The sequence below is a fragment of the Staurois parvus genome, unplaced genomic scaffold (assembly GCF_062004578.1).
Source record: "Staurois parvus isolate SC_StPar_1 unplaced genomic scaffold, SC_StPar_1.0 ptg000757l, whole genome shotgun sequence".
Taxonomy (NCBI): domain Eukaryota; kingdom Metazoa; phylum Chordata; class Amphibia; order Anura; family Ranidae; genus Staurois; species Staurois parvus.
In genome coordinates, this window is record NW_028318553.1 from 1,001,003 (window position 1) to 1,145,181 (window position 144,179).

General features: G+C 42.7%; 1 protein-coding gene and 1 pseudogene across 5 annotated transcripts; both read right to left on the minus strand.

The window, feature by feature from the left end:
- Nucleotides 1-15,120: 15,120 nt before the first annotated feature.
- On the minus strand, nt 15,121-99,414 carry MTMR14 (myotubularin related protein 14). Of its 5 annotated transcripts, none has more exons than XM_089654340.1 (19): nt 99,209-99,413; nt 85,875-86,023; nt 73,700-73,808; nt 72,735-72,810; nt 66,681-66,744; nt 66,310-66,429; nt 63,819-63,892; nt 61,655-61,725; nt 58,364-58,438; nt 54,781-54,847; nt 50,999-51,084; nt 45,015-45,091; nt 44,603-44,639; nt 43,606-43,679; nt 42,111-42,169; nt 39,517-39,655; nt 38,272-38,445; nt 26,235-26,390; nt 15,121-16,803 (listed from the first exon to the last, which is right to left on the minus strand). In XM_089654340.1, the coding sequence occupies exons 1-19, from the start codon at nt 99,296-99,298 to the stop codon at nt 16,623-16,625; spliced, it is 1,878 nt and encodes a 625-aa protein (XP_089510466.1). In that variant the 5' UTR covers nt 99,299-99,413; the 3' UTR covers nt 15,121-16,622. The 5 variants fall into 5 exon arrangements, with proteins under 5 accessions (XP_089510466.1, XP_089510465.1, XP_089510468.1 ...); XM_089654339.1 differs by having other exon boundaries at nt 38,245-38,445; XM_089654342.1 differs by lacking the exon at nt 26,235-26,390.
- Nucleotides 99,415-126,471: 27,057 nt separating this feature from the next.
- Nucleotides 126,472-126,774, minus strand: LOC149444982 (protein GVQW3 pseudogene; annotated as a pseudogene).
- Between the last annotated feature and the right edge of the window lie 17,405 nt (nt 126,775-144,179).

The window sequence follows — 144,179 nt, forward strand, 5'->3', positions numbered from 1 at the left end:
TCTTCTGGAAGAATGGTCAAACCTTCCCATAGACACCCTCCTAAACCTTGTGGACGGCCTTCCCAGAAGAGTTGAAGCTGTTATAGCTGCAAAGGGCGGGGCCAACTCAATACTGAACACTACGGACTAAGACTGGGGGGCCATTAAAGGTCATGTGCGTGGAAAGGCCGGACGACCAATACTTTTGGCAATATAGTGTGTATGTATGTATATATATATATATATATACTGTATATACACACATACACTAAATACATATAGTGTGGTCTATGTTTTCAGCGAATGTGCATTTTGATTATGCCAGTGGTGGTTTGTTTTTGCCACACTTGGCTCATATATCTTTGACACAGTTGAATCTCATAAATCACTTGCATTTCTTGACCTCTTATATTGTTTAAGGTCATTTTATCTGGTGGCGTGGTGGCAATGAATAAGTGTGAGAGCAGGACCATCTTCTAGGATTAGGATTGGGAAAAGGAGCTCTCACTCTTAATGTTGCAACCTTGTTGTACAATGCAGGTGCATTTGAAAGATATGTTGGGGCTTCATTAGGAATGAATAGCACCACAACGCCCCAACACACATAAAGTGTGTCACCGCAATACAATAGTGTGAATCCAGCCTACTGATGGCCATACATTGGTCAAAAAATCTTTTGAACTCACTGTCGAATAACGAACACTCGGCTGTGAGAGGAAATGGTATTGCCATCATGTAAGAACTGAATTTTGAATGATAAATCGTTCAATAAACATAAATGAATCCATTTTTCATTTGTTTTGTCACATATGCGCAGTACTAACAGTTTGATTTTTAATGGGCGAGAAGCACATTACCTTTCAATTTATTTTGCGTTCTTCAGAAGTTTCTCAGCCTTTTCCTTTGTTTTTTTGGGCTCAAAAAAGTAAAAAACGATATTCCATTTTTGCCCATTAACAAAAAACAAATGAACTGTCCAATTGATGTATTCTGGGATAATTTTTTGTCTGGTGTATAGCCACCATAAGAGTTCTAACTTTAATCTGACCTAACCTGATGAGTACTTGTTTTAAACAAGATGCTTATAAGTACTCAAGCCAGTAAAACCCAGGCAGTTTCCACTTTTTCAAGGTCAGCAATGGCAGCCATTTGTTTTTTGCATGATCGGCTTACTTTGAAGCATTACTGCTCTGGTGGGAGTACCCTCCAGAGGATAGTTACATGCAGGGGCGGACTGACCCTTTGGGAACTTGGGCACTGCCTGAGGGCCCGGGTCAGTAGGGGGCCCCATGAGATGCCCCTGGTACCTTTTTCATAGGCTTTTTTGAGTTTGGGCAAGGACACAGGGGCCCCATGATCCCTTATTGCCTGGGGGCCCCATGAGTTGCCAGTCCGCCCCTGGTTACATGTGATGGTAAATTACCACTGCTGCACAAACTCCAGTGCCAACATCAGCTTTTTTGCCTCTGTAGGACAGCCAGTGATGATGCCCACCCATGCATGAGTAATGGGATTGAACCAGCCCAGCAACAGGCTCCACCTTTTACCAATGCTAAGAATGAACACTACAAAAGAGTGCGCACAGTAGACAGTAATGGTATAAAAAAACATTTCCTAGCTATTTTTATTTTTTATTTTTTGGCAGAAGAGAAATGCAAAGTCCTTTGCACCAAAAAAAAAATGAATGTCCTTTTTTTTTTTAATTTTTATTTGTTTATACTCATTTGTGTGACATTTAGAAATACGCAATATTTATACACACCAATGCTAAGAATGTACACTACAAAAGAGTGAGCACAGCAGACAGTAATGGTATTAAAAAAAACATTTCCTAGCTTTTTTTTTTTTTTGGCAGAAGAGAAATGCAAAGTCCTTTGCACCAAAAAAAAAACCTGAATTTCCCTTTTTTTTTTAAATTTTCCTAGCTATATTTTTTATTTTTTGGCAGAAGAGAAATGCAAAGTCCTTTGCACCAAAAAAAACAAAACCTGAATTTCCCTTTTTTTTTTTTAAATTTCCTAGCTATTTTGTTTATTTTTTGGCAGAAGAGAAATGCAAAGTCCTTTACACCAAAAAGAAAATGAATTTCCTTTTTTTTTTCTTTTCATTTGTTTATGCTCATATTTGTGTGACATTTAAAAAATAAGTAATACTTATACACACCAATGCAAAGACTGTACACTGTGCACAGCAGACAGTAATGGTATTAAAAAAAAACATTTCCTAGCTATTTTTTTTTTTTGGCAGAAGAGAAATGCGAAGTCCTTTGCACGAACAAAAAAAACCCCTGAATTTCCTTTTTTTTCACATTTGTTCATGCTCATATTTGTGTGACATTTTGAAATAAGCAATAATTATACACACCAATGCTAAGAATGTACACTACAAAAGAGTGCGCACAGCAGACAGTAATGGTATTAAAAAAAAATTTCTAGCTTTTTTTTTTTTTTTGGCAGAAGAGAAATGCAAAGTCCTTTGCACCACAAAGAAAAAACCTGAATTTCCCCTTTTTTTTTTTTTTTTTTTTTTTTAATTTCCTAGCTATTTTTTTACATTTTTTGGCAGAAGAGAAATGCAAAGTCCTTTGCACGAAAAAAAATAAAAATACCTTTTTTTTTTTAAATTTGTTTATGCTCCTATTTGTGTGACATTTAGAAATACGCAATATTTATACACACCAATGCTAAGAATGTACACTACAAAAGAGTGCGCACAGTAGACAGTAATGGTATTAAAAAAAAAATTCCCAGCTATTTTTTTTTTGGCAGAAGAGAAATGCAAAGTCCTTTGCACCAAAAACAAAAACCTGAATTTCCCTTTTTTTTTTAAATTTTCTAGCTATTTTGTTTATTTTTTGGCAGAAGAGAAATGCAAAGTCCTTTGCACCAAAAAAAATGAATTTTTTTTTTTATTTGTCTATGGTCATATTTGTGTGACATTTAAAAAATAAATAATACTTATACACACCAATGCAAAGAATGTACACTACAAAAGTGTGCACAGCAGACAGTAATGGTATTAAAAAAAAATTTCCCAGCTATTTTTTTTTTTGGCAGAAGAGAAAAGCAAAGTCCTTTGCACCAAAAAAAACCCTGAATTTCCCTTTTTTTTTAAATTTCCTAGCTATTTTTTTTTATTTTTTGGCAGAAGAGAAATGCAGAGTCCTTTACACCAAAAAGAAAATGAATTCCCTTTTTTTTTTTTTTTTAATTTGTTTATGCTCATATTTGTGTGACATTTAAAAAATAAGTAATACTTATACACACCAATGCTAAGAATGTACACTACAAAAGAGTGTGCACAGCAGACAGTAATGGTATTAAAAAAAAAACATTTTCTAGCTTTTTTTTGGCAGAAGAGAAATGCAAAGTCCTTTGCACCAACAAAAAAACCCTGAATTTCCTTTTTTCTTTTTTAATTTCCTAGCTATTTTTTACATTTTTTGGCAGAAGAGAAATGCAAAGTCCTTTGCACGAAAAAAAAAAAAAGAATTACCTTTTTTTTTTTTTATTTGTTTATGCTCATTTTTGTGTGACATTTAGAAATACGCAATATTTATACACACCAATGCTAAGAATGTACACTACAAAAGAGTGCGCACAGTAGACAGTAATGGTATTAAAAAAAAAATTCCCAGCTATTTTTTTTTTGGCAGAAGAGAAATGCAAAGTCCTTTGCACCAAAAACAAAAACCTGAATTTCCCTTTTTTTTTTAAATTTTCTAGCTATTTTGTTTATTTTTTGGCAGAAGAGAAATGCAAAGTCCTTTAACACCAAAAAAAATGATTTTTTTTTTTTTATTTGTCTATGGTCATATTTGTGTGACATTTAAAAAATAAATAATACTTATACACACCAATGCAAAGAATGTACACTACAAAAGTGTGCACAGCAGACAGTAATGGTATTAAAAAAAAAATTCCCAGCTATTTTTTTTTTTTGGCAGAAGAGAAAAGCAAAGTCCTTTGCACCAAAAAAACCCCTGAATTTCCCTTTTTTTTAAAATTTCCTAGCTATTTTTTTTTATTTTTTGGCAGAAGAGAAATGCAGAGTCCTTTACACCAAAAAGAAAATGAATTCCCTTTTTTTTTTTTTTTTTTTTTTAATTTGTTTATGCTCATATTTGTGTGACATTTAAAAAATAAGTAATACTTATACACACCAATGCTAAGAATGTACACTACAAAAGAGTGTGCACAGCAGACAGTAATGGTATTAAAAAAAAACATTTTCTAGCTTTTTTTTGGCAGAAGAGAAATGCAAAGTCCTTTGCACCAACAAAAAAACCCTGAATTTCCTTTTTTCTTTTTTAATTTCCTAGCTATTTTTTACATTTTTTGGCAGAAGAGAAATGCAAAGTCCTTTGCACGAAAAAAAAAAAAAGAATTACCTTTTTTTTTTTTATTTGTTTATGCTCATTTTTGTGTGACATTTAGAAATACGCAATATTTATACACACCAATGCTAAGAATGTACGCTACAAAAGAGTGCGCACAGCAGACAGTAATGGTATATATATAATAAAATTCCTAGCTTTTTTTTTCTTTTTCTTTTTTTTGGCAGACGAGAAATGCAAAGTCCTTTGCATAAAAAAAAAAACCCTGAATTTCCTTCTTTTTTTTTAATTTGTTTATGCTTATATTTGTGTGACATTTAGAAATAAGCAATACTTATACACAAACACCTACAATCATGTGGAATTAATTTGACTGTTATGGACAATTATTCCGAGAGAGCTGTCATCAGTGGTTCGTGGAAAATCACACTTCGATCACAAATTGCTCTTCAGCAGTCCCTTTATGTCCTAATCATCTCCATTTTTTTGTGATTTAAATTACTTTTTCTGGTGGAACATCAGCGGCGCAGATTGAAACTCCGAAGGGTGCTGTATGGAGGGGGTCAGACAAAGGTCATTCAAAAATAAAGAATACAAATTTTCTGTAATATTTGCGCTGCTGATCTGCAATGCCATTCTCCGTTTGGCTGGGTAGCCGACCATAACCAATGTTAACAGGTCAGCAAATTATATATGAAAGCTGTCAATCTTGAAAGAAAATCACTTTTTAAGTCCAGAGATTAAAAAAAAAAAAAGGAAAAAAAAAATGCCCACCTTTGCTACTACGGTGTGTCTGATTTTAAAAGTTCCCAAAATTTTATTATATTAATTTATTTTATTGTAGTCACCATGCAGCTGCACTATTGAAAATTGATTACCGTGCATGCACTGTTTCTATCTCAAAGCAGCTGTGTGCTTTTATTAGCAGGTTAAAGTGGAATTTTAGGCATTAAAAAAAAAAAAATTTAAGTAGCATTTTTTTCTTTGCAGAAGAAAACCTACCATGTCTTTTCTGTAATAAAGGATTCTTACCTTCCTCGCAAAATTCTTTACAATGGATACTGAGCTGTGTGTGCAGCTCAGTGTACAATCCCGGCATGTGCTGGGTGCCAGGAATAACTCTTCTCCGTTGCACATGTGCAGGAGTGACATCATCCCAACCTGGCCAATCAGGATGGCTGAAGATCCTGAATGTAGATAAAGTCAGAGATGTGACCACCCCCGAGGGAGCTCATAGACGTCACATTGCTGGAGTGGAGTATAGTACCACTAAGTTCATTATGGGAGCTATGTATATATACTCAGGGGTGGACTGACAACTCATGGGGCCCCCGGGCAATAGGGGATCACGGGGCCCCTGTGTGCTTGCCCAAACTCAAAAAAGCCTATGAAAAAGGTACCAGGGGCATCTCATGGGGCCCCCTACTGACCTTGGGCCCCCGGGCAATAGGGGATTATGGGGCCCCTGTGTCCTTGCCCAAACTCAAAAAAGCCTATGTAAAAGGTACCAGGGGCATCTCATGGGGCCCCCTACTGACCTCAGGCCCCCGGGCAATAGGGGATCATGGGGCCCCTGTGTCCTTCCCCAAACTCAAAAAAGCCTATGAAAAAGGTACCAGGGGCATCTCATGGGGCCCCCTACTGACCTCGAGCCCCCGGGCAATAGGGGATTATGGGGCCCCTGTTTCCTTGCCCAAACTCAAAAAAGCCTATGAAAAAAGGTACCAGGGGCATCTCATGGGGCCCCCTACTGACCTCGGGCCCCCGGGCAATAGGGGACCATGGGGCCCCTGTGTCCTTGCCCAAACTCAAAAAAGCCTATGAAAAAGATACCAGGGGCATCTCATGGGGCCCCCTACTGACCCCGGGCCCTCGGGCGGTGCCCGAGTTTCCAAATGGTCAGTCCGCCCCTGTATGTACTGTAGTGGTTCCTATACATATCACCCATGGCAAATGGTAAAATATGTCATCTGAGCAGACAACTTTTAGGGAACTATTTTAAAAGTTTAATCAACTTTCACCCAGGATTCACATATTTTTACATTTTTAGTGTATGGCACGGCAAAAACAGCAGATTTAGTATATCTCTGCAATGAATGCACATTTCTGCATGAAAGATAGCTTGCTGATCCTACCGGAAATCTAGTGTGCATCTAACTTATCCCGAAAATGCACTACAGTCTATTTAACATGATTTCCTATGGGACATATTCACATCTGCGCGTTTTCATCCGGTGCGCTTTTTGGAAAGGGTCAGGGATTTTTGTTAACGCAAAAAGTTGCTTTTTTGGTTCTATAGACTTCAATGGAAATGCTGCAGATAAGCATGTATTGCATTTTTGATGTGTTTTTGCTCCATTTTGTATGCTTTTTTTGAATGCATTTTAAATCTGCCTAGCAACAAGAAAAAAAAAAGCAAAATGCATCAAAAAAAGCATACAAAATGGAGCAAAAACACATCAAAAATGCATTACTGGCTGGATCACAAGGTGAAAAATAAAGGAAACATTGGAAATAGAAGCAAATGCAGCTATCACATCTGAGGACTAGAAATCTGCAATATTTTTCTGTTTTTGGTTTTGATATATTTAAAAGTGATACTAAACCCCAGACCCTGCATTCACTATATCTGGTCTCCCCGGACCCTGCATTCACTATATCCAGTCTTCCCGGACCCTGCATTCACTATATCCGGTCTCCCAGACCCTGCATTCACTATATCCGGTCTCCCCGGACCCTGCATTCACTATATCCGGTCTCCCCGGACCCTGCATTCACTATATCCGGTCTCCCCAGACCCTGCATTCACTATATCCGGTCTCCCCGGACCCTGCATTCACTATATCTGGTCTCCCAGAACCCTGAATTCACTATATCCGGTCTCCCCAGACCCTGCATTCACTATATCCGGTCTCCCCGGACCCTGCATTCACTATATCTGGTCTCCCAGAACCCTGAATTCACTATAACTGGTTTCCCCGGACCCTGCATTCACTATATCTGGTCTCCCCGGACCCTGCATTCACTATATCTGGTCTACCACAGTACACAGAACATGAAAATGCAATTATTTTAGTAAATATAAACTGCTAAAAACCTTTTCTCATCAGCAGTATATAGCAGTCTTGCAACTTCTATCAGTGTCCAGCTGAGCACTGGTTAACCTTGGAGGAGTTTTCATTCTGCTTTAAAAAGATGCAGAACCCCTGACCTCTGTCTGCACAATGTCAATTGACCCTGTGCTGATCACATGCACCCTCCCGAGAAAAAAAAAAAAACACTCTAGCAGTACACACCAAACTGAGCATGTGCAGAGTGTTCCCAAGGCTCTGTCCTATCATGAGATTAAATGGCAAACGTGGAAGAAGGGGAGGATCAGAGAAGTTAGGATCAAACATCCTTTTAACACAATGCAGAGGATTAACTCCTTAGGTTTTACAGTGAGTATAACAAGCATGCTTTACTGCACATACAGACTGATTGTACTGTTGTGGGTTTAATAACACTTTAAAGTATACTGTAAGTTCATCACCACCGCCATTTTCCCCCCAAAAATAAATCTATGCAATTCCATATTTTATGAATAGTACATACCAGTGCTCCTCTTTTTTTCATATGTGACACCTGCTCACATTATACATGTAGCTCTGGGGAGGGGGGTTCTTTCTGCAGGAACTGCGGGCCCTTTGATCCCCTTCCTTCCTGCCGTTTGCAGAATCATTTTGTATATTTCAAAATTTGTAGCTTTTATTAAAAGGAAATGTTCCAACTATGGAAAGATACTCAGAGAGGCTGATGTGTTCTGCGGGAGGTCCAGTTCTCATCAGATGCTCTGAGGAAGAGGGGACTCGCCTTGAAATACATCATCCACTCAGAGTGTCTTCCCGTGGTTGGGATTTGCACAGTAGCCCAGGTCATGCAGGACACTATGGATATTGATGACGAGCTTGAGATATCATGCTGTTTGTGAGTATACATCTGTTTTATTACTTCAATAAAATAATTTTTAAAAGGTAATGGTCATGGCAGGAGTGCCTTCTTGTTTTCCAGCGTTTCTTTTGGGCTTCCCCAGTCCTCCGGGGGCTGCAAAATCTTGCCAAAACTTGAGTTGTTGAAGATCCAAGGTCCACCATTGCCGGCACATTTACCTTGAGCGCAGTCGGTGTGGAATGGGATGTTCATAAAGCTCATAAAGGTGTGATGTCAGATGCCCATAAATCTTCTGTCACATAGCGACCCACTCCATGGTGTTTCATCATTTCAAACATTTTCACTATTCTTAAAAAAATCTACTAATGATCCTGTCCACCAAAGTCCTTGTTCATAGCAATGTAACATTTTCTGGAGTAGATTTTCCCAAATGGTTTTCTTCATCAGGTACAACATTTTGCTTTGCAAGCAATGACAGTAGTGCCCTCTTGTTTTCCAGTGTTCCTTTGGGCTTCCCCAATCCTCCGGGGGCTGCAAAGTCTTGCCAAAACTTGAGTTGTTGAAGATCCAAGGTCCACCATTGCCGGCACATTTATCTTGAGCACAGGAGGTTGTTCTTTTTTGGTGTGTATCTTCTCCTCCAGCGTCAGTACCTGATCTTACAAAATGATCTTTTGGCATAATAGGGATACATGTTCCAAAATCTTGTGGAAAACCTTCACAAAAGAGTGGAGGATGTTATAGCTGCAATGAGTATCCAACTCCTTCGGTGTGGAATGGGATGTTCATAAAGCTCATAAAGGTGTGATGGTCAGATGCTCATAAATCTTCTGTCACATAGCGACCCACTCCATGGTGTTTCATCATTTCAAACATTTTCACTATTCTTAAAAAAATCTAATAATGATCCTGTCCACCAAAGTCCTTGTCCTTGTAGGAGATTTTCCCAAATGGTTTTCTTCATCAGGTGCAACTTTTTGCTTTGCAAGTAAACCCCCCCCCCCCCCCCATTTGCCAACATTGAGCGTGTCAATATATTGTCAGGTGAGAATATTTGAAAAGCACAGATTGGAGTTTTCACATCAAGCTGTAAAGCTATAATAACTGCCATGGTAGAGGAGAACATGGAGCTGTTATATCCAGGTCTCCGTCATCTTGTCACATTAGTATGAGACATACATTTTGTTTCTTTGTGTATCTGTACTCTACCAGTCAGCAGAATATTACACAGCCTTTTCTTAGCCTTGATACTTTATGTGTGATGAATGAGGAGTATTTCTAAAGAGTAACCCCATTCTTTACCATAAATTGGTTATCAAATATCCAAGGCAGTGAAATGATCAATGTAATTACTGTTCCATTGTACAGGCATTTGAAGTATCTAATGCACCAACGGAGAATGGTTTACGTTGTTATTGTTGTGATGCCTACAGCATACTATAAAATCTCAGCATTAAATGTCTCAACACTTTCCTCTGTGCACCATGGACAGGTCTGGATTATATACATAGAACACGCATCACATCCCATATATACACATTTTCTATGCTTTCCTGCTTTTTGATGACACATTTTCCAAAAAAAGGTGAATATGGCGGATCTGGAATTTAAAGCCCAGCTGCTTTCAGTTTCAATCAGCCAAATGAAGGAGGGGGAAAAAAAAAGAAGGAAAATAAAAGAAGGAAAAAAAAGAAGGCAAAAGGAGAAAAAAAAGGAGAAAAGAAGAAGGAAGAAAAGAGGAAAAAAGGAGAAAAAAAAGAAGAAAAAAAGAAGGAAAAAAAAGAAGAAAAAAGAAGAAAAAAAAGAAGGAAAAAAAGAAGAAAAAAGGAGAAAAAAAAGAAGGAAAAAAAGCCTGTCCACTGCCACCATTCTGTGCATTGGGACCCTTGCTCACTGCATGGTAAATAAAGGGAAAATACCCCCTATAGGACTTGGGACTTTGAAGGCATAGATATATACCCAAAAAAGTTTTCTAAAAAGTACAAGCTTTTTGTATCAAAAAATTATTTTAACATGTAGACATACCATACAATACATCATCCAAAGTCATAGTACAGCTAGGGGTCCTATATGGGGGTCTGTTCCCTTTATTTATCTTGCAATTCTGGGGATGTTGGCTACTGATCAGGAAACCCCCTTTCTTCTCTTTTTTGCTCACTGCATGGAAGCAGTAGTCTCGCTGCAGAGGTCTGAACTAGCACTCTCCAATAGGCAGGGAGAATGAGCTTTTTTTGATTGCAGAGCTATAGGCCTGACTCAGTAATGAGCCGAACAGGAAACATTTTGTTGTAAAAGGGACTGTAGTAGGGCATACCGATAGTGAGCAAAGCCAACAAGGAAGAAAAAAAGACCAAAACATGTAAAATTTATTGTACAAAAATTAAGGAGGACATAATAGTGACCAAATCCATATAATATACCCAGGTAGAATTCACATCTGTACTACAGAGAACATTCCTGTGTTTACACAGAAGGTCAACATAAGAAGCTGAACGCGTTTCAAAATCACGCTTTCTTCAGGAGAAAAATATTACATTGATATGGTCTCTAAAGGCACCTCCTGCCTGGAGTTTGCATGTTCTCCCTGTGCCTGCGTGGGTTTCCTCTGGGTACTCCGGTTTCCTCGCACACGCCAAAGACATGCTGGTAGGTTAATTGGCTCCTGTCTAAATTGTCCCTAGTATGTGTATGTATGAATGTGAGTTAGGGACCTTAGATTGTACACCCCTTGAGGGTTAGGGACTGATGTGAATGTACAATATATATGTAAAGTGCTGTGTAAATTGACGGCACTATATAAGTACCTGAAATAAATAAATAATATGTCCTTTTTAAATTGTGTACAGTAAACGTGGCATGTTATGGTAGATTTTCTTTGTTAGCTTTGCTTGCTACCTGTATGCCCTCCTATAGTCCCTTTGCTATAAAATGCTTCTAGTTATATACATTAGTGGGACATGGGTATAATAATATGGTATCTTCTTCCTTTATCCAATCGGTAGGGGCATGGCAGACCTCTGAAGAGAGACCACTGCTTCCATTCAGAGAGCAAGGGTCATTCTTTGCAGTTGCCAGACTTTAAAGCACAAGTTCACCTTTGGGAACATGTTACATGTTCCACGTGTTTTTAGGGTGGAACATGTAACATGTTCACATAGCCACCCAGGCCCTCCCTCTGACAGATAATACAGGGAGCAGGGGCGGACTGACCATTTGGAAACTCGGGCACTGCCCGAGGGCCCGGCGTCAGTAGGGGGCCCCGTGAGATGCCCCTGGTACCTTTTTCATAGGCTTTTTAGAGTTTGGGCAAGGACACAGGGGCCCCATGATCCCCTATTGCCCAGGGGTCCCATGAGTTGTCAGTCCGCCCCTGATGGGGAGAAGTCAAATTTGAAAACAGCGCATCCATGCGGGGCTCTGCCCACTCGGCCACATTTATTCATTCATTGACTTCCGTGAATGAACTGCAAGTCCCGGCACCCTTAGTGGCTGTGGGCATGTAGTTTTCAATGAACTACCACTGTACTGTGGAGCTCCCTGATAGTTCATTGAAGCTTCCTATCAGTATATCTGCTTGGCTGTACATCTTGTATGGCAAGCAGATATTCTGACAGGTCTGCAGGAGACCTGCATGGCACCTGCGATCTACTGATCACTGGTGCATTGCTTTCCAGGCTCCTGCAGACAAAAATAACAAATGCACAATTTTTTTTACCTGCAAAAAATGTGCATTTATTATTTTTGTCTAAAAGGTGAATTTATCCTTTAAACCCAAATCACTACATTTGCTATCATCAATATGTTAGTCATTTCAAATTTTCTTCACTCTTTACCTCGCAGCTTACAATCAAAGCCCTTGATCAATCTCTTTCTGCTGGTGACAACCATCTCTCAATTGTGCTCCTGCATTGTCACAAGCTCCCCTAGTGAGTCAAGAACAGTTGTGCCAACACATTTTTCTCAGGCCCTGTTGTCACCATCAGGAAGTCAGTACACAACAATGATGTGCAACTAATGCTTGAGCAATTGCATACAGTATACACAAGAAGTTACTGAAAGAGGCTGGAGGTGATCAGCAGCACTGAGATACAGCAAAGGATATTCACACCTGTTTTGGGAGTCTCACCCCTCCTGCTACACGAAAGGGTGTTATTTATAATTGTGTTTCATGACACTTGCACTGGGCCATAAAGTTCCCACTCTGCCCAGCTGAAAGCATTCAAATTTTGTAACGTGGGAGATACCAGTGTGGCAGCACCCAAATATTGCAGAGTTTCCCTTTAAGATTTAACATTTCTAAAAGCATCTGTTAGCTCATGACCTGGTTCTGCACACTTCCTCCCCCTCATTTCCTGTGGAACAATGTGTTCCAGTCTAGCAGATGACACCCTAACGTTCAGTTCGTGTTATTTTATCTAAATGTGAAACCGCAAAGGCTATATCCTGAACTGCTCAGAATGTATTTTAAAAGTACAAAAAGTAAAGAGGAAATATATGCATTGTGACATAATTGTTGATATATACACCATGTAAGAGGCTTTGCAAGCCACTTAACTGTAGACATGAGTTTGGCTAAGTCCCAGCTGGTAAATAAAAAGCTTGTTTTCCTCAAGTTCGTGTCCAGAGTTTTCCTGGAATTCCCAAAGTTGCTATTACACCAGTGCTGATGGGAATAATAGACAATTGTAGATTGCCTTTCCATGGCATCACAACACAGTTGCATGTTTCCAGTAGCAATCAATCAAGGGTACTTTAAAAGCTTGTACCCTAAGGAAGTCACATGATCCAATGACATAACACGTTGGGAGGAGCCAGTGATATCACGCCACACAAACCAGAAGTTTACGATCGGCCATTTTGTTGGTTGGTTTCAACAATACATGCCTGTATACTGTGTGCACCAGACTTGTGCACCAAAAAGTTGAGTAAATTTTAAGCAATAAATGGTAGTTTTTATTCTAGATTTCCTTCTTTATTCTGAGTGTATTACCAATATCCACCCAAGGATTGCAAAGATGGATTGAGAAGCACCAGTGGATTGGAGAAAGCCATCACATCTGTGGTATAGGGGACCCCACTGCAAGGGGCAAGAACATTAGACCTACTTGTGAGGTCTGTTAAAAAGATGAGAGCATATTCTTGCCAGTGAAGGGTTATCCACACGTGGTGACAATATAAAATGGAGTAATATTAATGCAGTGAAAATATGACAGATGACACGGTTGGATGACTGCACATGAAGAATATGTATGAATATATGAACACTTGGGACTCATGTTTTGTCACAGTGAATGCTGATTTTTTTTTTTTTCTAGCTATATTGTTTAACATAAATGCATATGATATACACATTTATCATCATTTTTCAAAATTATGTTTTTTCAGTAATGCATGGCATATGATTTTAGGATTTATCACCAGTAACATTTATACTGTGTGGCACTTCTTACTCTATATTGTGTATGTTTGTTTTTTTTTTTGGTGGGAACGTAAATGGTGTGAACAGCAGTACCATTAGTTATACACATTTAAAGTGTTACTAAACCCACAACAGTAAAATCAGTCTGTATCTGCAGTAAAGCATGCTTGTTATATACACTGTGGAAGCCAAGGAGTTAATCCTCTGCATTGTGTAAAAAGGATGTTTGATCTTGGCTTATCTGATCCTCCCCTTCTATTGTCCCCAATCCACCTTCTGATAGTAAAGAGCACTAGGAGTCACTATGCACATGCTCTGTTTGGTGTGTATTGATAGAGGGTTTTTTTTCCCCCTTTGGGAGGGTGCATGTGATCAGCACATGGCCAATCAGACAGAGAGTCAGGAGTCATGTAGTCTCATAGAACAATCAGGGGACAATAAAAACTCCTCCTAAAAGCTTTGCTGGACACTGATAGAAGTCACAAGAACGCTATATACTAATGACGAGAAAAAGTATTTAGAAGCTTATATTTACTAAAATAATTGCATTTCCGTGTACTGTGGGAGACCAGATGTAGGGAATGCAGGGTCCGGGGAGAGCGGATGTAGGGAATGCAGGGTCCGGGGAGAGCGGATGTAGGGAATGCAGGGTCCGGGGAGAGCGGATGTAGGGAATGCAGGGTCCGGGGAGAGCGGATGTAGGGAATGCAGGGTCCGGGGAGAGCGGATGTAGGGAATGCAGGGTCCGGGGAGAGCGGATGTAGGGAATGCAGGGTCCGGGGAGAGCGGATGTAGGGAATGCAGGGTCCGGGGAGAGCGGATGTAGGGAATGCAGGGTCTGTCTATAGCAAATGCAGGGTCCGGGGTTTAGTAACACTTTAAGCCCTTAAAACATAATTTTTTTTTTTTTTTGGGTCTGCACATTTACAGGTAATGTCACAAGGTTTTTAGGGCGATTGTGCTCAGGTTGGTCCCTTCTCTTGAGAGATGTAGATTGTCTTTACATGGCATCGCAGCACCGTTGCATGTTTTCAGTAGCTAACACGGGGTACTTTAAAAGCCTGAACCTATGTAAAGCTAAACTCCAATCAAACAAAAGAAATCCATAATGTATATGAACAGGTTTACCTTGTAAAATTCTTTGAGATTCCATTAAACCACTTTTAGGATTTATACAATTCTTTAGTACATGCATTGGCTGGAAAGTGACACCACTTCAAATACAGGATTACACCTCCTTTCCACAGGCCTCCAATTGGTCAGTTAAAAGGTATAGCAGCTCATCAGTGAGGTCACAGCTGTGCACTGCCCTTTAAAATGCAGCAAGACTTACTTGGCTGACCATACTAGCTCTCTTCAGGGCAGATTGCGGCTGTGCTGGACTTTACTTAAAGCAAATCTAAATACAAGTTTCACTCCTTGTATTTGCTCTGTTTAAAATCACTTGACTAAACCATGTAACTATTTAGATTTATTTTTTTTTACCTGGCTAGAGTTCAGCTTTAAATTCAACAAAATTAGGTCTAAAAAGATAACTTTAAGCCAGCGGAGGCGGCCCTTTTAAAAAGTGCATCTCTAGCCAAAACTTTTCTCCTTTCGGTTTAGATAGAAAGGGAGAAGGGTTAGCACCCCTGCCAGGTTTTGTTGTCTGTGACCCCCACTGGGAAGATTGGCCCTTATGTGTCCTGGTGACTATTGTCACAGTCTGAGACCGCAGTAAGAAATCCAATATTTTACAGTTGTCACCAGGAACAGAGAAATTCTGTCAATGGGGACAGCTGTTACGGTACAAGCGCATTAGGGGATTTTTTTTTCTCCATCCCCCCCTTCCCTCACGTTCAGGAGACCATCTCCCTTTTTGTGCCCCCTCGGCAGGAAGTAAAAGGACAGACAAAAAAAAAAAAGTTTTAGCTGAGACACACTTTATTAAAAAGGAAACGAGACAAATGTGCAAGGTATAGTCAACCAATCTTTTACTGACCTGACATCCATAAACTAAAATCTTGCTACCATGGGGATCTTCCTACATCTGCTCTACACATGTCATGGACTCTGCTGGAACGTGCATGTAATAGGCTCTGATGAAGCAACCATTCCCTGACATGTCACATACATGTGCTGGCACAGTGACTCAGTAAGTAGGTTTTAGGTTTGCCGTCCCAGAACTTCTAGGCAGCAAGTGAGTCAAAGATTGGTTGCTTCCCCCCCCCCCCCCATCCCCAAGAGCCCATTCAGTTTTTGCTTTCCAACAGAAAATCCTTTTTATCCTCCAACAGAATTCATGGTTCACCAGTCTGGCCAAATCAAACTGAGCATACGATTAAAAAAAAAAAAAAAAAAAAAAAAAAAAATGTCTTCTACACAAGATAAAAAAGGTGGGAGGGACAGGGCCAAGCTTTACTTTTACAAGAAAATACAAGATCTGCACATAACTTCAGCTGCCAATATTTCTGAACCTACAGATTGTAGCAGCTTATGTTTTTGCAACAAGTAGACTTCTGCTTATGGTTTTCTTTTTTTATATCATATGCTCAGTTAGAGTTACCCAGGTCACTTTAACAAAAACAGTCTGGCACACAGCATTGAACAAGCAGAGGCTTTTTTGGGCATATCAAAAATAAATCAAAATTTCATTTAAACCAAAAAAGGGAGATTGCAACGCACAGTATGATTTTTGCATTGCAGCAGTTGCAGATTAAAAAAAAAAAAAAAAAAACACACTTCATCGGTTAAAAACATTTCCATTTGTTGACCATCGCGGTGGATGCTTCTGCCCAGAGGAATTGTCGTTTCCCCTCCCTCCTCCCCCCCAATTAAAACCGTTCAGTTAAAGATTACAAGGAACAGCATGTGGCACATCCAGAGCTGGATTGGGCTCTGTGGATTGTCTTATATGGCTTTGTGACCACATTTAGAAATGTATTATCTGCATGTGGCTGTAAGGATTTCGCAGTTCTGTCATACTATAGTACTGGGGCCACGTAGACCCACGCCTCGTGCAAACTGTTCCAGAAGGCCGCTGATGGCTCCTGATGGGCTTGGGGACACAGTCTTTAAGCCAATGGCGGTGTTGTAGGTAGACAGAAAGAGGGACTTCACAGCCTCCAGTCGCATCGCCCTTTCGGACTGTGCCGACATCCTGCAGAGGGGAGAGAAAAAAAAAAGAAGACGTTAGTAAAGTCAAGTGCAAACATTTGCTAAAAAGAGGGAAAAAAAAAAAAAAAAAAACCACACACACATTTTATTAAAGAGCAGACAATTTAAAATATGGAGGTTTTAAACACTAAAGAAATTCTACAGAACAGCCCTTGGCCATTACCGTTCATGAATATTTAAGGTCTGTGTGAAGTACAGAGATGTCATCATGGGCAGCAAATAAGCTGCACCCACCCCTACAAACTAGTTTACGGTTACTTGGCTGATTTCAGATAAAGGCTCAGGCTTTACACAGCCCTCTGCCACCTTTAAAGTGATATTAAAGGATTTTTTGTTTGTTTTTAAACAGCAAACATGTTATACAGTTGTACCTCGGTTTACGAACGCCTCGGTTAACAATTTTGGATGGCCGAGTGATTCCTGATCCCTGGAGGTTGATGACCCTACGATTACCGGTCGGTTGGCCAGTTGATCCCTGGATGTTCATCTTTCTATACCCAGAGGACCAGGAGTGGTTTAAGTACTCAAATGTGCATATTATTGCGCCATCTGGTTAGTGCAATCTACACTCATTTTACATCACTGGAGTCACGTCGTTCACTTCGATATAGATTTTGGGACTTATGTATTTATTTATATTACTATGTATTTATTTAGATTACTATATTATTAAAGGTCACCACCTGCACAATAAAACGTCCACAGATGTTTATTGCACTTGAACATAACTTTAGAGCCTTACAGCGCAAATATATCTGCTTATACTTTGATTTTTAGTGCTGCATATATTTGAGATGTAACAAATGACAATTTTCGGTTTACGAATGAAAATCCATTGAAAATAATGCCTCGGTTTACAATTTTTTTCGCAATGCAAAGCATTGGGAGGTTTATAGCACCGGTCCCGTGCCTTTAAAGTGCACTTTATAAAAAGAGTTTTGAACAGATAAGACTTTCTGACCTCCGGAACTAATTCATTGGTTTTCAATGTGTTTACAGAGACATGATTAAAAATAAATTTGTACAGTATTTATGCCTTTTAAAGTGCACTTTACAAATTTTATTTTTAATCATGTCCCTGTACAGTATTTATGCCTTTTAAAGTGCACTTTACAAAGTTTTGAACAGATAAGACTTTTTCTGACCTCCGGAACCGATTCATTGGTTTTCAATGCGTTTTAAAGGCATAAATACTGTACAGAGACATGATTAAAAATAAATTTGTAAACACATTGAAAACCAATGAATCCGTTCCAGGTCAGAAAAAGTCTTATCTGTTTAAAAATAAAATTTGTAAAGTGCACTTTACAAAGAGTTTTGATCATGTCCCTGTACAGTATTTATGCCTTTTTTAACGTGCACTTTACAAAGTTTTGAACAGATAAGACTTTCTGACCTCAGGAATGCATTGAAAACCAATTAATCCATTCCGATGGGAAACCGCGTTTCGGTTTACGAATTTTTCGCTATACGAAACGTCCAGGAGAACGCATTAAATTTGTAAACCAAGGTACGCCTGTACTTACCTGCTCTGTGCAATGGTTTTGCACAGAGCAGCCCTGATCCTCCTCTTCTCAGGTCCTCCGCTGGTGCTCCAGGCTCCTCCCCCCTGCTTAGTGCCACCACAGCAAGTAGCAGTGCAATTAAATATACAAATATATGTGCCAAAAAATACATTTCTCAAAGTGCCATTAAATAACCATTTTTGGGCATACATATCTGTATATTAAATTTCCATGACTGCTGTTTATATGGTATTAAATAAATTAGTAAAATTAGTACAATAAATACTTCTACAAATATGTAAAGGCATCAGTTTTTGCTCATAAAAACTTCAGGAAGACAATCTATACAGAACTGCATTCGTTTGTGTATTTTAGAATACATTTTTTATTTATGCTTTTTTTTATGCAAGCACTGCAGGAGGTGAGGGTAGAGCGACGGTTGATCTCATCTCATCAGTGTGCTGCATTTCCTTTCACTAGGTCCCCCCCTTCTACTGTTCAGTAACTAAGAAAATCAGGCCTTCTGCCCTGCCAGACAGAACTGCACTAAAACAATACAAAAAAAAAAAAAATTCTTTGGCAAGCTCTCATATGCTGTGTATCAAGCAGTTTGCCTGAAGTTCAACTTTAAGTATGGAAGCCGCTCAGTTGTATGGTCCAGTGGCTGCTTCATTGCTGCCTTCTCAGATTTCAAGTCTATAGGTAAAGACCAGCCTGAGAAATCTTCTGTACATCTTCGTTCTATAGGGGTTTGTTTTTTTTTTTTTGCTTTTTTTACCATGGCTGCTCAAACAAACAAACAAAAAAAAAACCCAACCTGAAGAGCAGTCCACCAATCTGCCCACATATGTATAGAGTTTTGTTTTTTAAAGCACAGTAACTGACTGTTTTGACCAATATCAAGCACCCTAAACTCAAACACATGTAAATGCCCCTTTGAACAAAGCCTATGGCCAACTGTACTGGAGAGGTTGAATGGGAATTCGGAGACAATCTTAGAGATGACCACTACAAGGAAGCATAAATCTCAATATGAAATAAAATCATATCAGAGTAATCAAAATATGGAAAAAGCAGCATGTGAAATCGCAGATGTTGTTACACCAGTAGCCAAACATGTCAAGTTACTGAGAATACTGAAAACTTCCTGCAGAACATCTAACACTTTAAGGGCAACTCCATTGTCTTGGGAAAAAATTAGCAAATAAAAAACAAAAAACAAAAAAACCCACAAACAATCTCTATATCGTATACAATTGCAAAGTCATTTTTGGTATACTGCCAGAGGGGGAAAAAAAAAAAAATGAATCACATCTAAAAAAAGGGATGCAGACTCTGCCACATTCCTGAGTCCTGCAGGAGCAGCAGCTGATTGACTCTGCACATGGACTTAAACTGCTATTTCTTCTGAATAACAAAAAAGGTAGGAATCTGCAACAAAGTATGTTATAAATCCCCCCCCCCCCCCCCAACAAAAGTGGATTTACATTTTAAATCGATTTCCCATGCAGTGGGAATATAATACACAAATTGTCAGATAATTAGTGCTTTACATCCTCACGGGCTATAGTCACAATTCATCCAGCTACAATTTCACTTCAAGTAGTAATAACGTCTCTTTACCTTAATGCGTTCTCTGCATTAAAGAGGAACCTCAGCATCAGGTAAGCAGGGAATAAAAAATATATTGGGAGGGGGTTGGTTTGTGTACAATCCAAAAATACTTTCCCATCTAGCAGATCCAGCATTTTTCTGCAGAGATCCACTTGTACTCTGCCACTGCTCGGGTCCCACGTTGTGATGTTCTTGTCTGAAGTAAATCGGGAGGCTGTCGGCTCTTCCGGGTTCAGACCAACATCTCCCAATGACATGCTGTTAGGCCTGCCCCCCTTTTAGGAATGGAAGGCTATGCAAATATGCAGTGCTCTGGGGATATGCACGTCACATATCCAAAAGGAGGCACTGGGAGGACTCGTCATATAGAAAAAATTTTTATATATATATATATATATATATATATATATATATATATATATATATATATATATATATATATATATTTATTTATTTTAGTGGAGTGGGGGAGGGTTAGAGCAGAGGAACTTATTTCAGGGTGAAGATCTGCTCTAAAAAAAAAAAGTTAGGATAGATATTGGGGTTTTTTTTTTTTTTCTACCTAACAATTTGGGTTTATCTAAGGGAGAGGAGAAACAAAAAAACTCTTACCTACCTGATCCTTCACTCCCCTGTGCTCCAGTAGTGGACTGTCCCTTATTGCATCCAATAAAGGGCTATGGACACACTCCTTTGGTCTTGATGAAGTCAGGACCATAGAACACTACAGCATGGGGAACAAGCAGCTGCAGGGAGGAGCAAAAGATTGGGCAAGCACGTTTTGGTTCACCTAGACCGCGGTCTCCAAACTTTGAAGGACAGTAAGCTGGCCCTTTTTGTTTCCAGACTTTAGGGGGGGCCAGACTGGCCAGCGGGAGGAATGTCCTGCCGTCAGTGGGAGGAAGAGTGCCCCGTCACTGGGGCCAGTGGGAGGAAGAGTGCCCCGTCACTGGGGCCAGTGGGAGGAAGAGTGCCCCGTCACTGGGGCCAGTGGGAGGAAGAGTGCCCCGTCACTGGGGCCAGTGGGAGGAAGAGTGCCCCGTCACTGGGGCCAGTGGGAGGAAGAGTGCCCCGTCATTGGGGCCAGTGGGAGGAAGAGTGCCCCGTCATTGGGGCCAGTGGGAGGAAGAGTGCCCCGTCATTGGGGCCAGTGGGAGGAAGAGTGCCCCACTGTGACAGAGAGGGAAATTATGCTGGATAAAAAAAGCAAGCAAAAAAGGGCTGCATCTGGCCTTAGGCCATGGTTTGCAGACCAAAATGAGCAATTATCCCTTGTAGTGCAGGCACAGCCATACGGCAAGGGATCAGTTTTTAAATGCACAGAGTTGGGCCTTAAGCACTATAAGACGTGACAAGTGTGCTATGATTGCTGTGGTTAGTTCCTAATAAACTTCTTGGTTTTTGAAGGTTATAATGAGGACTCTTTGTAAGCCTAGCATGAATACCATCACAGGCAAAGCTGTGATGGTAGTACAGCGAAAAAGGTGGATACTGGCCACATTCCCCATCAGCCATTGGTTTAGTTTCCTACGACATGAACATGAGAGCCTCATCCTCAGACTGTACCACCAGCATGTCAAATTCAAAGAACATACAGCCAATTCTAAACTTAAGCTTGTACCTTGGATTGCAGTTTATTCCAAGTAAATAGGAAAAGTTGTAAGTTATAGAATCCGATCAATACATGGGACCCCATGAATGCTTCCTTGACATACAATGAGAGGGGCAACATCCTCCCATCAGATGGAGGACGGCGAGAAGCCAGCTGGCTGGAAGGAGGACAGTCGGGTTTCAGACACTTGTACAGTGAGCAGCTGAAGACAGACACGAGCACTAACCGCTCAATCACTGCAGTTACACAATGCCAGGTCCATGGGGAAGCTGCTAGCCAAGCACACTTTCCTAAATTGCGAGACTGCTGACAATCACTCAAATGCCAGGTGCTTATTTTTAGTGGCAGCTGTTCCCGGTGCTCTCCAGCTGTCCACACTATGCATGTTTGAGCAGCTATATACCAAGAGGAATACAAAAAAGAAAAAAAATAATAATTCTCCTGTATTGAAAAGCTAGGAGGCATTTTAACGCATTGTTTGCAGTAGCTGAAAATTATAAAGATAGTTTCAGCCCCTTGCCCCAAGCCGGTCACGACCAGCCCCGTGTCCCAACCCATTCACGACCAGCCCCGTGTCCCAACCCAGTCACCACCAGCCCCGTGTCCCAACCCAGTCACCACCAGCCCCGTGTCCCAACCCAGTCACCACCAGCCCCGTGTCCCAACCCAGTCACCACCAGCCCCGTGTCCCAACCCAGTCACCACCAGCCCCGTGTCCCAACCCAGTCACCACCAGCCCCGTGTCCCAACCCAGTCACCACCAGCCCCGTGTCCCAACCCATTCACCACCAGCCCCGTGTCCCAACCCATTCACCACCAGCCCCGTGTCCCAACCCATTCACCACCAGCCCCGTGTCCCAACCCATTCACCACCAGCCCCGTGTCCCAACCCATTCACCACCAGCCCAGTGTCCCAACACATTCATGACCATGACAGGTTTGTCTTGTGGTACTGCATTACTTTAAGGAAACCTTTCAAGAAAAGAATAAGGGGAGCTGTTGCGGACCGGCTTCTAAAAAGCTAGCTGCTTTAAAGCTGAACTTCAATCAACATGGACTATTTTTAACCCTTCTGCTGCTAGCATTAGTAAATAGAAAAGTAGATCATATTTATGAGTTTCACTTTTTTTTCTACTCTTCTTCAGTTACTTCTTGGTCTCTGGCCTAGACCCATGGTGTCATATTCCAGGAGTCTTCAAGGAGGGGAGAAATGGTTTTCTCAGCTAAGCACACCCTCCTGCCTGCTTGCCTGAGGCACAAGGATTCCAGGCAGTACATGCTACATGAATCATCTGCCCTAACTAATGATGGCCATGGCCAGAAATGGCAGGGGGAGTTTTTCAAAGCGATTTCTCAGCAAAAAGACATGGATGGATGAGTTTGTGTTGAATATTTAAAATGAATTAAAAATAGGATTTTTAGTTTGTGGTGCTCAGATGCAGTGTGGTTCTGCCTTAAACCTTTTCAAAACACCCTTTGACCTAATGCAAAACTGGTGGGCTTCACATTCAATGCCACCGAGCAAGTCAGAGACCCTAGGAGTCATCTTTTCATAACCCCTTTTAACAAAACATTCTTTTCCTGGTCTGTTACACTCATCCCTTTTACATAGCACACTCATAATCCCTTTACAACGTCTGCCCCAGAAGACGTCAACTCTGATGAAATGGATAGGTCGGAGCTGTGTTCTGGGACATCACGCACCTGGAAGTGCTCATCAGCCATTTCTGATGCTGTGTACAGCACTGTGTTTCTCTATGTGGAGCACTGGTCACCTTTTATCTTTCTCTGAACATGGTGCAAATGGGACCATGAGTTGAGGAGTAAATTTACTGGTGGTGTTCCCTGCTGGCGGTTCCTCCATTAATAGTTTGAGCGCTACCCATTTATGACTGCAACTATAACATCATGCCGAATCGGACTCCTCTATAATTGGAGTCTTTTTTCTGGTAAGCTTCTGCTGTGCGTTCTTGGTGGTGGCGATTCTCTTGGTGTCAGGAAAAGGGAGGCAAAAGTCCAGATAATGTGAATTTCATTCCAAGCGGTAAAAAGATGACGTGAGGGACCTCCAGCTCAGCCTGTGATTGATTACCTCAGCTCTGTTTCTATGTGCTGTGTCCCTTTCTTTCAATCAGCTCTCACTCAGCACTGAAGTCTGTAACTTCAGCTCACAGCCCCCTGCTTTCTGAAATCTCAGACAATCTGTATAAATCCTGCACTGTCACTGTAGAGAAGAGAAGACTGCCGATAAGCAGGTGCAGCTTATGTAGGAGGAATTGTTTCTCTGTATCAACGGAGGCTGTTCAGCACTTTTAAAGTGGTTGTAAACCCCCACATATACCTAGTGAAGTGAAGCCAAAGGCTAAGCCCAACAGTTGGGGTACCAACATTTTCACAAAATGGGTAAAACGCAAAAAGCCACCACACATTCTGCCTACATTCCAAGTTCCCAAATTGCTTCCTTCACGCCAGTGATATGGAATATCTTGAATCTAGAGATGAACATTCAGAAATAATTTTTTCAGAGAGATTAGAGAGGACCATCTATATATTTCTCCCATTATAGAGTTGTTTAAAATCCTTTTTTTTTTTTTTTTTTAATCTCAGTTCCACTTTAACTGCCACAGAGCTTGGATGAATATCTGGAGATAGACGTCCAAGCTGTCATTCTCGAGGCCTGTTGGTTAGCTAAGCAAGAAACGTAGGCAAACCTGCCTACAGTTTAACCTGCCAAAAGGATTCTATACTGCCAGTCTTGTCATTTGTACACATTTTCCACACTGTTAGACCAGACTGGTGACACATGTGGTTCTTAATTAAGCAATTAATTTTCATGGTTCAGCAGTTCAGCTTCCTATGTCATCTACCCCCCTCCAACCTCCTCAATGGAGTCTGAATCACCATCATCATCTGTCCAGTGAGCTGACTCACTGTATTAATGTGTATGTCAAGCCAACACCTTCAGTTTAAATTTTGGATTAGGGGAAAGACAGGACCTTTTTTTTGGTCCTATCTGCTGCCTGTTAGGAGAAATCCCTGTTCTTACTGTCACAGTGACAACAACGTTACCAGTTTCTCTTGCTTAGGGTGGAGATCCAAATGGAATGGTGCCCCCCAACCCACCCAAACAACCTTGAGGCATGTGGGTCCGTTCACAAAAGCATAGTGGGAAGCCAGCCGTGAAGCTGCAGAAAGGCACAGCTTGGTTCCCATAAGCAAGATGGCTGCACCAGGGATCCGCCCGCTGGCTGATAACTGCCCTGGACTATTTGAAAAATGTGTTTCAAAGTCAACAGCTACAGTATTTGGAGCTGCTAGTAATATATATATTTTTTTAATTTCACAAACTGGAGCTTCTGTTTATGCTAAAGCACTTTATTAAATGTCATTTACCAAAACACCCCCATACGAAGGAGATCCTGAGGGGAATGCAACTATGCCAATGCATTTCAAAGGTTAACACCCAATTCCTTCATCAGAGCTATGATACAAATAAAAGAATATCAACATTTATAAAACGTTGATATTCTTTTGTTTGTATTGTAGCCCTGAATTGTAGCCTTATTCATCACTATTAGATTAGCGCCATTACCGCTTCCTACATATTCAGAAACAAAGCTCAGAAAACCAAATAGGTGACCTAATTCTTCCCTGTTCTACCAACAATTTATAGACTTTTTAATTAATGGGGTGGAGAAGGGCTAGAACCTCTGACAATGCTTTAACTGATGTCTGTGCCTCCCTGTTGTAATGACTCCTGCATCCCCAGTTCTTGTACAGGAAGTGTGGGGGGCATCAGGCAAGTTGCTACTCCAACATTCACCTTCGATCTAGAGTTTTCCTATGAAGTCCAATTTTTAATATATTTCCAATCAGAAAGCCCCTCACAATACATCATTTTTGATACATCTAAAAATTTCAGAGACTTCCCACACCTGCCAAGGCTGTTTAAATGGGGCCCCACAGAGTCCATTACATTTTTTCAGTTATTTTATACTATGGTGATGGAAACAGCAGGAGCTGCCAGGAACTACAGCTGGGAGATCTCACTGCTTGAGTCTACAAGAGACATTAAAACAGCCTTGGCAGGCGTGGGAAGTCTATAAAGGCACCTTTCACACAGGGCATACTCCGCCAGGATTCTACTTGCTCAGCAGGGACTCTATGCAATATGCAGAGCAAACACAGCCTGCTCTCCTCTATAGGCAGACAGATGTAAATGGAGCGCCTGTCCGTTTACATCCAACTGTAATCCGATCGACTTATGGGGAACGGATCCCCATCTGTGTTTTTAATAGATCGAATTGGATGTAGGTGGGTGTAAACGGACAAGTGTTTACATCTACCACTCCACAGAGGATAATGGAGGGTCCAAAAAACTGACAGGCGGAACCAATCGTTCCACCCTTGTGAAAATGGCCTAAGACAGAAGAATCCACTAGAAGTTACCATCTATAACTGGATTGTTTTTATTAAACAGACCCTTTACTGATCTGTTGAAAAGGAATTATGAGAAATCTTTTGGGTCCCAGACCCACAGAGGGGAGTTTATGCCTAACTGATTAAGGTAGATTTTCTTAAACCCAAACTCCAGGTTCCATCATAACTTAGTTTATAGTGACAGTACCATTAGTCCTGCCTGCTGCTGGTGGGCTGAGCACCTGACCACCTAGATCCACTTACAGGCCATTGTTAGACTTCTCGTCTGTGAAGCTGAAGGGTAGGAAGGTTCCGGCACTCAGGATACCATGGTCATGAACACTCCCACCCTCCGATACCATCTGCCAGCTGCCATAGTCTGTAGAGACGGATGATCCAGGCAAAGAAAGGTCCGCTGATCTGCGGCGAAGAGAAAGAAAGGGAAGACCGTGCAATGAGTGTCTTCTACAGCTAAAAATATTAAGACGCCCCTTCCATGTCTTGAGGTGCCATATACTGAAACTTCCTCTATTAGAGGACAGCACTGCTCATCAGGAGAGAGCCAGAAAGAGCGGCCAGGCATTGCCCTCTCCCAGATGTAAGCAATCATTGCCAAGCCAAGAAGCATGCAACATTGACACCCAAAGTGATTTTTATTTATTATTATTTTTTTTTTTTATGTTAACCAGACTCAGAGCAGAGGCTGCAAGCAAGTCAGAGAAAGCTATAAGTACTGCAGGAGATTTGTGCTTGGAGAAAGACATGGAAAAACTGGCGGGTGTGCTGAAGAATCGCAGCATGCGCGCTTTCTAAACAAAAGTTAAACAATTTCAAAAAGGCAGGCATGACTTCAGTTGATTTTAACCCATTAGCTACTAGAAGAAATGGTTTTACAACCTGAAGATACAGAGGAAGAAAGCAATGAAGGACTGAATGGGTATAGTAAAGACATAAAAACGGGGAAGAGAAAGGGAAATAGAAAACCCAAAAAGTGGAAAGTAGTGAGCAAAAAAAAAAAAAAAAAAAAAAAAAGGAAGGATGCAGGGAAAGGAACAGTGCACAGATGAATAGGGAAAAGTAAAGTAGGAGGGAAGGAGGCAATGGAGTGAATAGGAGAAAGGAGGGAAAGGAAGGAATGGGGAAAAAAGGAGAGGAGAGAAGTGAAGGGAAGAGAGCATTAAAGGAATGAAAGAATAAAAATTTACCTTTTGTAACATGTTACACCTATATTCAGCGTATGACATGTTACTGTAGGACAGGTTACTGTATGACCAGCCTCAGAACCTCCCTAATCCCCCCCCCCCCCTAATCCCCCCCCCCCCTACTAGCTGTTAAAAAAAAAAAAAAAAAAAACCCACACGCTCCGCCCAGCCGCTTTATTCATTCACAGAGTTCTGTGAAAGGGCAACTGCAGGTCTTTAGGCCTTTGTGGCTGGCGGCTTGTAGTACTCAATGAACTACCACGGCGCTGTGGTAGTTCGATTCTTCCTTCCAGTCTGCAGGAGATCTGCATGGCACCAGGAATCTGTTGATCGCTGGTGCAATGCTTTCCAGGCTCCTAAAACAAAAAAATTGTAAAAGCAGATTATTTTACCTGGGAGGAACAAAAAAAGAAAAAAAAAAAAATGTGCATTTATTATTTTTTCTTAAAAAAGGTGAAAGTAACCTTTAAAAAGGAATAAACAGGAAAAAGGGAAGGGAAGAGCACATTAAAAGAATTGAATGGAGAAAAAAAAAAAGGGAAGGGAGAAAGGTTATGAAGGGAGAATTATAGGAATGAATGGAGAAAATGAAAAGGTAAAAAAGGGAAAGAAAAGGGAAGAGTGTTAAAATAATGAATGGAAAAAAGGAAAAAAGAAGAGAAAAAGGAGCACAGAAAGGGATGAAAGGAAAGGAAAGAGAAGGCTGCAATAAAAGGAAAAAAAAAAAAAAGTTAAAAAAAGAAAGGAAGTCAGTAATGAAGAAAGGAAGTCAGTAATGAAGAAAGGAAGTCAGTAATGAAGGGAGAATAGAAAGGAACAGGGATCATTGGGGAAGGGAAAGTGAGAGGAAAAGGAAATTGAGAAAAGAAATAAATGAAAAAAGCAAAAAACAAAAACAAGACAGAAAGAGGAGAAATTAGTGGGGGAAAGGAGGGAAGAAAGGAGCATAAGAAGGGAGAAAAAAAAAAAAAAAGAAAAAAGAAGAGCATGGGCAGGGTCAGAAGGTAAAAGAAAAGGCAGCAAATTAAAGATTAGGAAAAAGGGAGAAAAGAAAAGAGGTTTAGCAATAACGGAGCATAGAAAGGGGAGAATGGTGCAATTAAGGAAAGAACTTGGGGGGGGGGGGGGGGGGGGGGGAGGAGGAAGGGAAGAGGCAAGGGGACATTAAAAAGGACCAGAAGTACAGGATGGAAAAAAGCAATAAAAAGGAAGAATGAATAAAAAAGGGAAGCAAGGAGAATAAAAAAAGTATATGTGAAAGCCTACGTTTTATCATGCAAAATACATTGTTACTCTACAAGACCCAACTGGAAAACCAGTAAGTATACTGTGGAAGGTGAGATCTATTGGGCGGTTGTGCTTTATTGCTTTTTTCCTGCATTTGGTCTTTACATTAAATCAGGTATTCTTTTTCGTCAACATCCACAAAATGCAGCACAAAATGTGAACTATTTAGCTTGACAACAATTGACTGCAGCGTAAAATGGAGAACGGAAAACACTCCAGTCTGTCCCCATAGGCCCAGTTATTCCTCCTCTGGGTACTTCAGCTTATTGCACAACTTAGAGAAGTTTAATGGAGGCCGTCAATCACACACACACTACACATTGACCCTTCCTGTGAGTCAGTGTCAGTGAAATTTAGTTATAATGACAAAGACTGGGCATAGACCGTTTTTTTCCCAACTGGGAAAAAAAAAAAAAAAAAACAAAAAAAAAACAAAAACACAAACCATCACACCACAGACAAAATTCCTCCATCCACGCAAGCAAAATGCATGGAGGAATCCCCAACATGAGGACTTTATACTACTCTCAGAACACACTGATCAGTGGCTGCAGCTGCTGATGAATTAAAGTTTTCCAATGTGTGTTTCAATACAAGTCCATCTAACAATTGACTTGTTGAAAAGGGAGGGCCAAAACGCAGATCGAAATTCAGCTGGTCCCTTCTGAACTGGCTGAATTTCCATCCATCTGTACCCAGCCTTAGCACTGTCATTTATATGGAAATTCTGACTTTTTTGTCAAGTCAGCAGCTGTTTAATCAACACACTGCCCAGAAAGGCGTGTATAAGAAATGGTTAAGATGGCACCATTTTGTTTACAATCTTCAATAAAAAAAATAAATAAATAAAAAACCACTTTAAAGCTGATCTCTGGGTTCCCCAACCCCCCTCCTCTTTCCTCAATAGTTACCCAAATTCCCGGTTTACTCAACTAAAGCCATGTTCGCATGATGCACTACTCCAGACTCTCTGGTTATAGGGGTCTGCTTCCTTTTGGCTGTTCTGGATCCTGAGAGAACCCCCCAATACTGAAGATGAGTATTCCATAATTATGTCACAGCAAGGGAATTATCAGGGACAGCTGAGCACAGGAACATCTGCAGCTCTGGATTAGCAGCCCCCTGCACCTACGAGAGTTTGCTGGCGAGGGATCTGGATGGTGGACTTAAGCAAGCATTATCTTGCTTCACAAGGCAAGAAAATAAATAAACTGTGCAGGATGGATTAAAGGTTGGTGAAGATGGTTAATACTTGCTTGGAAACTAGCTTAAAAATGATTTTAGGTTAGATTAAAGTGATACTAAAAATTGTTAAAAATCTATTCAAGTATGTTTCTTAACTTGGCCTTCGCCAAGTTTTTTTTTTTTTTTTTTCCTGCTGTGATCAGACTTCCTGTTTGAGGGTGGCCATGTTCGTTCTCCATGGTCCTAATGTGTGTAGTATGTAGCCACCCTCTCTAGCTCACTCCAGGGATGAACTATGGGATTCATAGTGTGCATAGAGCAGTGTACACGAACAAAAACAAACTCATGCCAATCAAACTGAAGTGAGGAGGCAAAAAGGAGAGGTTTGGGAGCTCACAAGAGATGTTGAAAAGGAGGCAGAAAAACACAGTAATATAATTTCATGTAAATAGATTACAGGGAAATGAGTGGATGTGTACAGACATGGTTTAGGGTCACTTCCAGGGGCGGACTGACCATTTGGAAACTCGGGCACTGCCCGAGGGCCCAGGGTCAGTAAGGGGCCCCATGAGATGCCCCTGGTACCTTTCATAGGCTTTTTTGGGTGTGTTTTAAGTATGGGCAAGGACACAGGTGCCCCATGATCCCCTATTGCCCGGGGGCCCCATGAGTTGTCAGTCCGCCCCTGGTCACTTCAAGTGCTCATATAGGGAGAGGTTGTTAACTTTAGTATTAGAGGGAAAGTTCTCTGACATGCATGAAATTTAAAGTGTATCTAAACCAAAAACATAACATAATGCAGCTGGTGGTGACTACATTCAATTTATTTTCTCTCCCCCCCCCAATTTTATTTTCACGTGGCAATCTTGATGGTGACTTGCTTCCTATCCTAGGGTGACAGTGCTCACTTACTATACTGTAATCGGAAACAAGCAGCTTAAGGTGGTGTTTCCCTGTCGATTTGGACAATAGAACACCTCTGCATCTTCATAACAGGGGGGGGGGGGGGGGGGAGGGGTTCTGTAGTCCACAAAAAGGACTGGGCAGGGCTGAGACAACGCTGGTTGAGCTTTCAATGCTTCAGGAGGGTGTGTCTGCAAATATTACCTGTTGATCCTGCCAGAAATACGGTGAGCTTTTACCTTTCTGTACTTATTGGAGAAAATATATCCATCTCAAAATGCTTACAATTGTAGATGCAAAAGATTTAAAAAAAAGGAAGCAAAAAACTCTATTGGGGTTTACACAAACCAGTTGTAGCAGACGTACTGCTACAGGGTGGCAGGGCTGTGCAAAATTTATACACACACACACACACACACACACACACACACGATTTGCATTTCTGAGTAGGGGATGCAGGCACCCTACCCAAGCCACTATTGGCTGCTGGGGGTGTCAATCACCTGGTCCCGGCCAGCGGGTCCCATCCAGGACTATCATTGGTAGGGCTGAACACAGGTCTCGCTCCTGTCAGCATGGACATGCTACTTTGTATCTCTCTGCACATCAGAGAAATACAAAGCAGCATGTCTCCCTAGTGTAAAACTACAGCACACAATGTGAAATACAAACAGCACACAGTTAACCCTCTGATCTCCCCAGATGTTAACCCCTTCCTGCCCAATGTCATTAGTACAGTGTCAATGTTTTTATTAGCATTGATCACTGTATTGGTGTCACCATGGGCAGACTGACAACTCATGGGGCCCCCGGGCGATAGGGTATCATGGGGCCCCTGTGTCCTTGCCCCTGGTACCTTTTTTTTCATAGCCTTTTTTGAGTTTGGGCATCTCATGGGGCCCCCTACTGACCCCAGGCCCTCGGGTAGTGCCCGAGATTCCAAATGGTCAGTCACTGGTAGTTCCCACTCAGTGTCAGAGTGCCCACGCAGTCCCGCTATAATAAAGTTTTTTTTCTTCAAAATTGTCTTTGTTTATAGCACAAAAAATAAAATGCAGAGGTGGTCAAATAGCACTGAAAGAAAGCTCTATCTGTGGGGAAAAAAAATGACAAATTTCATGTACAGCATTGCATGACCGTGCAATTGTCAGTTAAAGCAATGCAACACCGTAGCTAAAGAAAAAAAAAAAAAAAAGGCCTGGTGAGGAAGGGGGGGGGGGGGGGGGGGGGTAAATCCTCTGGAGGGCAAGTGATTAAAACAGAGATAGACAACCTCAGCACTCCAACTGTAGTAAACCCATAGGTGGAAGAGGAGGGTGAAAGAAGATTATATCTAGATTCTCCAATTCTCTCTCCCTTTCCATCTCCATATATATCGTTTCCTCCATCAACACCTTCAATATTGATGGAGGGAACTCTCCCACTATTGTGTTCTGCTGGCTGGGAGCCTTCCTGCCTTGCGAGACACAATCAGGGCTGGGGGCTATAGTGATCGAATGCTAAATACCCGACAGGTTGGTTGTACTGAATTCGATTGATGAATTGACTTCAGTACAATCAGCCTGCCCATAGATGGATTGAATATCAGCTGACCCAGTTGAGATTTGATTCATAGCCAGTTTAAGACTTACAGTCACAGGCAAGACCCCCAGAGCCCCCCAGACACATGATAGGAATTGTGGTTTCACCACAGCTGGAGTATCAAAGGCTTCCTACTGTTGCTTCAAAAGCCATTTTTCAACTCTTTCAAGGATGAAAAACATTCTTGGCCATAAAAAAACCTCCATCACCAGCATCCCAGCAATGAAAGGTTACTTGCTCTCCAAAAATGATATGAACCCCATACCAATTAATCCCAAGGTCAGAAAAGTGTGGTATTAAAACAGATGTGCCTGAATATTGCCCACACATTATTTGATGTTATCTAGGATGAAAGACAACAAAACAAGGCCAGCATTGAGCTGCCTGTGGTACAAGCATGAGAGCCTGGGAATGGGAACTGTGTAGGCACATCCAGCTTCAGAAACCACTGCACCTGCTGTTCTCATGCCACATGCCAGTTCCCTTCTTCCTCTAGGCTGGGGACCCAGTGCCGCAGCTGGAGAGAAGTTCAGCGCTGGGTTATGGAGGCAGTGACCCGCTCCAAACACACTGCAGTGGAAGAATCTGTTCAGCTGCTTCAATACCGATGACCGTAAACCATTTTTAAAGAAATATTGTGCTGAGAGAACAATCCTGCCTTTGCTGACCTTCTGAAAATGCCATTTATCTGACCGCTTTGTTAGTCCTCTAGCACAGTGTTTCTCAACCTTTCTTCAGTAAAGGCACCCTCTAAGATGGACAGTCCCAAGCCACCCTTTAAAAACTATGGACAGTCTTGAGGCACCCCATTTTAGAATGGGATGCCTCAAGACTGTCCATATTTTAAAGGGTGCCTCGGGACTATCCATTATTTTAAAAGGGTGCCCCATTCTAAAATGTGAAAAACTATTCTAATAGTTTTATATAACACAGCAACATCCACACATGTAGGACACCCAACATTAGAGGAGATTCATTCTTCCAGAGCAAACACACTTTTGCACACTGGTACTGACTAGTATTCCAATGTTTCTCTTCCCCCTCAGTTATTTCCCATCACTGAGCTAATGTGACCCCAGCACTGATGGAGAGGGGCAGGGGAGGGTCAACCTAGGATGCTATACAGGCAGCTGCCATCCTCCTTATCAACTGATGATGCCATTGATTGTCAGGACACCGCGGCTAGAAGATCCTAAATGGTACGCAATAAAAAGTAGGCTTGTTCCACCCACTGACTTTTATACAAGTTTTAGGCAATTTTCTTTAGATATTTTGCCAAGGCACCCCTGAAGAAACCTCAAAGCACCCCAGGGTGCTTGGGCACCCTGGTTGAGAAAGGATGCTCAAGCACCAGTGCTTTGGAGTCGTTGACTTGGAACAAGCAAGCATGCTGCATATCTGCACAGTCAAGTTGAAACTCCTGATTTGGATACTTGTTCCAGGTCAGTGATTTGAAATACTGAGGTCACTGAAATTTCAGACCGCTAGCATTTTCAGGAGGGGAAACCCACAGTGGCAGACTACCTACTTTTGAAGTATGGGTTAAAAAAAAAAAAAACAAAAAAAAAAAAAAAAAAACTGGTTACTTGACCTACCCACATCCCTATCTATACATTGGTTATGCTCCTCTGTTCATTGGCTAAAGCCCTGGTTTAAAGCCTTGTGTAAGCTCCATGTCAGGGCTTTCAATAGAGTGACAACCGCCTCCCCTTGTCCACTTAAGTGCTAAGCACTGCATCCTGGAAGGAGGCGAAAAGGTCATATGCTCCTCTAGATTTGAAAGAACCATGTATTTGAGGAAGGAAGCTCAAGGACTTGCAAGGTAGGAGTCTTAAGATGCCACATGTACAGTCCTTGACGCAGACTCTGATCCATGAACTCACTGGTCACCAGCAGGCGGCCCCTTCACAACCTCTACCTGTCAAGCAACCCCACCCTGCTGGTGGGAAAGGAACTACCTGGATCATACACTGGACAACTACAAAAATGTATACATCCACAACTGGATTGCCAATAAAGAGCATACTACATACCAACTGGAAAATGCAAAGTATACTCAGTCGAGTTACACTAGATACATAAGACATAGGCACAAGAAATTAGACACATTGGGGGAGCTTTACTAAAAACTGGCCATTTAGTACAGCTATGCATCGTAACCAATCAGCTTTAAAGGTTTTATGGTCAAAGAATGTGGTTGTAAAGGTTAATTTTTCTTTTAAATAACAAACATGTCTATACTTACCTGCTCTGTGCAATGGTTTTCCACACAGCAGCCCTGATGCTCCTCTTTTCAGGTGCCCCGATGGTGCTCCTGGCGAGTGCCCCCAGAGCAAGGGTCTCGTTCTGGTGCACTTGGGCTTGCTCGGCCCCACCCCCTGCTTCCTCCTCACTGGAGTCGGGAGAGCTTCTGCTCTCATACATATCGCTGGATTGGGATCAGTTAAATATAAGGGGGGGGGGGGCGATTTCTTTGTGCACCACTTAATAAATCTCCCCATTGTATACGTCTGGAAAGCACAGCAGTCTAGGTTTTTAAAAAAAAAACAAAAAAAAACACTGCTATGAGGGCACTGATGTGTGCTCGATCTTGAGCCACTTTTGTGTCCAGTAGGAGCCAATGGCAGAAGATGGAGCAATGGCATAACATGGGGGGGGGAGCAGGACACTTTTTATACCCCAATTCATAAAATGCATTAAAGGTTATAAAAAAAAAAAGTGTCCTGCTCCCCCTAATGTTATGTCATTGCCTCTTCTGCCATTGGCTCCTACTGGACACAAAAAGGGCTCAAGATTGAGCACACACCAGTGCCCTCATAGCACTTTTTTTTTTTTTTAATGACAACTTCTAGCCTTACAATTTTAACATGTAGAAATCACTTCATGACGAATTGCCAGCAACTCTGTGATTTGTAGCTAAAGATTCAATCACTAGTCACTGGCATTTGGGATTTGAAGCAATGAATAATCAAGGTTACAGAATCACTCACCTGACACGGCCCTAAATACATGCATCTGACTGTTCTTCACTGTACATGAGCCAGTAGTATGGCCTTAGGTGTGGAATTGTTTAAATAATCAACAAGATTGAATTTGAAAATCAAGCAAACCAGACTGGACACTAACGCTTGAAGTTAAATATGCCCAATTCATGCCAAAAGATATGTTATTACCATAGGCAGGCTTCATGAACACCACACCGTCATGCCAAGAAACCCACTCAGGAACACCACACACCAAACATATGAAAAACAAAAAAGGGGAGAAAAAAAAAAAAAAAAAGGAGTGGATGCCTAGTATCAAACAATTTTAGGACTTTGATAAAGCAGAGTCTGAAAGAAGCTGGCCTCAAGATCCTTCCCTTTAGTCTCTGCTGACTTTAACCATTCAGGCTCATGCAAGGACTGACTGACAGCAGAACTGTAGCCAAACAGTTAAATATGTATTAGAGAGAGTGTGATATATAAATAATTTTACCTAAAGTGGCAGTAAAGTCCCTCCTCTTCACTTGTACCTTCAGGTAAGCTTACAAAGCAGGCTTACCTGTAAGTACAATTAGGATCTCCTAAATGTGCACTGTTTAGGGCAAGGGTAGGCAACCTTAACCCCTTCACGTCTAAGGGTAAAACAAATCTTAAAGCCTAAGTAAAATTTTACAACTTTGACGCGTTAGTAAAATCGTACATATCACAACTATTTTGTACATCCAGTTGATGTTTTTTCCCCAGACAAATTGGATGATTTTTTTTTTTTTTTAAATCAAAAAAGGAAAACTGGCCCAAAAAAAATGTTTAATTTAGCGGTGCGTTTTTGGTTACTACCATAATCTACCACCAAAGAACAACCCAAAATAAAATTTTCCAGCTCTTGACGATCACAGCGATAAAATATACATGTATCCTACTTGTTGTTTGTACCTGTACTACAGCCCAGAAACAATAGTGCACATTTTTTTTGTTTTTTTTTCTGCCTAAATACATACCGACTGACACCGATACCAAATTTAAAAAAAATAAATAAATGCTGACCTTTGATCCTGGCCTTGGCCCAAAACACTAACCCTGGCACTGAACTAAATCAAACTATGATCTAGGTATTTAATATTTATCTTTTTTTTCCCCTACAATTTTTTTTTTCTTTCTGCAGGGAGAGAGATACAATGCATCTCCATTCAGAGAGGGAAAAAATAAATAAATAAAAACCAAGGGGGGCGGACTGCACATTGACCGATTACTATGATAGCCAATCAGAGGCTATCACCGTGATCATCTGACCCGGAATTGGAAGTCACGGGTCCCAATAGTTAAAACAGTCAGCGACATCCCTGTCTTTGTACTGGGAGTCTGCTGTGCGGCGTGCTCCCACCACAAAGGCTGGTACGCAAATATGAAGCCCAATGGAAAAAAGTCCACTTCTGTGAGACCGCATACTTATGTGACGTCAACGTGAAGGGGTTAAAAAAGGTGGAGATCTACTAGAACAACACGGGAGAAGTCAAAAGATCCCGAGCACAGTGTTGCCTTGTCACACTGGATTTAAACCTCTAGTTGCCGTACTACCATGTCGCAATCACGTGCATTGCGCGGCAATCATGGGTTTAAAACAGTTGGTGAGGAGGAAACATGCCTCCTCACCACTTGTCAAACTCAGATCGCTTTTAAGAGGAGCAGCAGCGCCTGCCCTTAGTTGCATTCAGCAGTGTCATCCTTAGGGCTCATTCAAGCGGCATGTGTACTCCTCTGGCCACTGCAGCTAAAGGGGGTGCGGTTAGGGTGGGGGTGATAAAAACATCTCAACTATTGGGGTCTTACCACCTCCCAAACTGCAAATGTAAATAAACCCTTACTGTCCCGTGTCCCTTAGAAGGCTGTGTTTACACGGATGTGCTGCGGTTTACCTGCACCGCAGGTGCATCTGCAAATTTTCCTGGGTTAGCTGTGCTTTGCCACAGACTTCTATTATATCCTGTGTGTGTGATGCACTCTGAAAGCACACCAAAACATCTGCATTTCAGAAGTTTTGGTGCGTTTTCAGAACGTGCAACACACACACACACACACACACACACACACACACACACACACACACACACACACACGATATAATAGAAGAAGTCTATGGCTAAGCGCAGCAAGCCCACAGGAAAGCCAGAAGTACACTGCACCCGCGTTGAAGATCAACTGGCGCACATCAGTGTGAAAGCATCCTTATACTATTATTCGTCATGTTTACAGTTATTGAAATAAATACAAAAAAAAAAAAATTAATCCTACATTTTGGGTTGTCCCCAGAGCAGTATGAGCAGTGAAATCTTCCAGTATGGACTCTAGATTTGGTGACAACTGAGGACTCACTTTGAAGAGACTTACTCTCACTGCCTGCATACAAATTTTAGTTGAATAATTTTTAAATTTTTTGGGGTATCGGTTATAAAAGTGTCTTAGATGGAGATCCTGCTAGTAACAGCACTTCCTGTTTTAGGCTGAAAAAACGTCAAGCCACTGCCATCAACAGCAGCATTGTCAGCCTGCCGCATGCGCTGCTTCAGTTGGCTGTCAGATGACTCTAGCCAATAGACCGCCTCAACTGCCAACTGAAGAGCACAAAGCAAGCTGATAACAGTGCAAATTATGTTATTGGGAAGACATCCAGGAAGAAGGAAAAAAAAAAAAAAAAAAAAAAAAAAGGAGAAGAAAGAAAAAACCCACACTGTATACTAGAAACTAGCAAATAAATTTAGAGGGCACATGCACTAAAGTTACACCATCAGTGGCCTCCCAATGATTGAAGAGAAAAGACAGCAGTTGCAGAAGCAGCGGCCGAGAAGATGGTAGCAATGTTGAGTGTGGCTCTCAGTGTTGGAGGAGGGCAAGGAGAGATAACAAGTACACTGTTGCACATTATAGTAAAGAACTGCCACCAATCTACACCAAGGCCATAGACACTGCAAATTTATTTCCTGCAACCCCCAACCCCCAAGCCATTATAGTCTCCCTATAAGAACCACAGCCTGACGCAAGGTAGGGGACAGAAAGCATGAAAGACAGTAGAAAAAAATCCCTGAGAGTAAAAGATTTAAAATGTTTTACTTCAGAAATAAAATAGGTCAAACGTACGAAGGAAAGGCTCGGCATGTGTCCCACCTTCGCTGCGGCACCTCCAGTGGACTACTCCCGGCTCTCACGAATATGTCTGAGTGGTTCGAGGAGGAGGAGCTGGAGGACTTGGCCTCAGCTCCTGGTGGGTGCAGAAAATGCTCCTCTGCAGTCCTGGTCCACAACGCTGAGTGGGGGGAGGAGGAGTTGTGAGTCTTCTTCCTGCCATGCAGAAAAGGAACAGCAAAGTTAAACTAAAGAGGCAAACAAGCGCTATACCAAATAAAAAAAAAAAAAATGTAAGTTCTCAAATGTATTTTCAAGAAACTAATTTACTAAAGCAGTATGGAGTACAATCTTTGTTCAGGCATTAGACTGCAATGCTTTCTTGCTGTGTCCGGGTACTTTTTCTTCTTCAGTGGTGGGCAGGTCTTCCTCCTGTACTGGGCAGCACCTACACACCATGTAAGTACTGTGAGCCAAGTCACCTCTGTGGGCTTGTCCGCAATGAAAGTGGGATAAATGATGCTGTCATCGGTTAACCCTGAAAAGACCTGCAGTGCTAGAAAGGAGAAGTGACAGACCACACTGGTGCATGATGGTAGAGTAGCGGTTTCCCCCTTTTACTTTACAAAAAAATAAATAAATAAAATTCTTAAAAAAAAAAAAAAGTAAAAATCTTTAATTTTTTTAATTAAGGGGGGTTGACTTATTACAACTAGTAAATATTTTTGTATGCACATTTCCAAAGCAGATGTCGGCAATTATGGCCTCCGTACTGCTTTTGTAATTATTTTCTTGAAAATACATTTGAGAACCATTTTTTACCTTTTTTTTTTTAAGAATTTTATTTATTTTTTTGCAAAGTAAAAAGGGGGAAACCGCTACTCTACCATCATCATGCACCAGTGTGGTCTGTCACTTCTCCTTTCTAGCACTGCAGGTCTTTTCAGGGTTAACCGATGACAGCCTCATTTATCCCACTTCCATTGTGGACAAGCTCCCAGAGGTGACTTGGCTCACAGTACTTACATGGTGTGTAGGTGCTGCTCAGTACAGGAGGAAGACCTGCCCACCACTGAAGAAGAAAAAATACCCTGAACACAGCAAGAAAGCATCACAGTCTAATAATGCCTGAACAAAGATGGTTCCATCCCTTTCGGAAAGCAACACAATTGTAGGTATTGTCCAGGGGTATTGAGATATCGGTGACAGCATATTACAATAAAATATCTGCTGCTACATCCACTTTAAGCCGTGTTGCGGTTATGAAGGTATACATTGTAATCTCACCAGACTGCATGGCTCTGTGCTCCAAAGGGCATGAGGTCTACAGCTTCATAGTTATGATTTCCAAAGGCACTGGGGGAGTCCTCCGTAATAACGGAAAAGTCACTGCTCAGACTGGTGTTGCTGCCTCGATCCCGGGGTTCTGGAGGAGGTACAAAACACATCTCAGCTGAATACAGCCTAAAAATCTATGGTTTTATTTGAGAAGAGAACCCTCCTAAATAGGATGGAAGTCATCTTTAAATAATTAAACAATAGAAATCGTGCTGCAACCCCCAACTTCCCTCAATACATTAGCAGGATGAGTTGGAGAGACTCGTGCCCTGGTTCATGCCCTACTATACCATTGAAAAGTCCATGTAAAAGTGAGAAATCCGGCACCAAGACATCTCATGAATAAAAAGGTTAATCTGTTTATTTCATCCATCAAATTAAAAAAAGGAATCAATGCCTGTGAATATTGTTTCAGCCTCCTACATAGGCCTTAGTCCCAATCACAAAGCGATAAACCTTTTATCCTTGAGATGTCTTGGTGCCAGATTTTTCATTTTTTACAGCATTAAATAGTAAACTCCACTTTTGTTGGGAAGGTGAGGGGAAAAAAAAAAAAAAAAAAAAAAAAAACCACAAACCCATCGGGATGATCAGTGTACATTGCAGAGATTTTATCAAGTTTTGTTGCCAGTTCCTAGCAGTTTCAGCTCTGAATAAAAAGCGGTTTGTTGTGCCATGTCTTTTGGATACAGATTCTGAATAGAAGTGACTTTCATTAAAGGATAAGTTCACCTCTCTCAACATGTCACTCATATTTAGGGTGCAACATTCCAACCATCCACCACCTCACCCTCCAAATCTGCCACCTCCTTGTGACAGCAGGTATGGGACCTTCTCCACACACCCGCCCAGAACAACTTAAAATCTAGTAATCCAGTGGATCACCCTGCTCAGTTGCTCACTATTTTTAGGCACTGTGCCAAATTTGTAGAAGCCAATCTGCTGACAGCTTAAAGATTTACTGCTGCTCAGGACTCTGGCCTTCAGCAAAATAGCAGCCTCCAGCAAAATGAAACAGGAACAATGCTGAAGGCATTTTACAGCATGCACTAATTTTGGCAGCATAACTATTAAGGTAGAATGTATGTTTCTTGCGAAGGAATATTTTTTTTTTTTTATCAAGTTATGGGCAACATTTCACTTTAAAAAGGCCAATAAAGTATTATTAAAAGGAGGTGATATTCTTTGTGCACTGGATGGAAGTGCACTGCTTTTGTGGGTGGTTTTTAATAAAAAGATGTTTAGGACTATGCTGTTTGATTCTTCTAGAGCAGTGGTCGGCAAGCCGTGGCTCGCGAGCCACATGCGGCTCTTTACACGCTTTAATGCGGCTCTTGTGTGCCGGGCGCCCGCTCCCCTCCCTCCTCTCGGGCAGCAGGGACTCTGCAGCGTAATCCAAAAAAAAAAAAAAAAAAAAAAAAAAAACAAAAAAACACAGCCAGGGCAGCGCGCTCAAATGCAATGATTGGCCAGTCTCGCTGCCACTCACATCCTGATAGCCAGTGATTGGCTGTCAGGATGTGTGTAGGCGGGGCAGCGTGACGAACGTGAGAGGAGCTAGGCTCCTCTCACAGTCCGCCCTGAAGACCAGAACGGCGCGGGAACACGGCGAGAGGAACGCGCGGAGCAAAGGTAAGTGAATTGACACGGGGGGGACTTGGCTTACTACTTGCTACTTACTTACTACTACTATATGAGGGATGAATTACTATAGGGGGGGGAGATGAATTACTATAGGGGGGAGATGAATTACTATAAAAACTTATTGAAACTAAAAACAGTGTACTATCCTATGTATTTTCAGTTTTAAAAATGTGGCTCTCAAAATAAAAATGTCAATCGTGGTTTTGGCGAGATTTGGCTCAGTTGAAAAAAAAAAAAAGGTTGCCCACCACTGTTCTAGAGTGATTGTTGCTGAAGGGGAATGTCATTACCAGGAGGATTGAGGACAACCTTTTATAAATCTGGTGAATACCTGAAGGAAATACCATCCCTGGTGAAAGGGCAAGGGCGCATACTGACCTTATCTTTTGTGTAGGTCATATACATAGGTAAGTGGTTTGAGCAGATGCTGGTGGCATATACACAGTGGTGGACATTGAAAATACTCACAGAACTGAATGAAATGTTTTTGGCAGAATAATATTGAGCTTTATTATTGATAAACATGATTTCAATTATTTGCACCATTTTGGTATATTTGAGCAAACACTTTTTGGTGGTGTGATTTTTATTGATGGCACTAAATTAAAAAAAATTTAATCATATAGATCTCTCTCTATTTTTTTAAACACACACACACACTTTAAAACAAAAAACCATGCTACCCAAACAAATGTGCAAATATTAAAAATGATATTTTCACATTTGTTTGGGTAGCATGGGTTTTTTTTTTAAATATTAAAAATGATATTTTCACATTTGTTTGGGTAGCATGGGTTTTTTTTTTTTTTTTTTAAAGAAAGTGCTGACAGCACCAACAATGCACAAAAAATAAACAAAACAGCTAAGAGCGTTTAGAGAAAGACTTTCAAAGTACATACTTAGCGCACAGAACTCTTCCAACATCGAACTAGGATCCCGGGGCTGCGAGCTTTTCCGCCTGCATCAAAGAAAACAAAATACAGAAGTTTTAGTCTAAATAAATATAAACTCAACACAGAATTTTTTTGCGTAGAGCAAAAATGTGGTGTTTAAGTAGATGCATTTTCAGGAGTCACCAACTGTCTTCTGTTCTAAAACTAAACATTAGGACATATTAAGATGGTTGAACTTTGGAATGTTTGTACAAAATCTCCTTGTAGTAGCCCCCCCACCCACACTGCAAGAATTAAATGAAAGTTAAATTCAGGGGAAGAGGAATAAAACGAATACTTCCCTTATTCCACGTTTTGGCTGGCTTCTACATGACCAATCCCTCAAAGCCTCTTCTCTTTGGCATTCTGGCCAGTGGTCGCAATCTGATGCCACCTTGCAGAATGCAGGACCAGCAGCCTCACACTGTGGATGGCAATGGCCTGCTCCGCTCACAACAAGGAGTATCAGCGAAGAGCACCGGAAGCCCTCTGCTGCAAGGTTTAAGGTCATTTTTACAGTTTATTCCTCTACCCTTGGACTTAGAAAAGACAAAAAAAACAAAAAAAAAAAACTTTTTTTTTTTTTTTTTTTTAACATAAAACCTCCAGCGTTCATCCTCAAGAGGGACACTCCAATAAATGGTGAACATTTAGCATAAGAATACACAGCCTATCTTCCCCAGCAATAGCTATAAGCCACACGACTATCTAAAATCCTTGCATTACCGATCTCCTAGTAGTCCGAGTACATCCAAATTCTGAGCCTCGGGATCTGGGATCTGCTGGCTAGATGTTCTGCCTGCAGTCCAACTAAACTATGCCATGAATTGCAGATGGCATTGCATGAATTGCAGATGGCATTTCTCACGGCAAGTGTCCTGATGGTGTCAACAGTGGACTAGGTCTGTAATGTATATGAATTTGAATAAACAGTAAACAGGCTGCGCAAAGAAGCTGCATGTGATTTTTTTTTTTTTGGAAATGGCAAATAACTTTGGTTTATTTACATTTTTTTCTGAAATGTACAAAATATAATTCCTTCTCAAACAATTATAGCATATTTGCCTGCATGAAACTTTAGAAATTGAGAAAAATCAGTAACAGATAATCAATTTTCTCCAGCTGCAGGTTATGTAACTGCTTAAACAGATGACATATCCCTGAAAAGGGAGACATTCTTAGACTGTCAGGCTATTTAAAGAAAGCTGTGCCATCCCAGTGTATTATACAAGTTCCCAGCTTGCATATCTAGTTTGGAAATTGGACCGCTTCTTGCAGAGCCTCTGCACACACACCTCCGTAGGAGGCTGGTCCCAGGCTGGGAACCATTCCAGCAGAGAATAAATTAAACAAACTGGGTCAGGACACTGGGGGTTTGATGGCCTCCATCGATATCCCCAAGCCGGCTCTACTAACGAGGTCAGATGCTGCATTTTCTATACTGTGCTGGGCGCAAGCTTACCGCGATTTCCTCCCCAACGAGGAGAACTCGTCCGAAGTGATGTGCTTCAGAAAATTGAAGCAGAAAAAGAAGATCTGGGTGAGAGAAATGGGAGCAATTACCAGATAAGCAGAAAAGGAATTTGGCTGCATACACTGTATATATTCCATAGAGATGTGAAAAGGTTTTGGATACCATCAATGTGCATATAGATTTAGATCTAAAATATTAGAAATTAAGTACTTTGTATTTTGACATTTATTTTTTGGATCAGCCCTAATACCCAAGTTATAATGCCAAGAGTGACAGAGTTCAGTGTATAAAAGTTGAAAGGGGAGCAGAAGAGAGCACGCAAGCAAGAAGATGGAGCAGAAAAGCGCGAGGGAGCAGAAGAGAGCGCGCAAGTAGGGAGAGAGAGCAGAAGAGAGCGCGCAAGTAGGGAGAGAGAGCAGAAGAGAGCGCGCAAGGAGAGAGAGTGCGCAAGTAAGGAGAGAGAGCAGAAGAGAGCGCGCAAGTAAGGAGAGAGAGCAGAAGAGGGGAGTTCGCAAGTGAGCAAAAATATGGAGCACATGAGGGTACAAGAATAGGGAGCAGAAGAGGAAGCGCGCAAGCGAGTAAGAAAAAAAAAAAAAGGGAGCAGAAGAGTGAGTGTGTGACCAAGCAAGATGAGGGAGCAGAAGAGGGAGTTCGCAAGTGAGCAAAAATAGGGAGCGCGTGAGGGCACAAGAATAGGGAGCAGAAGGGGAAGCGCGCAAGGGAGCAAGAAAAGGGAGCAGAATAGGGAACATGTGAGCAAGCAAGAAGAGGGAGCAGAAGAGGGTGCATGCGAGCAAAATGGAGCAAAAAGAGGAGTGCGCAAGAGTGCAAGACTAGGGAGCAGAAGAGGAAGTGCACGAACGAGCAAAAGAGGAAGCAGAAGGATCACATGTGCAAGCAAGAAGAGGGAGAATAGACAGATGGAGCAACTAAGGAGGTAGAGTGTGGAGGAGAAAGTGCGAGTAATAAGGATTTTTTTTACCTCTTCACCTTTGCTAAGACGATCAGCCAACATATGCCTATAAAAAAAAAAAAAAAGGGAAGAAGGTTATGTAATTGGTAATGGCTATTATCATTTCTGTACTTGCTTTAATAATAAATGCTTGCACAGCATATGACACAGCCACTTCAGTGAGCAAGTAACAGGTCACTTTACTGAAGTGTCATCAGAGAACCCATTCTAGGTTACAATATTAGTATGCTGAACTTCACCACGATCCTGTAAAAGTGTGCATTAAACTTTTATGATCCTTTGAAATGAAGTTTTATGTCAAATATGGGAACGGTTTTAGATAAATATACTGCTCCATTAACAGCCATCCAGTGTAAGTTGTACTTTTTTTTTTATTCACAACTGCAATTCCAGATATGAAAAATTCAAGGCTATGACTTACCCAAAGAGGAACCAATCATAGGCTATAGTCAGGTAAAGAATCTCAGCAGGCTCCAGGGAGTTATGAACCATGCCATCCTGCAAGAGAAATATTACAATATTCATTCTTTAAACTCTGCTTGATGAGGTTGTGCCAGCTTGTAATTCCTGTGCAATTCACAAGCACTTCAAACCTATTCATTTTGACTGGGCTCGACTCGCACTGCATCACACAAAGTAGTGTGTGCACTTTTGGAAATGCACTAACCGCATTGTGTGATAGTTTTAAACCATGTAATCCGGTGCAGGCAAACGCACTGTGTTTGCAACCTGCATTTGAGGGGTCTTCAACATTGCACTGGAACCCACTGCAGATCACAAGGGCAGCGAGTTTTCATAGGGAGGGAAACGCGCACAGAGGGTGGGTTTGCCACACAACGTTCTAGTGTGAACCGGTGCCAACTGTCCTGCAATGACATACACAGATATCATCTGACTTCTACCAACCTTCATTTACCTCTGTAGTGAGTGGAGGATACGGCACAACATGCATCAGCGCAGGATCAGAGATGTGGATACAAACACAACTGTATATAAATTTGCATCCATCGGCACATTACCTACATTGCCAGTGGGATGGTCAGTACTCACTGTGAAGATGCTTAATGGAAGGTAAAAACACATAATGTAGCCTTAGGGTCTATTTGTATTGGCTTTTGGTTTGAGTAGATGGAATCCATTTGAGCCTCTTCTATTCTTTGACAGGTGCATCTAACCTGCAGCTCACCGCCTGACCTTTATTAGGTAGGTTTTGCATTCACATAGAATTGTATGACGCCGCAAACCCATTTAAAACAAAACAAAGAGGCCGGTCAACACCGGCCCCAACCCTGCTTAAAAAAAAAAAAAAAAAAAAAAAAAAATTTAACACCTGCCAACCTGCACACAGTAATGTTACTGCAAGCAGGCAGCAAGTGCAGGCACTGTCACGTATGTTATGGGCCTGCTTCTGGCCGATTGCATGCCCACTGCTGATCTGTGCTGGGATTGGCCACAGCGCAAGTTGTTTAGCAGGTTACAGCCAATTATGTGTGTATACCAGCTGATCCACTGTGGTCAATCACCGAACAGAGTCCTATGCTTACGAACACACACAAACTCTACACAGAACAGTGATCTGGCTGATTCTTCTCCCTGAAAAGCAGAGAGCAAAAAAAAAAGAAAAACAAAACTGGTTAGGCTCACAGTTAACCACTTGATGTTAACCCCTTCCTAGCCAATTAGTACAGTATTATATCTGATAACCGTTTTACTAGCGACGTCAGTGTAAGTCAATTTTCCTCACATCCAGTGTCAGATTGCCACACTATTACAGTCTTGCTATAAGATGCCGATCACTGCCATCACTAGTATAGCATCATAGCTGTGTAAATTACAGTATTATACACACACCCCAAAGTTTTTAGATGCTATAACTGTTACAAAACCAAAACATATTTGTGTTTGTTTTTTTAAACCAAAAGACATGTAACAGAATACATTCTGGTCAAAATCTAAGAAAATTTGTTTTTTATTGGATAGGTTTTATAACAAAAGCAGACTCTCTCAAAATGTTCGGTATTTTTTCATTTATATAATAAATAAAAAACCAAGTGATGATCAATTACCACCAAATGGCAGTACTAGGGTCGTTGGTTCGAATCCCAGCCACGGCACCTCCTGCCTAGAGTTTGCATGTTCTCCCTGTGCCTGCGTGGGTTTCCTCCCGGTACTCCAGTTTCCTCCCACACTCCAAAGACATGCTGGTAGGTTAATTGGATCCTGTCTAAATTGGCCCTTGTATATGAATGCGAGTTAGGGACCTTAGATTGTACACCCCTTGAGGTTTAGGGACTGATGTGAATGTACAATATATATGTAAAGCGCTGCGTAAATTGACGGCGCTATACAAGTACCTGAAATAAATAAAAGAAAGCTCATTTTGTGTGAAAAAAGTGATTTAAAAATGTAATTTGGGCACAGTGTTGCATGGTCGAGCAATTGCCAATTAAAGTAGCACAGTGCTGAAAAAATGCCCTGATCATGAAGGGGGAAAACCTTCCAGAGGTAAAAGTGGTTAATGATGGAACCTTTTATCCAAACTGTATCGGCCGATGCACTCTGCCTACCAGCCAGGCTTCTTGATCAATGAAAGCTGAAGAATGAAATCCCCCCCCCCATCCCCAAACATATCAACGTACTGCAGATTGAACATAATATGACCATCAAGCTGTCTTTAGCAAATAATCGCCACCATTACTTTATTCCACTCGCTAACACACAGCCTTTGATATATATATCAATGTGAAATCGTGGATTTCTTTGCTTCTTTTACTAATTAGGTTAGCAAAGCTTAACCCATTTGCTGAAAGAGCACCTCGTGAAGGCATAAATTATGCAAAACCTGCCAACATAAAAGAATTTCTGCCATCGAAGTGCCAAGCTTCAGACAGCGGAATAAAACAAACAATTAGATCGTTTTATTAGAGTAGCGTGGCATGTAATAGCGCACTTTTCAGCTTAAGGTCAAATATTTATTGTTAAAGAATCCTCAGTCAGAATTCTCAATTAGATCGCTCCCATAATTTTTCCTAATATGAATATATGAATGAATGGCGAAAGGTTACCTGTGAGAAATGGTTTCTTAAAAATTTTTCAAAAACACGCCTGCCATTAAGAAGAAAAATTGGACCTTGTTCTTTGAACTCAGCTTTTCAAAGGGTTTCCATTGTTTGATGAATTATTAAGCGAGGAGTTTTACAAGCACTTTCCTTGAGCAAAGACAGGAGGATAAAAAGAATAGAAATGCAAAGTGGAGAAAGAACAAAAAGTTTGAAGGTTTTCAAGAGTAGTTTGGTCAAGCCCGACTACTTTCTAGAAAATGCAGCGATTTTCTGCCTTTTGCAGGTATTGAATGCAGTGCACAAGAGCAAACCACTAAATGGCAGGCAGGGTGGATAAAAATCAATGATTTAAAAAAAAAAAAAAAAAGATTTTTTTTATTTAAATAAAATGCTTTTTGGAGGAAAATATATTACCATCCAAAAGGTTATTCCATCATGAAATAAAGATTAGTTTTTTTAATTATGTAGTATGTAAGGCTGTATGTGTTTAATTTTTTTGGTAAATAAATTCCATGAATCCATTCACAATGTCATGCTCTTCCAGAGGTTTTTGTAAGATTATTGGGCAGTTTCTCTGCCTACAAGATATTATCACAGATGCTCGGTTTACTTTTGCAGTTCTCAAAACTGAATTTGACTCAGCGGAGATCACATGCCTCTTCTTCACAGCAAAAATGTTATAACATGAACAGAGTTAAGAAAAAGACCTTCATCCTAACTTCTACAAACCTATGAATACAGAATCAACCCCTTCAGTGCTAAGTTTCAAGAAGTTCAGTGAATAGAAACAATATTTTTCTGATTGTTTGGAGTGGAATAGATCTGCACAAGAAGAAAGTGAAACTAATGCAGGCCATAGATGGGTCGAAAAATGAGGAGGAAGGAGGAGGAGGGAAGGGGAAGAAAGGAAGAAAGGAGGGAAGGAAGGGGAGGGAAGGAAGAAAGGAGGGAAGGAAGGGGAGGGAAGGAAGAAAGGAGGGAAGGAAGGGGAGGGAAGGAAGAAAGGAGGGAAGGAAGGGGAGGGAAGGAAGAAAGGAGGGAAGGAAGGGGAGGGAAGGAAGAAAGGAGGGAAGGAAGGGGAGGGAAGGGGAGAAAGGGGGGAAGGAAGGGGAGAAAGGGGGGAGGGAAGGGGAGAAAGGGGGGAGGGAAGGGGAGAAAGGGGGGAGGGAAGGGGAGAAAGGGGGGAGGGAGGGGAGAAAGGGGGGAGGGAGGGGAGAAAGGAAGGAGGGGGAGGGAAGAGAGGAAAGAAGACGAAGGAAGACGAAGGAAGACGAAGGAAGACGAAGGAAGACGAAGGAAGACGAAGGAAGACGAAGGAAGACGAAGGAAGACGAAAAAATAAGAGGAATTCCAGTACGGCAAAAAGTGTCCCTGCAGAGACCTCCGCCATTTCCTTGACAGTTCCTTGACATTTACAGCGGTTGCAACATTGTATCTATTTGTTTCCGAATAAAAACATCTGTATCCGAAATGGATACAAATAGATACATTGTTGCAACCGCTATAAATGTCAAAGAACTGTCAAAGAAATAGCGGAGCTCTCTGCAGCGACACTTTTTGCCGGCTGTAGACGGGATGAAAATCGGCCGATTTTCGAACTGTCTATGGCCGGCATTAGTTTAATCTCCCTCTCCCAGTCAGAGCTTTTCTGTACGGGAACTGCAAGAAGCTGATACCAAGTCAAAGTCAAGTACTTGCACTGCTTGCATTAGAAAATATTAAATGAATACAGACCTGCATTCATTTTGTGAGATAATTATAATTATTATTAGTAGTACTTCCATATCGTCGTCAATTTACACAGCGCTTTACATATATTGTACATTCACATCAGTCCCTAACCCTCAAGGGTGTACAATCTAAGGTCCCTAACTCACATTCTGTCTAAATTGGCCCTAGTATGTGTATGTATGAATGTAATTAACCTACCAGCATGTCTTTGGAGTGTGCGAGGAAACCTGAGTACCCTGAGGAAACCCACGCAGGCACAGGGAGAACATGCAAACCGCAGGCAGGTGGTGCCGTGGTTGCGATTTGAACCAACGACCCTAGTACTGCCAGGTGGAAGTGCTAAACATTTAGACACTGAGTTTTAGATCTGCCTGAAATGTCAGCTTTAAAGAAGACCTTCAGCCAAATTTATTAAAATAAAAAATTGAACAGCCCATTAAAGAAATAATGGAACAGCCCATTAAAGAAATAATGGAACAGCCCATTAAAGAAATAATGGAACAGCCCATTAAAGAAATAATGGAACAGCCCATTAAAGAAATAATGGAACAGCCCATTAAAGAAATAATGGAACAGCCCATTAAAGAAATAATGGAACAGCCCATTAAAGAAATAATGGAACAGCCCATTAAAGAAATAATGGAACAGCCCATTAAAGAAATAATGGAACAGCCCATTAAAGAAATAATGGAACAGCCCATTAAAGAGGGAAAAAAAAAAAAAAAAAAAAAAAGGCAAAGCCAGGTTTGCTGCATTGTTATCTTTAATTACAGAGATTTCCCCCACTATACTTTTTTCTGCCTCCAAATGTCCCCAGTCTGATGGCCAGAGCCATTCAACCCACTTCTTCTGAGTCATGCACAGCACCACACATGTATGGAGTGAACAAAGCACATAGAAAACAATAGTCTTCTAGTGTCCTATTAACTCCATGTGTGGTGATGTGCAGAGAGATGCAGCTCAGACATGGTGAATAAGCCCTGTTGCCTGTTGAACTTGCCTACAGGGCACTATTACCCCCTTCCTGTCCAGGCCAATTTTCAGTTTCCAGCGCTGTCGCACTTTGAATGACAATTGCGCAGTCATGCAACACTGTACCCATATGACATTTTTATCATTTTTTTCACACAACTAGAGCTCTCTTTTGGTGGTATTTACTTGCCACTGGGCGTTTTTTTGCGCAAAAAAAAAACAAAAAAAAAACTCTTTGCTTCTATTTTAAAGTTTTGCAAACAGGTAATTTTTCTCCTTCACTGATGTGCGTTGAGGCAGCACTGCTGGGTACTGACTGGCGGCACTGATCATCAGTGCTCTGATAATCATTGCCGATCTGTCCTCGGACAATTGCGGGTTATCCTCAGTACTTTCCTCATGCTGTGACAGCGTGAGGAAAGTGCAGCCGATAACGGCAACTGCATTTACCGGTGATCTGCTGTGTCATTGGACACAGCTGATCATGTGGTAAAAGGCCGCTGTGATTGGCCTTTTACCACATCACCTGATCAGCTGTGTCAGGTTTTGAAGACCCTGGGGTGGTCCAGAAGAGATAGAGATACATACATACATACATCTCCTTATGCAACATCACCTGTTGGCTTTGAAATGTACTTACCGCCCACAGAGACAGCCTCAAGAGGGAAACAAACAGCGGCGTACGATCCCACCCAGAGATACAGTGCACCAACAACCCGCTGCTATCTATGGAGAAAATGAAAGGACAAAACTAATTGCAGCAAGATTTAAATCTTGTGCAGGAAAAAAAACCATATAAAAACACTTAAAAAAAAAAAAAAAAAAAACTTAACTGCTAGAAATGCAGCCCAATTAGGAAATCAAACTCATGGTGTACTTGCACTGCCTTGAAAAAGTATTCATACACCTTGAAATTTTCCACATTCTGTCGTGTTACAACCAAAAACGTAAATCTATATTATTTGGATTTTATGTGATAGCCCAACACAAAGAGGCACATAATTGTGAAAAGGAAGGAAAATTATAAAACGGTTTTGAAATGTTTTCTTTACAAATATATATCTGAAAAAAAAAAAGAAAAAAGAAATAAATAAATAAAAAAAAAAAAAAGGACAGAACCTCGAGGGACCCTTACAGAAAGAGGAAGTGGAGAGGAGGAGACCAAGTTATAGGTAACGCTAAAGGAGTGCTGCAATAGGTAGGAGGAGAACCAGGAGAGTCGGAGGCCAAGAGTGGAGTTTGAGGAGGAGGGGACGGTCAACAGTATCAAAAGCCGCAGATATGTCAAGTAGTAAGTATGGCGTAGCAAGTATGGCGTAGCAAGTATGGCGTAGCAAGTATGGCGTAGCAAGTATGGCGTAGCAAGTATGGCGTAGCAAGTATGGCGTAGCAAGTATGGCGTAGCAAGTATGGCGTAGCAAGTATGGCGTAGCAAGTATGGCGTAGCAAGTATGGCGTAGCAAGTATGGCGTAGCAAGTATGGCGTAGCAAGTATGGCGTAGCAAGTATGGCGTAGCAAGTATGGCGTAGTGTCCATTGGTTTTAGCGGTTAAGAAATTTTAGTAGGGCAGTTTCGGTGAAGTGTAGTGAGTGAAAGCCAGACTGTAAAGGGTGAAGAAGGTTGTTGTCAGTGGGGTAGGAGCTCAGGAGATTGTAGGCTAGGCGTTCTAGGAGTTTAGAGGTAAACGGGAGCAGGGAGATGGGTCTTAAAAAGCCCTCACTTGACCCCACCAACATGAACAAGTATGGGAGTGATCTGTGCGTGCTTTAGAGGGGAGGGGGAAGGTGCCAGTAGAGAGGGAGAGATTGAAGATGTGAGTGAGCAGAGGATAGAAGAGGGTGACCGTAGTAGTTGTGAGGGGACAGGATCCAGGGGGCAGGTGGTGAGACGGGCTTCTGAGAAGACTTTAGTGACCTCTTCAGTAGAAGCAATGTCAAAAGCAGAAAGTGTTGAGGGAGGTTTCGTATAAGGTATGCCAAGTAGGATGGATGTCTGTGCAGTGGAGATGCCCTCACGAATTGAATCAATCTTGTTTTTGAAATGATAGGCAATCTCGTAAGCAGTGAGTTACTGGGAGGTGGAGAAAGTAGAGAATTAAGAGACGAGGACTGGATGACAAGGTATTAAGAGTGATAAAGTAGGCTTGTTTGGCAGCATGGAGGGAGGAATTGTATTTTAAGAAAGCAGATTTATATAGGGTGAATGCTTGCTGGGATTTGGTTTTACGCCACAAATCGCTAATATGCCAATCACAATGCAATTGCCATGTGATCTAAACATATCTTCACAGGCATAAACAGTAGACCTTGAACACAAATCATGAAGAACTTTATTATAGGGAACATTTAGGAGGTGTTTGTTGTGCCTATGGAGTACCAAAAAGTATCTTTTTGCCTGAAATTCCACCTGAATAATAACAGTGCTTGTCCTGGTATGCTTCATAGCTGTACATCTGCACTATGAGATCTAAAGCACTACTGCCTCTGATTACTAGTCTCATGAGATTTGGTGATGTTACTACTGTGCACCTTTTTCTTGCTGGAGGCTCCAACATGAGCCCTGCGTGTCACAAGGCATGGTAGCCCATTCAAATAAATGGACTCTCGTGCCCGCGCAAACCTCATCTTGCACAGCCGTGTAGATGCAACCCAGCCTTAGACTTCTAGGATGAGAAATTTTCAGACAAAGCCGTAGGTGTGGAGCTCTTATTTTCTCATATTCTACCTGAAAACACATCAAAGGCCTTTTCACAAGCTGCCTATCTGGAGGAGTCATAGTATGAAATAAGACCTTATGAGGCACACTTCATTTGGAAGTAACCCTTGATCCAGCAACTTCTACCCACAAGCATAGAAGTTCTCACACTTTTGTAAGTTTGCCCACTCACAAAGAAATGAAGGGTCTATAATTTTTAACATTGTATTTTAAATGATAGAGACAGAATATCAACCAAAAATCCTGGAGAAAAAAAAAAAAAAAAAAAACAACGATACAAATATTATAAATTGAGTTACAGTTCAGTGAATAAAACAAGTATTTGATCCCCAAGCAATACATGACTTTGTACTTGGTGGAGAAACCCTTGTGGGCAAGCACGGAGGCAAGACATTTCTTGTAGTTGCTAGCAGGTTTGCACACATCTCAGGAGGGATTTTGGTCCACTCTTTTTAGATCTTCTCTAAATCCTTCAGGCTTCTTGGCTGTCGCTTGGCAACTCGAAGTTTCAGCTCCCTCCATAAATTTTCTATAGGATTAAGGTCTGAGACTGACATGGTCATGACCTTAATGTGCTTCTTGAGCCACTCGTTTGTTGCCTTTGCGGTATGTTTTAGGTCATTGTCATGCTGAAGACTCATCAGTGTTCTGGCTGAGGGAAGAAGGTTCTCATCCAAGATTTTACAATACATGGCCCTGTCCATTGGCCCCTAAATGTGGTAAAGTCAGCCTGTACCTTTAGCAGAGAAACCATCCCAAAGCATAATGTTTCCACCTCCATGCTTGACTGTAGGGATGGTGCTCTTAGGGTCATAGTCGGCATTTTTCTTCCTCCAAACACAGCAAGTCCAGTTAATTCCAAAGAGTTAAATTTTGGTCTCATCTGACCAAAGCACTTTCTCCCAATCGTTCTCTGAATCATTTAGATGTTCATTGGAAAACTTCAGACAGGCCTGTACATGTGCCTTCTTGAGAGGGACCTTGCAGGCACTGCAGGGTTTCAATCCATGATGGCATATTGTGTTACCAATGGTTTGTTTAGTGACTGGTCCCAACTGCCTTGAGATCATTCACAAGCTCCTCCTGTGTAGTTCTGGGCTAATCCCTCACTTTTCTCATAATCATCCTTACCCCATGAAGCAAAATCTTGCATGGAGCTCCAGACTGAAGGCGATTGATGTTTTTTTAATTTCTCCATTTGCAAATAAACTCCAACACTTGTCTCCTTCTCACCAAGCTTGTTGCTGGTGGTCTTGTAGCCCATTCCAGCCTTGTGCAGGTCTACAATCTTGTCCCTGATGTCTTGACAGCTCTTTAATCTTGCCCATGGCAGTACCCAAGAAAGTTTCTGTGGACAGGTGTCTTTTATACACGTAACAAGCGGTCGTTAGGAGCACCTTCTTAAAATTGACAGGACTAATCTGTGTACCACATGAGCACATAGCCAGCCTGTGGGAACCTGAATTGTTGGTTGGCAGGGGATCAAATACTTATTTTACTCACTAAACTGCAACTCAATTTAGAACATTTGTAAGTGGGCAAACAATTAATCTTCACCAGTGTACATGCACGTTATAGATCGAGGCTCCACTAGAACTGCTAAAACCAAGTACATATGGCCAGAGATACTTCCATAAATGAGTCAACTTATTGTAGTCAAGACACAAAATTTGCTGAAACTATAATAAAGTGTGCACGGTGCTTACCATCGCCATTGATTATATGAATAAGAAGCCTCAGATAGTTCTGGGTCTGCTTCACCAAGTCCCAACTCTACAACAGAAATCAGCCAAAATAATGTAACATCCAAAAAGGACAGTAAAGTATATATGATCTTTAGTCTGGAGACTGTACATACACACAGTATTTACACAAAAATTGTAAAATCCTAGGTTAGTGTGTGCACACGCATGTACAATACTGCTGTAATGTAGGCATCAGTGTTAGCAAGAATGGATAAGGTTAGTTGGGGGTATATAGCGAAAACTGACATTTATTCCAAGATACGACCGTTCCTAACCTCGGAAACCACTAAGCAACTCATTCACTCCCTTATTATAGCACGCCTTGACTACTGTAACTCCCTCCTCACTGACCTACCTCATCGCAGGCTATCCCCACTCCAGTCCATCATGAATGCTGCTGCCAGACTCATCCACCTTACTAACCGTTCTGTATCTGCCACCCCTCTCTGCCATTCCCTCCACTGGCACCCAATTGCCCAGCGGATAAAATTCAAAACACTAACACTGACTTATAAAGCCATTTATAACACTGCCCCCAACTACATCACCGACCTTATCACTAAATACCACCCAAACCGTACTCTCCACTCCTCGCAAGACCTCCTAAAAACTCTAGCTCCCTTGTCTCCTCCTCCCATGCTCGTCTCCAGAATTTCTCACGGGATTCACCCATCCTCTGGAACTCCCTACCCCAAGCTATCACCTACTCTGCTCACTTTTAGGCGCACTCTGAAAACTCATCTCTTCAGGGAAGCCTAACCCGACCCCGGCTAACTACGGGAATCCCCTACTCCCCCAACCACTCCATCCCCCACAGCTAATTACCTCTTGTACCACTATCCCCTTCCTCCTAGATTGTAAGCTCCAAGGAGCAGGGCCCTCTAATCCCTCTTGTATTGTTACTGTACTGTCTCCCTCTATAATGTAAAGTGCTGAGCAAACTGCGGCGCTATACAAGTCCAGTATAATAACAATCATTTATTCAGATTTGTTATAGTGGCCATAGTTATTCGTTGAGGGAAAAAAAAAAAAAAAAAAAAAAAAAAAAAAACACACAAAAGTGCTCATGTCTGCTCAGTAGCAACAAATATAAATCACGATGACCAACCTTGACCTTAACACCATTAAAAGAGGGGGGGGGGGAAAAAAAAAAAAAAAAAAAGGAAGTAGCAATGCCTGCTATATTTTAGTCTCTGCAGGTTCCCATTACAGTGTCATTTTCAATAATAAAAGCTCTTCAGAGAATTCTAAAGCTCAGCTGATTATTCAAACCTCAGAAGGACACGTGCTGATTACAGTCCTTCACCTAAAATGTTTAGATTTGTAATGGGGGGAAAAAAAAAAAAAAAACCCACACAACACCAAAATTCAGGGCATAAGAATTGTACACAGCAACCCTGAATGATCCTATGAAATATGAAAATGCAATGCTCTCTGCTGCTTGATCTCTCCAAATAAAAGCCGTGCTTCCCTGCAGCCTGCCTGCTGGGCTCTGTCCTAATTCTAACTGGCAGAAGGAGTCCCAAGTTCTGGGTGTGTCAGGACTACGCACAGCACTACAATCGCAGCCCTTTAACCAACTATCTAGAAAGGTAAAGCCCTTCTCAGACAACTGGGAGCTGCTGAATGGAGGCCTGCCTTAAAGGTGAACTCAGGCCATTTTTTTCTGGATAGGAGGATGGTTAGAACTACTACTATCATGTTTTTTTTTTATTACCGCTGGTGTCACTGGGGAGATTTCTCCTCACAATGTATTCCCTTGGCATTGGTACAGAAAGGGAGGACAAATCTCTAAAATAAGGACAAAGAGCCCTCTTTTATTACTACTACTATCTATGCCCCCTTTGGACAGATTTCTACTTAAAGCCCAACTCCAGACAAAAATGTGCCTGCACTGCATGGGTTAACTGCTCATTTTGTCCAGGGGGCATACAGAAAGCCAATACTCACCCGCTCCTCCGCTCCAGCAATAAACACTCCCCCCACAATCCAGCGGTGGGCTGTTCCTGACATCCTCATGTCCAGAGAAGGTCTATTGGCGTCATGACATCAGTAACAGTACACTGCAGAAGACCACTAGGGGGCAGGAGCCCTTGTGTTGGGAGGATCGGAGGATTAGGCAAATATATCTTCTCCAACCCCCTAGACCAGGGGTGGGCAACTGTGGCCCTCCAGCTGTTGTAGAACTACAAGTCCGATGAGACATTGCAAAACTGACAGTTACAAGCATGACTCCCAAAGGCAGAGGCATGATGGGACTTTTAGTTCACCAACAGCTGGAGGGCCACAGTTGCCCACCCCTGCCCTAGACAAAAATGAACAGTTATTCCTTGCAGTGTGGGCACAGCCCCACTGCAAGAGAACTTTTTTTTTTTTTTGCCTGGAGTTGGGCTTCAACTAAGATTCCAGAGACGGCATCCGCCAGTACAGGAAATTAGTGTAAATCTATTCAAAGAGGCACAGACAGCAATACAAACAGTACCTTAGTGGTTAGCACGCTTGTCTTCCTGCATTAGAATTCTTGGTTCAATTCTTAACCAGGACACCATATGCATGGAGTTTGCATGTTCTCCTTGTGCTTGAGTGGGTTACCTCCAGGTACTCTGGTTTCCTCCCACACATCAATGACATGCTGGTACATTAATTGGCCCTAATAAGTATGTATGCAAGGTAGGAACTTGTCAGAAGTGATTCATGCTGATAGCAGAGGAAGGAAGCTGCAGACAGAAATGACACTTAGTGCTCTTAATTGAGACAAGTACACACTATAGGGGGGATATGCTTTGTTCATATTTCATGTCTGAGGTTTACAACCACTAAATCTGCCAGCAGTTCTACTTTACGAAAGAGCGCGGACTACTCACGCCGCCATTTTACCATGATTTCTATTTTGCATCTCTACTGCTGAAAAGATGTTAAAGTTGTAGTTTTGTTGCTATGGGCTACTCACGCACAGAAAGCACAAAGTCTAATGATTGCTAAGTGCCATCTGACAGCAGAACATGAAAGAGGCAGGCGGTACGGCAATGCACACGGTATGTGCTGATTGAGAGGGTTAAGAAAAATACAAGAGCAGACGCTCCCGGGAGGCCAAGTGAGCCACCTGTGAAATGAGCCTCAATTAGGCTTGTCGCAGCAAAACCCATTAATTTAACCTGCCTGCAGCGCTACCTGCAGTGTGCTGACCCATTTTCCCAAGCTTGTCACATGCAGAGTCCCGCGTTCTGGAATATCCCAGAGGCTGCACGAGAGGAGGAAACCTGTCCAATCCGGACACAAAGCTTTATTTAAGGAGACCGACCCCCGACTGTGCCTTCCTTCATCCCTTTGTCTGCGGAGACACAGCACAGCCAAGCCTCCGGGGAAAATAAAAGGGCAACCGACAGCGCAGACAGAGTCTGGGAGGAGAGAGAGAAGTGCAAGGACCTGTCAAAGCGCGTACGCCGTGTGTTCTGATTTTTTTTTTAATTTTTCTTTTTTTTTTCTTTATTGCACAGCAGTTTGTACAAAATGGCTGGGAGTTTTTCAATAACCATTTGTTTACCTGGTATTCCCTCCAATCAATATTTAAGTTCCTCGTCAAGCAGGGAGAAATATTCAAAGGAGCATCTACATAATCCTGGAAAACAAGACCGAAAACAAGACAGGTCAACAGTAATACAAGCCACTTATCAGCCAGATTGTTACCAATGAACAAAAAATGTGACTGCTTGCAGCTTACCTATCCTTAGGCTAGGGTCACACCTATGTAGTTTGCGTTTGAGCCGTTTATGTATTGCGTTTTTGTACCTGCATTTTTCAGGAGTTTTTTTTTTCTTGTTGCTAGGCAGATTTAAAAATGCAAAAAATGCATCCAAAAATGCACTATACTTTTCTGCAGCGTTTCCATTGAAGTCTATAGAAGCAAAAATGCAACTTTTTGCATTCAAAAAAAAAAAAAAAAAAAAGTCTGACCCTTTCCAAAAAAAACACACCAGTTGAAAACAGATGTGTCCCATAAGAAATCATGTTAAATAGACTCTACTGCATTTCCGCAAAATGCTGAGGTGTGAACCTAGGGTTAGGGCTCATGCACACAGGCATTTTTTTGCCAACATAAAGTTAATTGTGGGCATATTGCCTTGCCCGGGAGTCATGGCTACTGTGTACAGCAGTCCATAGTAATGAATGGCTGTATGCGGTATACCCCAGTAATGGCATAAACCTGCACATGCATAAAGCCATATGCCCCTGGAGACAGTACAGGATTATGCAAGTACTAGCATATACTTGTGCACAGCCAATCACTGCCATCGGCTTCTGTACACAGCAGCTGTCTCCCAGAGGAAAGGAAATCTAGCCTTGAGCCTTATTCACACTGGCATACTACAGCATACACCCATGCAAGGGCTTGTGCACACAGTGATGCATAGGTATTCAGTGAATCCCTGTGCAGGAAGTCCCACTCGTGCCCATTAGGATGCAGCAGCTGAAAGGACACAAACATTGAACCCAACTTAACAGCAGTGGTACACAGTCTGCATTTGGGGCCATGCATCCACACCTGCATGGCTGTTAAACTGGGAGCAGCAGCTGTCTCTGTGCAGCCGCTGCATCCCAGTTGACATGAATGGGACTGCCTGCACAAATATGCAAGCACACCTATGCATCCCCATGCAGGCAAGCACGGCCCTCAAATGGGTGTAAGCTGTAGTAACCTGTGGCTTGTATACTAAAAAGGCAGGACTGATCCACCTGCTGGCTTGTATACCATTTTTGGCCAATTTAAGGCATATTGTCAATGCACCCCTGAAGAAGGCTGAATGCACCCTGGTTGAAAAATGCTGTCCTAATGTAATATAGTGTAATTGAGTCAGTTTTCTTAATCTGAAACTTTCATTATACACTGCTCAAAAAAAATTAAAGGGAAAAAAAACTTTGAAAAACACATCAGATCTCAGTGGGGAAAAATATCATGCTGGATATCTATACTGACATGGACTGGGTCATGTGTTCGGAATGTAAAGATGCCCCATTGTTTGATGGAAATTAAACCCGCTCCTCCGCTCCAATGAGGAATGAATTCAAAGTCACTCCAAAAATCAAAGTGAAAAAATGATGCAGCAGGCTAGTCCATTTTGCTGAAATTTCATTGCAGCAACTCAAAAATGGTCCTCAGTTTGTATGGCCCCCATGTGCTTGTATGTATGCCTGACAATGTTGGGGCATGCTCTGAATGAGATGGATGGTGTCCTGGGGGATTTCCTCCCAGATCTGGACCAGGGCATCACTGAGTTCCTGGACAGTCTGAGGTGCAACCTAGCGGTGTTGGATGGACTGAAACATGTGGTTATCCCAGAGGGGTTCTATTGGATTTAGGTCAGGCGAGCGTGGGGGCCATTCAATGGTATCAATTCCTTCATCCTCCAGGAACTGCCTGCATACTCTCACCACATGAGGCCGGGCAATGTCGTGCACCAGGAGGAACCCAGGACCCACCGCACCAGCGTAGGGTCTGACAATGGGTCCAAGGATTTCATCCCAATACAGAGTGACATTCAGGGTGCCATTGTCTAGCCTGTACAGGTCTGTGTGTCCCTCCATGGATATGCCTCCCCAGACCATCACTGACCCACCACCAAAACTGTCATGCTGAACGAAGTTACATGCAGCATAACATTCTCCACGGCTTCTCCAGACCCTTTCATGTCTGTCACATGTGCTCAGGGTGAACCTGCTCTCATCTATGAAAAGCACAGGGTGCCAATGGTGGACCTGCCAATTCTAGTGTGCAATGGAAAATACCAATCAAGCTCTATGGTGCCGGGCAGTGAGCACAGGGCCCACTAGAGGACGTTGGGCCCTCAGACCACCCTCATGAAGTCTGTTTCTGATTGTTTGGTCAGAGATATTTACACCAGTGGCCTGCTGGAGGTCATTTTGTAGGGCTCTGGCAGTGCTCCTCCTGTTCCCCCTTCCACAAAGTAGCAAATACCAGTCCTGCTGATGGGTTAAGGACCTACTACGATCCTGTCCAGCTCTCCTAGAGTAACTGCCTGTCTCCTGGAATCTCCTCCATACTCTCGAGATTGTGCTGGGAGACATAGCAAACCTTCAGGCAATGACACGTATCGATGTGCCATCCTGGAGAGTTGGTCTAGGTATTGCCTCATGGTACCAGTAGTGACACTGACCCTAGCCAAATGCAAAACTAGTGAAACCAGAAAAGAGGAGTAGGGGGAAAAAAAAAAAAAAAAAAAAAAAAAAAAAAAAGGAGGTCAGTGGCCTCCACCTGTAAAACCATTCCTGTTTTGGGGGTCGTCTCATTGTTGCCCATCTAGTGCACCTGTTAATCAGTTTCAATTGCTTTGGTGTTAATGAAATTAACAACCCCCTCTGCTACTTAACTGACCAGATCAATACCCCAGGAGTTTAACTGACTTGATGCTATACTCCAAAAAAAAAAAAAAAATTAAAGGAACACTTTTTTTAATCGAACAGTGTAATATTTGACATTGCTGCCACGAAGGCACTTTGTGTTTTAGGGCAACACTGTTTTGTTTCCATCTCCCAAGGTTCAGATGGAGAGTACAAGTATCCAATTTATGCATCCATGCACAGGCAAGCTCCATTGTCATCATAATCAGGAAAATGTGCAGAAAGTGGCTGCAAGAAATCAACAGCTCAGGGCTGCAAAAAAAAGAAATGAGCTGAGAACACAAGTATTTCTTTTTTCCATTACACTAACAAACTATGATGATGGTTCACATTTTAAATCAGGTGTTGGTAATAGAATGAATAAATCCTTGCTAGTTCAGCCAGGTTTTGAATCATATTCAGCATATACAAGACCTACCTGCTTCCAGTTAAAAACCAGGCCTTCTGCAGCATAGTCCCGGTCTTTGTAATCTTTAAAAAATTCACAGCCTGAAAATAACAGAAAGAGCAACCAATGAAACATCAGTGTCTAACATGCAATAAAGGCAACCACTTAACCACTTCCCGACCGGCCGTTGCATATAAAACAGCCGGACGGTGGCAGTGCAGGGTCGGGTGGCCGTTTATAAACTGCCTCCCCGCACCCTGCTTGTGTGCGCTCCCTGGGAGTGCGCAGCACCGCGATCCGGTGCCCACTGGGTCCTCCGGACACAGTGAAACACCGGTCGGACGGGACCTCTGTACGAGGTCCCGATCATGTGATCACTGATTGGCCAATCAGTGATCACATGCAAAGTAGTAAGCAAGATGTCACTTGTGACATCATTGCTTACTACGTGTGAAATCTGTGAATGATCACAGAGGTCACATGGTACAAGCCTATTCACAACAGCCTTGTACCATGTGACAAGCTGTGACCAATCACAGCTCACTCAGTACTTCTCAATGACTGCAAGAATGCAGACAGAGAGAAAGAGAAATGATTGCTTTTACATCCTATAAAGCAAAAATTTTCATCACCCCCCACAAGTAGTACAGTGTCACCATGGTGACACTGTACTGCTAGGGTGACAGTATGTTAAAAAAAAAAAAAAAAAAAAAAAAAAAAAAACTTCTTTCAAAATTTTTGGACTTTCATTTACGTAGCAAAAAAAATAAAAATCCCAGTGGTGAATAAATACCACCAAAATAAAGCTTTATCGGTCTCAAAAAAATGGTAACAAATTAATTTGGGTACAGTGTTGCATGACCGCGCAATTGTCATTCAAAGTGTGATAGTGTTGAAAGCTGAAAAGTGCCCTGGTCAGGAAGGGGGTAAAAGTGTCCGGTCTGGAAGTGGTTAAAGATTTCAAGTCAGACTGACCACTGCCAACCCGATTGTCACCAGAAGACAAAGCACATATATACACACGCTACAAGTCATCATATACAGATCCATAAAATGACAGCTGGACAAGATTTGCCTACACAGCAAACCCTCTGGGCACTTAATTTAGCCTCTATGCAGCCCTGTGTTTTAGGTGCAGTGGGTGTTTATGGAAGTTTTGTATTGCTGGAATTATCACCCTCCCCCACCCAAAAAAAAAAAAAAAAAAAAATAGTATAGGTGTGAATAGAGACTTTCTACTCCTGCATCTACATCTGCCCAAAAAAGGAGGAAAACAAAATATATTTGTATGAGTTTTGCTATTCATTTTATACACATGCGTATTCAATACGCCTGCATAGTTAAAGCCCATCTCCAGGAAAATGTAAAATGATCCCTTGCAGTGGGGCTGCAGCCACTGAGATATGCTTGTTTTGTCTAGGGAAGAGATGAAACCATTTTAACTTACTGGATCCTCCGCTCCCCTGGCAGATGGTGCTCCCCCACACTCCAACAGTGGACTGTCCCTCGGCTTCAACACGTCAAAAAGCTATGGACCCTGCACTGGACTTGATATCAGCACCCTAGAGGACTGGAGTGGAGGGAGAAGATGCTGCACAGACTGGTCTGGTAGTGGGGAGGAGCAGAGGATTGGGCAAATCAATATTTCAATTGTTCCATTAGACCTGAACTTGAAATTTGTTTAGTTGCCTGGAGTTGGGCTTTAAAGCGATCCTAAAAACTCCACTTTGAAAGCTGAACCTACAGGCAAGTCTATAAGGCTTACCTGTAGGTACAGTGAATATCTCCTAATATAAGTACAGTGTTTTGGAGATATTCACACTGGATGCAGCCAGTGATGTCACCGGCGCATTTCGCTCTGAAGGGACAATGTACCCGTGCTGAAACCATGACACCAGTGTGCATGCATGGAAGTGAAGTTGTTGCAGCTCGGCCAAAAGGACCAGAGCAATTGAAACTGGAAAGAAGACCGGGGGAAGATGGAAGCCCTATCAGCAGTGACAAAGCACCACTGGGGGGCTTTGTTCTAAGGCAAGCATTTCATAATGTGCTAGTTTGTGATGCATGCTAGAACATTATGCCATTGTCTTGCAGTTTTTGTTTTTAAAAAGTAGCAGCTTAGTACAGTTTTAAAGAACCCCCTACTCCCAAAACAAACAACAAAACTAGAATTAAACAAATTCAAATTCTGTACCTGGATATGGGATAGACAGAAGAGTGAAGTCTGCATAACGTTGAGCTTTATCCACTTTTTCGGAGGAGGTGACACTAGACATAAAAAAAAAAAAAAAATCCAGAAGAAGTTTCGTGGCGGGGGGGGTTGCGTTGTTTCAACTTTGAATGTTCATGATCAAGTTCTTGTTTATTACAGAAAAAAATAATAATAATCACAACGGCCTCTGTTGAGGTTTTGCAGTCCAAACAAGGTTTAGGAGACTGCAAAACCTGCTCGAGGCAGTTCACATGCAGGCCAGAAAGTCAAATGCACCTGTTAATGAATCCCGGTGGGTTTCAGAAGCGTGTCAAACTGATGCCAATAGGGCAGGGGTCTCCAAACTTTCTAAAGAAAAGAGCCAATTAACTGTCCTTCAGACTTCAAGGGGGCTGACTGTGCCCAGTGTGAGTAAACAATGCCCTATCAGGGGAAGAAATAGTTTGTGTCAGTTGCAAGAATAGTGTCCAGTTGTTGATGTCAGTGGAAGGAATTATGTCCCATCTTTGGTGTCAGAGGCAGGCATAGTGCCCCAAGGGCCAGATGAAGGCAAGCAAAGGGCCCCAGTTTGGAGACCATTGCCATAAACAAATCTTTCGCCCATAGACAGCAGCAGTAGTTCTCCAAGCACACCTCACCAAGGAATCTAATCAACCACCAGAAGGACATTACCCCCCCCCCCCCCCCACTGTAATGAGCTTGCCAAGTCTCATGAACCAGCAGAACCTGTCCCAATTGTGACCAGAAAGGCCCAGATTTGATGTCCATAAGTGCTATCATTCTCGAACAGTCAATTACTCAATCCCCCAGTGCAATAGCCCCTTGCATGTTTGATGCCCCTATGTTCTGCTGCAGCCATCAGTGTGAAGCTGATCAAGTCTCCAGGCTCCTGTGAAAAGTAGGTTTCCTCTAGGCTGCATTATGCAAGGGGCCTGACTAAAATGCAAAGGAAGGAGAAGCAGCCACGGAGGAGATTATAGCAAATCTTCCAACAAGCCCCATTAACCTGCAAGACTGAATTTTCAATATATGAGGGGCATTCAAGTCAAACTGGGACTTGTGTTTATATTATTAAAATGAACAAATTTCAAAAAGGCGTGGAAACTGCATTTAGGTTTCGAAATACTCCCCTGCTACATTTATATACATTCATCTCAGCGTTTAACTGATGCCTGGAAAGTTGTCATGGAAAGATTTGTCAGTGCGCCTGAACAGTCCTAGGACAGCCTGCTTCACTTCATCATCAATGTGTTCACCGTTGCCGCAGAAAGATTGGTCTCTTGTGCAATTTCACAACAGGTTATAAGCCGATTATCCAGGATCAGGCGTTCCACATGCTGAATGTTCACAGGAATGACTGCTATGGGCTGTGAACCATCACGGCTGGGATAGTCACTGATGGACACGTGGCCATGTTTGAAACGTTTACACCATTCAAATGTCCTACTGCAGCCGAGTTTCATATCACCGTACTGTGCTTGAGGTATTCTGTAGATATCCATTGGTTTTAATTCTTCGTTCACAAGAAACGTCATCACCACACGCTGTTCCATGCACGCACTAAAACTGCTGTCTACTATACTGATGAGCGGTCCCTGGACTGGCCCGCGACATATGCGCTGCCTATCAGTAATACTACTGTGTGTAGTACCAGAACACTAGCATCCCTTTTTATACCTGTAAAATGAAAAGTCCCAGTTTGCATATGAAGTTATACAAGGCGAGTTAGTCAGAGTGTGGTGACTGGTGCACTTTAACGTCACATTTGTTGAACCACCTATAAAACTATATTCATTTACCATAGGAAACCCCTAGAGTCATATATTGGAAGTTATCTGGCCATTTTCTCATTACAAAATTTGTTTTTTTAAAAAGGAAAGTATGGCAAAGCCAAACCGGTCTTATTTTTTATTTTGGAAGGAGTGTGGAAAGGTTAGAATCTTCAGTATTATTGCCTGTCAGATTTGCCTGATGATTGAGGATTTGTCCTGATGGCCAAGAATTGAAAATTAGGGAAAATCCACAACGGTTCTGGTGACATTTATCTAAGGCTAGGTTCACATTAGTGCAGTAATGTGTGTAAATCGCATGCATTCCTACAAACCATGCTGCTTGAAAGAAAAACAAACAAAAACCCAACCCCAACCAACCCCAACAAACACACACCCCCCCACAACCCAACGCTACACACACAGAAGTAGCATCAACTCTTAGTAGCACCCCCACGCACTGAGAAATGCAGTGCAGTTAACCACATGCATAATCAGCACCATGCATTTTTCGTGTCTGAAAAGGTGCAGGAGAATGCAGGCACAGCAGTCCATTCAAATAAATGGATTGCTGTTCATGCACAAAATGCACCAATGTCAACCTAAACAAAAATAACACAAATTTTGGCTTTTTTGTTTAATAAACTAAGGTGAAGGTCATATAATTCTTGCTCAAACTTTAAGCAATTTAGCAGAAAACTTACTTTAATCCAAACTTCACTTTCTTATTCTCCACCATCAAGTCGCAGATATATCGCACGGAGAGGTATTTTAACAATTTGATGTCATGACCCCGGACCTTGTCAAACTGTGAATCCCCGTTTCTGAACATGCAACGAGAAGAAAGGTTGACAGCTGCATATAGTAAATTTTATCATGATGCTCCTTTTTTATTTCCAGAATATAAAATATTTGGCTATGATTTATGTACTCTTAAATACAGCGAGGACTAGTGTGCTCTGAAATTTGAGATCACAAAGTCCAAAATGGAGGCATTTGTAACAGGGGTTCAAAATGAATAAAAATGTTCAAAAGAAGGGCATTACATTGTGCAAGTTGGTACTTCCCAGCTTACCTGGCCGCCGCAGCATCATCATCATCCGCTACCTCTGTATCAGCACAGGCATCATCAGAGCCCCCTAAAAAAAAGGGAAGAATATTACAAAGATCTGAGCAACAAGACATATGGCTTTAGGCCGAAATCTCTCACCATAAACCACTTCTGCTTTCACAACTAGTCACACCACCAATGTTCTACTTTGGAAATATTCCTAGAACTTGCTGCAGATTCGTGTAACACAGAACATTGCGCTTTACAAGTTTCTTATCCCTTTGATGTGGCAACTGCAATAGTTTTATTTTTTCAAGTGCCCCCCTTTTTTCATTTGGTGAACCTGCCAGTAACTGTCAGGGTGACAACACTCATCATACTGTATCTATGAAAGAGCAGCATGGTCATGACAAAGGTAGTTCAGAGGTAACCCCCAACAAAAACCCCAGCATGCCAACCAGCTTCACTCTCCCTCCCCACCTTTTCAAAATAAAAGGCTTAACACAAGTGGAGTTAAAATGGCCGTGATGCCTTTTATTAGAAAAATAACCATAAATAAACTATAAATAACCAAATAAACAGATTCAACGTTACAGTACGGATATTCTGGGCAGCACAGTGGGTAAGTGGTTAGCACTTCTGCCTGGCAGTACTCGGGTCATTGGTTCGAATCCCAGCCATGGCACCACCTGCCTGGAGTTTGCATGTTCTCCCTGTGCCTGCGTGGGTTTCCTCCGGGTACTCCGGTTTCCTCCCACACTCCAAAGACATGCTGATAGGTGAATTGGATCCTGTCTAAATTGGCCCTAGTATGTGTATGTATGAATGTGAGTTAGGGACCTTAGATTGTACGCCCCTTGAGGGTTAGGGACTGATGTGAATGTACAATATATATGTAAAATCGCTGCGCAAATTGACGGCGCTATACAAGTACCTGAAATAAATAAGTCCATGAAACACCATGGACCCAACCAGTTTTGGGTCTGTGACACCATTTTCCAAATGTATATGCCTCCAGCCGCAATACACCGCCTCGGGGGCATTCCCAATTGCCCTCAGACACTTTAATGGGTCTACCAGTACCTGGTCTGTATTACTAGACCCCAGCCAACCAGTGGACACCATACCAACAGATGGGTCCCCACTTTCAAACAGATTTTACCGCCATTCAATGACTGCCAACACCACCTAAAGACCCACCTTAAGTTCTGCCTATCCAAACACCAGGTTGGGAGGAAGGAAGGGTCATCTGATGGCTTCCCGACTTGACTGTTACAGCCCAACCCCTCGCTGCAAACTAATCTCCTCCCCCTCACACCATCTCCTCAGCCAATCACACAAGTACCTCCTGCCTTCGTCCAACTCCAAACCTTAACTCTACGCTGCCTGGTACCCCTTCTACCTGGTCATGTAGGCTCTACTCTTATTCATGCTTCCTAGCTCTGGGCCTTTCCGTTCTCAGCTGCTTGCTTTATTGGACAGCAGAACATTTCCCCTTCTCAACTTTCTAGCATTTGGGAAGGTGCTCTGTAGTTCAACAGTATCCTGAGCCGGACTGATCACATTGCTTAGGATTTCAGAGCAGCACAGGTGAGGTTGTCACTACACTAACTTGCACGGTCACTGAGTTTCTCGCAGAATCCGCAAGGATTTTTCTTTTGCACTTGCAGGTGTACTTCGGTTTACGATCGCCTTGGTTAATGTAATTTTTGGTTTACAAATGAAAAACCATTGAAAATAATGGCTCGGTTTATGAATTTGTTTTTCGCAATACGAATGGATTAATTGGTTTTCAATGCATTTACAAATTTTTGTTTAATCATGTCCCTGTACACTATTTATGCCTTTAAAGTGCACTTCATAAAAAAGTGTTTTGAACAGATAAACTTTTTTTTTCACTTTTTTCTGACCTCCAGAACGGATTAATTGGTTTTCAATGCAATCCTATGGGAAACCGCATTTCGATTTACGAATGTTTCACAAAATGCAAAAAGTCCCTCAGAACGCATTAAATTCGTAAACCAAGGTACGCCTGTATTAAAATAAAATTTAAATATACAATGGAAAGTGTTTTTTTTTTTACTCCAAAAGGGAGCAAATGAGTTTATAGTAAAAGGTTTACATTAAATTTTAAAGTACAACCCATGCAAAATTCATTTTAGATTTTGGTAAATTCCAGTTGATTAACCGTTTCAATACCGTGTGATTTTACACCTTCCTGCCCAGGCCATTTTTCAGGTTTCAGCGCTCTCACACTTTGAATGACAATTGCGTGGTCATACAACATTGTACCCAAACTAAAATTTTATCATTTTCTTCACACAACTAGAGCTTTCTTTTGGTGGTATTTAATCACTGCTGGGGTTTTTATTTTTTGCTAAATTAACAAAAAAAGACCAAAAATTTTGAAAAAAAAAAAAAAAACACATTTTTCTTTGTTTCTGTTATAAAAGTTTACAAATAAATAATTGTTCTTCATAAATTTAGGCCGAGATGTATTCTGCTACATGTCTTTGGTGAAAATAACCCAAATTAGGATGTATTTTTTAGTTTGTAGGAAAGTTATAGAGTTCACAAACTATGGTATAGATCTGAATATTGATCAATCCTGAAGAACTGACAGCCAATCTAATTTCTTGAGGTCCAAGAATGTCAGAATACTACAGATATCCCCAAATGACCCCTTTTTGCAGAGTAGACAGTCCGACATACTTCATAAGAGGAATGGCGAGTTTTTTGAAGTTGTATTTTTTTGTCATAATTTTTCGGAAAAAAATTATTTTCACTATTTTTTTTTTTTTACATACTGTCACCAGTGCAGTACAGCGTCTTCATATAACTGGCATGGCGGTGAACATGGACACTGACTGGTGACAGTATGAAAAAAAAAAAAAAAAAATATATATATTTTTTTTATTACATTTTTTTAAAGATTTGTTTTTCATATTTTACTATGACCAAAGTAGTACAATGTTACCATAGTAACATTGTACTACTTTGGGGGAGTGATCAGTATTTTTTTTTTTTTTATACACAGTTTGCTTATAGCAAAGAATTACTTTGCTATAAGCAAGCATTTAGCTGAATGAAATGGATTCATTCAGCTCTTTTTTTTTTTTTTTTTTGTGCTTAGCTGTGATTTGGTCACAGCTAATCACATGACATGTGCATGTGACCTGCTGTGACCATTCACAGTTAGGCACTAGTATACAATGGATGGCATCATGAATGAAGCCATCCACTGTATACAACTATCATGTGACCTGCTGTGATTGGTCACAGCAGGTCACATGGTACCAGCTACGGGAGCCGGTACTCGGATCTGTCATCGGCCGTGTCCGAGGTGCACGGCCCGTGACAGATCCCGCTGCTGCGCCGCTCTGCTGTGCCGCAAACTGCGCATGTGCGGGAGCACGCCAAATGGCGTGCACCCGGAATTTAAGAGCGCATTTCAAGCCGCCAAACGGCCATTGGCCGGGCGGCTAATGATTAAATTGCCTACCTGTGCCATATATTTATATAATCCTAAGGCCCAAAAAAAAAAAAAAAAAAAAATCACTCAAAAGTGTTCCCAACTAATGCATTCTAATGGCTACAACTCTTTCCAATAGAAATCAAACACCAGATACAAGAACGTGCAATAACACCCATGTAAGAGATGAATCTATCACGTTTGGTGCTGCAAACTCCTGTTGGGAAGAAAATATTTTTTGGCTTGCAGTGTGCATGAGGCCTAACTCTGGCAATACGATCTCATAAAATCTCTGCAGGTCTTCCAAGCTACTGCTGCCTTTATTATGGAGTTCCCACTATTCCTGTTAAAGTTCTGATTCATACTTCATTAGGGAGACTGCAATTGAAGGGATCAAGAGCCCCTTGAGGCTCCAACAGACTATTAAACTGGGAACAGATATAAAAGCACCATGAACCCAAGGGATAATTGGAGTGTTTAATGTGGAACTCCAGGCAAAAAAAAAAAAATAATTCCTTTAAAAGCTGAACTACAACCAGAAAAGTTTTGTTTTTTTTGTAGAAAAAGAGATGGACATAAAGAGGGTTTATTTACTAAAGCTGAAGTGCAAAATCAGGCTCACTTCTGCATAGAAATGGCTGCTTCCAGGTTTTATTGCCAAAGCTTAACTGAAGAAGCGGAGATTGGAAGTGGATTGGTTTCTTCACAGAGGTCAGCCTGATTTTGCACTCTCCAGCTTTAGTAAATGAACCCATCTGAGTCTCTTTGAAAATAAAAATTCATATCTCCCTCCTTGCAAACATTTTTACATTGGGCACTAAAAAGGTGTGCATATGCAGTCAAACTGTCAGCAAGAGGATAGTCACCAGCAAGAGAGCTTGTGGACATCATATTACTGAAGAGGGAGTATAGTTTCCCCGAGTAGAAAAAAAAATAAATAAATAAATATGAAAAAGGAAGATCCCCTGGTAAGTTTTTACCATTGCTCATTGGGGATTAAATTGTTACTAAACCCACGACCCTGCATTTACTATGTCTAGTATCACGGTACACAGAACATGGAAATGCAATTATTTTAGTAAATATAAACTGCTAAATACCTATTCTCATCAGTAGATTTCTATCGGTGTCCAGCTGAGCACTGGTTAAAGCCTGTAGGAGGAGTTTTCATTCTCTCCTGATTCTCCTATGAGGCTGGATAACCCCTGAGCCTCTGCCTGGCCAGTGCTGATTGGCCCTGTGCTGATCACATGCACTCCAAGAAAAAAACCCAAAAAAAAAAACCCAAAACCCCCCCCCCAAAAAACACAACAAAAAGAAAACACTCCAAACACACACCAAACTGAGCATGTGCAGCTCCCCTCCCCCCAAGGCTCTGTTATCAGATGAACTGGGGACAGTAGAAGGGGAGGATCAGAGAAGATGGAATCAAACATCCTTTTTACACAATGCAGAGGATTAACCCCTTAGGTTCCACAGTGAGTATAACAAGCATGCTTTACTGCATATACAGACTGATTTTACTGTTGTGGGTTTAGTAACACTATCATCCAAAACTGCTCACTTCCTGATGGCAACAAAACCTGACAACTTCTAACCCTTCAATGAGTTTATTACCGTTTGTGTCCTTGTTGACATAAAGTGAAGAACAGACTGCAATAAAAACCTAAAAAAGTAGTAATAACTATTCCTTACTCTATACTCACTATCCAAAAGTGATAGAAAAAAATTAAAAAAACGCTACCCAAGGATGAGAAGAAAAAAAGCACTCTAGATCTGTGAATAGTACCCATCACTTTGGTTTCAGCAGTTGAAAGGCTTACATTTTAAAGTTCACTTTCAAAACATGCTCCATCCATGTCTAGGTTGGAACCTGTAAAAGGTTCCAGCATCTGCAGCCTGTCCCCAATCCCTGTGACAACAGGGGAATCTTCTCCCAACACCTGCTGTCACAATTTGAAAATAATGGGGCCATGTGGGGCTCCATTCACATAAAAAAATAAAAATAAATAATCATAATAATCATAATGTGAACTTATGCTTTAAAGAGAAACTATATGATAAAAAAAAAAAAAATGGCATATGATTAGGTCTGTCACTAGCAATAACACAGATTTTATTAGTTGTAGAATCAAAGTTCACACTCCTTCTTACGGATGAGAGAGCGATAGTCTGTCGAGTCACTGCAGAGAGACCACTGCTTCCATGAAGAGAGCAGAAGTCCTTGTCTGAAAGCACATCTAGCCAGACTGTAACCGCTTTAACAAAATAAGCTGCAAGACTTCACACATTTTGCTTTGACGCATCTTGAAAAAAGCGGTCAGCCAATTTCAGGAAAGAAGAATGTAGCAACCGAATGCATGTACTCCTGCGCTGAACTGTGGACTCCCTGCTATAGTTGTCCCCCACATGGATGAGAGACATGCAGGCCTTGCTGACCTCAACATACCAGGGATATCCAAAAGAAGCTATATGTGAAAGACAAAAAAAAAAAAAAAAAAAAAAAAGAAGAAGAAGAGGGCGCACAGGCCTAGTGCATGCTCTAGTTCAGCCAATTTCCACTGGGCTTTACCATACACCTCTGTATGACTAGACACTGAACCTACCTGAGAAAATGTAATTATACCCGGTTCTTCCATACAACTCTCCCCATCCAGCCAGGGTCGCCGACCTGCAGATGTGCTGTAACAAGTAAAATACCATTCTTTGAAGATTGTTCATAGTCAGCTGGATTACACATTTCAATTATGAATGGAAAACCAGGGTCAAGTTAACACTTATGAACATCTAAAGATACAGGCAGGACATCTTTCTGCCAGAGCTCCCATCTCTGCTACCTAAGCTGGTCATACTTGCAGCAAATTTCGACCGGCCAAAATTCACTCAGTAAGTAGCCCTGATGGCTTCCTTCGGCCTGACATCTTTTGATTGATATATCCAATCTGATAAATGAATGCAGGAATATCTAGCATACACTACTAAAATAAATAAAGAATAATATATTTAATATTCAACAACAAGGATCTGCTACCACCACCCAATAATCATCTCCTGAATGTGGAAACATCCCTCAAACAACCCACCAAGTTAGTTGTGTTTTTTGGGGCAGGCCAGACTCCAGACCGTGCTTAGATGCAGCAAGGGATGCTAGATAAAAGATAGCTAGCACTCTTATGATTGGATTCTCCAATCCACACAAGGTGGATGGAGGACCCCCCAAGCTTGACCATTCTTCTCTGATAGCAAGGAATCTCCGCTGTCAGAATATACTGATCAGCAGATTCAGTCACTACTCAATGAAAGCTTTCCAGCATGATAGTTTGAACAGAAGTCCATCTAATGCCAACAAGAAGGGCCACACAGATCGAAACTGGACCAGCCCTACCGAACTTCGATCTGTCTACACCCTACATCTACTTTAGGATACACCACCTCCTTACATGATTTCACTAGACTATTTTAGACCATGGATTTCTAGCAGAGCACATCTAAACTTTACTGAATGCTCCAAAAGTTTGCGCTTCTAGAGAGTGAGGGTTGATTTAGGATAAGAGGAGTTAAAATTGCATACCTTCCCCTTATAGAGAATAACCGGGCAGACGAAACGACCTCTGCATCGCGCCATCTTACTGCGGTTGATGAGGTCCTGCAGCTTGCCAACTTGCACTGTGCTTTCAAACCTGCAGCAAAAATAAGTGGGAGAATGGAAAGTCAGTTATCTACAATTGGCAATCTTCCAAAAAAGTACAACCTGAAGCAATTAAAAAAAATTAGTTTAAAAAAGAGCAACAAAAGGTGTACAGTGCAAAAAAAAAAAAAAAAAAAAAAAAACCCCTCAGAAACCAGATTCTACATTCTAGCAAAAAGATCAGCTAAAAAGGTGCAAAACTGGCTGCTAAGCTACTGTACTTTACCGGTTCTTACAAAATCACTGCACTTCCTATTAACCCCAACTTCAGGCTAAATTGAATTTTTAAAGCCCAAATCTGCCCACACTGCAAGGGTTAATTGCAGTTTAGGGTAGCAATAGGAGATATAAAAAAGGAAATTCCACGGTAAAAATGGTGGACTTTAATGGCACTGCATGAAAAAAAAAAAAAAAAGAAAAAAAAAAAAAAAAAAAAAAGGGAAGAAGGGCGATAGGAGGGCCCCGCTCCTCGGAGCTTACAATCTAGGAGGGAGGGGCCAGTGGTACAAAAAGGTAACTGTGGGGGATGGACTGGTTGGAAGAGTAGAAGATTCCATTATTAGCTGAGGGCAGGATAGGCTTTCCTGAAAAGATAGGTTTTCAGAGATTGCCTAAAAGGTGAGCAGAGTAGGCGATAGTCTGATAAATTGGGGTAGAGAGTTCCAGAGGATGGGAGAAGCTCTGGAGAAGAGCATGGGAGGAGGAGACAAGGGAGCTAGAGAGCAGGAGGTCTTGCGAGGAGCGGAGAGTACGGTTTGGGTGATATTTGGAGACAAGATCGGTGATGTAATTTGGGGCAGAGTTATAAATGGCTTTATACATTATTGATAATGTTTTGAATTTTATCCGTTGGGCAATGGGAAGCCAGTGGAGGGATTGGCAGAGAGGGGTGGAGAACACCGAGTGGAGGCCAGTGGAGGGATTGGCAGAGAGGGGTGGAGGACACTGAGTGGAGGCCAGTGGAGGGATTGGCAGAGAGGGGTGGCATATACAGAATGGTTAGTAAGGTGGATGAGCCTGGCGGCAGCATTCATGATAGACTGAAGAGGGGATAGCCTGCGATGAGGTCGGCCAATGAGGAGGGAGTTACAATAGTCAAGGCGAGATATAACAAGGGAGTGAATAAGTTGCTTAGTGGTTTCCAAGGTTAGGAACGGGCATATCTTGGAGATGAAGTCTACAAGATTTGGACAGTGATTGGATTTGGGGCTGAAAGGACAGATGGGAGTCAAGGAGTACACCTAGTACCCTGGCATGAGGGGAGGGACTGATGATTTACTTCTAAAGAGATGTTCTAGAACAGCTAAATCTGTGTCTGTGTAGGTTTGTTCAAACCTTAATACCATAAACATTAGATTTTTTTGTACTCCAGAAATAAATTAGTTTGAAAAATTCTACAGAGAAAGTCATAAATATTGCATTACCAATTTAAATAAAACCAATTAGATTTTAGTTGACCAAAATGTACTGTAGATTTTAGTAGCGTAAAATACGACAAACTAAAACAAGATTCATAGATTCAACAAGGTGTTGGAAACATCCCTCAGATTCTGGTCCATATTGACATGAGTTACTGTTGCCTATCATCTCAAAGCAGTCTGCCCATTCTCTATCAACAAGGCATTTTTGCCCACACAATTTCTGCTCACTGGATATTTTCTCTTTTTCGGACCAAGCTCTGTAAACCCTAAAGTTGGTTGTGCATGAAAATCCCAGTAGATCAGCAGTTTTTGAAATACTCAGACCAGCCCGCATGACACCAACAACCACACCATGTCCAAAGTCACTTAAATTGCCTTTCTTCCCCATTCTGATGCTCAGTTTGTACTTCAGCAAGTAGTCTTCACCTAGTCTAGATGCCTAAATGCATTGAGTTGCTGCCATGTGATTGGAGGATTAGTAATTTATGTTACCAAGCAATCGAACAGGTGCACCTAATAAAGTGGGCGGTGAGTGTACTTACCTAATCCTCCACTCCATTCGCCTAGCACGGTCCCCGCGGCTTCTACACCCCATGCTCTAGAACCTCGACATAAAGACCAGATGTCGTTGCATGCAATTATGTGATTGAGTATTCTTTGCAAAGTTAATTTTCCTTGCATTCACTAAACTAAGGGAAAATGTCACTTTAAACCAATTAGCCTAGCCATTTGCCTTTAGTGAATCAACCCCACAATGTATTGATGCAGGGATTGACACCAGTGCTTTTCTCTGCATCATCCAGGATGGATCAGCACCAGGAAATAACAGAAGTGGAAAAATCCCCAGCACATTTTATTTATTTATTTATTTCAGGTGCTTATATAGCGCCGTCAATTTATGCAGCACTTTACATATATATTGTACATTCACATCAGTCCCTAACCCTCAAGGGGCATACAATCCAAGGTCCCTAATTCACATTCATATATACAGGTGAAACTCGAAAAAGTAGAATATCGTGCAAAAGTTCATTTATTTCAGTGCAGCAACTTAAAGGTAAAATATATGACAGACTCATTACATGCAAAGCAAGATAGTTCAAGCCGTGATTTGTCATCATTGTGATGATTATGGCTTACACAGCTCATGAAAACCCCAAATCCACAATCTCAGAAAATGAGAATATTGTGAAAAGGTGCAATATTCTCGGCTCAAAGTGCCCCACTCTAATCAAGCCATAACACCTGCAAAGGGTTCCTGAGCCTTTAAATGGTCTCTCAGTCTGGTTCAGTAGGAATCACAATCATGGGAAAGATTGCTGACAGTTGTGCAGAAAACCATCATGGACACCCCCCATACGGAAGGAAAGCCTCAAAAAGGTAATTGCAAAAGAAGTTGGATGTTCCCAAAGTGCTGTATCAAAGCACATTAATAGAAAGTTATGTGGAAGGGAAGAGTGTGGAAGAAAAAGGTGCAAAAGCAGCAGGGATGACCGCAGTCTGGAGAGGATTGTCAGGAAAAGGCCATTCAAAAGTGTTGGGGACTTTCACAAGGAGTGGACTGAGGCTGGAGTCAGTGCATCAAGAGCCACCACACAGACGGATCCTGGACATGGGCTTCAAATGTTGTATTCCTCTTGTCAAGCCGCTCCTAAACAAACAACGTCAGAAGCGTCTTACCTGGGCTAAGGAAAAACAGACCTGGTCTGTTGCTCAGTGGTCCAAAGTCCTCTTTTCTGATGAGAGCAACTTTTGCATCTCATTTGGAAACCAAGGACCCCAGAGTATGGAGGAAGAATGGAGAGGCCCAAGGACCCCCGAGTATGGAGGAAGAATGGAGAGGCCCAAGGACCCCCGAGTATGGAGGAAGAATGGAGAGGCCCAAGGACCCAGGAGTATGGAGGAAGAATGGAGAGGCCCAAGGACCCAGAGTATGGAGGAAGAATGGAGAGGCCCAAGGACCCCGAGTATGGAGGAAGAATGGAAAGGCCCAAGGACCCAGAGTATGGAGGAAGAATGGAGAGGCCCAAGGACCCAGAGTATGGAGGAAGAATGGAGAGGCCCAAGGACCCAGGAGTATGGACAAAGAATGGAGAGGCCCAAGGACCCCGAGTATGGAGGAAGAATGGAGAGGCCCAAGGACCCAGAATATGGAGGAAGAATGGAGAGGCCCAAGGACCCCGAGTATGGAGGAAGAATGGAAAGGCCCAAGGACCCAGAGTATGGAGGAAGAATGGAAAGGCACACACTGCAAGATGCTTGAAGTCCAGTGTGAAGTTTCCACAGTCTGTGTTGATTTGGGGAGCCATGTCATCTGCTGGTGTTGGTCCACTGTGCTTCATTAAGTCCAGGGTCAACGCAGCCGTCTACCAGGAGATTTTGAAGCACTTCATGCTTCCTTCCACAGACGAGCTTTATGGGGATGCTGACTTCATTTTCCAGCAGGACTTGGCACCTGCCCACACTGCCAAAAGCACCAAAACCTGGTTCAATGACCGTGGGATTACTGTGCTTGATTGGCCAGCAAACTCGCCTGACCTGAACCCCATAGAGAATCTATGGGGCATTGACAAGAGAAAGATGAGACATGAGACCGAACAATGCAGAAGAGCTGAAGGCCGCTATTGAAGCATCCTGGTCTTCCATAACACCTTAGCAGTGCCACAGGCTGATAGCTTCCATGCCACGCCGCATTGAGGCAGTAATTGCTGCAAAAAGGGGCCCAAACCAAGTACTGAGTACATAAGCATGCTTCTACTTTTCAGAGTTCCGATATTGTTCTATGTACAATCCTTGTTTTATTGATTGCATGTAAATATTCAAATTTTCTGAGATTGTGGATTTGGGGTTTTCATGAGCTGTAAGCCATAATCATCACAATGACGACAAATCACGGCTTGAACTATCTTGCTTTGCATGTAATGAGTCTCTCATATATTAGTTTCACCTTTTAAGTTGCATTACTGAAATAAATGAACTTTTGCACGATATTCTAATTTTTTGAGTTTCACCTGTACACATAATAGGCCCAATTTAGATAGGATCCAATTAACTTACCAGCATGTCTTTGGAGTGTGGGAGGAAACCGGAGTAACCAGAGGAAACCCATGCAGGCAGAACATGCAAACTCCAGGCAGGAGGTGCCGTGGTTGGGATTCGAACCAACGACCCTAGTACTGCCAGGCAGAAGTGCTAACCATTTAGCCACTGTGCTGCCCACATGTGGCTGGGCAAAAGACAGAAGGGAAAAGAAAAAAAAAAAAAAAAGAAAAGAATACACCACAAAAACAAAACACTGCTGGGCTCAAAGGGGTGGGAGATTCTCTTGAATGGGGAGGGGGGGGGGGGGTTAGATCCCAGAAAAGAAGCTTCCTACTAATTTTGGATTCAGAGTACACCAATGATTGAATGGCACTTGTGTCGTATTCAGCAGACCAACCAGATTATGTGAATATACTATAAGAAAACACTTTTTATATTTACAAGGCAGATTAGCAATGTAGACAGTAATCCAGATGTAACACGGCGGATAACATGAGCTTTGGAGAATCTGGCAAAATCATTTTAATGGATCTACTTCATAGGGAGGTGCTGCCCCCTTCCTGCATGTCAGAATATTTCACCAGTGGCAACAGCCAACTCCGTAGCATCCATTGGGCCAGATCAGATTTCAATTCACTGTAGTCAGGTCAAGGAAAAAATAAATAAAAAATGTGAAGGTCTGCAACAAGTTACTGGAATTGGCCTTGCTTTATAATCATGAATGGATTGGACACTGAAAACTGTACAAAAATAAATAGAAAAACCCATAGCACAGTGGCTAAATGGTTAGCAATTCTGCCTGGTGGTACTCGGGTCGTTGGTTCGAATCCCAACCACAGCACCATCTGCCTGGAGTTTGCATGTTCTCCCTGTGCCTGCGTGGGTTTCCTCAGGGTACTCCGGTCTCCTCCCGCACTCCAAAGACATGCTGGTAGGTTAATTGGCTCCTGTCTAAATTGTCCCTAGTATGTGTATGTATGAATGTGAGTTAGGGACCTTAGATTGTACACCCCTTGAGGGTTAGGGACTGATGTGAATGTACAATCTATATGTAAAGTGCTGTGTAAATTGACAGTGCTATATAAGTACCTGAAATAAATACAATAAGTCACATGTACATGAGGTCTGAAATAGATATTCTGTAAATTAGTCATGCCCAATGGTGATCTCAGATGCATCTTGCAAAATGTATTTATACAAAATGTAAAGGTTTTGACAGCAACTCTGTCCTAATGGAGTGTTATAACATTGCTGTCACTACATCGGGAAGATGGTGTATGTTATATTTCTTCTGCTGTCTCCTGGGGTAGAGCTACTCCAATAGGCAGTGAGCATCCACAAAAGTTGAAAACGGACAGCTTTGCTTGCGAGCGGTAAAATGGACATAAGCTTCAATTCTTGACCCCCAGGCATCTACACGGAGGAGGGGGAAAAAAAATACTAGCCCATTTGGCACTAATTTGATAGCAAAGTTCCATTTGTTAAAAATTTATTTTTGTTTTATTACTTCTATGGCTTCTCTCCCTCTCCCTCTCCCTCTCCCTCTCCTAGTTGAACTATAGACAAACTAGGTCTAAGAAAGTCGCACCCGAAATTGCAAAGGGTAGAGCAGGAACAACTTTTCAAAAAACTGATTAGAACAGTTCCATTGCAGATGATAGGGTATGATTTGTCATGCGATTTGACACTGTCAAATCGCTTTACATATCGCATTGGTGTGAACCAGGACGTAAGGTAGAAAATTAAACAAAAAAAAAAAAAAAAACAAACAAACCATGTCATACTTGCCTGCTCTGTGCTATGGTTGACAGAGCAGCCCCGATCCTCCTCTTTTTTGGTCCACCCCCTTTTTGCTATGGGGGCACACAAGCAGGCTCGCTCCCAAGAACAGACAGACATTGTCCACACGCACAATCTGAGGGTTATAACCCGTTATTTCCCCAGCTGTGTCCCATTGTGGAGATTTCCCATCACTTCCTGTCTCATAGCCAAAACAGGAAGCGACAGTAAATCCTTACAAATTAAGGGAATCTCTTGGGCCCCCCCCCAGGTCACCAGAACTAGTGTCCCCATTGGGAACAACCCAACATTTGTGATTTTCATGCACGATAAATTGTAAAAAGAACAAAGAGGGTGAACCTCCTTAACAGGGGCACAGACAATATAAATCTAATAGGTGTTCTAATCCATCTCCATTATGAAAAAAGAAAAAAAAAAAAAAAAAAGTTTGCCTTTCGTTACTTTGTCGTTAATGAATTTTTATTAATCTGAGAGAGGGAAATACAAAACCATTAAATGATATCAGAGATACTAGCATGGCACGCAGGCCACAAGTCCATAGTGATTATTGTCCAAGTACCTTGGAACGTACATGCCATAAAAGAAAGCAGTACGGCATCACAAGGCTTGCCTTTAGTTATACATCAAAGCAAGGGCAGGCAACCTTAGCACTCCAGCAGTGATGAAACTTCCAATCCCATTGTGAGTCATTACCTCTGGGAGTCATTGCCTCTGGCAGCAGTCTTGCAAAACCTCATAGGATTTGTGGTTCTACAACAGCTGAAGTGTTGAGTCAGCCCACCACCTACTCCCGTCCTAGAGTACAGGGGACATTGTAACCACACTTGTCATCTCTATAAAAAAAATAACCACAGCAGTGGCATAATTAGGCTCATTTAGGTCAGATTGTAATGAACAAATAGCACCCTTTCATAACCAAATGGGCTTTCCACAATAGTAAATGTGGGAGAAAGGCAGACCCCCTTTCTACGAACATTACAGCGTTTTTCTAAGGCTGCTCAGAGAGGGCTTCCTGATGTTGAAAGAATAAAAACAGACAGCGTGAGGAAAGTGCAACCGATAACCGGCAACTGCATTTACTGGTGATCTGCTGTGTCATTGGACACAACTGATCACATGGTAAAAGGCCACTGTGATTGGCCTTTTACCACATCACATGAGCAGCAGATCAGAGATCACTGGGTGCGCGCCCCCGAGGGCACACGGGAGGTCGTATGACGCCCTCCCAGGACGGAACAACCACACTGTAGCCTTCGTTCAGCTATAGCGCAATTGGCAAGTGGTAAAGTGACAAATTATAAATGTAATAAAACACTGGTAAAATTAAACTCCATAAATTCATTCTAAATGTGATAGTCTTTTATTTACTTCCCAAAATCGAAATCACTGCGTGTTCAAGAAAATAAAAAAAAAAAAAAAAGTTCACCCTTCTGGGTGTGCACTCACTAAATTTCCAGGCATCATGGTCGGCATATAATCGCTTTGAAAAATTCCAAATGGGAAGGGAATGTAACAATAAAGAGTTAAAGACTGATTCTTGCTCACACCGCCACAGAATCATTTTAGGGTTCATTTATTGTGTATAGGATTTATTTTAAGGTGGCAGCAGTGTTTAATTTGGATACATTTCACTTATGCTGTTTTTTTGTATGCATTTAGCGCATCGGTTTTTCCTCACATAAAATCTTAGTGAAATTAGGAGAACCACGCCTAGCAGTACTAGGATTGTCGGTTCGAATCCAAACCACAGCACTACCTGTCTGGAGTTTGCATGTTCTCCCTGTGCCTGTGTGGGTTTCCTCCTACATTCCAAAAACATGCCAGTAGGTTACATAGTTAATCTGGCTGAAAAGAAGAGTGTCCATCCAGTTCAACCAAAAAAAAAAAAAAAATCCTATACTCGCGGTTGATCCAGAGGAAGGGAAAAAAAAAAAAAAAAAACCCAGCAAAGCATGATCCAATTTGCTCCTGCAGGAAAAAAAAAATTCCTTCCTGATCCCCTGAGAGGCAAAAATCGGATATTCCCCAGATCAACTACCTATAAACGTTCATATCCAGTTATATTCTGTGTATCTAAGAAAGAATCCAGGACTTTTTTTAAAGCAATCCACTGAGCTGGCCAGAACCAACTCTTGAGGGAGTCTATTCCACATTTTCACAGCTCTCACTGTGAAGAAACCTTTCCGGGTTAATTGGCTCCTGTCTAAATTGGCCCCAGTATGTGTATGGGTGAATGTGTATTAGGGACCTTAGATTGTAGGACTGATGTGAATGCACATATACAGTATATTGTGCTACGTAACTTGATCATGCTATACAAGTACCTGTAAAATATAGAAGCCCGTGCCCTCGTATATACCATGTAGTAGTGATCAGATCCTAGCTAAGCAGACAATTCTCTTCTGATGGATGAGGAGAAGCATTTTGCTAGAGGGCCACTGGGACAAGGTATAGTAGGGCCCCAGGGTGAAATCCATGTGTTTGTCGTCAAGCAAGCTATAGAGCAGCTACAGCCGCCACAATTCTGTTTACAGCAAACCTTACAAGCCCTGGATCTCCTTGCTTGACTACCCAAACAGAACTAGGAAAAAAAAAAAAAAAAAAACACAAGCAGTCCCATACACATTATAAATCTACAGCATGTTGTTGCTTTGTGACAATTCACAATCTTTCCTGGCGCCAGCAACTTGCAAAAAGCCTCAGTTTAAGCCGATGGAAGCAAAGTTACAAGTAATAAGTGGATGTCATACTGCCTTGCAGCACTGGGATCCCTTGTTTGAACCCTGGCCAGGACACTGCAGGTTCTCCCTGAGCTTGTGGGGGTTTCCTCTGGGTACTCTGGTTTCCTCCCACACTCCAAGGACACACTGGTAGGTTAGTGGTCTCCAGACCAATTGGTCTTAGTATGTACAGCCATCTTCTGCATGAGTAACTTCTTACATGTTGTAAGGACTCAAATTAGTCAGAGGTGATGGGGGGGGCTTCCAGCACACAGCTGGAGATTGACAGCCACAGCTAAGCAAGTTTCCCTATGAGACTGTAGAGGGGAGTAAGCCCATTCCCTCCACTCAGATCTCAGATTACACTCAGTTATCCTCTGAACAGCAGTGACATCCTTGAGGGCACGGAGTGATATGAACACACAGTATGTAAATGTCTGTTATTAGTCATGTTACATAAATAAGGTGGGGGGGGGGTCCCAGAACACAGCTTGGGATTGACATCCTCAGCTGAGCATGTTTCCCTATGAGACATGTTTCCCTATGAGACTGAGTGGAGGGAATGGGGAGCAAGCCCATTCCCTCCACTCAGATTACACTCAGTTATCCTCTGAACAGCAGTGACATCCTTGAAAGAACAGAGTGATATGAATATACAGTATGTAAATGTCTATTAGTCAAGTTACATAAATAAGGTGGGGGGGGGGGGGCAAAACACAGCTTGGGATTGACATCCTCAGCTAAGCATGTTTCCCTATGAGACTGTGTAGAGAGGGGAGTAAGCCCATTCCCTCCTCTCAAGTCTCAGATTACACTCAGTTATCCACTGAACAGCAGTGACATCCTTGAGAGAACAGAGTGATATGAATATACAGTATGTAAATGTATGTTATTAGTCATGCTACATAAATAAGGTGAACCCGAGTTCACTTTAAATGCCCGTTCACATGCTCACGTTTTGTTTTTTTTCCCCCCTTACACATGATTCGGTATTCAAAGTAAACATAGCTTCACCTTATGCACCAATATTCACTTTGCCAAGGGAGCAGCCTTTACACCCCGAGTCAGTCAACCCCAATGTTGACCTATGGGCAGGTTTTCCTTAACTGATCAAGGAATGCGATTCACTAGAAGCTGCCAATGGGAGCGGTTCAAGGAGGGGCAAAGTCCATTGTCTGGCTGGTTAGAAGTGAGCCAGAATAGGTGGCTTCTTCTCCTAACCCTTCATATTCCTGTTCTTATCTTTTTAGACATGTAAGAAAAACAAAACCCTTTTAAAAGATATCTATGGGCAAATACTGAGCTCCTTCCCTCTCCTCCCATCCCCTGCATTTCATAAAAACTCCTAGCTCCTATTGCTCACCTAAATCTGCCATCATATGCCCCTCACAGACAACTCTTCTGGTAGTGCAGACCAGTGATCCAACGCAGTCTGTGCCCACGCTGAACGCTCCTCTTGTGGTGTTCAGGATCCCCTGGATGATACCGCTACGTCAATTTATGCAGCACTTTACATACATACACATAGCACATTCACATCAGTCCCTAACCCTCAAGGGGTGTACAATATAAGGTCCCTAACTCACATTCATACATACACATACTAGGGCCAATTTAGACCGGAGCCAATTCACCTACCAGCATGTCTTTGGAGACCCACACAGGCACAGGGAGAACATGTAAACTCCAGGCAGGTGGTGCCGTGGTTGGGAATCAAACCATCGACCCCAGTACTGCCAGGCAGAACTGCTAACCATTTAGCCACTGTGCTGCCCTTAGACATCTGAATACAGACCAGTTTAAAAAGGGCCACTGAGTCTGTAAGCTTTTCATATCCAAGCAAGTCATTGTAATTGAATGTTTTTAAAAATGACCTCTCCATTTCGATCTGCAGTGCTGTATAACATGCAATATGGCAACCTGGTTCTGTACACAGAAAGTGGAATTGCCTGCTTGTGCGACTGGCTCACTGATTTTCCCAGAATTCTGCACTAAAGATACAAGTCACATTTTGGGCATCCCCTGCAACAAAAATGTCATCCTTGGCAAGACACTCCCAAAGGAACGTTACGTCTAAAAAAGGGATGCAGACCCTGCCAGCTCCCACAGAGCCCTGCAGGTGCAGCAGCTGATTAATAATTATAAACTCACTCCCATACAGATTCACTCTGCACATGGACTCAGAGAAAAAGCCATTTCTTAAACACCCCGGTCATACCGGTCAGACTTTGAAATTGCGCGACTTCATTGGCAGTTGCACGATTTCAAAGGCAAAATGTCATTCTGACTTGAGCTGCAACTTGCAACATATCTATCAACAAAAGTGGAGTTACTCTTTTAGGCTCTATCCACATTTTTTTTTTCTTTTAAGCTCCTAGAAGCTAGAAATAGTAGCATCCATGCACACTACTTTAGGCCATTAACATTTGAGCTTCAGCATCTAGGAGCAGGGGAAAAAAAAAAAAAAAAAGTTTACGTAGAGTTTTTGGAACATTTTTTTTTGCGCTCAGATGCCAGTAATAGTGCCTGGTGTTTTTGGTTTGTTTGTTTTTTATAGGAGTGTTCATGGTTTTATTAACTTTTCACAGTACATGTAGAAAAAAAGCTGTTCGGAACATTTTTAGAAGCATTCAGCATCTCCTTTTTTTGCTGGAAAAAAAGGAAATGCCGAATGCTTCTAAAAATGTTCCGAACAGCTTTTTTCTACATGTACTGTAAAAAAAAAACAAAAAAAAAAAAAAAACACCACACGGTAGTGTGCATGGAGGCTTTAAGTTTTTTTTCAGAATGAATTTTGGTAACACTATAATTACACACTTTTCTGGAAAGTAAAATTATAAAAAAAAAAAAAAAAAAAAACACACCACACTGTGTGCAACATCAATCTCCTTTTCAAGATTTAGTTTTATCCTTCAAACAATCTATATATATATATATAATTATATTTTATATCTGCAAATGGTGAACTTGACTTAACATGATGTATTTGTAAGCCTGCCAGCTCCTAATTTGGTTGGACAGCTTTCTGAATCTGCCGCTCTGACCACCACAATAATAGAAAGGCGGCTCACATACATGTTTTTGTCATCTTCCGTGCTTTCGTACTCCAGGAAAACGATCTGCCGGGGATAGTGGCTGCAAAGCTCGCCATTGGGGTTCTGGATGATACTGTATGAATAGTCTTTGCCAAAAAGCTCCAGACATCGCCTCTCAATCCGATCCACCTATAACAGAACAATTAGAATAAAAAATAAAATAAAAATATTAACCACTTGCCCCGCAGAGGATTTACCCCCCTTCCTGACCAGGCCATTTTTTGAGTTACGAAGCAGAATTACTGTAACTGACAATTGCGCAGTTATGCAATGCTGCACCCAATGAAATGTACATCCCCCCCCCCCCCCCAATGAATTGAGCTCTTTCGGTGGTATTTGATAGTCAGTGCGATTTTTGTTTGTGCTATTGAAAAAAAAAAAAAAAAAAAAAAAAACAACTCTAGACACTTGATATATAGATAAATAATTTTAATTTTTTTTTTTACTTTTTGCTATTAAAACATGTCCAGTAAAAAAAAATTTTAAATCAACTTTTGTCATACATTTAGGCCAAAATGTATTCTGCTCCATGTCTTTGCTACAAAATAATCCCAATACGTGTAAATTAATTGGTTTACGTGAATCTTATATAGCCATTATAAAGCAACCTGCTGGCTCCTCCCAGTAGCATTGATCTACCTGCATTGCTTAGTGAAGCACTGAGACCCAGTGATATCACTACTGGGCCTAAAACAAGGTATGTCATGAAAACAGGAAGGTTTTGTTCATAAAAGGTCATTAGCATGTTGAGGAGTGGAGAGGGGAACCAAGGAAGGCATAATATAAAAGCAAGATAAACCTCAGCTTCAATTTTCTAGTAAAAGAAATTTTACTGGTCTCTATGGGCAACAGAGGTGGGGCAGGGACGTCATCTAATCAGAGAATGCTCTGCATTCAATCAGAAAAGGCAAAGCATTCTTTGAATGGTGTCTGAGCCAAGCAGAGAACGTCCTGTGTTCAGCAGGCAGGAGTGCAGTCGTTTGGCAGGGGGATCGGAAATTAGTAGAGATGACTGGAGTAGGGGTGTGCTCCAGCAATTTCCAGCTTCCAGGGGCATCAACCAGGTATGGTATACACAGTTACGATGGTCCCGGCTGGAGCAATGCAACCATGTGTAATATAGCCATACCTGCAATTCATCTTTAGAGCTTAAAGTATTACTAAACCCCGGACCCGGCATTCCCTATATCCGGTCTCCCCCCCGGACCCGGCATTCCCTATATCCGGTCTCCCCCCCCGGACCCGGCATTCCCTATATCCGGTCTCCCCCCCCCGGACCCGGCATTCCCTATATCCGGTCTCCCCCCCCCCCGGACCCGGCATTCCCTATATCCGGTCTCCCCCCCCCCCGGACCCGGCATTCCCTATATCCGGTCTCCCCCCCCCCCCCGGACCCGGCATTCCCTATATCCGGTCTCCCCCCCCCCCCCGGACCCGGCATTCCCTATATCCGGTCTCCCCCCCCCCCCGGACCCGGCATTCCCTATATCCGGTCTCCCCCCCCCCCCCCGGACCCGGCATTCCCTATATCCGGTCTCCCCCCCCCCCCCCGGACCCGGCATTCCCTATATCCGGTCTCCCCCCCCCCCCCCGGACCCGGCATTCCCTATATCCGGTCTCCCCCCCCCCCCCCGGACCCGGCATTCCCTATATCCGGTCTCCCCCCCCGGACCCGGCATTCCCTATATCCGGTCTCCCCCCCCGGACCCGGCATTCCCTATATCCGGTCTCCCCCCCCCCCCCCCAGACCCTGCATTCCCTATATCCACCATATCCAGACTCCCCGGACCCTGCATTCACCATATCCGGTTTCCCCCCCCTCCCCGGACCCTGCATTCACCATATCCGGTCTCCCCCCGGACCCTGCATTCACCATATCCGGTCTCCCCCCGGACCCTGCATTCACCATATCCGGTCTCCCCCCGGACCCTGCATTCACCATATCCGGTCTCCCCCCGGACCCTGCATTCACCATATCCGGTCTCCCCCCGGACCCTGCATTCACCATATCCGGTCTCCCCCCGGACCCTGCATTCACCATATCCGGTCTCCCCCCGGACCCTGCATTCACCATATCCGGTCTCCCCCCGGACCCTGCATTCACCATATCCGGTCTCCCCCCGGACCCTGCATTCACCATATCCGGTCTCCCCCCGGACCCTGCATTCACCATATCCGGTCTCCCCCCCGGACCCTGCATTCACCATATCCGGTCTCCCCCCCGGACCCTGCATTCACCATATCCGGTCTCCCCCCCGGACCCTGCATTCACCATATCCGGTCTCCCCCCGGACCCTGCATTCACCATATCCGGTCTCCCCCCGGACCCTGCATTCACCATATCCGGTCTCCCCCCCGGACCCTGCATTCACCATATCCGGTCTCCCCCCCGGACCCTGCATTCACCATATCCGGTCTCCCCCCCGGACCCTGCATTCACCATATCCGGTCTCCCCCCCGGACCCTGCATTCACCATATCCGGTCTCCCCCCCGGACCCTGCATTCACCATATCCGGTCTCCCCCCCGGACCCTGCATTCACCATATCCGGTCTCCCCCCCGGACCCTGCATTCACCATATCCGGTCTCCCCCCCGGACCCTGCATTCACCATATCCGGTCTCCCCCCCGGACCCTGCATTCACCATATCCGGTCTCCCCCCCGGACCCTGCATTCACCATATCCGGTCTCCCCCCCGGACCCTGCATTCACCATATCCGGTCTCCCTCCCAAGAAAAGAAAGGAAAAAAAAAAACCTCTAGCATTACACACCAAACTGAGCATGTGCAGCTTGCCCCCAAGGCTCTGTTCTATCAGCAGATTGATTAGGGACAGTAGAAGAGGGGGGATCCCCTCACATGACAATGAAGGAACCTGTAATTTCCACCTTGCAGTAGTAGAGTCCCACTAGGAGTTCTACTCCCTCTGCAGCTGGTGCATAGTAGATGTACAGCCAATCTCTGCCCAGTACACGGGGAATCTACTTCACTTGACAGTATAACAGGTTTCCATTTATAAAGGAATTGTAAAGTTCAAACAGCGACTGTCTTGTGGACATTTGTCCATCTGTATTATACAGCACTCATTTGCAAGCACTCTACAGGGTCGATTTCTAAAGTTCACTGGACAAATGTCAATAGTATTCCCGCAACAGTCACAAATTTTCCCCATCAGTGCCATCTAATGGCCATAATGTGGTATGTTCCTGAAATACCTCATCCAATGCCACATTACAGCCACTAGATGGAGCCAACGATCATAGGAAATAATCCTATTAGACAAAATACGGGAAATATTTGCGATGGCTGTGCGAATGCTGGTGACAATCTCCCAGCTAATTGTTTTGTATACATGCAGTGCCTTGAAAAAGTATTCATACCCCTTGAAATTTTACACATTTTTTTCACGTTACAACCAAAAACTTAAATGTATTTTATTGGGATTTGATGTGATAGACCAACACAAAGTGACACATAATTGTGAAGTGGAAGGAAAATGAATGGTTTTCAATTTTTTTTTTTTTTACAAATAAATATCTTATTTGTTGCTGGAAACTGTTACATTGTAAACAGTGGCTGGTGTGGGAATGGTCTATGTAGCCCCCCTGTATATCCCTTGTAATAAGAGGATCTGTCAGGGGGCCATGATGGGATTTGTAGACCCCCTTCCCCCCCAATAATAGAACCTGATAGGTCATGCTGGGACATGTAGTTCTCCCAGCTTATAATAGATCTGTCGGGAGGCCATGCTGAGATTTTTAGTCCCCAAGTAATAGGATCTGACAGGAGGCCATGCTGGGATTTGTAGTCTCCCAGTATATCCCCTGTAATAACAGGTTCTGTCAGGGGGCATTACAAAAAAAAAAAAAAAAAATAATGAGTTGCGGTCGCATTGGTCCACAGACCTGATTCATCATATGCCCGTGTTCTTTGCTGCCAAGGCCAGGCATAGATATGAGATAATGAGCCTCATGAATTTCAGTGATCACACTCTGTCGTCCTCGGGGGTGACCCTGAACATGACAGGTTCTACAAAATTCAACCCCTCAAACCACTTCAGAGAAATTTGCAGATGTGTATACGCCCCAGCAAAACATCTGCGTGGATGAGTCACTTTACTGGCCGCCTTGCATTCAAACAGTACATCCCCAGCAAGCGTGCCAGATATGGGGTCAAATTGTATAAGCTCTGTGAGGGCAATATAATAATATAATTATAAAGTACAGCCCCCCACCCTGGCTGCCCAGACTACATGGGGAGCAGTTGCAAGATAGTTTGGGACTTGGTGTCCTGTTTGTTCCATAAGGGGTACCACTTACATGTGGACAATTTGTATACAAGCATGCCACTATTTAGACATCTGTGCAATCTTGGAATTGGCTCATGTGGCACCATGCGACCTAATCACCGGGGCTTCCCTAAATGGCTTGTAAATACCCGACTTAGAAAGGGGTAGAAAGCCTGCTGGAGGAATGATGAATTAAAGTGGAAGAACAAACAGGATGTTTTCGTCCTGTCTTCCTTTCACACAGATGCAACAGTCCAAATTAAAAAACGGCATCTGGCGTTGTTGAGAAACCCCTCTGTGTCCACGACTATAACCTTAACATGGGAGGGGTGGACTTCACGACCAAAATGATGAATCCATACCTAGTTTCCTGGAAAGCTTGACACTGGTACAAAAAGGTATTTATTTCAATTGGCTCTATATAATGCTTTTGTAATTTACAAAGTAACTAGATGAAGTGGATCCATCCTAAAAGAAGGGATCATCACTGCCCTTTTGTATCCAGAAGGTGCTGTGGCCCAATCCTCAAATCCAGATGCAATGAGTCGGCTGCATGAGAGGCATTTTCCGGATGTCCTCTCTGGTACCCCAACCCAAAAGGTCACCCCAAAGAAGAGGTCATGTCTGTAGCAGACACAGAATAAGACGCAACACTTTTTTTGTCCCTCTTGTCCTGGCCAACCTAGTCTCTACCTCAAGGACTGCTTCCGTTGCTATCATACACTAGTGGAGTATTAGTATAGGGTACAGCACAGCTCAGGGCACATATTTACACAGGGTCTCAAAAGAGGTTAGCCAGTTTCCTACCTATCATATTTTGAGAGACCCTACAATCTGTTTAAAAAAATTGAAATAAAAAAAAAAAAAAAAAATGTAAAACCCAAAAAGTTAGGGTTTTTTTTGTTGTTGTTACTGTTCTGTTACGATTGTACAGTTTTAAATTGTTACCGTTTTATGGTTAACCATTGCCATTTTCTTTGCAGGAATGCTTTCAGCTGCAGCACTGACCTATTTATTCTGACAGCAACAGGAACTTGCTCTCAGAATATACACAAGTCAGTGTGTGCAGCGCTGTAGAATGAGATTTTTCATCCACAGGTGGCCAGTGAGTGGGTGGATGGCCCCTATGCATCAGCATACAGTCATGGCCGAAATTGTTGGCACCCTTGATATTTTTCCTGAAAATCAAGTATTTCACACAAAAAAGGTATTGCATTAACACATGTTTTGCTATACACATGTTTATTCCCTTTGTATGTATTGGAACAAATATAAAACAGAGGCAGAAAAGCAAATATGACATAATGTCACACAAAACCCCAAAAATGGGCTGGACAAAAGTATTGGCACCCTTAACTTAATATTTGGTTGCACACCCTTTGGAAAACATAACTGAAATCAGTCGCTTCCTATAACCATCAATAAGCTTCTGACACCTCTCACCCGGAATTTTGGACCACTCTTCCTTTGCAAACAGCTCCAGGTCTCTCTTATTGGAAGGACACCTTTTCCCAACAGCAATTTTAAGATCTCTCCACAGGTGTTCAATGGGATTTAGATCTGGGCTCATTGCTGGCCACTTCAGAACTCTCCAGCGCTTCTTTGCCATCCATTTCTGAGTGCTTTTTGACGTATGTTTGGGGTCATTGTCCTGCTGGAAGACCCAGGATCTTGGACGCAAACCCAGCTTTCTGACACTGGGCCCTACAGTGCGACCCAAAATCCTTTGGTAATCCTCAGATTTCATGATGCCTTGCACACAGTCAAGGCACCCAGTGCCAGAGGCAGCAAAACAACCCCAAAACATCATTGAACCTCCACCATATTTTACCGTAGGTACTGTGTTTTGTTCTTTGTAGGCCTCATTCCGTTTTCGGTAAACAGTAGAATGATGTGCTTTACCGAAAAGCTCTATCTTGGTCTCATCTGTCCACAAGACGTTTTCCCAGAAGGCTTTTGGCTTACTCAAGTACATTTTGGCAAACTGTAGTCTTGCTTTTTTATGTCTCTGTGTCAGCAGTGGGGTCCTCCTGGGTCTCCTGCCATAGCGTTTCATTTCATTTAAATGTCGACGGATAGTTCGCGCTGACACTGATGCTCCCTGAGCCTGCAGGACAGCTTGAATGTCTTTGGAACATGTTTGGGGCTGCTTATCCACCATCCGGACTATTCTGCGTTGCAATCTTTCATCAATTTTCCTCATCCGTCCACGACCAGGGAGATTAGCTACAGTGCCATGGGTTGCAAACTTCTTGATAATGTTGCGCACTGTGGACAAAGGCAAATCTAGTTCTCTGGAGATGGACTTGTAACCTTGAGATTGTTGATATTTTGCCACAATTTTGGTTCTCAGGTCCTCAGACAGTTCTCGTCTCCTCTTTCTGTTGTCCATGCTTAGTGTGGCACAGACAGACACACAATGCAAAGGTTAAGTGAACGTCTCTCCTTTTTATCTGCTTTCAGGTGTGATTTCTATATTGCCCACACCTGTTACTTGCCCCAGGTGAGTTTACAGGAGCATCACATGCTTGTAACATTCTTATTTATCCGCAGTTGTGAAAGGGTGCCAATACTTTTGTCCAGCCCATTTTTGGAGGTTTGTGTGACATTATGTCGAATTTGCTTTCTTTCCTCCCTTTTTTTGTTTTGTCCCAATACACACAAAGGGAATAAACATGTGTATAGCAAAACATGTGTTAATGCAATACGTTTCGTGAGAAATACATGATTTCCTGGAGAAATATCAAGGGTGCCAACAATTTCGGCCATGACTGTATATATTTTATAATATTTTTGGGCACATTTCACGTGTGCCCGCCATTAGAAGTAGGTGGATGCAGGAAGATATATTCTAATGGTGGGCATACCAGACAATTTCTGGCAGAGATTTCTTCTCTTTTCTATGCAGCCTGTGGGCTGAATGGGAAACAAAAAAAAAACACAAAACATAGCATATGACCCCTATACTTCGGGATATAGATTTTAAAATTTTTGGGCACATATTTCAATAAAAAAGTGGTTTTATTGAGTTACTGTTTTAATGTTAACCATTTCCCTTTTCTTTGCAGGAATGTCATTCAGCTGCAGCACCGACTTGTTTATTCTGACAGCAACAGGGTCTTGCTCTCAGAATATACACAAGTAGGTGTGTGCAGTGCTATTGGATGATATTTTTCATCCGCAGTTAAGAAAAAAAAAAAAAAAAAGCAAAAAAAAAAAAAAAAAGCATGTATGCCAAAGCATGGGGGCCTGGGGTGGAGCGTTATAGATTATATTTGCTGGCACATTTCATGTGTGCCCACCCTTAGAAGTGGGTGGATGCAGGACGGTATATTCTAATGGTGGGCATACCACACACTTTCTAGCAGAGATTTCTTCTCTTTTTCATTCAGCCCACAGGCTGCATAAAAAATAAAATAGCATATACACCCAACAAGGACCAGTGACATACTGGTATATCACTGGACTTTGAGTGGTTATACCAGGCTGATGCCTGCATTGCAGCTGCAGGCATCATCCTGGCATCTTTTTTTCAGCCGGCAATAGGCTTTCATGTAACAGCATTCCTAGTGGCTAATTAGCTGCAGGATTGCTCTTACAAGCAGTGGAAGAACATGCCCCCCCGACTACCCCGCTGCCTTCCATGGCCTTCTCGGGCAGTCCCGTGCCATCAGTGGAACCTGAGAATGCAGCCAGTGTGTCTGCATGCTGGGATTTGTAGTCCTCCTGTAATAGGACATGTCGGGGGGGTCATGCTGGGATTTGTAGTCTCCCTGTAATAGGACCTGTCATGCCATGAAAATATGTGGAATTACTCCCCAAAATACATTCTGCTACTTCTCCCGAGTATGGGGTACCACATGAGACGCTTTGGCAGTCTAGCCAAGTACAGGACCCCAAAATCCAGTAAGCACCTTCAGGCTTTTAAAGGGCTTTATTTTCTCATTTCACTTCCAGACTACCTATCACCGTTTCGGAGGCCCTGAAATGCCAGGATAGCACAAAAACCCCCCAAATGATCCCTTTTTGGAAATTAGACACCCCAAGGAATTTGATAGGATGCATTGTGAGTGTTTTGCAGATCTTGTTTGTTGCCACAAGTTTTTGGAAAATAAAGAAAACAAAAACATTTTTCTATTTTCTTTTTTTATATTTCAAAATCTTGTGAGAAAAAAATGAGATCTCCAAATGCTCACCATGCCTCTTTTTAAATTCCTTGGTGTGTCTACTTTCCAAAAAGGGATCATTGGGGGGGGGGGGGGGGTGTTGGTGCTATCCTGGCATTTCAGGGCCTCCGAAAGTGATGGGTAGTGAGGAAGTGAAATGAGGAAATTATGCACCTTCAGGCTTTCAAAGCGGTCATTGGATTTCAGGCTCCTGCATGTGGCTAGGCTCCCAAAAAGTCTCACATGTGGTATCCCCATACTTGGTAGAAGTAGCAGAATGTATTTTGGGGTGCAATTCCACATATACCTATGACTTGTGTGAGAAATATATAATTTAAGTGACAACTTTGTGTAAAAAAAAAATATATATATATATTTGTCATTTTCCAAAGACTTGTGGGGAAAAAAAAAAAAAAAGTCTTCCATGGACTCAATATATTCTCAGCAGAAAGCTTAGGGCGTCTACTTTCCGAAAAGGGATTATTTGGGGGTGTTTGTACTACCCTGGTATTTTAGCACCTCAAGAAATGTGCTGGGCAGTCAGAAAGTAAAAGCTGTGTAAATTCCACTATCTGTATCATAGTTTGTAGACACTAACTTTCACACAAAACAATCAATATACACTTATTGGGATATTTTTCACCAAACACATGTAGCAGAATACATTTTGGCCTAAATTTGAGTTTTTGGGATTTTTTTTATGACAACTGAGAAAATATTTTTTTTTTTTCCCCAAAACGGGTCAGTCTTTTTTTGGTTTATAGCATGAAAAATAAAAAGGCGCACAGGTGATCAACTACCACCAAAAGAAAGCTCTATTTGTATGAAAAAAGGACAAAATTTCATTTATGTACCGTATTGCATGATCACGGAATTGTCATTTAAACTAGCGCAGCGCTGTATAGCAAAAAATGGCGTAAATTGCAGTATCTATACCATAGTTTGTAGACGCTATAACTTCCACACAAAGCAATCAATATACACTTATTGGGATTTTTTTTACCAAAAACGTAGCAGAATATATTTTGGCTTAACTTTATAACTAACTTTGAGTTTACTATATATTTTCTATAGCCGAAAGTAAAAGAGAAAAACATTTTTTTTTTTAATTTTCGGTCTTTGTTTATAGCGCGAAAAAAATAAAAACCGCACAGGTGATCAAATACCACCGAAAGAAAGCTCTATTTGTGTGAAAAACAGGACGTAAATTTTGTTTCGGTGTAGCATTGCATGACTGCGCAATTGTCAGCTGAAATAGTACAGCGCCGAATGGCAAAAAGAAGGGTCAGGAAGGGGGGGCGGTAAATCCTCAGGCGGGAAAGTGGTTAATGGAACAAAAATAGGGCTTTGATCCTTTCCAAAATGTGGATGTTTTTCCATAGAGATGCATTGATGTCCAACTTTCATCCATCAACAAGTAGATGAAAAATGGACAAACGTCCCGCCTGTGTGGAAGGGGTCAGATTGCAATAGCAGATTAACCTTTAGTGGAATTTTTTGTTCTTGTAGTCAATGGACCTTTTTCAACAGGCTTTTTTTTTTGCACATTTTCTTTGTGATGCAGTTTAATATACAGTATGTTTACATTGTATATCAACTTTCTTGGATGTTTTTACTATGTATGTCATTTATGTCTTTTCTTTTAACATTCTATAATTCAGTCGGTGACCTCCAGGTGACCAGTCTGTCTCTGCATTCTGATGTTGTGGTGTATATATCTGTGCGTACCTTGGTGTGTGCGTGCGACACACACACACACACACACACACACACACACACACACACACACACACACACACACACACACACACACACACACACACACACACACACACACACACACACACACACACACACACACACACACACACGGGATCGAAAGTTTGGGCACCCCAGCTAAAAATGTGTATTAATGTGCATAAAGAAGCCAAGGAAAGATGGAAAAATCTCCAAAAGGCATCAAATTACAGATTAGACATTCTTATAATATGTCAACAAAAGTTAGATTTTATTTCCATCATTTACACTTTCAAAATAACAGAAAACAAAAAAATGGCGTCTGCAAAAGTTTGGGCACCCTGCAGAGTTAATATCTTGTACTGCCCCCTTTGGCAAGTATCACAGCTTGTAAAAACGCTTTTTGTAGCCAGCCAAGAGTCTTTCAATTCTTGTTTGAGGTATCTTTGCCCATTCTTCCTTACAAAAGTCTTCCAGTTCTTTGAGATTTCTGGGCTGTCTGTCACGCACTGCTCTTTTAAGGTCTATCTATAGATTTTCAATTATGTTGAGGTCAGGAGATTGTGAAGGCCATGGCAAAACCTTCAGTTTACGCATCTTGATGTAATACCCCGTGGATTTCGAGGTGTGTTTAGGATCATTATCCATTTGTAGAAGCCATCCTCTCTTTAACTTCAGCTTTTTCACAGATGGCATCAAGTTACCATCCAAAATTTGCTGAAATTTTATTGAATCCATTTTTCCTTCTACTCGTGAGATGTTCCCTGTGCCACTGGCTGCAACACAACCCCAAAGCATGATTGATCCAACCCCATGCTTAACAGTTGGACAGAGGTTCTTTTCATTAAATTCTGTGCCCCTTCTTCTCCAAACGTACCTTTGCTCATTCCGGCCAAAAAGTTCAATTTTAACCTCATCGGTCCACAGAACTTGTTTCCAAAATGCATCAGGCTTGTCTATATGTTCATTTGCAAAGTTCAAACGATGATTTTTGTGGTGAGGACGTAGAAGAGGTTTTCTTCTGATGACTCTTCCATGAAGACCATATTTGTACAAGTATCTCTTTATAGTGGAATAGTGTACCACAACTCCAGTGTCTGCCAGATCTTTCTGGAGGGATCGTGCAGTCAAACATGGGTTTTGAATTGTTTTTCTCACAATCCTGCGAGCTGTTCTTTCTGATATTTTTCTTGGTCTTCCAGATCTTGCTTTAACTTCCACTGTTCCTGATGACTGCCATTTCTTAATTACATTCCGAATGGAGGATATTGACATCTGAAAACGCTTTGCTATCTTCTTATAGCCTTCTCCAGCTTTGTGAGCGTCAACTATTTTCAGTTTCAGTTTTCTAGACAACTGCTTAGAAGAACCTATGGTGCTGATTGTTGGGGCAAGGTAAGATGAGTCTGGGCATTTAAAACCTTTGAGACTGACATCACCTGGTCTTCCCAGACAATGATTGAGAACAATCCATGACACTGGCAGGTCTCAGCTTGGCAAAGGGGGCAGTGCATGCTATAAATTCTGCAGGGTGCCCAAACTTTTGTAGACGCCATTTTTTTGTTTTCTGTTATTTTGAAAGTGTAAATGATGGAAATAAAATCTAACTTTTGTTGATATATTATAAGAATGTCTAATCTGTAATTTGATGCCTTTTTGAAAGTTTTCCATCTTTCCTTGGCTTCTTTATGCACATTAATACAAATTTTTAGCTGGGGTGCCCAAACATTCGATCCCCACTGTATATCTGTGCGTACCTCGGTATAATTGTTCCCCATTAGAAATGTATTTTGCCTATTCTTGTAGCCCTGAGGGGGGAGGGGAGGGGTGTTGCTCCCGAAACAAGTTGGATGTTTTCTACGACTTTTTAATCAATAGAATGATCTTGGACTCGTATCCAATGTTGTTCTAGTGCGCTTCTCTATATATCTGTGGTTTATACTGGGAGTCGTAGCCCCCTGTAATAGGATCTGTCAGGGGGCCATGCTGGTATATGTAGTCCTGTAATGGGCCCCGTCAGAGGAGCATGCTGGGATTTGTAGTCCTCCTGTAATAGGACATATTGGGGGTAGTCATGCTGGGATGTGTAGTTCTTCCTGTAACAGTACATGCCAGGGGGGTTATGCTGGGATGTGTAGTCCTCCCTGTAATAGCACATGTCGGGGGGGGGGGGGGAGATCATGCTGGGATGTGTAGTCCTCCCTGTAATAGGACATGTTGGGGGGGTCATGCTGGGATGTGTAGTCCTCCCTGTAATAGCATATGTCCGGGGGGGGGAATCATGCTGGGATGTGTAGTCCTCCCTGTAATAGGACATGTCAAGGAGCGAAGGGGGGGGGGGGTCATGCTGGGATGTGTAGTCCTCCCAGTAGTAGGACATCTCGGGGGGGGGGGTCATGCCGGGATGTGTAGTACTACCTGTAATAGGACCTGTCAGAGGCATGCTGGGATTTGTAGTCCTCCTGTAATAGGACATGTGAGGGAGCGAAGGGGGGCGCATGCTGGGATTTGTAGTCCTCCTGTAATAGGACATGGCACGGTGGGGGGGGGGGGTCATGCAGGGATTTGCAGTCTTCCTGTAATAGGACCTGTCAGAGGGGCATGCTGGGATTTGTAGTCCTCCTATAAAAGGACATGTCGGGGGGGTGTCATGCTGGGATGTGTAGTCCTCCCTGTAATAATAAGACCTGTGGGGGGGTGCTGGGATTTGTAGTCCCCCTATAATAGGACCTGTCAGAAGGGTCATGCTGGGATTTGTAGTTCACTTTGTAATAATAGGACCTGGTGGGGGGGGTCATACTGAGATTTGTAGTCCTCCTGTAATAATAGGACCTGTCGGGGGGGAATCATGCTGGGATTTGTAGTCCTCCCTGTAATTATAGGACCTGTCAGGAGGGTCATGCTGGGATTTGTAGTCCTCTAATAACAGGACCTGTCAAAGGGTCGTGCAGGGATGTGTAGTCCCCCCAAGCAGTGTACTGCTCAGCACTGGCGGACATGTGACTCGGCGGGCGGAGGGGGCGCTGTTGCGGAGCTCCTCCTCACACACTGCCCGTCTCTCCGGCGTCTCCATGACAACCCCGCTCTGCGCTGCCCTCCCCCGCCCCGGTACCGAGCCCCTCACCTTCCCTCCGCTGTCCTTAGCCCGGAACTGTGCCCGGGAGAATTCCTCCAGCAGCTCCCCCAACGCATTCTGCCGGCCGGACTCTTCCATAGCGGACCACCTCCGGTCACTGGATGCGGCCCAGCCCCAACACCGGAGCACCGGGAGCCGCCCGAGAACACATCCGTAGCACCCCTCTGACGCTTCCTTATGACGCCTCTGACATCTGTCACCCGCGGGCGGCAGTGACGTCACGGGACGGCTCGGCGGCCATGTTGGTTGGGGAAGAGACGAGGATACATGTGATATTAATAATTAGGATATGACAGGAGAGGAGTGAGGAGGTGTGCGGGATCGGAGGCGGCTGGGGAAGTTACAATAGAAAATGTTCTTCTCTCCCCCCCAAAAAAAATACAGCGCTGCAATTCTACATCTGGCTACTTGGTGGCACTAGAGAGCACGGTCCTCTATTGCTTACATAGCGGGAGAATCCAATGTAGTTCTGCGTTATGCCAGATAGAATGGTGGCGCTAGAGAGCACGGTCCTCTATTGCTTACATAGCAGGAGACTCTGCTGTAGTTCTGCGTTTTGCCAGTTCGACTGCTGGCGCTAGAGAGCACGGTGAACTATTGTTTATATAGCGCGGACTCTGCTGTAGTTCAGCGTTAGGCCTGCTCGGCTGGTGGCGCTAAAAAGTAGTCAGCTATTGTTTACATAGCGGGGACTCTGCTGTAGTTCAGCGTTAGGCCTGCTCGGCTGGTGGCGCTAAAGAGCACAGTCAGCTATTGTTTACATAGCGGGGACTCTGCTGTAGTTCCGCGTTATGCCGGATCGTCTAGTGGCGCTAAAGAGCAGTTAGCTATTGTTTATATTTCAGGGACTTTGCTGCAGTTCCGCGGTTTGCCGAATCGTCTGGTGGCGCTGCAGAGCACAGTCAGCTATTATTTATACAGCGGGGACTCTGCTGTAGTTCAGCGTTAGGCCGGATCGTCTGGTGGCGCTATAGAGCACAGTCAGCTATTGTTTACATAGTGGGGACTCTGCTGTAGTTCAGCGTTAGGCCGGATCGTCTGGTGGCAGCAGAGAGCAGTAGGCTATTGTGTATATAGCGGGGACTCTGCTGTAGTTCAGCGTTAGGCCGGATCGTCTGGTGGCGGCAGAGAGCAGTAGGCTATTGTGTATATAGAGGGGACTCTGCTGTAGTTCAGCGTTAGGCCGGATCGTCTGGTGGCGCTAAAGAGCACAGTCAGCTATTGTGTATATAGCGGGGACTCTGCTGTAGTTCAGCGTTAGGCCGGATCGTCTGGTGGCAGCAGAGAGCACAGTCAGCTATTGTTTTTATAGCTGTAGTTCCCTATTCGGACGTCTGGTGGCAGTAAGGAGCAAGCTCTATCCTAATGCTGTATCTTGCTTTGTTCTCAGATTGGTCTATTTGTACAATTCACTTTATAGTTTCTATATTTATATCATGCTGAGGCAGCACTTTGCAGAGTACACAGACCATGCAGATCAGTTCCTGCCCCTCTAGAGAATGTACAATCTGAAGAAGAACTGACAATGGGAAAAACAAAAATGCCATTTTTAAAAAATGTTTTGTAGAAGATACTTTGTATGCCTCGTCTGCTGAAAAACTCCTCCTAATGTTTGTTTTGTTCTGTCTGCAGCTCACACACATACAAAGGCAAATCTGGTGCAATGGTTCAACGCCGTACCTCCCAACCTTGGAACATGAGAACACCCGGGACACCTTTTATGTTTTGACTAGGTTCACACCTAAGCATTTTCTGCAGCATTTTGCAGAAACGCACAGCAGTCCATTTAACATGAGTTCCTATGGGATACGTTCACATCTCAGCGTTTTCACCTGGTGCATTTTTTGGAAAGTTTCAGGGACTTTTTTGAACGCAAAAAGTTGTGTTTTTGGTTCTGTAGACTTCAGTGGAAATGCTGCAGAAAAGCATGTAGTGCATTTTTGATGCGTCTTTGCTGTGTTTTTGATGCGTTTTGCATTTTAAATCTGCCTAGCAACAAGAAAAAAAAAAAGCAAAACGTGTCAAAAATGCATGTGCAAAACGCACTGCAGAAGCGGATCAAACACTAACTGCATAGGTGTGAACCTAGCCTGCAGGAAATGCATCAGACCCCGTTCATACTAGGTTTTTTCAAATCACGGGTGGCATTGCGGCAATTCCGCCCACGATTTGAAAACACACTGTCAGACCCATATGGAAGAGAAATATATTTTCAATATATTTAGAAAAAAAAATATACATGTGACATATATTTAAAATATATTGGTCTACGCGAATATATTTTAACATGTATTCCAAAAATGAAAATTAAAATATATTTTCCAAAGGCATATATTTAAAAATATATTTTTCAAAATATATTTTCCAGATATTATTGAACATCTAAAAAAATGCACTTAAACATAGATTTTCAAATATACTTGTAAATGCATTCCAAATTACACTTTGATATATATTGCAGCATGTGTTCTGAATCTATTTTTAATAATATATTCACAAATATATTGAAATATATTTTTGAAATATATTGAATACGGCCAAAATTGTAGTATTTGAAATATAGGTCAATATATTTGGGAAGAATATATTAAGAACGTATTTTTAAAATATATTTTTTTTCCATGTGGGAAGTGTGAGAATGCACGATCACATTTTCAGGTGTCATTCATTTGAATGGCATCTGAAAACGCAGTGCGGTGCCTTTTTTTTCAACGCGGCAAACAAAATCGATCAAGCAAACAAAATCGTGGGATGCCCAAAAAGGTTCCAGAATCTTTTTTGGGCGTCGTGCATCCCGCAACTTTGCGCAATCACGGCGTGTATGTCACGTGGAAAAATGTACCGCGATCGCAGGCAAAAATGCCCTGCATTTTCAGGTGCTATTCATTTGAATGCGGTGTGAATAGAGCCATACAAAACGTACGGCTCCAATCGCACCGCACACAAATCGAATGTGATTCGCACAGAAATGCGGCACGGTTCCTGTGTGAATTACATGCGATATACTGCACTAGGTTTTTTCAAACTTTTTGAAAAACATTTTTTTATTATTTGAAAACACGCTTTCAAAGTGGGAAAATGCAGTTGCGTGTTTTCCCACTTTGAAAGCGTGTTTTCAAATAAAAAACCTAGTGTGAATGGAGGCTTAGCCTGGGTTCACATATATGCGGTGCGGTATATCGCACGTGATTCCTACAGGAACCGCGCTGCATTTCTGTGCGAATCACATGCGATTTGTGTGCGGTGCGATTGGAGCCGTACGTTTTGTATGGCTCTATTCACACCGCACCTGCCCCAAAAAGGTGCAGGACCCTTTTTTGGGTCCGCACTAGAATCGGATCGCATAGGCAGTCACACCTATGCGATCCGATTCTGTGCATCACACCACGTTTTGCGGACCGCTTTCGGGGTGTTGTTAACATGCACACCCGCAGCGGTTCGCATGAACGGGGTGCGATTCTGATGCAGTGTGGAATTCACACAGAAAACTCTGCAAATTCCGCACTACATCAGTGTGAACCAGGGCTGAAGGTTAAAAAAAAAAGTTTAGACTTTAGAACCACTTTATGATTTTTGGGTCTCGTAGAATCCGGGACAGGTGGGGGGTATGTATGGACTGTTATCATTCACATTTACAATTTGGTCCTCAGTATCCTGCTGTACAGACAATCCTGCAGCAGTATAGAAGACATTTCACTGATTGTTCTCATACCTCCAGATCAGGGGCGGACTGATCATTTGGAAACTCATGCACTGCCCGAGGGCCCGGGGTCAGTAGGGGGCCCCATGAGATGCCCCTGGTACCTTTTTCATAGGCTTTTTTGAGTTTGGGCAAGAACACAGGGGCCCCATGATCCCCTATTGCCCAGGGGCCCCATGAGTTGTCAGTCCGCCCCTGCTCCAGATAGATGAGGTCACATGTGAAAAAGGAGATGAAAAGAAAAAACGAATGTTCTTTTCATTGACCATTGGGGTTTCAGCACATATACAGTGCTGCAAAAGGTCACACATGTTACAAATCAGTGGGGTCATAAAGCACATGTAAAGCGCTTAACCACTTGACCCCCAGGCCAAATCTGACATTTCTGTCATACATGGAAAAATCAGCATTTTTCTGCTAGACATTTACGTAGGACCCCAAAACATTAAATATTTTTTAAGCAGAAGCCCTAGAGCACGGGTATTGAATTAAAATCCACGGAGGTCCAGTGAGTAAATTATTTCTTCCTGCAGAAGTCCGTATCGCATGTTTGATTGCTAATGGTGCCTCCGGGCATCGGCAAACATGGAGCGCTCTCACGAGCGCCATTCTGCATGATGCTGCAGCACCATGTGGCTCAGCGTGGCGCAATTTACATTAGGGCCAGGGAGTTCTTTTTCTGCTTTTCTGCATGTAAGGCAGCTCGTTGAAATGAAAGGGCTGCCTAGACGCACAGTGCAGGTTGCAATGATGTTATTATTATTATAATACAGTATTTATATAGCGCCAACAGTTCGCTCAGCGCTGTACATTATAATGGGAGACAATACATGCGACAGTACAATAATACAATGCGATACACGAGGGGTTCGAGGGCCCTGCTGCTTGGAGCTTACAATCTAGGATGTAAACGCAGTCGCAGATCCTTCATCCTTCACATTACAATCCTATTATTACATCAGTATTCTCAGTCTCCCCTGCACATCACCCCCCCCCCCTTCATATGACCCACCCCCCTTCACATTTAGGGTTGCCACCTCATCCCTTTAAACAAGAACATTAACCCCTTGCCTACCGGGCACTTATACCCCCTTCCTGCCCAGGCCAATTTTCAGCTTTCTGAGCTGACGCACTTTGAATGACAATTGTGCAGTCATGCAACACTGCACCCATATGACATTTTTATCATTTTTTCACACAAATAGTGCTTTCTTTTGGTGGTATGTACTCGCCGCTGGGTGTTTTATTTTTTGCGCTATAAACAAAAAAAAAGCAAACATTTAGAAAAAAAAAGTTTTTGTTTCTATTATAGAAACAATTGAGTACTGTCCGTGATACTTTTTTTTATTTGCACTAAAATTGTATGTTAGTGCAAATAAAAAAAAGTATCACGGACAGTACTCAATTGTTTCTGTCGCAAATGCACTAATACGGCTACAATCACCTCAAGCAAAATGGAAGTTGTTTCTATTATAAAATTTTGCAAAAGGTAATTTTTCTCCTTCACTGATGTGCGTTCATGAGGCTGCACTGATAGGCAGCATTGATGGGCACTGATGGGCACTGATAGGTAGCAATGATGGGCACGGATAGGCGGCAGTGATGAGGTAGCCCTGATATGCACTGATGGGTGGCACTGACTGGTGGCACTGCTGGGCACTGACAGGTGGCACTGCTGGGTAGCACTGATGGGTGGTACTGCTGGGCAATGGTGGGTGGCACTGCTGGGCAATGGTGGGCACAGGTGGGTGGCACTGATGGGCACTTGTGGGTGGCACTGGTGGGTGGTACTGCTGGGCACTGATCTTCAGTGCCCTAATGATCGGTGCTGATCCCTCCTCTGACAATTATCACCCCCCTCCTACTCCGTTATATCACCCCCCTCCTTCTTCACATTTCTGTCCTCAGCCCCCCTTTATATCACTTTTCTCCTCCTCCATATTTCTGTCCTCAGCCCCCCTTTATATCACCACCTCCTCCTTCACATTTCTGTTCTCATCCCCCCTCCTTTATATCACCCCCTCCTCCTTCACATTTCTGTCCTCATCCCCCCTCCTTTATATCACCCTCTCCTCCTTCACATTTCTGTCCTCAGCCCTCCCCCACTTTATATCACCCCCTCCTCCTTCACATTTCTGTCCTCAGCCCCCCTTTAAATCACTTTCCTCCTCCTCCACATTTCTGTCCTCAGCCCCCCTTTATATCACCTCCTCCTTCTTCACATTTCTGTCCTCACCCCCCCCCCCTTTATATCACCCCCTCCTCCACATTTCTGTCCTCATCCCCCCCTTTATATCACCCCCTCCTCCTTCACATTTCTGTCCTCATCCCCCCCCCTTTATATCACCCCCTCCTCCTGCACATTTCTGTCCTCAGCCCCCCTTTATATCACTTTCCTCCTCCTTCATATTTCTGTCCTCATCCCCCCCCCCCTTTATATCACCCCCTCCTCCTTCACATTTTTGTCCTCATCCCCCCCCCTCTTTATATCACCCCTCCTTCACATTTCTGTCCTCACCCCCCCCCCCCATTTATATCTCCCCCTCCTCCTTTACATTTCTGTCCTCAGCCCCCTTTATATCACCCCCTCCTCCTTCACATTTCTGTCCTCAGCCCCCCTTTATATCACCCCCTCCTTCATATTTCTGTACACACCCCCCCCCCTTTATATCACCCCCCTCCTCCTTCACATTCCTGTCCTCAGCCCCCCTTTATATCACCCCCCTATTCCTTTACAGTCCACTCCTCAGCACTATCACACCCCCTTCACATATGTGCTCCTGGAGAAGGGTGGGCTTGAACGTCCACATGCTGCACATATGCATCACTGGGCGCCTGATGTTTCTGTGCACACTCCCAGCACAGAGACGAGCTGTCAAAGACAAGTCATTCCGGGTGACATGAAGGAACGTGTGTATGACAGTATTTCCTCCACTTAAATGCAAGCCATGCTGAAGAGATCCATTGGAGACCTATTGCAGTTAGACAAAGTTGAGTGATGGGTATCACCTAATAGGGCTTGGGGGGAGCCTTCAAATGCTGCCAAAAGAAAGGGAGAGGGACTGGAAGTAGCAGAGTGTATCCAATCACAGATATAGGCAGTTTGTGAGGCAATAAAGTAATTATAAAAATTTGGGCTGGATAAGCCTCCCTCCACTGATACACGGAAGATTAGCCATTTCTGGCTGAGGATTATCCCAAATAAGAGAGGAGATGCATGAATCTATTGCCCCGTACACACGATAAGAAAATCGTACGAAACATTTTGCGGAACAACTGATCGAACGATTTTCTCTTCCTTAATAAACAGGATGTGTTAATCGATAACAATATTGTGAACGAAAAAATCCGGATGAACAACAGTGAAAAAGTTTGTCGTTCCGCATAGGCACGACCGATTTTCTATGCAGTGGCATGACGGTCGTACAAGAAAAATCTATCAAGCGCTATCACGCATGAGCTGAAACAGAAGATGACCCGGATGTTTATGTCCAAGGAATCTTCGTAAACATGAACGAAAAATCCAAATGTTAAAAGTAGATCGGCCTAAGGAGATAATGAAACCTGAATTCTGCAGATTATATTTTATGTATCACTATTTATGTATATAAATCATGTAATAAACGATATTATACTCATTGCTGGTAATTGTGTATATCGATCGTTCTGGCTGGAAGGGCGTGGCTACAAGGTCACATGCACACCGCATCACTTCCACTTGTACGGAAGACGTCAACACTATGTATTGCCCGACGAACGATTTTTTTAGATTGGTTAATGTGGGCCACGATTTCAACCAATGAACGCCTCTTGGTTGTCGGATGACCGATCGGTCGATTTCTAATTGTGTATTCCCGCCTTATGTGTTTGAACAGTTGCCTAGGAAGAAAAAAAACAAGAATACCTTTAGAACATATAGAAATTTAGAGAGAAATATAATTTTAATAAGATTATCTGTCCAATTTAAACATTTAAAGTGATGGTAAAGCCTGGTAAAAAAAAAAGTGAAGTGATTTATTTTGATGAATTTTGCATAATAATTTTTTCTTGACCTGGTGATCACAAGAATGGACTGAATTATTTGGACTTTTATATATGTTTATTAATTGAAAATTATCATTATTGATGCATGCGCCTCATTAATATTTATTTATTCTTTAAATATTATTTGATTATGTATATTTTTATGATTGCTGGTGTTTGGATGGATTTTGTTGCACTGGAAATAAGCATACACAGTCTGGTCCCAGTTTCCTAAATGTAGCTGCAGAGATTTGGTCATCTCTACTGCCGATTCCCGACACTAGTTTATGAAAAATAGATTGTAGTGAATGAGTATGAATGAGGGGGAATAAGTATATGGTCTAGTGTTACTTTATTATTATTATTATAATACAGTATTTATATAGCGCCAAAAGGTTTGCTCAGCACTGTACATTATAGTGGGGGACAGTACATGAGACAATACAGTAACAACAATACACGAGGGGTTCAAGGGCCCTGCTCTTTCGAGCTTACAATCTAGGAGGGAGGGGATAGTGGTACAGGAGGAAGTGGCTGTGGGGGATGGAGTGGTAGGAGGAGTGAAGGAGATCGGCTGTTAGGTGAGGGTGGGGTAGGCTTCCCTGAAGAGATGGGTTTTCAGGGTGCGCCTAAAGGTGAGGAGGGTAGGTGACAGTCTGATGGATTGGGGTGGTGAGTTCCAGAGGATGGGGGAAGTCCTGGAGAAGTCCTGCAGTTGGGCGTGGGAAGAGGAGACCAGGGAGCTAGAAAGAAGTAGGTCTTGTGAGGAGCGAAGAGTACGGGTTGGGTGGTTTTTGGGTATCAGGTCAGTGATGTAGTTTGGGGCAGCATTGTGAATGGCTTTGTATGTCTGTGTTAGTAGTTTGAATTTAATGTGTTGGGCAATCAGAAGCCAGTGGAGGGAATGACAGAGGGGGGTGGCAGATACGGAGCGGTTGGTAAGGTGGATGAGTCTGGCCGCTGAGTTCAGGATAGACTGAAGCGGGGATAGTCTGTGACGGGGCAGACTGACAACTCATGGGGCCCCCGGGCAATAGGGGATCATGGGGCCCCTGTGTCCTTGTCCAAACTCAAAAAAGCCTATGAAAAAGGTACCAGGGGCATCTCATGGGGCCCCCTACTGACCCCGGGCCCTCGGGCAGTGCCCGAGTTTCCAAATGGTCAGTCCGCCCCTGGTCTGTGATGAGGTAAGCCAGTGAGAAGGGAGTTGCAGTAGTCCAGACGTGAGATAGTCCAGACGGGAGACTAGGGTGAAGAGCTTTGAATATAAAGTCTGGACTGTTGTTATGATAGGAATTATATTGACCGGCTCATATTTAGTGATAGCTTTATGGATTTAAATCCCAGTATATCTAAAGTCATAAATGAGTGCATAAGAGATACTTCTAGGGTTGCGATGGGCCTATGGGGAATAATATGTATGGATAACGTAACACAAGTAAGCATACAGAGAGAAGCTAATGCCACTTTAAGTTAACACCAAATCCTGCCTTAATGTCGTTTGACATGTGCTAGACAGCTTTATAAGGCAAAGTTTATTGTGAGACTTCATTGTGCTATTCATTCCCCTATCGGTAAGAGAGCGCACGTCCCTCATGTCCTGGTATACTTCAATTGAGACATCTCCTTTGTTCCCTCAAGCACCTATCTTGTGTCGGCTTTCACACTAATTGGATATAAAATGTGTCCTTGAATTGGTGCCCTTGCATCCCTGGCTTCCAAGACACATTAACACTTTAACCCAGTCTGGCATGCCTTATTGACGAGGGACATGTCAGCTTTGGTATCATCACATAAGGCTCTGTCTGTCTGCAGGATGTACATTTTGCACCTATTACACTTAACGAAGATAGAAAAACCCAATTATTAAAAATCTCCTATAATTTGTAACATGTTTGAAAAGTTTTAAATCCATAGCTTTCAGCTAATGAATACATGGTGATCCTGCCATGAATGTTCTTGGTCAGGCACTTCCTGTTTTGAGGGGGAATGCTCTATCCACTTCTACCCAATGTACACCTGTGTTTTCTTTCTGTTACCTTGGTGGAGACTACAAGTGACCGCTCTGACACACATTATGCAGTCATGGTCCACTATTGAAAAATATACCGTATGGTGCCGCTCCAAGCTATGAATGGAAGGAAAGGATCACTCCACCAGGAAGTGAGAGAAGGGGAGCATGAGTCTGAGCGATTCCAGTGTCAGCCAATACAAGTGAAGGGATGGTTGTTGCTCAACAGATCCCAGGGGTCCAATGTTGAGGAATGGCCTCAGCTGCCGTTCTGGCCACGCCCACTGACGAATTTCTCCCTGCCCACCAGGGATTGGTCATGGAGGTCTGTGACCAAGCCCCCCGGCGGGCAAGGCGAAACACATCAGAGGGTGTGGCCAGAACAGTGGCTGAGGCCATTCCTCAACATTGGACTCCTGGGGTCAATTGAGCAACATCCATCCCTTCACTTGCTTGGTCCACTGTTGTCACTATCAGAAAGATGGTCCCGACCAATGATGTGCTTGTTAGCAGGCCCCTAATCATGACAGCCCAGGGCACCTCCCATATTTCTCCCGCAACAGGAATGAGATGGGATACGATACGCTTGTAGAATGGAGGGACTCCATTCTCTTGGTTACTCACATGCTCCTGGTCAGAGACCCACCTCCAGAAATAACGAATGTCACACAATCAGCCTTTTCAATGTTTCACTGTAATATGAACAGAATGCACATTTCTTCCCAATACAAACGTATGCCTCTTCTCCTTTGCCCCTGATATTAGCAATACTGTAAAGTCTAAACTCAACTTTAAAACAAGGATGTAAAGGCAGAAGAAGATTCCCGATAGCTGCACAATGTGCAAGCCCATCCATCAGATTATAGCAGCCTCAGTCTAGCTCTGTCCAAGCCATGCCCCCATAGCATTTCACCCAGCCGACTGGGCTTAGTCATGGAGGACATAAGGATGCCGCCCAGCACTTCAAGTTTTTTTCACTGTAGGTTCCCTTAGATAAGCTCTCTGACCTACCCCACAGAGCATGCTTCACTTGGTCTGTAACCTACATAGTGGTATTCTGTAGGCTACCTTTTCCCACCAACTTCTGACCTAAAGTTCCTCTGGCCCCTGATTGTAAAGGAAGGGGCTAGCCCCATGCATAGTACCCTCTCAGGGGAGGGGTTTGCCTAAAAGGGGTACTAACCCCTGCTTACATTCAGCCATATATATATATATATATATATATATATATATATATATATATATATATACAGTTGCAAGAAAAAGTATGTGAACCCCTTGGGATTACGTGGAATTTTGCATGAATTGGGCATAAAATGTGCTCTGAATGTCATCTAAGTCACAACAATAGAAGAACACAGTCTGCTGAACATAATACTACACAAACATTAGATGTTGCCATGGTTTAATTGCACATAACATGTAAACATTCACAGTGCAGGGAGGAAAAAGTATGTGAACCTTTGGACCTAATAACTGGTTGACCCTCCTTTGGCAGCAATTACCTCAACCAAACGTTTCCTGTAGTTGCAGATCAGACCTGCACAACGATCTGGAGTCATTTTGGACCACTCCTCTTCACAAAACTGTTTCAGTGTAGCACATTTTATGCCCAATTCATGCAAAACTCCACGTAATCCCTAGGGGGTTCACATACTTTTTCTTGCAACTGTATATATATCTCATATACTGTATGTACAGGAGTCACTTAAAGCTGAATTCCAGGTATCAAAATCGCAGTTATGTAAAGATACATGTCTCATTTCTGAGGGGCTGAAATGGAAAGGGACAAGTTGGTGCAACTACAGCGTTGACCACTATCTTCTTGGTCCTGTGAGAAGCCGCTGCCCCCCTGCATACTGCCCGCAAGCTGGACCAATGTAACTGTGCAATTACGATCATATCTGAAGCTCACCTTTAAATAGGATGGGGAAGAAGAGAAGCAAAAAAAAAAAGGATAAAGTAAATACCAAAACATTATTTCATAAAAGAAAAAAAGGCAATTGTTTAGGACATGCAGTGCTTTATCAGATTATGTTTCATCCAATTATGGTTTAAATAGAAGTTGGCTATGTTAGTAATTTTCACCTTGAATAGGCTTGTCCAAATCGCATTACAGGATCTACAGTACTATAGCTATAAAAAAAAACGGTTTGTAACACAGAAACTGTTCACACTACTGATAACAGGAAACAGAGCTGCCAAGTACGCTTCTTTCTGCCTTACATTCCTCACATTTTACAAACCGTCCTTTATGTTTATGCAGAAATGTTGACAGCTATGCCGAAAATGATGCTGTTGCATGCAGTAGTTACCATGGCTGACAAGGACATACCATATACTGTATGCCCAAAAGTATGTTGAGACCTGACCATCACACCTTATGAGCTTGTTGGACATCCAATTCCAAAACCAGGTGCACTTGGTCAGATATTAGCTTTCAAAGTCATTTTAGAACAGTGTTTCTCAACCTTTCTTCAGTCAAGGCACCCTTTAAAATTATGGACAGTCTTGAGGCACCCCATTCTAAAATGGGGTGCCTCAGGAAGGTCCATAATTTTAAAAGGGCACCCCATTCTAAAATGTGAAAAACTACTCTAATAGTTTTATATAACGCAGCAACATCCATACATGTAGGACACCCAACATTAGAGGAGATTCATTCTTCCAAGCAAATACACTTTTTGCACACTGGTACTGACTAGTAGTCTAGTGTTTCTCTTTTCCCTCCTAGTTTTTCTCCATCACTGAGCTAATGCTAGTCAAACTAGGATGCTGTGCAGGCAGCTGATATCCTCCTTATCAACTGATGATGTCATTTATTGTCAGGACGCTGGCAGCTAGAAGGTCATAATGGTGCAAAATGAAAACCTGTGACTTTGTGTAACTAAAAGGCAGGCGTGTTCCACTCACTGGCATGGATCCAAGTTTTGGGCAATTTTTAGACATTTTGCCAAGGCACCCCTGAAGAAATCTCAAGGCACCCTGGTTGAGAAAGTCTGTTTTAAACAATCGTGAACCTCCAATAGTAAATTGATGAAGGTTCTTCTCTGTTCCACCTTGTGCACAAAGCCAGCACTATAAAGACTAGTTGGAAGAGTTTGGTATGAAGGAACTTGAGTGACCTGCAGAGTCCTGACCTCAACTCTACTGAACACCTTTAGGATAAATTGGAGCGCTGATTGTGACCCAAGTATTCTCATCCAACATCAGTACCAGACCTCACAAATTCTCTTTTGGCTGAATGGGCACAAAATTTCAAAAGACACCCTCAAAAATCTTGTGGAAAGCCTCCCTAGAAGAGAGGAGGTTGTTATAGCTAGATATGGTCAACTTTATATTAATGTACATGGTTTTGAAATGGGATGTTCAACAAGCTCATATGGGTGTGATGGCCAGGTGCTCGCCATCTTTTGGCCATATAGGTGTGTACTATGCATCATTTCAATCAAAAGGTTAAAGCAAACCTTTGCATTCTGTCATCACTGATTTTTAATTAACCTGCCAGATTTCCTGTACTTAGTAGAAGTGATTTGCTTGGCTGTAAAAACTAACACACACACACACACTAGAGTAGGAATTATTTTAGGGCCATCATTAGGTCTATAGTGACAAGGTGAGCAAGGTTTTATTTGCCTATTTGAGGGTTTAGGTGTCATATTTTTTCAGTTTCCCAAGTGCATGTGATATTGCAGTAAGATGTAGTTGTTGTTTATTAACTTAAAGACAAACTTTACACTTCTGTGCCATAAAATCCTTGTTTCATGATAACTATCCCTCTGTATTATGAAGAATACATATACTTACAGGGTCATCAAATCCAGTGTTGACACCCTCCCAGCTGTGATTCTCGTAGCACACAGCTCATACTGTGCCACCATTTTTTTTGCCATCGTGGGCCAGATGCAAGAATCTGGGTAAGACAGCCAGCCCCCTGAGACCTTGCACATGCTTAGTCTCTGCTCTCTCTTTCCCAGACACAAGAGCGTTCAGGGATCTGCTGCCCCCGTGCGATATGTGGCAGGGTTATTCCAGGTGGTTGTAGGAAGAGGCACAAACATAATTAATAACTATGCATAAATGGAGAAGGGGGGGGTGTATGCAAACAAAAATAAACTGTCTTTTTGATATTGTGCAGGGGGAAGATTCCAATGGGCCCTAATGTATTTTAGGGTGAAGGGCTGTTTTAACTAATGCAGTCTCGCCTTTGATATTAAGTCAAAATTTTGGGGATTACATTGTATTTATTTCCTAGAAAAAAAATTAGTGTATTTTTTACCAAAAATATAGATTGCCTAAACATTTGTATAAATATCCTGTGGCTTACAAAATCAGGACTATAATGTTTATGGTGTATAGATCCTCTGCTTTCAGGGAATAAATAGTTTGATCTTTAAAATTGTAAGAGAGAAAAAAAAGAGAGAGGGGAAAAAAAAGAGAGAGTATAAGAGAGAAAAAAAGAGAGAGGAAAAAAGAGAGAGAAAAAAAAGAGAGAGAGAGAAAAAAAGAGAGAAAGAGAGAAAAGGAGAGGAAAAAAGAGAGTGAGAAAAAAAGAGAAGAGAGAGAGAGAATGAGAGAGAGAAAAGGAGAGGGGAAAAGAGAGTGAAAAAAAGAAAAAAGAGAGAGAAAGAAAAGAGAAAGAGAAAAGAGAAGGAAAAAGAGAGAGAGAAAAAAAAGAGAGAGAAAGAGAGATAACAGAAAAGAGAGAGATAAAAAGAGAGGGAAAGAGAGAGGGGGGGAGAAGAAAAGACAGAGAAAAAAAGAGAGCGAGATAAAAAGAGAGAGAGAAAGAGAGAGGAAAAAAAGAGAGTGAGAAAAAAAGAGAAGAGAGAGAAAATGAGAGAGAGAAAAAGAGAGGGAAAAAAGAAAAAAAGAGAGAGAAAGAAAGAAAAGAGAAAGAAAAAAGAGAGAGAAACAAGAGAAGGAAAAAAGAGAGAAAAAAAGAGAGAGAAAAACGGAGAGAGGAAAAAGAGAGGAAAAAAGAGAGAGAAAACAGAAAAACGAAAGAGAAGAAAAGACAGAGAAAAAAGAGAGAGGGGGGGGATAGGGGGAGAGAGAGAGAGAGAGAGAGAACAAATAGAGAGAGAGAAAAGAGAGAGAAAAGAGAGAGAGAGAGAGAGAAAAGAAAGAGGAAAAAAGAGAGGAGAAAAGAGAAAAGAAAAGAGAGAAGAAAAGAGAAAAGAAAAGAGAGGATAAAATAAGACAAGAGAGAATAAAAGAGAAAAGAAAAGAGAGGAAAAAAAAGAGAGAAAAGAGAATAAATACAGAATATCTACATTCACAATCATAGTTTACAAACAAACTTTAAATAGATGACAAAGGACTCTCAGAGCAAAAGGGAAAGCACAACAGAGCGAATTAATTTGAGACTCCATTTGCCTGAATGAACCCTCCCACTGGATCATCTGATAAGAGGTAATACAAATAGAAAGGGGAACAGGTTATTAACAGATTAGACAGAAATGCCTTTATACAGGTGATATGGCTAAATATACATTTGGTTATCATATGGAAACATCATTGCTCCTCGGTGGCCTCTGAATGTGGTACACATTGCACCAGAGGACAAGGGGGCTGTGCCTGCGATTAAATGATATTAATTATTTATATAAGATTTGTCAGGACAGGTGCACTTTAAAATCACCCATATAAATTATGCTAAAACCTTCAAAGTTTAAATAAAATTTGACAGCGCCTTCCTCCCGTCTGCAGCTCTACTACTAACAGAGCACTTTGAACGTGCCATGAATAGAAGCTGGCATTTCCAGAATATCCAGTCTTACGTAAATGTAATTGCAATGTACACACTGCTGCTATTTTTATATTGCTAACAAAAGCCTGTGGGGGAAAAAAAGTACTTTAGGAAACTTATCATCCCATTAAGGCGAAAGGAGACAAGATCATTCTTTACGTCATTAAACAGGTGGATTAAAGTGTATGGAAACCAAAAATCTATTTTTCAGTATGTCTGGCATCATGTCTTACTGATTACAGTTTTCTTAAAGTGTATCTATGGTCAGGGTGTGACATTGTATATTCATTTCTGCAAGATATTTCAAGATATTTCAAGCAGCAAGATATTTATTTGCAGCCTACTCCTATTAATATGAATGATCTTGACGTTTTTAAATTTACATTGTGAAGATCCCACACATTACCTTCCTTGAATTCTCTGATTTGTAGTTTTTGGGGTGCATTGTAGGGCCCAGTGTCAGAAAGTTGGATCTCTGTCAGAGGTCATGGGTCTTACAGAAGGACAATGACCCAAAAGCCCCCAGAAATGGTTTCAGACAAAGCACTGGAGAGTACTGAAATGGCCAGCAATGAGTCCAGATCTCAGTCCCATAGACCACCTGTGGAGAAGGAACCTTCCAATCTGAGAGACCTGGAGCAGTTGGTGAAAGAAGAGTGGTCCAAAATTCCGATAGAGAGGTGTAAGAAACTCATTGATGGATACAGGAAGCCATTGATTTCAGCTAGTTTTTCTTAGGGGTGTGCTACCAAATATTAAATTGTAGGTGCCAATAATGTTGTCCAGTTAATTTTTGAGGTTTTGTGTGGAATATTTCAGATTTGGCTTTTTGTTTGTCCACTTTTTTTGTGTCATACCAATACAAACAAAAGGAATAAACATGAGAATGTCGAAACATTTGTAATTGCTTGGGTGAAGTGGTGCATTACCTGACAGAAGTGCAGGGGTGCCAATATTTTTGGCCATGGCTGTAAGCCAGGTTTGGAGGAGCCCTAGCAACAATTGGGGCATGGGAACAAAAAAACAACCAATGCCTATGCGGATGTAACCAGCACATGTAGGCCCTGGGTAGGGAAGGAGGCTGGGGAGAGTTCCTTCACCTTCACCCAGGAAGAGCCGACTGTAATCTGTCTCTTTTGGAGGTGCATGCTAGGGCAGATTGCAAGAGGCGTAGAGTTCCCTGTATAAGGCTGCTTCCCTGGAGGGTCCCGGGAGCTGTGTACCTAGAGAGGAGGTGACTACAGAGAACACAGTCCTGTGAGCACCAATGACCCCAGGTAGAGAAGAGACTGTAAGGATAGATGGCTGCTGAGGTTCTACACATGCTTTCACATATGACTACTGCAGCCCGTCCACTAAATGTAATTGACTGTGTATGTTCAAGTGGCTTTGGAATGTATGTCCTTGTGATGTGACTGTTATGCCATTTCCTGAATGCAGCAAAACTATGAAGGTCAATGGCTGGGAATGTGGTGTGGAAGCCTCTGGCATCAAGTGAGGCACAAGATGGCGGAGAGTTGAGCTTCACCAGGAGGGGCAGTGTTCTAGCAGGACAGGAGAGGGGGTAGGGACTTGTGCTGTTGGCACCAATTCTAGCTAACCACAAAGCCCCTCTTACAGGCTGACAACGCTAACAGCAACTGTATTAGCCTGCTGTGTGTGCTCCTTCAGTTGGCTTTTGAGCTGCCTAAAAGGTGTATCAGAGATGAATAAATGATGCATTCGATGAGCAGAGAAAATCAGAAAAAGAGGTTTAAAAAGCCAAGACAGTGTGGGTGGTAGCACTCCATGCTCATCAGAGTTTTCCACAGATTCTTGCACTGCGCAAGGCTGCGGTCAGATCTGATGAACAACAATAAAGAGGATGAGGCCCCAAAATGGAACCAATGTGTGGTCGGCAGAGGCAATCATTAAAGAAAAAGGCGTCTACAAGTGTATTCTTCAGGAAAACTGTATTTATTTATCATAAGAACAGGTTAAAACACCATCAATGCATTTCTTGGCTCTTTAGTGGCCATATCGTCAGGAAAGAGTATACAGTACACTTTAGCCTACTATCAGGTAGGCAGACTGACAGCCAACTTAAGGGGCACACATTGCAGGCTGACAACACTGCTGCTAATTGCAAGGCAACGGGCTTAGTGTTGTCAGCCTGCAACTGGACATGCTGCTACTGGCAGAAACCTTTTCCAAGAAAAATGATTTGCTTAAAGGGTAACTCCACTTTCATGGAGAAAAAACAGCAAATAAAAAAATAATAATATTTAGTTACATAGTTAGTCTGGCTGAAAAAAGGCAATTGTCCATCCAGTTCAACCATTAAAAAAAAAAGTTATAATCCTACACCCACAATTGATCCAGAGGAAGGCAAAAAAAAAAACAGCAAAGCATGATCCACTTTGCTCCTGCTGGGAAAAAAAATCCTTCCTGATCCCCCGAGAGGCAATTGGATATTCCCTGGATCAACTTTACCTATAAATGTTAGTATGCAGTTATATTCTGTGTATTCAAGAAAGAATCCAGGACTTTCCTACAGCAATCCAACTGAGCTGGACAGAACCAACTCTTGAGGGAGTCTGTTCCACATTTTCACAGCTCTTACTGTGAAGAAACCTTTCTGTTGATCATACCCCCCCTTGTGTTTTATACATTTTGACCATATCCCCCCTTATGTATTATACATGGAGATCATATCCCCCCTTATGTATTATACATGGTGATCATATCCCCCCTAATGTATTATACATGGAGATCATATCCCCCTTATGTATTATACATGGAGATCATATCCCCCCTTATGTATTATACATGGTGATCATATCCCCCCTAATGTATTATACATGGAGATCATATCTCCCCTTATGTATTATACATGGAGATCATATCCCCCCTTATGTATTATACATGGTGATCATATCCCCCTTATGTTTTATACATGGAGATCATATCCCCCCTTATGTATTATACATGGTGATCATATCCCCCCTTATGTATTATACATGGAGAACATATCCCCCCTTATGTATTATACATGGAGATCATATCCCCCCTTATGTATTATACATGGAGATCATATCCCCCCTTATATATTATACAAGGAGATCATATCCCCCCTTATGTATTATACATGGAGATCATATCCCCCCTTATGTATTATACATGGAGATCATATCCCCCCTTATGTATTTATACATGGAGATCATATCCCCCCTTATGTATTATACATGTTGATCATATCCAGGGGCGGACTGACAACTCATGGGGCCCCCCCGGGCAATAGGGGATCATGGGGCCCCTGTGTCCTTGCCCAAACTAAAAATAGCCTATGAAAAAGGTACCAGGGGCATCTCATGGAGCCCCCTACTGACCCCGGGCCCTCGGGCAGTGCCCGAGTTTCTAAATGGTCAGTCCGCCCCTGATCATATCCCCCTTATATATTATACATGGAGATCATATCCTCCTTATGTATTATACATGAAGATCATATCCCCCCTTATGTATTATACATGGAGATCATATCCCCCTTATGTATTTATACATGGTGATCATATCCCCCCTTATGTATTATACATGGAGATCATATCCCCCCTTATGTATTATACATGGAGATCATATCCCCCCTTATGTATTATACATGGAGATCATATCCCCCCTTATGTATTATACATGGACAACATATCCCCCCTTATGTATTATACATGGAGATCATATCCCCCCTTATGTATTATACATGGAGATCATATCCCCCCTTATGTATTATACATGGAGATCATATCCCCCCCTTATGTATTATACATGGACATCATATCCCCCCTTATGTATTATACATGGAGATCATATCCCCCCTTATGTATTATACATGGTGATCATATCCCCCCTTATGTATTATACATGCATATCATATCCCCCCTTATGTATCATACATGGAGATCATATCCCCCCTTATGTATTATACATGGTGATCATATCCCCCCTTATGTATTATACATGGAGATCATATCCCCCCTTATGTATTATACATGGAGATCATATCCCCCTTATGTATTATACATGGAGATCATATCCCCCCTTATGTATTATACATGGAGATCATATCCCCCCTTATGTATTATACATGGAGATCATATCCCCCCTTATGTATTATACATGGAGATCATATCCCCCCTTATGTATTATACATGGTGATCATATCCCCCCTTAATCTCCTCTTCTCAAGAGAGAATAAATTCAGTTCCTCTAATCTTTCCTCATAGCTGAGCTCCTCCATGCCTCTTATCAGTTTGGTTGCCCTTCTCTGCACTTTCTCCAGTTCCCCAATGTTCTTTTTGTGAATTGGTGCCCAAAACTGAACTGCATATTCCAGATGAGGCCTTACTAATGATTTGTACCGGGGGGAAATGATATCTCTCTCTCTGGAGTCTATACCTCTTTTAATACAAGAGAGGATCTAGCAGCAGGAAAAAGTACTGCAGGGGAAAGCTCTGTATGGAAGGGGACAATTACAGCTAAAGCTGGGTTTGTTATTTATGCTTTACTGGGCTGTTTGTGTTTATTTTTACTTTTTTTTTACTGGAATCTGTATGTGGTGAGACCTGTTGCAAACATACTGAAAAATAGATTCTGGGTTTACATAAGTTGTAATATCTCCTTTCTTGCTTTGTCTCTTACTACAGGTTCCTCTGTTCCCCAAAGAACAATTATTCCTATTCTTGAAAGCAATTTACCAGCAAGTGACGTGAAATCCATAGCTGTATCCAACAGGTTAATCCCCCTTGCTCCTGTTATTATGGGTCGGTGTAGTGTGACGGATGTGACCGGGTTGCGGCAGCTGCCAGCTATCTTTTGCCAACACGCTCACCATCTTCCAAGTCATAGTGCATTTGTGGCGGCTAAACATGGATGCCCACGACAGACTTCCAGCTGCCGCCGCTCTGACCTGCGATGCCCCTTTCACCCCTACAGACAGAACACAAGCTCCGGCGAGGCCATGAGAGGCAGGAGCGAGCCTGCCGGACAGTGATTATGCCCCTGTTCACGCTTCAATGGCCATGCGTCTAAAAGAGCCAATATGACACTTCACAATGAAAACAACTCATGCCTCGAAGATGATGGGGATAAAAAAGCCTTGGCTTTCGGGTTTATGAAGAGGTGAATTAGTATTGCATTTGTTAGAGTGGAGCGCCATGCTACTTGGCATTGTTAACAATACAGATGTAGCGATCGCTCCCGTAGAAGTCCTTAGGCTCTTTCTCGTAGTTGCTGTGCAGCCAGGCACACAGTCACTCTCTTGGCTCAGTAATCAGTCTACGGGGGTGCTTTTCTGATGCTTTATTGCAGAACTTGAACTTGGTAACTCTGAGATATTCCAGCAACTTTAACTGCTTCCCGTCCGCCCTATAGCAGGAGTACTGCTACAGGGAGGCACAGGTGCGCAAAATCATATATATATACGCAGGGGCGGACTGACAACTCATGGGGCCCCCAGGCAATAGGGGATCATGGGGCCCCTGTGTCCTTTCCCAAACTCAAAAAAGCCTATGAAAAAGGTACCAGGGGCATCTCATAGGGCCCCCTACTGATCCAAGGGCCCTCGGGCAGTGCCGAGTTTCCAAATGGTCAGTCCACCCCTGTATATACGTGATTTCGCATTTCTGGGTAGGAGAGGCATGCATGCCCTACCCTGCGCCACCATTCGCGCCCACGGATGTCAATCACCAGGTCCCAGCCGGTGCTTACTCACTGGCGCCTGGTGATTGCTGAGCATCTCCGATGGGCGGGGAGAGCTGTTTCTAAACAAAACAGTTCTCTCCCCTGTCAGCTCCTGCACGCTGCTTTGCATGGCTGTACACAGCACAGCCATGCAAAGCAGTGTGCTTGCAGTGAAACACACAGACACAGCCCCTAGTAGTGGATACAAAGAAAACAAACCGGCCTAGTGCATTATCGTAAAAAATATTTATTGAAATGATAAAAATGTAGGTATCGTACTCACAATTGACATAAAGGTCAAAGCCACATCACACAGACCAGCGGTGTCCTATCCACACTACAAGTAAATCCGCAATTGGAGCCCTGGACTTCCAACAGTCTAACGCGTTTCAAGGGATTAGCCTCTTTCTCAGGCTTTTTACGATAATGCACTAGGCCAGTGCGCCCTCTGTTTGTTTTCTTTGTATCCAGTGCTTATGGACTACCCTGGTCCATTGAGGGCAGCATGGAGTGCACATTCCAGGACATCCGAGATGTAGCCAAAGCCCTAGCTGAGTCCATCCCCAAGCGCAGGAGTATTAGAGTTTGCTGTGTTTTCACAGCCCCTAGTAAAACAGCACACTGTTAACCCTTTGATCGCCCCACATGTTAACCCCTTCCTGCCCAGGGCCATTAGTACAGTGGGTGTGCTTTTTATTAGCACTGATCACTACATTTGTGTCACTGGGGATGACTAAATAATACTAATAAAATGAAGAACTACTGACACCACCTACTGACACCATCCTACACATACTACCCACAGCCATACCCTCCTTACTCCTCTCCCTGTACATACTACCCACCACCATATACTCCGCACTCCTCTCCCTGTACATACTACCCACCGCCATACACTCCGCACTCCTCTCCCTTTACATACTACCCACAGCCATACACTCCATACTCCTCTCCCTGTACATACTACCCACAGCCATACACTCCATACTCCTCTCCCTGTACATACTACCCACTGTCATACACTCCATACTCCTCTCCCTGTACATACTACCCACAGCCATACACTCCATACTCCTCTCCCTGTACATACTACCCACAGCCATACACTCCATACTCCTCTCCCTGTACATACTACCCACTTTCATACAGTCCACGCTGTACATTCCCTATTTAACATTAGCTAATTCTGCACTATATAAGTAATATCAGACACTATTTAACCACACCCCTTTTAAGCCACGCCCAATTTTCAGCGCAATTTAAAACACACCGCTCCTTTCTCATCCCTTCCTCTCTCTCACTCCTCCTCTCTCTTTCTCACACACCCCTCCTCTTTTTCACCCTCTCACTACCCTCTCTCTTTCACTTACCCCACATGGAAGCCATCTTTAAACCTGGAAGTGCCCAGTGGCTTCTACAGAAAGAAGCTGGGAGCATTAATGCAGTCTTTGCTGTGTGAGATGGGGAAACAGCTTTCATTGTTTGCACACTGACTGAAGTAAATTAAAAACGTTCTGACTGACATTCTGCAGTTTAGCCACAAGATGTCACTGTTTTTTCTAACACAGCCTCAGACTGCATAGAGATTTCTATATTCATGAAGGGGTGGGGTTTTACACTTAGAGAGTGAACAGGAAAAGGAGAGGAGAGCAGCCATGCTTGAGAGAGAGAAGGGGGGCTGTGTGATCTGAGAATCCGATGCCATCCAGATGTGCGGACAGCCCTCTGTAATCAGAAATTTAGTTGAGTGAAACTGATGGTGTTCAAGACACTAACCCTGTTCAAAGAAAGGAAGATTGCTGCCAGGAAGCTGATGGGAAGCTGAGAAACTAAGCAATATATATACTGTGATATCGAATGCTTCATGGAGAGACATTTGTTCTGTTCAGAGTCACCAGCGGATGCAAAGCAGACCCGGGTCGATAAGATCGTGCACGCACCTCATTTCAGTGTTGGCGCCTATAGGACTGAGACAGGCCTATAGTTAGTTAGTTAGGGTCTCTGTTTGTGTTCAGAAGGAATACTCAGGCACGTGCTACAGGACCAGTTATGGGAGGGGGAATACTGTAGATTTGTGTAAGATTGTAAGCTGTTGTGTTGCACCGCAGGCTAGCCCATACCGTACACCCATACACTGATTCTTGTTCTTTTAGGGTAATAACAGGTAAGGTGTGGCAGCTTAGTTGTGCCCGCCAGTAGGTACATTACTACTCTTTCTACCTTCATCCATCAGAAGGTGCTGCACAAGGGTCTCAGCCTTTGGGCTGGGTGTATGTAAATTTATTGTATATTCCAGCATTTGTGGTTTTGTTTTTTTGCCACATCTAAGTAAAATTCTGTTGTGACAAAAGCTGGTGTTGGGGTTGCTTTCCTCATTCGTGACTTCACTGTATCCCGGGGAGCCCACCCCGGTACACGGCTTACAGCTGCAGTAAATATTTAAATGCCCCTTCTATGCAGCTGAGCTGCAATATGTAGGTAGGGTGTTGTGTGGGTGTGGCTTGAGTGTAGGTGGGGGAACAGGGGGCCCCATTATCTCTTACTGCCCGGGGGTCCCATGAGTTGCCAGTCCACCCCTGTATGTATTGTATATAGGACACTATCTGCATGGAGTTTGCATGTTGTCCCTGACTTGTCTGGGTTTCCTCTAGGTACTCCGGTTTCAACCCACCTCCAACGACATGGTGGTAGGTTAACTGGCTCCTGTCTAATTTGGCCCTAGTATATGTATGTGAGTTAGGGACCCTAAATTGTAAACTAGCTGAGGCTGGGAAAGGGTGTGAGGCTCCCAGCTGCTTCTTCTCTCTTTCTCCCTTCTTCTCTCTCTCTTCTGCCCCCCTCCAGCATAGGGGTCCCCTCCAGGCGACTGGACCCTGGACTCCGCTCTCAGACTGCCAGGCTTCTGAGTATTTATGGGTTGTTCCCACCCCATATAGGTCCTGTCTGCCCAGGGATTGCTGGATACTCCATAAATATTCAGACTGCAGATTCTGTCCCTTCACCCACTAGATTCTGGAACTATCCAGAAAATTCCAGAAGACAGGGGGAGGTAACAAGACCATAGACTGTGAAGCTCTGCAAAGCCTACCTAATCAATTAGCCCTACTCCTCTGTCAACAGTGGTGCTAAACTAAATTTACCTACACTTAGTAACACTGTGGGTGTTACACATCTTTTGTTGGTGCACACAGATAGGTAAATAACTTTAATGCAGGAGAAACATAGTACACTATATTGCCAAAAGTATTGGGACCCCCCTCCAAATCATGTGATTCAGGTGTTCCAATTACCTCCATGGACACAGGTGTATATAATCAATCACCTAGGCATGCAGACTGCTTCTACAAACATTGGTGAAAAAATGGGTCGCTCTCAGGAGCTCAGTGACTCCAAGCGTGGTCCCGTGATAGGTTGTCACCTGTGCAATAAGTCCATCCGTGACATTTCCTGGCTACTAAATATTCCACGGTCAACTGTTAGGGGTATTAAATCAAAGTGGAAGCAATTGGGAACAACAGCAACTCGAAGTGGTAGGCCACGTAAAATGACAGGACGGAGTCAGTGTTTGCTGAAGCGCACAGTGCGCAGAAGTCACCACGTGTGGTTTAGTGTGATTCACATGCGTTTTGCAGTGATGTTGATATTACCTTATGCGTTTTTATGGTATCACACTATGTGAGTTCTCTCTTTTTTTGAGGTTCGATATCCATAAACACAGGATCTACATTCGGCTGGAAGCCTTTTTGCGGACTGTCTTTCTGGAGGATTTTTGTCTATTCTGTTTATTTTATTTGATTATATTTTTTTTTTTATTGTGGACAATATAATTTTTGGACAGTAGTATTTATTTATTTATTTGTGTTATTTAGTATATTAGCACCTTATATATATATATATATATATATTTAGTGCGCAGAAGTTGTCAGCTGTATGCAGAGTCAATAGCTAAAGACCTCTAAACTTCATGTGCCCTTTAGATTAGCACAACAGTGCATAGAGAGCTTCATGGAAAGGGTTTCCATGGCCAAGCAGCTGCATCCAAGCCTTACATCACCAAGTGCAATGCAAAGCGTCAGATGCAGTGGTGTAAAGCACACCACCACTGGATTCTAGAGCAGTGGAGATGTGTTCTCTGGAGTGATCAATCATGCTTCTCTGTCTGGTAACCTGATGGGCGTGTCTCCGTTTGGTAGTTGCCAGGAGAACAGTACTTGCTTGACTTGTGCCAGCTGAAAAGTTTGCTGGAGAGGGAATTATGGTATGGAGTTGTTTTTCAGGGGTTGGGTTGGCTCCTACAATCCAGTGAAGGGAACTCTTAAGGCATCAGCATACCAAGACATTTTGGATAATTTCATGCACCCAACTTTGTGGGAAGAGTTTGGGGATGGCCCCTTCCTGTTCCAACATGACTGCGCACCAGTGCACAAAGCAAGGTCCATAAAGACATGGAGGAGCCAGTTTGGGGTGGAGGAACTTGATTGGCCTGCACAGAGTCCTGACCTCAACCTGATAGAAAACCGTTCGGATGAATTAGAGCGAAGACTGTGAGCCAGGCCTTCTCGTCTGACACCAGGGCCTGACCTCACAAATGTGCTTCTAGAAGAATGGTCCAACCTTCCCATAGACACCCTCCTAAACCTTGTGGACGGCCTTCCCAGAAGAGTTGAAGCTGTTATAGCTGCAAAGGGCAACTCAATATTGAACCCTACGGACTATGCCTGGGATGCCATTAAAGTTCATGTGTGTGTAAAGCAGGCGGCCCAATACTTTTGGCAATATAGTGTATGTCTCTTCTGAATTAAAAAAACCTGCCTGTTCACAATTTATTTTTTTATCATAGTTTCACTTTACCTAAAAAAAATCTAAAAACAGATATGGTGCAAGATAAACTACACATCGGGGATCCCTTTGTTAATGTACCTTGTTGCCTTGGAAATGCTTGTGTGTCTTCCTAACCATCTGTCCTCTCCTGTTTCACAGTGTGAGATGTTCTCAAGATGTAAAGGTCACTCCCAGCCAGCTCATTTATTGATTATTGGTCTGGCAGAGGTCTCACAAAAGCTGCGTGAGCGGTGTTGTGTCTATGCATTCAGCATCCAAGGAGACAAGCAGAGGGAGGCACGTCCTGACCTTATGCATATTGTGTCTGGCTCCAACACCCAAACCATCACCAACATAAACATGTTCTGAGGTGGAAGATGGTTATTTTTGGTATGGTATTGAAACAACAACCATGTATTTTTATCTTTTGAAGTGTCCCTGTCATTATACAGAAGTTTCCTAGGTGAGGCATACCTGTAAATACTTACCTCTACTGCTTTTGAACACCATCCCATTCATGACAAATTTTCCCCTAGAGTCTTCTGGGAAACTGACACTATTAAAAGTGGCTAGCAGTTAAAGAAGCAATTGCTGGATAACTTAATCACTTCCTACTTCTTTTGTAATCAAAGTGGTCACATGAGCGACATTGCTAACTACTAAGCATTAAAGATAGGTGGGCATAGTATCAGTGTGTCCTCTGCCATGGACTTTGCTCTCCATCTTGAGAGAGCCTGTGTCTCATTGGACACAAAGCTCTTTGGAGACTTGGGTGGCCATCTTGGACTCATACTGGGTTATATATAGCCCTGGCTGGGTCACTACTGGGTGCTGAGGAGAGCCTGGCAAAGGATCAATGTGTCCTCTGCCATGGACTCCAGGCTTATTTTTGGGAGAGCCTGAGTCTCATTGGACACAGAGCTCTCTTGAGATTTTGGCCATCATCTGGTACTTATAAGGGGTTATTATATAGCCCTTCCGGGTCACTTTGATAAAGTCCATGATGTGGGAACTTACAGACAGGAATAGAGATCAGCTTGTGAGAGAGAAATTGTGCATGAAATCCAAATCTCGTCACTGGTAATAATCCTCGACATGAAGGCCGGGTCATCATTGGCACGCTGATGGAGTTCTTGACAGACTTCGACGTGTTGTTCCTTCTGCTCCTGGGTCAGCAGCCTGGGGACGAATTTGACAGCGACACGGCGCATGTTCAAATCACACATAAGGATTCCCTAGACTGTTCCATATGACACACGGACAATGGTAGCAATGTTGTGGATTGTTCTCTGATGATCATCTTGCACAAGTTGACGAATGGTTTCAACATTTTCGGGGGTTGAACTCGTTGAATTTCTTCCTAATCTCTCGTCATCTTCCAGTGATGTTCTTCCGCTCTTGAAGCACCACTCAGAACACCTTGAACGACTCACTGCAGCATCTCCGTGAACTTGCTGAATCATATCCAAAGTCTCTGTGGCAGATTTTTCCAGTTTCATGCAGAACACATTTACTCTTTGTTCTAACTTGCTGTCCATAATGAAATAGCAAACGTGGTAACGCATATGGTCAGAATGGCACAGCTCCTGATGTACACAGGACAGTGTCTTTTCGCACACTGCCCTATGAAGGTTGGTGCTCCCTGTGACTGTGCCTGCAGCCTGGTGCTGCTATATGTTGGCGTGTTACAAAACTAGTCTCAAAACTTTCTGATACCACCTGCTACAGTATACATACTTTTTCAACAGAGCTGAACTTTGAAGAAGAATAATGCTTTGGTATAACTAATTAATTGTTTCTTTATACATAAAAGAAATGCCTAAAGCGGAGTTCCAGTTGTTTTTGTGTTTATTAAAAGTCAGCAGCTACAGAATCTGTGGCTGCTGAGTTTTAATAAACACACACTTACCTGTCCCGGAGTCCAGCGATGTTCTCACCCGTGCCTTCCCTTCTCCTCTTCTCTCCTCCATGGTGGCAGCATCTCTACTGTGGGCACCAGGTTGTGACAACTTGCGGCTTCACAACCTGGTGCCCACTGCGCATGCTGCGCCTACTAATTGGTCCGGCAGACTTCTGGGACCTGTGAAAGTTCCCAGGAGACTGTGGGAGGGAGGAGCCAGCCGAGCTTCTGGCTCACTTTGCCGCAGCGAACTGAGCCCGAAGTGGGAGCGGGTACCTGTCAAAACCAGGTACCTGCTCTCTCCTCCCCCCCAAAAGGTGCCAAATATGGCAGTGGAGGGGAGAAGGAGGCAAATAAGCAGAGTTTCCGCTATTGAGTGGACCTCTGCTTTAAAGGTTAAGTTCACCTTCTGGAACATTGTAAATGTTCCACCTGTATTTAGGGTGGAACATGTAACATGTTCCATTTCCTTCAGCCAGTTCCCCCTCAACCTCCTGCCCTTGGTGTGGGAGCGGGTGGGGAATCTTTTCCCCGCATCCATTGTCACAATTTTAAAACAGTGTAGCTGTGTGGGGCTCCGCCCACATGATTCATTAATTTTCTGTGAATGGACAGACTACCATCAGCCACCGCGACTGATGGATTTTCATTCTGAATAGACTGCGGGGGCGCTAATGAGTGATCTCATACAGTTAGGTCCATATATATTTGGACAAAAGGCACAATTTTAGTTTTTTTTTTCAAGTATTTACCAAAACATATTCAAGCTATAGCTATATAATGGCTATATAATGGATATGGGCTGAAAGTGCACACTCTCCAGTTTAATTTGAGGGTATGTACATCCAAATTGGAGGAAGGGCTTAGGAATTACAGCTCTTAAGAGTAGCCATCCCCCCTTTTTCAAGGGACCAAAAGTAACTGGACAATTGAATCAAAAACTTTTTCATGGCCAGGTGTGGGCTATTCCTTTGTTATTTCTTCATCAATTAAGCAGGTAAAAGGTCTGGAATTGATTCTAAGTGTGGTATTTGCATTTGGAATCTATTGCTGTGAACCTACATCATGCGTTCAAAGGAGCTGTCCATCCAAGTGAAACAGGCCATTGTAAGGCTTCAAAAATGAACAAATCCATCAGAGCGATAGCAGCATTAGGAGTGGCCAAATCAACAGTTTGGTACATTCTGAGGAAAGAACACACTGGTGAGCTCAGCAACATAAAAAGGCATGGATGTCCACGGAAGACAACAGTGGTGGATGATCGCAGGATCCTCTCTATGGTAAGGAAAAAGCCATTCACAGCATCCAGACAAGTGAAGGACACTCTCCAGGAGGTGGGCGTATCATTGTCAAAGTCTACAATCAAGAGAAGACTTCACAAGAGCAAATACAGAGGGTTCACCACAAGGTACAAACCATTCATAAGCCTGAAGAATAGAAAAGCCAGATTAGACTTTGCCCAAAAAACATCTAAATAAGCCAGAGCAGTTCTGGAAAAGCATTCTATGGATGGATGAAACTAAAATTAATCTGTACCAGAATGACGGGAAGAAAAAAGTGTGGAGAAGGCTTGGAGCAGCTCATGATTCAAAGCACACAATGTCATCTGTAAAACATGGTGGAGGCAGTGTGATGGCATGGGCATGTATGGTTTCCAGTGGCACTGGGTCATTGGTGTTTATTGATCATGTGACAGAAGCAGCCAAATGAATTCTGCAGTGTTTAAAGATATACTGTCAGACCAGATTCAGCCAAATGCAGCAAAGTTGATTGGACGGCGCTTCACAGTACAGATGGACAATGATCCAAAACACACTGCAAAAGCAACCCAGGAGCTCTTGAAGAAAAAGAAGTGGAATATTCTGCAATGGCCAAGTCAATCACCTGATCTCAACCCAATTGAGCATGCATTTCACTTGCTGAAGGCAAAACTACAGGCAGAAAGACCCACAAACAAAGAACATCTGAAGACAACTGCAGTTAGAGCCTGGCAAAGCATCAGAAAGGAGGAAACCCAGTCTTTGGTAATGTCCATGGGTTTCAGACGTCAGGCAGTCATTGCCAGTAAAGGATTCTAAACAAAATAATGAAAATGAACATTTTATTTATGATTATATTCATTTTGTCCAATTACATTTGAGCCCTTAAAAATGGAGGGACTGTGTATAAAAATGGTTGCAGTTCCTAAAATTGGTACTTGATATTTATATTCAACCCCTTGAATTAAAGCTGAAAGTCTGCACTTCAAATTCATTTGGATTGTTTCATGTTAATTTATTCTGGTGGCATGCAGAGCCAAAAGTATGAAAATTGTGCCTGTGCCCAAATATATGTGGACCAAACTGTATTTCATTCACAAGCCCTGCAGCTTTCAACAGTCAGCCTGTGTGGAGTTATGTGGAGGTACAGGCTGAAAGCCTCAGGGCGTGCTTGCAGAAGCTTGACATTGCGCCCTGATCCACTGCTTTCTAGCCTCCTGTAGGAAAAAATACATAAATGCACGTTTTTCCTGATAAAATATTTGCATTTATTATTTTTTTCTTGAAAGGTGAACTTATCACTTAAGAGACGCCGTGCTGCCTGTTCTATTAAATCTCTGCCATCTGACTGTTGGCAATGGAGTTAACGTCTAGCAGTCTACATCTCCTATATCATGTTCATAGGCTATGACAGTCTCTTCCAGTATGTGTGTCAGAGGGCACACCTCGATGTTACTACACAGAAAGGTCCCCAATCAAATAAAACCTCTTTTCTTAGGAAACCACATGCAAAATATTAGTGAAGATACTGTAAGCAGTGGTGTATTTAGGTTTTGTGCTACCCTAGGCAACTCAAAAATCAAGAGCCAGACACCAACCAACACCACCCCCCCACCCGAGAGAGCCTTCCACTACCACCACCCTCCATACACCAGTGAGAGAGAGAAAGGCACAGCTCCACAGCAAAGGCATGGACGTCCACAGAAGACAACAGTGGTGGATGATCGCAGGATCCTCTCTATGGTAAAGAAAAAGCCATTCACAACATCCAGACAAGTGAAGGACACTCTCCAGGAGGTGGGTGTATCATTGTCAAAGTCTACAATCAAGAGAAGACTTCACAAGAGCAAATACAGAGGGTTCATCACAAGGTGCAAACCATTCATAAGCCTGAAGAATAGAAAAGCCAGATTAGACTTTGCCAAAAAACATCTAAATAAGCCAGACCAGTTCTGGAAAAGCATTCTTTGGACAGATGAAACTAAGATTAATCTATACCAGAATGACGGGAAGAAAAAGTGTGGAGAAGGCTTGGAGCAGCTCATGATTCAAAGCACACAATGTCATCTGTAAAACATGGTGGAGGCAGTGTGATGGCATGGGCATGCATGGCTTCCTGTGGCACTGGGTCATTGGTGTTTATTGATCATGTGACAGAAGCAGCCGGATGAATTCTGCAGTGTTTAGAGATATACTGTCAGCCCAGATTCAGCCAAATGCAGCAAAGTTGATTGGACGGCGCTTCACAGTACAGATGGACAATGATCCAAAACACACTGCAAAAGCAATCCAGGAGCTCTTGAAGGAAAAGACATCCAGACATCTCCAGACATCCCCTGTAATGAGAGTCAGGCTCTGCATACACCGTCAAGCAGCCCGCAGCTTCTCTCAGATCCCAGCTGATCCCCATGCTGCGTGTGTCCCTCCTTCCATCTCTTCTTCCAGGGGGCAGTGCTGCCCCCATTGAAAAATGCCACCCTAGGCAAATGCCTTTTTTGCCTTGTGGTAAATACACCACTGACTGTAAGCAACGCCATGGAGCTGCAGAATACATCCATCCCTGACAAGTTCTTAGGTACTGATGTATCCTGCAGCTCCATTGCACCACAATGGGCTATTGGCAAACACATAAATTCACTCACTCACATTCTGCCAAACAGACAACATCTCATAGTGATCCCGTCACTGCATTTTTATTAGAATTTCTTCTATTATGCATAAGCAGCGACTTCAATAAACTTCTCTAGGTGTATTCGGCACAGCAATGAATATCCGCAGGGCAGACAGCACAAATAAATTGGTAGCAAAACAGTGGCATGTTTCGTGACACAGATCCGGACATTAGATGGAGCCTTGGGAGCAGCCTGCAAGGAGTCTGGGAAAGTAGCTGAAGAAATCATTGATGTATGCATTCCTCTATCATTGCCGCCTCAGGCTATATCATCCAATCAGACAGCAACATTTTAAAGATAAACTGCTAATGACAACACAGGGGAAGGTAAAGGCTGTGTCTGAGAGACATTTTTACAAAGGCACGCCATGTTTTTTTTATGTCACAAGTCCCTATTTGTAAAGTGGGACTGCCTGAGCCTTAACGAATCCTTATATCTTATTGAAATTGGGAGCCTCTGCCTTCTATGCTGGTATGCAGGAATGATCATGGTATCTACTACAACAGTTTTAGTAGAAGCTTCATAGATGAGGATGCCATTCATCTGGCTCTATTGGATCTTAGGAAAAAATGTAATGCATACAGGTGGGCTGGAAACTCGCCATCACAGTTGGCACTCCCAACCCTTTGACAGCAGTTTGTAGAAGGTCCTTTTCTGTTCCAGCATGACCATACACAAAGCAAGGTCCATAAAGACATGGCACGGTCAGTTTGGTATCAAGGGGCAAGCGCACAGCCCCAACCACAACCCTAATGAACACCTTTGTGATGAATTGGAATGCCAATTTTGAGAATGATTGTTTTGTCCCATGTCAATATCCAACATCACAAAAGCTCTTTTGGTTGAATAAGTACTAAACTTCCGCAGACATACTTCAAAATCTTGTGGGAACACATATCTTATTGAAATTGGGAGCCTCTGCCTTCTATGCTGGTATGCAGGAATGATCATGATAACTTCTACAATAGTTTTAGTAGAAGATTCATAGATGAGGACGCCATTTATCTGGCTCTATTGGATCTTAGGAAAAAATGTAATGCATACAGGTCAGCTGGAAAATCGCCATCACAGTTGGCACTCCCAACCCTTTGACAGCATTTGTAGAAGGTCTTTACTTTTCCAGCATGACCATACACAAAGCCAGGTCCATAAAGACATGGCATGGCCAGTTTGGTATCAAGGGGCAAGCGCACAGCCCTAACCACAACCCTAATGAACACCTTTGTGATGAATTGGAATGCCAGTTTTGAGAATGATCGTTTTGTCCCATATCAATATCCAACGTCACAAAAGGTCTTTTGGTTGAATAAGTACTAAAATTCCGCAGACATACTTCAAAATCTTGTGGGAACACTTATATTTTATTGAAATTGGGACCTCTGCCTTCTATGCTGGTATGCAGGAATGATCATGGTAATTTCTACAACAGTTTTAGTAGAAGCTTCATAGATGAGGATGCCATTCATCTGGCTCTATTGGATCTGAGGAAAAAATGTAACGCATACAGGTGGGCTGGAAACTTGCCATCACAGTTGGCACTCCCAACCCTTTGACAGCAGTTTGTAGAAGGTCCTTTTCTGTCCCAGCATGACCATACACAAAGCCAGGTCCATAAAGACATGGCACGGCCATTTTGGTATCAAGGGGCAAGTGCACAGCCCCAACCACAACCCTAATGAACACCTTTGTGATGAATTGGAATGCCAATTTTGAGCATGATTGTTTTGTCCCATGTCAATATCCAACGTCACAAAAGCTCTTTCGGTTGAATAAGTACTAAAATTCCGCAGACATACTTCAAAATCTTGTGGGAACCCTTCCTAGGTTGTTATAGTGTGCGTGTCACGATCAGGGGTCAGGCTCAAAGACCAGTTGCTATAGCAGTGGAAAGGCTCACACCAAAACCAGCAGGATAGGTACACAGGCAGGGCACCCTGGCGGAGGAGTAGGATCACCTGAGGTGCGGGGTCTAAGCCCTAACCAGTATTCACTGGAGCTCCTGATGGTGGAGATGGATTTTGCTGCATGTTAGCACCAGGTCGCGGTCCTCAGATCCACCCACTGCCTCTAGAGTCTTCCTCCAAAAGCCCTAGAGCAGGGGGAAATTCCAGAGGGGCTGGCCTGCACAGCCTCTCATCCCCGACCACAAATTGAACCCTCTCTGGCTAATACACATGGGCTGCAGCTCAGCCCCTGTCTAACCATTGGAGTCTAGCTCCCCCTAGCTAAACTAGGAGGTTGCTACATATCTATGGCAGTGTGACGGGAGTCACTTTGGGTGGGGGGCCCATGGAACCCAGCTCACTTTGGAGAGGTGGGGAGACCCCTGTCTCAGCTCCCCATATGCCTCTTATGTGTAAATCACCCTGTGCCTGTTAGGGGTATAGGGTGATCTGTCCTAATATTGGGGTGGGGGGTTGTTGATTGTTTGATGTTATGTGGCTGCATCCCATTGTTCTATTGTTTAGGAGCAAACTGTTATGGGATATATGTGTTTATGTGTGTTAGCTTAGTGTGGGGTGTCTCCAGCAGCCCTCCCTCCTGATGGGACTGTCTGCTGGTGTGAAGTTTGAATACCTGTGTGTCCCTTGTTACTAAATGTAGATTGCCCCACCGTGTCATTATGCAGGGAGGGGGGACTGTCCTCTGAGTGTATATATCTTGTATCTGTGTTCAAATAAACCAGTCTACCTCCTGGTTTACTTCAAGATTGGTGTCGTCTAGTCTTGTATGGTTGGCTGTGGTGTCTGTTGTCGGTGTTTGGATGGGGAAGTGGTAGTCTAACGGACGTACTCAAGCGCAGTCTGTGCTATTGACTATGCAGGAACCATCAGATAGGAGGTCAATTAGACTAGACGTGCGTAGAATTTAAAAAATTGCTTTGTTTCGTATGGATTCGTTAGGTTGCTAATTTTTGTTTTGTTTCATTCGTAATGAAATTTGTTTCATTTCATTTATTCATTTTTGACCAGATTTGAATTTTTTTTCAATGGATTCAAAGTATTTGAATAAAAAAAAATGAATCAGAAATATTGATGAATCCAAATTCATTGCGAAGAATAGCTGGTTCTATTAGAAAGATGGCTATACTTTATTTTATTCTATTCTATTATTTTCCATTCTGTTCTCTTCTATTCTATTCCTTTTTGTTCTATTCTATTCTTTCATTTTATTTTCTATTCTGTTTTATGCTATTCTCTTCTATTCTATTTTCAAAATCCGAATTTTGGGAGATACATTCTTTCCATTATATACTATTCTATTCTGGTTTTTTTTTAATACTGTGCTCTTCTTTTCTATTATATTATTTTATATTCCATTCTTTTCTATTCTATTCCTTTACTTTCTATTTTATTTTCTGTACTATTCTATTTTGTTTCATTCTATTCGAAAGTTGAATTTCCAAAGACAGCTTTATTCTTTTTTAGCCTGTTCTACTCTATTGTGTTTTTTTCTATTCTATTCCTTTCTATTCTAATCTTTACTATTCTATTTTATTTATCTTCTATTCTATTCTATTTTATTAAATTATTTTCTGTTCTAAAATAAAATTTAGAATTTTGGAAGATGATTATATCTATTCTATTCTATTCCTTATCTATTCTATTCCATTCTTTTTTCTATTCTGTTCTTTTATTCCATTTTTTTCTTTTGAAATTCAAATTTTGGAAGACGGCTATATTCCAACACTAATACACACAGTCTTTGAAGGAAATCAGCAATATGTTTACATTTCAAATTTGTTTTCGATATTGTTTTTGAATTGGATTCAAATCGATATAATTTGTTATTTCAGATTCGTTTAAATTTGTTATTATTGTCATTACGAAATTCGGATACATTCGAACCTCTGAATAACAAAAATTTTGTCAAAATTTCGATTCCGAATGAACACTATAAATATTTTTTGATATATGAAGAATTATTCACTATATTTACTCCAAGTGTGTCCCAGATTTCTAGCTGCAGATTTATGCCCCCCTTCTTCCTTGCAGCTTCCCTCTGGCCACCCTTCCATCCGTTAAATACAATATTAAGAGATTGCCTCGCTGCTGATCCAGGTGCTGTTTACTAGCTGAATTGCGGCTCCTAGTATCAGCGTGGAGGGGCTTTTCATTAAAGACTGTGATAGCGCATGTAGCATAACAATGAAGTCATCGTTGTGGCGGGTGCTACTATACTCTACATTCTGAAAGCATTTCTAAGGAATGGAAATGAATTCACACCACAGACACCCACGCAAGAGATTCAAAATCATCTGCATTTCACCGACTAGCTGTGATACAACCCGTGGAGTGGAAGTGTCTCCACATTTCTGAAGGGATTTTAAAAAGGGACCTTATGTCACGAAAAATTGTCTCATATCATTTCCTTTCCTTGAAGTCCCATCTGGGGAAGGTCAACACAGGCCATGCATTAGGAGGCTCATGGGTGGGGAGCAGGATGATTTTACCTAATTATTGTTTCATTATAGAATTAAAAACACTCCTTTTGAAAGAATTGCAAGCAAAAAAAAAATGTGATTACTGCTGCACACCGTATATCTTTATATTGGTACAGGCAGCACAGTGGCTAAATGGTTAGCACTTCCACCTGGCAGTTCTAGGGTTGTGGGTTCAAATCCCAACCACAGCACCACCTGCCTGGAGCTTGCATGTTCTCCCTGTGCCTGTGTGAGTTTCTTCCAGTTTCCTTCCACCCTTCAAAGACATGCTGGTAGGTGAATTGGCTCCTGTCTAAATTGGCCCTAGTATGTGTACGTATGAATGTAAGTTAGGGACCTTAGATTGTACACCCCTTGAGGTTTAGGGACTGATGTGAATGTACAATATATATGTAAAGTGCTGCGTAAATTGACAGCGCTATATAAGTACCTGAAATAATATTGGTAAGTAGACAGCCCATGTGTAAAGCTGAATGGCATCACTCCAAAGCCAGATAAGCAGAAAGAATCACCCCACCAGCATAGGAGTGAAGGGAGCAGTGTCCTTAGTCTGTTTTTGTGTCTGGAATGACAAAAGGGGGAGTGGACACCACTCATGAGCAGCACTGGGAGTCCAGTATGTTGTATGTGTGGAGTGGTCTCAGCACCATGCTAGCTGTGTCCTCTGATGTGTTTTGCCCCACCTATTGGGGCTTGGTCACAGAGGTAAGTAGACAGCAATTCAGATTAATGGTTGTCATAAAGGCAGACCTTTTTTCAGCGGGGGTGCGGGAGTGCGGGGGAACGCAGTTTTAGCACCTCTGGCACTGAATGTATGTAATGGCAAGGGGGGTGATGGAGGGTCTGTTGATGCTGGCTGCTGGGGAAACTATTGTTGCTGGGGAGGGGGGGGAATCTCTTGATGAGGGAGGGGTCTATTGTTGCAGAAGAGCCAATTGTTGCTAAGAGCGATCTACTATTGAGGGAGGGGTCTATTGTTGCTGGCTGCTGGGAGATCTATTGTTGCTGACAGGGTTCTATTGTTGCTCAAGTGGGTCTGTTGTTGCTGGGGGGTATTTTGTTGCTGGGGTGCTTTTGTTGCTGGTTACAGGGGATCCAAATTCCATGCAAATTACTTAACACCGCAAAATGATACTTGGTTCTGTATGCACTAAAAGGTAGGTGGGTAGGTGGGTAGGTGGTGGAACCAAAGGATGGTGCTCATAGGTGGGTAGGGGGCAGCTTGGAAGGGGGGAGTTCCTGCACCTATTCTGTGAGAAATAAAGCCCTGCATAAAGGTACCATGTAAGGGAATGCATATCCGAAATTCACCCCTGAGATTCCTGGAGTCCTTTTTTCAATTCCCCCCCTCCCCCCCCCATATTACAAAAAAAAAAAAAAAAGAGCTGGGGAGGATCCAAGCTTTGCTTTCCCTCTCCACCCTCTACTTTGCTTCCCGCTTTTCCAAGATTCCTCCTCCATCCACCTGGTTCTCTTTGGTCAGAATGTCATCCTGCCCATTTCCTAAGAGTCCAGCCTTTCATTGACAACCTGGGGGTACATCATCACGTAGGGTGTGCTCACAGTGACCCAGAAGAAATGTCCATCCCCCACCCCTGAGAATAAAGAGGAAGAGCCTGTGATATCACTAGACCACCTAGGAGGCTATTGGAAAAATAAAGTGTTTAAGCATAAAAAGACCAGTGGGGGCTTTGGCGGATGGGACAGGCTATGGGACATGCACCCAAGCTGGAACAAAAAGACGCCAATGAAAAGAAAGAGGGACCAAAGGAAATCTTTGACTCAAACAATGCAAAAAAAATTGTAAAAAATGTTGAGAAGACCCCTAAATTAGGATTGGAATAATGGGCCCAGGCAGTTTAGTGAAACATCACAACACAGAAGAGCAGCAGCAGAAAAAGACCAAAACGGTCCATCAAGTTTGTCCAATTTTTACATTTTTTTTTTGTTTGTAGCTTTATTTTTTTTTTAATCTTTTTGTCTGAGTATAGAGCTATGTTTGTCCCAAGCATCTTACTGTTGAGTGACTCACTACCTCTGCTGGAAGTCTATTCCAAGCATTAGCTACTCTTTTAGTAAGATAATTATTTCTAAGATTTGTTTTGAACTTTACTCCAGTTAGCTTCAGGTCACATCCCTGTGTTCTTGATCTCAATTTCATATTAAAAATACCACCCTCCCGAAACTTTTCACATACTTAAATATTTAAAATTTTTAATTATGTCCCCCCTTTCTCTTCTTTCCATAAGACTGTACACACACTTTTTATTTTTCTCCCCTCTTACCTTTTGTGAATGGTTGTCCTCAACAAACATAGTTACAACAAAGATGACATTGTTCTGCTGCAATCCTGTGATCCATTGCCGCAATCAGGTCCCATGCCTTCATCTTTGTTACATCATCGGAGGTTGGCTGTCTCTTCCATGTTCTTGCAGCTAGTCTTCTGATGACATGACAGGTCCTTCCTCTAGCCCAGTGTTTCTCAACGTTTTTTCAGTCAAGTCACCCTATAAAATTATGGGCACTCTTGAGGCACCCCATTCTAAAATGTGAAAAATGTGATTCTAATAGTTTTATATAACGCAGCAACAGCCACACATGTCGGACACCCAACATTGGAGGTGATTTATTCTTCCAAAGCAAATACACTTTTGCACACTGGTACTGACTAGTATTCCAATGTTTCTCTTCTCCATCAGTTTTTCTCCATAACTGGGCTAATGTGACCCCAGCACTGATGGAGAGGGGCGGGGGAGGGTCAAACAGGAATGCTGTGCAGGCAGCTGATCAACTGATGATGTCATTGGTTGTCAGGACGCTGGCGGCTAGAAGGTCGTAATGGTGCACAATGAAAACCTGTGGCTTTGTGTAACTAAAAGGCAGGCGTGTTCCACTGGCTGGCTTGTATGCAACTTTTGGGCAATTTTTAGAAATTTTGCCAAGGCACCCCTGAAGAAACTTCAAGGCACCCCAGTGTGCCTGAGCACCCTGATTGAGGAAGGCTGCTCTAGCCATTGTAAGACCTTGCACCTGCAGCCTCCTTAAATATATAATGTGCATCAGGGACGTATTTACCAAAAGGCATTCACTTCTTATAGTTTTTTTGTATGTGATGAACACACATTAATAGTGTATGCAGCAAGCTCTGGCAGACTGTATATGTTTTTTTAGAGTAGGGACAGCGCACATTCACTATTTGCATTGTTACAGTGGGTTTCCAGATCCTGTAAGCTGCCTGCATGCAGAACCTCAAACCCCCTGACCAGGGATGTAGGGAAGAGTCCCTTGTCCTCATCAACATATCACCATGGGTCTCCCCTGTCAAGGTGCTCCCCCCATATTGACAGCATGTGGCCTGGTAATGTACTAGAGGAGGTGGGAATGCATGCTCATCGTTTCTTGACCTGCCAGGCTGCATGCTTGGATAAGGATCCAGTATGGATTTTTGGAGGGGGCCCTATGCTTTTCTTTCTTGTTCTTGCATAGGGTCCCCCTTGACATCCATACTGGACCCTTATCAAGGATAGGGGTCTATTATTTATTTTTAGGAGGAGCTCATCTCAGTTTTCATGTGGGGGTCACCCATTAAAATCTATATATCTATCTCAGGCCGTCATCTAGGATAAAGATCTGGTATGGATGAAGGTAAACCCCGGCTGCTTGTTTTGCAAACAGGAGTAAAGCAGCCAAAGCTGTCATTTGCTGCAATTTAAATGGTATTTTTCTTTCCTTGTAAATGTCAATTTCGCTGTAGTATGTTTTATACTTCACAGGCCAGTTAAGGGCATCCCTCAGGCATGTTATTTAAAAGTAGAACAAATTTAATATTGCTCTTAAAACATAATTTAAAATCACCGCTCCCCGCTAAACAGAATTTTCTAAATATTTTTTTTATTGCTTTGGTACATGTTCCCCAGGGCGTGTCCCCCCATGTCATTTTTTTTACAATCCCTTGCTTATTAGCCTAGAAAATGGCCAATGCTGTTTTTTAATATTCATTGGCTTTCAAGGGGTTTGTTCTGGAAAGCTGCATTGAACTGAACCCAGGTATGCTTGGCTCATCCCTAGTAGTGAGCCACCATAGTGATGGATTAGCACATCAGGAAGAAGTGTCCTGGACAGGCTGTCCAGTAGGCAAGGTTTTGCCTTTTCGATGTTAGCTCTCAGGGCTTGACAAATTTACTTTGAATCTAGGAGCCAGCTAAAAAAGTTAGGAGCCAGTTGTTTTTTTTTTTTTTTGTATTTACTAATAAGGCTTTATTTTTAACAACAGAGATAGCAGATCTTGAATTGGCACATGGAGGAGACTGGAGCCGGCCATGTTGCTGGGTGGGATTGCTTTCTCAGTGGGTGTTTTGGGGGAATGCTTGTCCCTTTGGGTGTCTTGGAGAGTGGGGATTTGACATTTGAGGTTGTATGGGGTGGAATTTGTGAGTGTTTTGTGGTATGCGGCGTGCTGTGTAGGTTGGACTCTGCTTGTCTCCAGCATCGTGTGTGGAGACTGGTGGGATATAGGAGGGGTGGGCCATGGTGCGCACAGATTGGCTGGAGCCGAGGGAGAGGAGAGTGTGGGAGAGCCTTTCCACACAATGCCGACGGGTCTGCGGGGGAAGAGGGCAGAGGGTGCAAGGGGGTATCGGTGTGTGGAAAGGGCAGAGGGTGCAAGGGGGTACCGGTGTGGAGAGGGCAGAGGGTGCAAGGGGGTGCCGTTGTGTGGAGAGGGCAGAGGGTGCAAGGGGGTGCTGGTGTGTGGAGAGGGCAGAATATGCAAGGGGGTACCGGTGTGTGGAGAGGGCAGAAGATGCAAGGGGGTACCGGTGTGGAGAGGGTAGAAGGTGCAAGGGGGTGCCAGTGTGTGGAGAGGGCAGAGGGTGCAAGAGGGTGCCGGTGTGTGGAGAGGGCAGAGGGTGCAAGGGGGTGCCGGTGTGTGGAGAGGGCAGAGGGTGCAAGGGGGTACCGGTGTGTGGAGAGGGTAGAGGGTGCAAGGGGGTGCCAGTGTGTGGAGAGGGCAGAGGGTGCAAGAGGGTGCCGGTGTGTGGAGAGGGCAGAGGGTGCAAGAGGGTGCCGGTGTGTGGAGAGGGCAGAGGGTGCAAGGGGGTGCCGGTGTGTGGAGAGGGCAGAGGGTGCAAGGGGGTGCCAGTGTGAGGAGAGGAAGAGAGAGGTGACAAAGAAGACAGAGGGTAGGAAGCAGAGCTGGAGTTTTTTTGCTTGTTTTTGGATGTTGGCGGCTCCTACAAAGACCAGGAGGAGGAGGTGGTAAACCAGGGTTCCAGGATGTAGACATAGTGCACACAGCAAGCCCCCCCACAGAGCGGCCAGCAGAATCAGGTTGTCGTGCAGCCACGGCCCCTTCTGGAACCAGTGCACCAAGCTGATGGCGGGACCCTCCAGCCCCTCTCTGGGGCCCGGGTGAGAGCGCTTCTCTTCGTCTGCTGTGTGGGCTGTGTCTGCTCTCCATTCCGTCCCCTGTCCAGGCTATGTCCGCTCTCCTGTCAGAACGCTGGTGGCTGAGCCCCGGGAACACCCACTGCTAGCACCGCACTCTGGCAGGGCATTGGGAGTTGCTTGCATCTTCGTCTGGTGCCAGCAGTTAGTGGGCTGGAAGAATCCCAGGGGCCAAGGAGCGGTTTCTGGTCACCATGGCGACCTGGCACCTGGGATTTGTCAAGCCCTGTTAGTTCTTATGTACTTTGCACATATTTGCTGGGTTAATCCTAACTACCTTGTTGAAAAAATAATCTGTTCTTTACCAGAGCTGAGTAGATGCAGCTCAGATTACACCCACAGCTCAGTGAACCAGAGAAATGACAAATCCTGCCTCCTTGATCTGTTCAGATGAAGCTGTACAGATTTTCAATTAAAGAGAGTATGTCCAAAAGCAAACAGCATCTGCTGTGCTAGAAAACCTGTGATACTAATGTCATTGCTACATTTTATATGTTGCTTTTATGTTGAATTATTATTTTATCATGAATACTTTTTATGCTGAAGTGTTATATCTGTTTTTTATTTATCCAATTTTTTTTTACAAATAACCATATAGCCATATAATACAAGAAAAAAAGATTCCCAGAGCCATGGGTTAGCTAAAAAGATTCAATAGGAAAGAAAATCCAATATTCTGAGTTGTCACCAGAACAGGAATAAAGGGAAAATCTTCCAGTGGGGACACTAATTCTGGTGACCCTGGTGATAACTCCACTTTGGAAGATTTCCCCTCACTTCTCACTTCCTGTTGAGGCTATGAGACTAGAAGTGAAGGTAAATCTCCCTAAAGGAGACAAATATGGTGACACAGATTGACACTTATCTGTCCAGGGAACCAGCGCCATCCTCAGTTCTTCGCTGGTCTTCGGTGCCGCCATGTTAACTTTGGGAAGCCAGCTGTAACTCCTTGGAGCTTCACAGCCAGCTCCCCACTGCGCATGCACAAGCCATGCTGCGCCCTGTGAATGGTCCAGCAACTTCTTGGGACCTGTGACGGCAGGCAAACTTCCGTTTAGATCACCTAGGTGATCCAGGCGGTAATGGGAACCTGTCAAAACAAGATACTCACTCCCCCCCCCTAAAAAAAAAGTGCTCAAATGTTAAAGAGGAGAAGGGAGGATGTAGACAAGTGCAACTTCCCTTTAGAGGTGAAGTTCCACTTTAAGTTTTGGCCTAGTTGCATTTTAACTCCTATCAGGCATGCTGGCTCAGTGTACATTCTTGGCACACCTTGGTCCCGGGATTAATATACTTCTGTGCTCGTGTGCAGGAGTTATGTTACCCCACTCAGTCACTCAAGATGGTCGAATGATCGATGGTTGAAAACCCCGAACCCAGAACAAGCCGGGGAGAAGATTTTAGCGCCAGCGAAAAGAGTTTGTGGATTTTGCCACATTATAGGCTAGCTGACTATTGAAGGAATTAGTTCTGCTTTAAAGAAACTTGCAAAGCATGCAAAAAGAAGCCTACTACTCCAACTACTGACTCAAAAGGAGACTAAAAAAATGAGTATTCAATTATTTCAGATTTTCTGGAAAAAATATATTTTAAATATCGTCCTGACCATAATTAAAGAAAATGTGTAAAAATAATATTTAATTTTACATGTATTTCAGTATTGTCTATAAATAGTCGAAAAGGAAGATGGCCCAGAAGATTACAGTTTTTCTTTTTTTCATGACTATTTTTACATAGTAGGTTTTACTGTTATAACAATTTGGTTGCAATATTGTACATATATATATATAAAAAATTTTTTTTTTTTGTAGAAAGTAAAAGAAAATCTTATACCTGCAAGAAAAAAATAAGGATATGATTGAAATAGCTTTAAAAAGGTCTCATGCTAAGTGTGTTTGATCCAGCAGGTGGCACTTTAACCTATTTTTCTTTCTTCTGAATATTTGATCTTACGCTTCGCGGTGACTTTTGAATTGACCCTTCTTCTTTCATTAGCAGAGATGTTCGCCCAAATTCAACATTTAACAAACCTCCATCTTCCAAGAATCAAAAAACCAGAAAAAGAGCAATAATGAATGATGAATTGGAATACACGGAACATGGATAATGATCTGACTATGAGATGAGGCAAACTTGGCTTTTAAAGGGATAGCAGAATGTTTCAATTTGAATTGAATTTTTCATATACCGGTAGTTAAAACGTTTATAAAATGAGGTTTTATATCTTTTTTTAACATCTATGTGAAAAAATATATTCTAAAATACAAAACATTTATTGGAAGATTCCTCTGTGACCTATAAATTAAAAGGTCCCTAACTATACATTTAGAAACTAACATTATATTTACTAAATTCAATTTTAATTGAATTTTTTATATACCGGTAGTTAAAACGTTTATAAAATGAGGTTTTATATCTTTTTTTAACATCTATGTGAAAAAATATATTCTAAAATACAAAACATTTATTGGAAGATTCCTCTGTGACCTATAAATTAAAAGGTCCCTAAATATACATTTAGAAACTAACATTATATTTACTAAATAACAAAGGTTAACAAAAAAAGAACATGTTCCTTTAAAGTGAACCTGTCATGTCTTGAGAATAAGGGCTGGGATTATGCAGATTTAGTTTGGTTCTAAGTACTATTTCATTGATATTACATTAAATGTCTAAAATTTGCACTTTATTGTGTCTATCCTATGATTGTCAGCTCCATCTAGTGGCTGTAATGTGGTATTTTCCTTATTGCTGTATTTCTTGATAATGATAATAATGCATTGTGGTCACTAGATAGAGCATAGGAAATATGCACAGAAAATGTATTATTGGGGATTATTCGTGGCAAGTAATTTTTTGAGCCAAAGAATTTGGATTGACAGAACTGTAGAGGATCTCAATAGAACTCTCAGGGTAGAACAAAGGCAAGAAAAAACTAAAAGGTTACTTCTGAAAATTTGCTTGATTTGCCTGTGTAAGTTAAAAGAGGTAAGTTATGTTTAAAGCGCAATTATTTTTTTCTTAGAGATGATTCAGAGCCTCTGTAAGGCTTTTCCTGCTGTTTGGAGTTCCCATCAGTCCTTTGGAGGGGTTCCCGTCACTTCCTGTTACATTTGACCCCACAGGATGTGAGTGGTTCTCCCAAAAGTTTGAGAAACCACACCTTTGTCAGCTGTCACTGGGGCAGGGGTCTCATTTTCCATAAAAGGCTACTCTGGTGACT

Coding starts and splice junctions, on each gene's coding strand:
- MTMR14 (XM_089654339.1), bottom strand. CDS start 99,298: ATGGAAGAGTCCGGCCGGCAGAATGCGTTGGGGGAGCTGCTGGAGGAA. Junction 38,446..39,516: donor GCACAGAGCCATGCAGTCTG/GTGAGATTACAA, acceptor TCTGCATGGCAG/GAAGAAGACTCACAACTCCT. Junction 26,391..38,244: donor ACATGCCGAGCCTTTCCTTC/GTACGTTTGACC, acceptor TCTTCGCCGCAG/ATCAGCGGACCTTTCTTTGC.